Below are 124,655 nucleotides of genomic sequence, written 5' to 3' on the forward strand. Positions count from 1 at the left end.
CACACACACACACACACACGCACACACACGCGCGAAAGATTTGCCTCAGGAAAGTTCCAGGATCTGATTTGAATCACTGCCAGCCCTCCCCCACTGGACCCCCCCCCCCATTTCTGCTGAGGGGAATAGAAGGGTCCAGCCTGTTCCTATTAAAAGAAAAAGGGGGTGGGGGAGGTGCTGATTTTGAAAGTTTTCTTTTTTTTTTCTTTTTTTTTTTAAAGAAATTTCTCAAGGGATTTCCTTCCCTCCTCTTCTCTTCCTCTCTTCCTCCCATTCCTCTCCCTCCACAACCCTCCCTCCTTCTTTCCCCCTCCCGGTCCCTATGAGTCAAACTTCAGCAATGTGCCCAGTGTCCCCCAGTGCATTACAGCGGATCACAGAAATGTTCCAGTCTGTGAGTCGGAATGTAGCCGCCTCCAGCCCTCCCTCAGCTAATAAACTCAGCTCAGGGCAGGCTTTGCACAGGGCCCTCCCTGCCTATACCCCCCCTCCTACTCACAACCCCTCTTTAGGCTGGAGAGAAGGTCAGATTCAGGGGTCAGGGGCTGAGGACCTCCCCGTTGTGCTTCCTGGCCTACTATCAATGGTGTCAGCCTCCAGCAAAATGCTGGGTCAGAAAGCTCCTGGGAAGGCGAGAGGTCCCTGACCTGAAACACTGGACTCTCCTGTAGTGTGGGTGAGGTGCCATTGGAAAGCAGGGAGCAGTTTCCTTCTGACTGGAGCCTATCCCTCAATCCTAGGACCCCAAGAGTCTACAGAAACTGAGGCAGACACAGTGGTGGAACCATATTGGATTGTAAGGAAAAGTCTAGAGTGGCCTAGAAGCACTTGGCCATGCTGAAGATAAACTCCTGACCACAGACTTATTCCCTCAGTCACGTTCCAGCCTCACTACCTGTGATACTTAGCAGCTGACTTCCTCTTTCAGGCCCTTTGCTAGTCCCAGTGCTCACTCTCAAGTAGATGGAACCCCTTTGAACTTGTTAATTTATATTCACAAACTCCTTTCCTGATATCCAAGTCCTCCTGTAACATAGTACTATACTACACACCCCTGTCCCCGCCCAGTGCCTCCTGGTATTTAGTGATTAATGATGTTAGTTACTATTGGTACTATTACTATTATTATTATTATTATTATTATTTTTTTTTTTTTTTTTTTTTGCGGTCCTGGGGATGGAACTCAGGGCCTTGTGATTGCGAGGCAAGCACTCTACCAGCTGAGCTATCTCCCCAGCCCATGGTACTATTATTATTAGACTGAAATAATTGCCGACCATTCCCCTCCTGTCTTTATACTTTCCCACTCTCTTGCCTTGATTTATTGTTCTTCCTACAAAATAAGTGTCCTTACCAGTCTCCTCTATCAAAATCTTTCTACTTCTCAAAACCTATAGTCTTGCTGGGCACAGTGGCACATGCCTATAACCCAGTGGCTCTGGAGGCTGAGGCAGGAGGATTGAAAGTTCAAAGCCAGCCTCAGTAATTTAATGAGACCCTAAGCAACTCAGTAAGACCTGTCTCTAAATAAAATACAAATTAGGGCTGGGGATGTGCCTCAGTGGTTGAGTGTCCCTGGGTTTGCCTGGTACCAAAAAAAAACAAAACATAGTCCCACCCCTAGTACCATGTTGGTTTCTCTCTACACTGACCTTCACCCACCTAGTCAACTAGTCTCAACTCTCTTCCTTCTTCCCCAAGAGCATTCAAGAGTAGATGTCTACTGGGCACAATGATGCACACCTGCAATCCCAGTGGCTCAGGAGGCTGAGGCAGGAGGATCACAAGTTTAAAACCAGCCTCAGCAAAAACGAGGTGCTAAGCAACTCAGTGAGACCCTGTCTCTAAATAAAATATGAAAAATGGCTGAGGATGTGGCCCAGTGGTAAAGTGCCCCTGGGTTCAATCCCTGGTACCAAAAAAAAAAAAAAAAAAAAAAAAGAGTAGAATCCTGCCTTGAATGTTCCAGCTACTGCCCAGATACTAGCTGATTCATGACTGCATTTCTTTTTTTTTTTAATTAAAAATCGTTTTTTTTATTTTTACAGACTGCATTTTGATTCATTGTACACAAATGGGATACAACTTTTCATTTCTATGGTTGTACACAATGTAGATGCACACCATTCATGTAATCATACACATACATAGGGTAATACTGTCTGTTTCATTCTACTATCTTTCTGTCCCCCACCCCCTCCCACCCCTTTTTCCTCTATACCATCCAAAGTTCCTTCATTCTTCTCCCCCCCGCCCACATCTCCCCCATAATATATTGTCATGCACTTATCAGAAAAAACATTTGGCCTTTGGTTTTTTGGGATTGGCCTATTTCACTTAGCATGATATTTTCCAGCTTCATCCATTTACCAGCAAATGCCATAATTTTATTCTTTATGGCTGAGTAATATTCCATTGTGTATATATACCACAGTTTCTTTATCCAGCCGTCAACTGAAGGACATCTAGGTTGGTTCCACAATCTAGCTATTGTGAATTGAGCTGCTATGAACATGGATGTGACTGCATCACTGTAGTATGTTGATTTTAAGTCCTTTGGGTATAAACTGAGGAGTGGGATAACTGGGTCAAAGGGTGGGTCCATTCCAAGTTTTCTGAGGAATCTTCATACTGCTTTCCAGAGTGGTGCACCAATATGCAGCTCCAACAGCAATGTATGAGTGTGCCTTTTTCCCCACATCCATGTCAAGGCAGATTTCTTAATGGTGCTTTGAAAAGAATTCAAACTTCATATGGGTTATTTGTTGAACTGGGACAGATATTCATGGCCTTCAGGACCATTCTTTAGCTGGTCAACCCCAAATAACCCTTCTGTCCCAGAAGTACCCATGCTAGCTCTGCAAGACATCTGCTTTTCTACCTCAGGTATGTCATTCCCAACACTCGTTTCCAAACCAGATCACCTTCTCCAATCCCTCCTTGAGCCTCCAGCAAAATTCCTGCTCACTGCAGACCCCAGCCTCTCCCTTGTTGTCTCCCCGCTGTAGCCCCACAGTGCCCCACACACACCTCTAATTCTGCTATAGCTATTTCTGTGCTGAAGTCAGGTCCTTGTTTGCTCACTTTTACCAGGTGCATCATTCACATAATTGCCTATAAATCTGCTTTTTCTTTTTAACCTGATCACTGACTTCTGAGTGACTCACTGTTCTTATAGTGTTCAACATGTGGCTTTCGACATACACCAGGACTCACTGCTCCCCAACTACAGGTGGAGGGGAAGACAGTGTGTGTGATCTGCATCTGGGATGCTGGACTGAGTCTCTCCCTCCCCCGCCATATTTACTTACCAAGCTACCAGCCTCTGCCCACTGTGGCGCCCTAAGCCAGTTTCTCAGTCACATGTTCCCTTCTGGGATATGTTAGAGAGCCTCCACGAACCCGTGGAGACATGAGAAATAAAATACAGGCTACCTCTCTCTCCTCTACCCTGGTTACTATGGGGAGCTTTTATAAAGGCTCTTGAGTCCAGGTCTTTCACAGCCTGCTCAGCTAAACACTTAGCACAAGAGACTGGCCCCAGAGGACTCAAGTCTTCCCTGGGGTCTCTGGCCACGCATAGCCTGAAGGCACCCTTCTCTGCTTCCCTTTGGGGCTCAGGGCCTACTTGACCTTCTCTTTTTCCTCTTTTTCTTCCCTTAGTTGGCTACCTTGTACTGACTGTTTAACCTGTAGCAGCCCTACACTAGCCCTTAGACAAACATTAGATCATTTATTCTTAACAATAATCCTTGTTATGCTTATGAATAAAGTATGGCCCATAAAGATGAAGAAACCTGATCAAAGTTGCACAATGGATAAGTTACAGGGCCATTCATTCCTTTAATGAATATTATTGGGTGCCTACTTTGTGCCAGGATTCAAAGTTCCAGAATGTCATCAAGTCTAAACCTCAGGACTCTGAGACCACTCCTTTTCCAGCCTTCTAGATGTGGCGGCTATGGCCACAAGTCCTCCCACAACTGTGAAGTTATTCTCACACACTTCCCATGGAGACATGCTCATTCCCCAAGGTCTTGGTGGACAGCCATTGTATGGGATTGGGCCGGGCCTTGTGCTCCAGTTTCTGGGCCTGGGATCAAATGCCAATTCATAGAGTTTCAGACTTGTAGATTAATAGGGGTGGTTAGCTCCCCAACTCCAAGTAAAGGGGTTTCATGGGACAGAGAGAAGAAGTAGAGAAAGGAAGGAAGGGAGAGAGGCAGGGAGTAAAAAAATTGAGGATTTCTTGAGTGTCTTCTACGTATTATATGTTGTTCGAGGTCTTTTTGCTTGCATCTCATTATTATTCCCATTGTTTTAGTGCGCAAACTGCAGTTCAGAAAGACAAAATGATTCGCCCAAGGCCACAGAGACAGTAAATGACTTGATCCCAAGTGTATCTGATTCAGAGCCTGGGTTATTTCTCCTAGCAGGTCAGAACAATGGCCAAGCTTTATCAGGGCCTACTGTCTGGCTGGCCCCCGACATGCAGTCTCATCCTTGTTCCCTACCTTTCTCTGCTGCATTGCACAGGATCAAGGAGTTAAGTAAGCATTTTGGGTATGGCTTTGGGCTGCAGACAGGCAGACACTCATCTAAGATTTCAGGGTCTGAGAAGAAAGGTGCCACATGCTTCTGGGCCAGAACTGAATGAATAAATCAGGAAGAGGCCACAGCATGGCTGCCAGTCTAAATAACTCCGGTTAGGAGGGGAGATGACCGTGGGGACGGGGCTGCTGGAGACCTAAGTAAGTCCCTTCCCCCGTGCCCTCACCTCCCTTAGAGTCAACAAAGGTGGTGTGGTTTACCCTGTGGTCTGTTGCCCTAGACACCTGCAGTTCTGAGTAAGCGTGTATGTGTCTGTGTGCCAGCAATGTGGTGGGGGGACATGAGGAGAAAGCACCGGGACAGGATGGGGAGGGGCAGGAAGTCAAAGACAGGGTCTCCTCAACCCCAAGATGAAAAAGGTGCAGCCAGTGAAAAAGATGGCAGAGGCCACCTCCTTCATGACTATATCCAGGAACACAAGGAGAGAGCCAAGAGAGGCATTGTGGACATCAGGACCCTGGACTGGGAGTCAGGGAAGCTGAGTTCTACACTCAGTTCTACCGTGAACTTCCTGGGTGATATATTTTTATTTGTTTCTAGAGATTAAACCCAGGGGCACGCGAACACTGAGCTACATCCCCAGCCTTTTTAAATTTAAGACAGTCTTGCTAGGTTGCCCAGGCTGGCCTCAAACTTATGATCCTCCTGCTTCGGCCCCCCAGGCTGGAATTACAGGCATGAGCTACCATGCCTGGCTTGAGTGATACCTAAATCTAAGTTTCCTGCTCTGTATAATAGCAATATCTTGGCTATCTACCTCACAGAGCTGGTCTGAAATTATATAAATTTGTACCACTGTTTTTTGCTTTGTTTTTGATGTTCCTGTGTGGCTGAACAGTACCACTGTGAGTTTTAGAATTTTTGTCCTGATAGCATGTAAAATATAATTGCTTACTCTAGATCCTTGATACACCTCTCTTTCTCTCTCTCACATACACACACACACACACATACACACACATACACACATACCTCCCCAGAATTTGGAAATAAAGAACATTAAAGATGAAAACACAAACACAGGCCCTGACCTCATATTGATCACAATGTGTTGAGGAAACCAAGAAAACATAGAATATACTTGAAACCTTCCTACAAAGCCAACTATTCAAAAAATCTCGCAGTCTGGGTGATCTTAGCCAAGTCACAGCCTCTCTAGGCCTGAGTTTTCTCATCTACTACATGAAGGGGCTGATTTAGATCATCCCTACTTATTTTTTCTGAGTCTAAAGACATTTTCTGTTCTGTTACTCGAAGTGTAAATAAGCCTATGATGAAGAGGAGAAAGCTGAGCAGATCAAGGCAGAACAGCGTCTGGATGAAGTGGGCGAGTGTCGAGCTGGGTTTTGAAGGAACCCAGAAATGTGAATCAGTGCAGGGAGAGCAGGGGGGTGACATTCCAGGTAGGGAGAATGGCATGTGCAAGGGCGAGGCAAGGAAGCAGAGGGGTGGCAGACAGATTAGCAGGCTCAAGAATGAGTTTGGCAAGGACTGGAGGGAACCTAGGGAGGAAGTCAGGAAAGGAAGGGTAGAAGGGACAGTCCCCAGGGCTGAGTAGCTAGCTGGGAAAGTGGGGGAGGAATATGGGTGGGGAGAGACTCTCTCAGCACCAGAGTTTGGTGCCAAAGCCCATCTAGCCAAACTCCACCCAGGAGAGAGGGAAAGCAGAAGTCCCTTGCCAAGAGGCTCCACCCACCAAGGAAAGCCCTTCCCGCCCTTCCCTCCTCTCCCAAGCCCACTCCCAATCCTGAAGTAAGTCAAGACCCCCTTAGACCAGGGCCTTGTTCGTGGCAGAACCCACAGATGGGTCACCACCACATCCTTCTGTTACAATAGTATAGCAGCAAAGTAATGATAATAGTAATGATGATGATAATGACAAAAAAATTAACTATCCGGGCTGGGGATGTGGCTTAGTGGTTAAGCGCCCCTGGGTTCAATCCCTGGTACCAAAAATAAATAAATAATACATAAATAAATAAAATACACTACCTACCACCTGCCCGCTAATAAAACCCCACAGCAGCAGAACCTCGTGATGGGACCATTCTGCTTATTAGAATCTGCTTTCAAGAGTGATTTATAAGATCATCTAGTTTATAGGGTCCCCCAAATATCAAAACTATTTAAGGAAATCTGTGAAAAGCAGCTTTCTGGGGCCCCATCACAGACCCATTCTGACTCTGCAGCTCATTCTAAGGTATGGTCAGGTTTGGGGTTCCCTGATCTAATTCGGATCACTGCTCTTACGGATGAAGAAACTGAGGACACAGGAGGAAATAGCTTGCCAGGGATGACACAGTTAATCAGAGATAGGAGCCAGCAGAGAACTCAGGCCTCCCAGCTTCTAGGTCAATGCTCCTTCCGCAGCCTGGCGGCCCAGCCCGGAGATGCCTGTGCCAGCCGAGATTATGGTCAGGGAGGCAGCCAGTGGGCCATGTTCTAATCGTGAGTGAGAAGAAATTCGTCTGAGTTGCAAAATGCCTTTCTGTAGCCAGCTCACAATTACTCGCTCCAGTGGGCCCCTGCAGGGATGCAGTGGTCCACCACTGACCTTGCCATATCCCCTAGCATGACCCTCTGTCGCCCCAGTGGCTGTATTGGCTGGAGGGCAGGATTCTGCTCTGCTACAAATCTCAATGGTTCCTCTTTGAGGGGCCAAATATATGGCCCCTGGAATCTCCAGGAGAGACCATTGAGAAGGTCCTGTTCAAAGGGTATTGACCTTTTCCCCTCGGAATGTCTTTTAGGGTGGGTTTAGATCATGTCTCTGTGTGTCAGGGGAGAGGAGGCCTCAAAAAGAGCAAGGGGCTGAGGCAAGGGTGAAATGGGCTTGAGGGTGGCTAAGCTCAAGAGGGGGTGTCCTCGCTATGATGACAGGATGTAGCACACTCTTCTTCATCAGCTCCTGTTTACTGAGCCTCTACTGTGGACTAGACACTATTACCAGGCTCCTGAACACAAAGACAAAATAAGCCACAGTCTCTGCCATGCAAGAACTCATTGTCTCCCGGAGAGTGGGGTGCAGTCTAAGAAAAGAATCTGGAGTATAGACAACTGTCCAACCAGGGACTCCAACAGCACAGGCTGCAGAGGAGCTGGTGGCTTATTGTGTCACAGAAGTTCCCTATTAAGAGGAACCTGACAGGCTATTGTGGACTGAGGCAGAATTCTACTTTCACCTGCCCTCTGGGTGCTGGATATCTGAGGAAGCCAGGAACAGCAATTCTAGAGGTCTCTGCCCCATCAGATCCCTCACTCCAGCTGGGTGACCAAGGTGGGAGGGCAGAGGAGGCCAAGAGACAAGGTACAGACTGCACCTCTTCCTCTTGGGCAGCCCCTGAGGCTGGGCTCCAAGGCTCACTCTCTGAGTTTTGAGAGAGTCATTTAAAAACCTTTAGAGGAATGGACCAGGGAGGTGTTGTTGCATTGTAGCTAAGAGCAAGGGTTAGGAGTCTGCTTCTAGGGCTGGAGTTTGTCACTTCCCCACTGTGTAATCTTAGGCACATTATTTAACATGGGGGAGGCTTGATTTTCTCCTCTGCAGATGAGGGTACGAAAGGCCTGCCGTATTAGGGCTTCTGGGAGGGTTGCTGAGACCAGGACATGCAGTGCTTAGCACAGTGCCTGACGCAAGCTGGGCTGTGTTAGAGATAGAGCTCAGATGCCAGCGTTGGGAGTAGAAGACAGTGTCCTGTCTCTTCTATCTTTGTAAGCCTGTTTCTCTACAAATTAAGTTTCAAAGTGAGCACTGACCTAATTTATGCAAATGAATCCAATCAATCTGGTATAGTCCTAGCTGACTGGGTAGCTTGACCATGCAGTGGAAAAGGGAAAATAAGTTCAGACTTCTCTCACCTCCTGAGATACTCAGGTGTGGTCTCGAGTTGAGAAAAGCCTGGGCCAGGCTGCAGGGGATGCCATATGAACTTCAGAAAGGGCCTGGTGTCCTCTTCCAAATCTTGGCACTACACATCTGGAGTGATCTGCACATCTGGCTGCATCCCTGGGGCGATGGCCACAGCTGCTGACATATGAGGGAGGAGAGCGCCAGCTCCTCAGCAGGGCCTAGGGGGGCTATAAATAACTAACTAAGAGGACCAGGGGGATGAGGTTGACCTTTGGGGGGCGGGCGCTACAAGTGACTTCCCCCTCCCCCCTTGGGTCCAAAGCCAGAGTTTTAGCAAAACAGGAAGAGGCAGTGGCAGCTGCTGGGAAAGTAGGAGTGGTTCCCCCTCCCCCACTTGCCTGGGGCCTTCGGATCACAGCCAGGACCTGGGAGAGGTGGAGTCTGCTAGGCCTGGAGAGGGAGGGGCTGGCCCACACAGACTGGGCCCCAGCTCTGTGCCCTGCTATGGCTTAGCTGGGGCACAAGAAAGGGTGGATGAGACAAGCGAAGGGTAGCCTGATGGGGTGTGCCTAGTCAGCACCCCCACCTTGGCTGCCTCCTGTTCTCTTTCTGTTTCCTGGTCGGTGGAACAATAAGAAGGTTAAGGCTTTAGAAATGGAACAGAAAATATGCCTGAAACTCAGGCAGAGTGTCTGGAGGCCCAGGGCCTGGCCCAAGAAGAATGTGAACCTTCCAGTGAGCTATTGATGTGAGGAGATCCAAAACTCTAGGTGGTCAATGGTGACCGAAAGAACAGGGCATCTATAGGACAAGGTCAGGAGAGCTAAGGCCCAGCTTAGAGGATGAAGCCTTGAAGGAATTATCCAGTGAATGTTGCTCTGCTTGACCTCAGAGAGGCCACTCTGGTTGGCACTTTGGTTTGCCCACAACTCCAGTGGGGCTTATACCTGCATCTGGCCATTGCTTCCTCAGCTTGCAGCCCGAGGTTTCATCTCCTGGGATGGTCTAGACCAGCACTGTCCAATAGAAACAGAAAATGAGCCACAGGCAACTTTAAATTTTCTAATAGCCATACCAAAAAAAATAGATAAAATTAATTTTAATATTATGTTTACTTAACCTAATGTATCTAAAATATCATTTTATTATGTAATCAAAATACAAATTACTAATGGGATCTTAGTTTTTCATAGTTAAGTCTTATAAATCCAGCATGTCTTTCACACTTAAAATACTAGCCACATTTCAAGAATTCAATAGCTACACATGTCTGTAGGGACAGTGAGGGATTAGATGACTTCCAGTTTGAACTCTTCTTCACCCCTTCTTGGTAGATGGAAGAGGCTCCAGGGGTGGAGGAGGAAGCCAGTGAGGTCAATATCAAGGGTGGGTTTGCTCTAGGAGAGTAGCCACCCATTTGGTTTTCAAGCCTCTATTTTTTGATCTGGAATCTGTTCTAATATGCATAGGTAAGCAAGGAACCTAAGTCCACAGTGAAACTGATCTTGAAAATCAGTATTGGGTTCCGTCCCCCGACCCCTAACCATGTTGAAGAAACTCTGAGGCAAGAGCAAAAAGTTTTATTTAAAGTTTGGAACAGAGAGTCTCCTGGAGAGGAGGGGTCCAGCGCTGGTGCCAGAGGGAGTGGGGGGTCTTGCCCCTTTTACAGATCTTAAGTTTCCTTTCTTCTCCTGTCCCCTCCTCCTCTTGCTTCAGAGTGGAGCTGGCCAGGGAGTACCTCTCCATTTTCCATATCTGCCCAGAAAGGAAGGGAGCCACTCCGGGAAGTACACATTAATAACTACTTGTTGGGAGGAACAATTCCCTGGAGCCAGGTGACCTTGGCAACAAGTGGCTGAGGAGGGGAAGTGTCCAGGAGGTATTAGTGTTTTCTTTTCTTTTGAACCAGCCACCATCTTCCTGACCCAATCATTAATTATTATACTGACTGTCCTTTTGCCCAGGTCTCAACGGCATTTTTTTTTTTTTTTTGTATCAGGGATTGAACCCAGGGGTGTTTGACTACTGAGCCACATCCCCACCCCTTTTCAAAGGCCCTCGCTAAGTTGCAGTTTTGAACTTGCGATCCTCCTGCCTCAGCCTCCTCAGTCACTGGGATTACAGGCATGCGCCACCACGCCCCGCTCGTAGCAACATTCTGCATTAACTGTGAGCTAGCATTCTCCTCACCTTCCCAGGCCTCTTCCTCGGAGTTGAAGTTTAGTAGAATCCTGTTTCCTCTTCAGGGGCCTCTACCTCCTCTTTCCTCTTTCAAACAACCCAAAATCCAAATGCATAATATCTTTAGGGCATATAGGAGGAGAAAGCAAACTTAGAAGGAAACGCAGAACCAAGCTGCGTCAGGTAAAACTTGAAGTTCTAGTGGGGCATTTAGAAGATGTGAGCAGTTGCCCTCTGGAGTTCAGAAGAGGTGGAAAAGACAAATAAAGATCAAGAAATTGGCCCAGCATAGTGGTTCATATCTACAATCTCAGTGACTTAGGAAGCTGAGGTAGGAGGATTGCAACTTTCAGACCAGCCTGGGCAACTTAGCAAAACCCTGTTTCAAAATAAAATAAAAAGGACAGAGGGGGAGCTCAGTGGTAGAGTACCATGTACCATGGTTTGAGCCCCAGCACCACAGAATATTTTTATTTTATTTTATTTTTTAGTACTGGGGACTGAACTGGGTGCTTAACCACTGAGCCACATCCCCAGTCCTTTTTTCTTTTAATTTTTAAATTTTGGGACAGGATCTCACTAAAATGCTTAGGGCCTCTCTAATTAGCTGAGATTGGCTTTGAACTTGGGATCCTCTTGCCTCAGCCTCCTGAGTCACTGGGATTACAGGCGAGCACCACTGCCCTGGCTCCTCAAGAACCATTTAAAACCATTTATTTTTACCTTTAAAAGGTAAAAATAATGAAGGTGAATGTTGTTTTCAATCCTCAGTGAGAACGTAGTGAAGCATGCATACTGTCAGTGATGGCATGATCGCTTTTGAAGTCAACATACTAATATTTATATATCTATATATAGATGTAGACATATATCTATGTATCTCTATCTATCGTAAGAACTACAAAATGTTTTTATTCTTTGTCAGTACTCCATCCAGCATATCCTTAACTAGATTTCTATATTTGAAAGTTAGGGATAGGAGCAGAATATGTTTAAAATTACGTTTGCCATCACACTCTTTGTAATACGGAAAATCAGAAATAATTTTAACACCTACAGTTGGAAAATTGTGAAGTAAATTATGGTATTTCCACTTAACAGAAGATTACGAAGCTGTTAAAAAGATCTTTATGAATGTAACATAGCATCAAAGAGGATATAGATTTGTGCATGCCCTGTGATGGTAATTGTATTTAAAAACATGAACAGAAAGAAAAAAAATTAAGAGGAAATATGCACCATAGGTAAAGGATTATGTAGGAAGGTATGAGTATACATGTTTTTCTTATCATTTAATAATTGTCTACATTGTGAGGAGCAGAGACGAAGGCTCACCTAAAGCCTAGACTTGGCTATGAGGAGGTCCCTGACAACCTTTTGAGGTCATGAGTTCATTGATTTAGCAAGTCTGCTTCCTGAGCTCGTTCCACGTGCCATGTCGCTGTGGGTATCAGCTCAGCACTCTTCTGATGGAAGAAAGCCTGTGGTGAGGGGCGACGGATGGCCAGGTGCTCACCTCCTACCCATTCCCTGCCAAGCTCCTAGAGCTCGATTGTCTCCTCTGCCACTGCTGAGGACAAAGCCGTGGCCTGAGAGTGAAGGGACAGGGTCCAGGATGTGGAGAGCAGACCCAGGAAGAACAGCATGCTATGTGACTGTAGGAGTGGCTACAGCGAGGTTAGGGAGGGTTGGGGGGAATCACCAAGATGCTGAGAGGATGTGAGGTCTGTGTGCTCTAGGGGGAGGGCTGGTGGGCTGTGGTCGGCCACCTGCTGTTTCGCATCACCCTGAAGGTGACATGACATGTGAGTGGGCCATCACTTCCATCACTCCCCACAGGAACCCTACCTGAGCCCCCACCTACAGGCACCATCAGGCCTGGACAGCCTCTAGCTCCCCCAGCTCTTCTCTTCCTACAATGACACACAGAAGCCTTGAAATAACACAACTTTATTTACGACATCATTTCCACATCATTTGCCTATGATTCATTTGTTGTCAAGAGGCATTAAAACCTCCAACCCCAGCTCCCAAGCACCCACTAGTCTTTGTCCCCCTCCCTCTTCCTGGGACCCACAACTCCCCTTCCCACGGTGCCTTGCCCAGCTGTCAACATGCCCTGTCTCAACTCCTCCTCTGCAGCCACCATCACCCCTATGTGGCCTCCATTGGAGGCAGGGACTGGTCCAGATCACATCCACCCACCTCCCTAGCGCAGACCCTGGCCTGAGGAGGGCCCTACTGGAAAGGCCTCTAGTCCTCAGACTAGCTATGACTTCATACAAGTAGGAAGTCCTGGGAAAGGAAAGAAGCTTCTCTTTGTCTAGAAGCAGGAAACTGTAGAACCCCCAGCCCCAGAGGCTGTGCCTTTCTGAGACCCCCCACCTCCTCACTTTGTCAGACTGGATTTTCCTAGTACCTCAAGGCCTGGTCCTGGGTCCCTCCCCTATCACCGTTTCCGACTAGGCACAGGGGTATAGAGTTTCCATTGTGTGTGTGTGTGTGTGTGTGTGTGTGTGTGTGTGTGTGTGTTTGTGGCACACACATGCTGAGGATAGGAAGGGTTGTCTCTCACACCCTCATTCCCCAGAAGGGCTTTGGGTTCCCCCCTCCCCTGGCCCTGGTTCAGGGAGATAGAAGGTGGGGGAGGCAGGGGAGGAAGAGGATGGGGGCGAGGAGGGGCTGCTGGGAGCTGTGGTTGGGTTATCTGATGTGGGACCAGGTGTGCAGCTTCAGGGCTCTGGGGTGGGGAAAAGGCAGCTTGAGAGAGCAGGAGACACTGCAGAAGCAGCCCAGAGACCAGCAGAGAGGCAGAGATAGGAAGACCCAAGTTGGAGAGAGGATGACCCCGGATATTGCCATTTCCGGACAGATGCCTGGGTTCTCCTGGTTACACCTGCTTTGTCCTCAGTACCCCAGTCCCTGAAGTACCCCTGCTCCCAGAGAGGAAGGCAGACTCCCCTCAATGTGTGGCATGGGGAGGGGTAGACATGGGGTATGTGGGAGTGGGGCGGGGGTCCAGCCTTATCCCTGAATCAGAGCAGTTGGAGACAGTTGCGGGTCTGTAATCTCGGTTGGGGGCTGATGGGTGGAGAAGGCTTTGCAGGAGGAGATAATGGGACTAAGATGATGGTGCCCCAGGGTTAGACACCCTCAGCCCTTAGCACTCTCCACCACCAGGTCTCCTGTCTCCATAGAAGCTGCTCCTGCCTAGCCTTGGAACAGGGGAACTGAGCAGGGTTGGGCACCATGGACCAGCATGGAATGTACCCCACCTTCTGAACCTCACTGGGGTGCCAGCTTGGCCCTTTATAAGAGGGAGTCTACCTGTGAGTTCCAACTCCTATTTCCTCCAACCTGGCTTGGGTGTGTATGGGAGGCGGGGCTGTTTCTAAAGGCCAAATCTGGATAGAAGTGGGGACCCCCAGAAGATGATGAAAAGATAATAATAATAAAGGCTAATATTTATTCAGCACTTTGCAATGAGCCAGACACAGTTCTTAAAAACTATATATTAACAAATTTAGTCTTCCAACCTTTGAAGAAAGTACCACTATCATCTTCAATTCACAGAAGAGAGACAGAATACAGAGAGTACAGGTGAGAGCCAGGGTCCATATCCTGTTCCTCCTAGACGCAGTTTCTGCTGTTCTTTTTTTTTTTTTTTTTTTTTGGTACTGGGGATTAAACCCAGGGGTGCTTCATCATTGAGTCACATCCCTAGCCCTTTTTATGCTTAATTTGATATAAGGTCTCCCTAAGTTGCCCAGGCTGGCCTTGAACTTGTGATTCTCCTTCCAGAGCCTTCCCAGGAGCTGGGATTACAGGTGTGTGCAATGCGCCTGACATTTCTGTTATTCTTAACTGTTAACCTGGGCAAGACCCTGTCAGGATGCTTGCTACAAGCCTTCCTTGGTGTTATCTTCACAAAGACCCTATGTTGTCATTCATGGATGAGGAAACAGAGGCCCAGAGAGCTCAAACCATTTCCCCTGAAGTTACCTAGCCAGTAAGAGACACTATATGGATTTGGGATGACCTAGTCTTCTTCTTCTTTTTTCTTTTAATGGTATTGGGGATTGAACCCAGGAGTGTTTTACCACTGTTTTTTTATTTTGTGACAGGGTCTCACTAAGTTGCTTAGGGCCTCGTTAGATTGCTGAAGTTGTCCTTGAACTTGGTGTTCTCCTGCCTCAGCCTCCTGGGTCAATGGGATTACAGGCATGTGCTATGGCACCCAGCTGAGATGACCCATTCTTGAAGTCCATGCCTCTAAACTAGCTGATTTGCTCAAGGCTGGAGAGGTGGATGGACCAGGAAGTGGGACAGCTGCAGAGCTCGATCTGCCTTTTGGCCCTCATAGCCTAGCACTGCACTGGGCCAGTGGTAGGAGTTGTGGTTGGTATTTGTTGAGTGAATGAACAAACAACCAAATGAATAAACAATGAACAATCATCTTCCAGGGCAAGGACAACAGAAGCCACAGAGACCCTGCTTACTACCCTCCCCAACCCCCGCTCAACCTCCTCAGGCCCCTCCTGTAAACACAGCAGAAGGCAGGGAGCCCCTTGGGGTGGGGTCCCTATCAGAGAGGAAGTACAGCTAGCCTCTCCCCCATCCTCTTTATCACCCAGGGCTGCTTCATAATCCACCCTGTGACTCTTTTGCACTTCTGGGTCAAAAAGGGTTAGAAATCTAAATCAGTGGGACTGGGAGGCCAAGCCTTTTCTGATGGTCTCTGATCAAGATAGCTCCATGTGTCAGGCCATCCTGGTAGATGGTGGGAGAAATGTCACTAACCAGGTGCTACCCAAGTTGGGCACCTGCCCTGGCTTCAGCCCAGCTGACACAGATGTTCACAGATGTCTGTAGTAGTCTTAATTAGATGGGCTTGGGTCATGGTGGCACAGGCCTTTGCAGAAACCTAGTAGATTTCTGAGCAGAAGGGAGGCCCGTGAGGACAGCTAAGGGCTGTCAGGTTGCCTGTATAAGACTTCATTCCCCCATCAAGGTCTGGATGCCTAAGGAGTGTTCTGCTTACTGTACCCAAAGCTGACTGGAACTTCTCCCCGTCTTCCTTCCTCCTTTCAGCAACCAGGATCTAGGAGGTCATGCCTTCCTTCCCTGAGTCGAGCTCAGATGAAATTTGCAGAACAATCCATTTTAGAATTTGATACTTAATCCACCCCTTCCTGCATTCGCTAGATCAGATAACCCTGGACTCAGATCTGGTCTAATTCTGTAGGAATCTCTTCAGACTTGGGGTAGACTATTGGGTCCTGAGAAGCACTGACAGTTCCCTACATTCCTGTGGATGACCCAGTCTTTCCAACTACTCCCTTCACAGGAGATAACCTCTCACTATCCAACACTTTCCTTGCCTTACCAGTGGAGTCTTCAATACTGAATGAAAGTACGTCTGAGCCGGGCACAGTGGCACATGCCTGTAATCCCAGTGGCAGCTCAGAAGTCTAAGGCAGGAGGATCATAAATTTAAAGCCAGCTTCCACAATTTAGCAAGGCCATAAGCAACTTAGTGAGACTCCATCTCAAAATAAAAAATTAAAAGAAAAAAGGGCTGGTGGATGCGGCTCAGTGGTTAAGCACCCCTGGGTTCAATCCCTGGTACCAGAAACAAAAAAAGTTTCTGGGTAATGTGCTAAGGTCCACCTGCAGATGGGTTAGTCTTTGCCTCTGTCTCCATTAACTATGAACATGGGTTTATAGATCTAAGTTTTGGAATATACAAAGCCAGGAGGGATAGTGAGAATATTGAATGACAAAATGAGGATTCAAAAGATTTGAATAGGCTAATGGGGCATAAATCAAATCAGATAAATATGAATAGGGATAAGTGCTAAGTTCTGCCTTTTGGTCCAAAAAGCAAATTGGACCAAAGTACAGAATGAGAGAGATATGACAGATACTTTAGGGAGAGGGAGTTAGCATGTGAGTTCTGAAGCCGCATGAACTTATCAGTTTCCAAAGTTCAAGGGAAGGGTTTGCATTTGCCTAAGTCTGTTTGCATTCATTTTCTAGCGGGGACTGTAGCAGAACTACCTTTTTAAGTTTAACATTTATTGCAAAGACCAGATCTTTCATTTGCTAACAGAAGTGGGTAGTACATTGTGTCATACTCAATCATCCATCCACGTATTCAGCTACATCTATGGAATCCCTACTTTGTTCCAGTCTGGTAAACAGAATTTTAAAATATACAATGTACTTCATTCTAGACTAGAGTGAGAGCACAAGTCTACCCAAAAGGGCAAGCAGAGGGTAGAGGGCGGTGAAGGTCAGGGGAGAGTTCATGAGAGACATCAAGGCTGAGCTGGAAATTCAGTCCTGAGCAGTAGGAGTGAGTCTCATTGAGAAAACTGAAGGAACCATGCAAGGGCATTGCAGGCCAAGAAAACAACATGTAGAAAAGTATGAGGTATAGGTTTCAAAGTTTAGTCTGGGGACCCACATAGGTCCCTGAGGCCCTTCAGGGGGTCTGCAGGATCAAAACTATTTTCAAAATAATACTAAGATATTAGTTGCCTTTATCATTCTCGGTTTTTCATAAGTGTACAGTGGAATTTTCCAGAAGCTCTATGACGACCTCTGATATCCAACCAGCTTGAATGCAGCAGCTGATATGAGAATCTAGTTGCCTCCTACTAAGCCAGAGAGTAAAAAGATTTGCAAAGCAAAACCCTCTGTCATTAAACTCGTTCTTCTTTGGAGAATGGTTATTTTAATTAAAAAAATATTGTGTTGATGGTAACTTCTAATATAATCAATATTGTCGACTTTTTAAAAATTAATCAATACACCAGGTATAAAAATTTAATAGATACGTGCAGCAACTCAGAAGATGGCTGAGGCAGGAGGAACACAAATGCAATGCAAATCTGGGCAACTTAGTGAGACCCTGTCTCAGAATAAAAAATAAAAAGGGTTGGGAATGTAGCTCATTGGTGAAGGACCCCTGGGTTCAATCCCCAGTACTGAAAAAGAAAATTAATAGATACGTTTTAACAATTTTTCAGTTTCGATTTCTAACATGGCAAACATTGCTAGATATAACTTACATAAACAGAAGTGCTTATTTTTTAAGGGAGTAAAGGGTCCGAAGACCAAAACATCTGAGAGCTGCTGATCTAGAGGAAGGTCCTGAGATGCATGTTCAGAAAGCTGAGGGGAGATGGACACGGTGGGGGCTTCAGTTTCAACACCTAGAACAGTGACCCGGAACCCTGGAGAGATCATACTGGGATGCTACTAAATTCTGGAATCAATGAATGAGAAGCAGTGACACAACAGTTACAAAAATCCAACCTGATTCTCAAAATCTGTATTGATTCTCCTTTCTGTAAGCCCGAGCCCCTCTTTCTTCACCAGAGAAGGTTGACATTAACTAGGTCAGTAAATCCAGTGTAGTGCTCTGGTTGGTAGTTTTTTATTGGCGGGTGGGATGAAGTTGGCCAAGAAGGAAACCTGGGGCAGTAGTAACTGTGTGTTTCTGTGTGTTTCAGATTTACCTTCCTACCTTCCCATCTCTTTTTGAAACTTTTCTTCCCAGGCAGGGCTAATTCAGTTGGGGCCAATTTTAAGTGGGACACTTGCCCCCTGGTGACCAGATTGCCAATGATAGGTCCCCCAGTTCCCAAAGATATTCATGTAGCAAGAGTTCCTAGTAGCAGAGGCTGAGATCCGAAGGTGGGAGTATGAGGCAGAGGTCAGTCTGGGGACAGCCAGGATCAGTGGTCAGAGCTGGAGACAATGTCAACTCCTGGTGAAAACTTATTTGCAACCATGCCTCCACTCTGCAGCCCAACAGTGATGCTGGCTGGCTTTTATGATTGATGATCGTGTTTTGGATAGTGTAATTAGTGCTTTACATGGATCACAGCATAACAGCAAGCCTACGAGGTAGCTACTATTGTTGTTGCCATTTTATAGAGAAAGCAGCTGAGGCTCAAAAACATTAAGTAACTTGCACAAGGTCATACAAGAAGCAAAGGATCCAGCAATTTATGCTGTTAACTGTTAACATTTTGTGGTTTCTACTGTTACTGCCTTGTAATTGTCTGTGTGTGAGTCTGTCTTTTCCTATTGGACTGTGTCTTTCTTGGGGGCAGTCTCGCTCTGTCCCCAGCACTGAGCTTAGGGTGTGTCTGGGTGCTTTGAAAGCACTAATCTCTGGGTCTTAAAAGGAACCTGCAGCCCCTTTCACTCCCAGCATGAGTGAAGCTCAGCAGCCCCACGCATAAGATCTCTGACTTGGAAGGCCCCTGGCTGAGGTGTGTGTCCAATACTCCTATTGCTGGGACTCCAGAGGCCTGAGAAGTCCGAGAGCATGAGGAAAGATGAATACCACCAGGTGACCTTAACAGCAGGGATGCAGATCTTGTTGGATCTGCCAGCATCACAGAGATAGAGAACCCGTGGGAGGAGGAACATGAGGGAGGTGGGAGGCCAGTTAGCTCAAGTCCATCCCTGTAGGGAAGTAGCACCCCCTAGTGGGGAAGCTTAAGATGATTTTGGAAGAAAATAGTTCATCACTGGAGAGGCGGAGGACACCCTCTTCAGGAGATAACTCCAGAAACAGCTGTGGTTCCTCTCCCCAGAGCCACAAGGGAGAGTCTGGGATTCCTCTGGATCCTCCCAGGCCAGAGTGGTCCACTGCCAAAGGGCTTGCCCAGTTGTCCAAAACGTGAAGAAACATCCTGTTTGCCCTTTGCTGAAAAGAACATTTGTTAGACTGTTTTAGCCTAACTTCTCCCTCTAACTCCTACTTCCTTTCCTTTCACCACAGCTGATGGCCCCGAGACCTCTTTCCAATCAGCTCCCTGTACTTCAATCTGTATTTCAGTCTACTTCTCCAGAACCTGATTTGGACCACTCTTCAATATGTCATTTATGCCATATGTGAACACAGAGATTCAGAGCAGATCTCTGGAGCAGTGAGCCCCAGAATCCCCCTACCAGTCACAAGATCTGCACTCTGGTGTGCTTCCTGATCCTTAGAACGCAGAGTCTCCCACAGACTCCCTTCCCACAATGAGAACTAGTCACCATTAGGATATCAGCATCATTATCTTCTTGGTCATACTGGGAGTGCCAGATGACGATTACCCTTCTTGTCACCTGCAAGGACCAGGGGGAAGCACAGACCTCATGCTGCATAGGCAGCCTCCAGGGAGTTGCCATAGAAGCTGGAGAAATAGATCTGAGGTTTCTGGCCCCTCCAGGCAGGGCTTATTTGCTTGTCCTCAGAGCTGAAGCAGTCAATATTTCCCTACACACCAATGACCTACTTATGCCACATGATGCTCTGAGCCTGTGAACCTCATGGCCTGTGAGATATTTATCCTTTATGTTTCCTTTGAGGAGCATACCTGTTCCCAGTAGTCCAGGCGTAGTGTAGCTTGAGGAAGGGGAAGATGTTCCCTATACAGCTTCCATGTGATGTCAAACACAGTGTCTGTACTGCCCCAAGGTCAGCAGAAGCATGCTGGGCAGCCATCCACAGTGATACTGGACAAGAATGCATGGCGTAGACCAGTGCAATCCAGCAGAACTTTCTATGATGATGATGAAAATGTTCTGTATCTACACTGTCCCTCATGGTAGTCCTGAGATGATAGAGCACTAGAGCTATGGCTTGTATAGCCTAGGAGCTAATGTTTACTTTTATCTCATTTTTAGTTAAATTAGTTTATATATATATATATGTACATATATATGCATATATATATATAAACATCACATATATATGTTCACATACATATCTCTGTCTCTCTCTCACACACACATATATATACTTATATGTATTTTTTTTTGGGGGGGGGACTGGAGGATTGAACCCAGGGATGTGCTACCACTGAGCTATACCCCCAGTCCTTTCATTTTATTTCAAGATAGGGTCTTGCTAAGTTGCCCAGCTTGGCCTTGAACTTGTGATCCTCCTGCCTCAGCCTCCCGAGTAGCTGGGATTATAGGTACATCCCACTGTGGCCAGCTCATTTCAATTATTTCAAATTTAAATATTTAGATAAGGCTAGTGGCTACTTCATTGAACAGTACAGGTGTAGAACCAAAACTTGAAATGTAAAAACTCAAAATCACTTTGTCCTAATTATAAGATTTTCCCCTCAGTTCATCTGAAAAAGTCAATTATAACACAGTTTTGGAGATTTTTGTGTTTCCTTTGAGCAACCATAAAAATACTAAGTAAAGGGGCTGAGTCTGTAGCTTAGTGGCAGGGCGCTTGCCTAGTGCGTGTGAAGCACTGGGTTCAATCCCTAGTACCACATAAAAATAATAATTAAAAAAAAGGTATTGTGTTGAGAGAGAGAGAGAGAGAGAGAGAGAGAGAAAAGAAAAGAAAATTAAAAACAAAAAATACTAACTATGGCCCAGAGCAGTGGTGCACAACTGTAATCCCAGTGACTTGGGAGGCTGAGGCAGAAGTTCAAGGCCAGTCTCAGTAATTTAGCAAGATCCGGTGTCAAAACAAATTAAAAAATGACTGGAGATGTGCCTCAGTTGTAAAGTGCCCCTAAGTTCAGTCTCCAGTACAAAACAACAACTAAGTTTGAGTCTTCTAGTAGTTTCTCAGGTTCATGCATTTCCAGCCCGAGACATGCCCACTTATGTAGCTATTGATATCCTTTCTCTAAGTTTGTTTTTCATGGTAAAATAACTCCCACGCCCAATCCTCAATTCCTATCCTCCCATCTCATCCCCCTGTGACTCATTTTAGCCCATGGTTTGAAATCTTTGCAGATGTTTCTGAAAATTCAATCACATTTACAGGTTCCAAGGCCAACTTATCCTAAATAAATGCATCAGTTGGGCACGATTACTCCACTGACAGATCACAATGTTGTGTCCTCAGTGGGCAGTTCTCGTCTGTTGTGTTTAGCAATGCTAGCTAGCCTTCATCATGAGCCACACTTCCTTGCAGAGGGGGCTGCATGTGCTCTCACTCTTCAGGGCCCCTAGGCAGTCCTACTTGTGCATAGGAGTCATTTGTAATCCTCCAGGTCACCAGTGCAGCTGCAATCTCTAATGCAAGACGTTTTTGCCAATAGTTGTCTGGTTTCCATTCTTGAGGTTTTTAGGTAAGTGCCACACTTGATTGGAACCAACACATTTGACCAAACACTTCTAAGAGTAGAGCACTCTGGTCTAGCACCTCCAATTTCCCCATCTCAGAGCCCATTTTAGGAATGGGAACCTCCCTTGTATCCCCTTTAGGAGAGTGCTAGCAAGACTGCCATTTGTCAGACCCAGTAGGAAGCAATGTAATGTAGTCTTATTAATGACTTCTGGAGGGTCCAAATCTCATCTCTGTCATCACCAGTGTAGCTTTCAGCAAGTTATTCACTCTGTCAAGTGGGAGTAATAATAACCCATCTCCCATAGGGTCCTTATAAGGATAAAGCAAATTGGTTTTCATAAAGCATTTATTTACAGCAGTACTTTCCACAAAGTAAGTGCTATGTAAGTATGAGCCATTTTTATTACCATAAGCAGAGCTTTTTTCATTGGTTTATTTGATAACTTCTGGCAAACTTTTTTATTTTTTATTTTTTTTTCTGATTTGAGGGTCAGTTGGGAGGCACCCTTTAAAGCTTTCTTCTGCTGCTTGATTTTTGTACATTCCAACCTCCTCTGTTGGCCTCACTTGGATTCCCCTACTTGCTTCCTGTTAGCCAGCAGAAGGATCTCTGGTCTCTGGGAATCTTGTTTATTTCCCACTTTGGTGTATGCTTTCCTTCATTTCCAAGGATATACTTTAAACATTTTTGCTTCACAAATGTCCACCTTCTAACAGACTGGCTGATGATACAATTTTCTCCCAATTCAGACCCCGGAATCCTCACTTTTTCCTTTTCCTCCCAGTTCCTCGACTTCCCTCTGGGAGTCCTGGGTGGTTGTCTGCCCCTGGGCTGAGCAACTTGTTCCCAGGAGGTCCAGTTGAGTTCCCTGAAGAGGGCAGGGCCAGAGGGAGAGCTGGGAAGGTGCAGACATTACAAAGATCAATGTACTTTATTGATAAGGCAACAACAGCATTATACAGGGCTGAGGCAGAGACACCAATGGCCAGGGCCACCCTCGGGGAGAGGTTGATTCACATTGAGACAGAGACTGAATTGTCCTTCCTCCTCCTCCTTTTGATGGGTTGGTGGTGGGGCTGCAACCCAGGGAAAAATGGAAGGGATCCCAGATCTTGACATGCTTTGTCTAAATCCGGGTCAGCTGTCAGGGAAATGGAAAATAGGGTCTGAGCTTAAGTGTTGTATATTGAAAAGGGAAGTGGACTATAAATTCAAATTTTTGCCCAGCCCTGGAGTGACTTTTTTTTTGTACCAGGGATTGAACTCAGGGGTCCTTAACTACTGAGTCACAGTCTCATTCCTTTTTATTTTGAGATAGAATCTCACTAAGTTGCTTAGGGCCTTACTAAGTTGCTGAGGCTAGCTTTTAACTTTGAATCCTCCTGCCTCAGCCTCCCAACCTGCTAGGAGCCCAGCTCCTGAAGCAACTTGTAGTTATTTGAGCATGGGTAAGTCATACCCTCTTCTAAGTGTCAGTTTCCTTTAACAAATGGGTTGAACTAGTTTAACAATTCTCAAGCTTTCTTGCTCCACTGAATAGCCAGCTAGATCAATGCATTCTGCAGCTAAAATCAAAGGTCTTTCCCTATTGACCTTGTACAATAATAACAATATTCATTAATGTACAGTATTTTCACAAGATAAGTTTTGCCCCCATAAATCGCTCTGCCTGGTACCCTCAGTATTAGAACATAGTACAAATGGGAGCAACTCATATCTAACATATGGAAGATGAAGCCATATGTATGCTATTCTGCAATACGGAATGTGGTCTTTAGATGTGTTTTCACCTGAAGGATTCTGAGAAATGCAGGGCCAGGAGGACACTGACAGTTCTTGCCATGTTGAGTCTGATTCCTCCCAGTTTTCCGGGAATTGCAGATGTAGGTGGAGGGGTGCATGTTCTGGGGGTTTGGGTGGCCACATTCCCACTGACCTTACCTCCTGTTGATGACTCGGATACAGAAATGCTTCCCTAATCCAAACAGTCATCTCAAGGACCCTCCATGAGTCCCTCTGGAAGAGGCCCCAATGTGTGGCCCATTTACATGCCCACAATCCCCTCAGCAGGGAGCTCACCCAAGGGTTCCCACCTCCAGGGCGTGGCTGCTACAGGAGGAAATGGAGTTTGAAGTTATGTATTCCCCCATTGGCTGTGACTTAGAGGCTCCCTTAGAGTTCTGGGTAGTGGAGTGATAAGAAGGGAACCAGTCCCCCCCCCCCACGCCATCGCTGGATCCCCATGTGCTCTGACCAGCCCCTGGGTCTACCAGCTCTCTCCACTCAAGTCCCGAGGTGCAGGTACTGCTCCTTGTTCTACATCTGGGTAGCTCTCTTGGAAGTACACGTGGGCAGTCCTCCAAACCCCCTGCCAGGGGCAGAAGATGCAACCCCCACATACTTGTCAGAGGGAGGTCCTGCTGCTCCAGACGTGAGATTGGGACAACTTCCTTGCCACCCTTGGTGATCAGAGAGTGAGGCCCCAGTGGGGGCCAAAGTAGGAGGGTCTGCTCTCCTGGGTGGGAGGTAAGGCACTGGCAGGGTAAGGAGGAGGACAGTGGCAGGCATGGCTTCTTGCAATCCAGGAGCAATTCAGTTCTGCCATGTGGATGGTTGGAAGGAAAGCTTCCCCTCAATCAACATTTTATCCAGGCTAATGAGCCCTGGGCTTTGTGACAGGGAAAGCCTGAGACTGCCATCCATCGCTCTTTTGGGAGGCTGGCTTTGTCTGTTGTCCACTGCCTGGACCTGTGTTCTGCCCTCCTGGGGCCTCTCAGCAAGTGGGTTCTGAGCCAGCAGCTCCTGCCATGGGAAGGAAGCCCAGCATACCAGAGCTACCCCCCATGAGAGGATTACCATGGCAAAGGATGGAGGTGGGCACACCAGAGAAGAATGCCCTTCAGCCAGCAGGGTGTGTGAAGGGGGTATCATGATCTTAGTTCTCTTGGGTTTGCTCATCCTTGGCTGTCCCAAGCAGACCAGGAGAAGGAAGGCAGAGGGAGGAGGCCCTATTGTGGATGGGACAGAACCTCACAGACAGGTATCAGGATAAGTTGGAGTCGGGTAGGAATTGTGGGCCAGTTATGTATTCTGGATGGATGTGGGGAGGGGGCTCCCCACCAGGCTCTGGATGTATGGGCCTGGGGGAGGTAGACGTATCTCTGTCCCTGAGGAGTGGGTGCATTTGTCCTGCCTGCCTTCCCTTGCATTAGCAGCAGCCACTTAGGGAGTGGTGGGGACATCCCTTGGCAAGGTCCCTCCTTCAGCCTCTGCCCTCTGTCTCCATTTGATTTTCTTTGTCAAATAAACAGTAACTCATGACTGAGGTCTCTTGGGACAGTGGGTAACCTGTGGCCTTCAGGAAAGGGGGACCTGGTGTTAGACTGGGCAGGAGAGAGGATGGGCCAGACAGACAAGGGAGATGGCAGAGGTGGGGCTGAACTCCAGGAGGGCTGGGAAGGGCTGCTGGGCTGCAGCCAGCTTGGGGCCTGGGCACCTGACTCTGGAGGAGCAACCTGGCCTAGGCACCACGGCAGGCCGCCCTAGTCAGGAGATCTCATTGCCAAACACCTCAAGCACAAGGGGCGTGAGCTTCATGCTGCTGTCAGGCTGGAAGGAGAGCGAGCGATACTGCTTGGAGTGTTCCTCATTGAGGCTACGCAGGTCGGCCAGCTTCTGGATCATCTTGGCATACAGCAGGTGGCTGCCTGGGGGAGGGTGGCGGCAGCGGATGTAGGTCTGCAGCGTATTGGATAGGCGATCTTGGATGGCCTCAACCAGCTTGGTGTCCTGCAACCCAGGTCGGTCTGTGACACAGGGAATGGGAGAAGACACAGGGGCTCTAAGCTGACTCCCTCGCTGCTCAGTCTCACCCATATGGACGCCCATGTGAGGCACTGCGCAGGCCACCCCTGCTTACCTGAGACACCTGCCTAAAGCCCCTCAACAACTTTCCACTGCATTGAGGATGACGTCTTTTCATGAGCCCATCTGTCCTGTCCCCACCTTACCTCACTTCCTCTGTCTCTGTGGTCTGTGTTTGCATCAGTGTCCTGAGTGCCACACTCTGTTCTCTCTTGGAACTCAGCTCTTCTCTCTTTGCCTGACTGACTGATCTGTGAGTAACAACTTACAAGACCTTCCTCAAGAGGGCCATTCCTGACGGCCCTCCAGCTCCATATCCCAGAATTGACCAGGTGCCCTCCAGCTGTCATCCATTGTATAGGTCCACAGATTTGGGCTTCATCACTGACATAACATCCCCAAGACCACAACAACCTCCTCCTGAGCCTTTTCTCCTTCTTCCCACCCCAAACAAACAGAAGAGGTCAAGGGTCAAAACACACTGCCTCCAAAATCAGCCAGGTAAATGTAGAACCATTCAACATTCTCAGGATTTGTACTCTGCCTCTGAGGAACCTCAAGTGACAGAAAAGTTCATTCCAGTTCACACAAGAAGAGAGCCCAAGTATTGGGAACACCCAGGCCTGTCAGAACCCTGTTTATCTGGTTCCTCAGAATCCTCTGAATCACCTACAGTCTCTAAAAGGCAAAGCCAAGTGCAGTGAGGGATAAGGGACCCCTCAACCACCACACACCCGACAGGCCTTAGAAACCCAGCAAAGCACCATTTCCCTATTTGCCTCTCCTTTTGTTCGATTTTCCCTCCAGATTTCCCTGCCGTATCTCTGAAGCTCTTTGTCCTTCATACTCCTACTTCCTAGTGAGCTCCTCACTGCTGGGCTTCATACCTGGGGAGACGATGCAGATAGCCATGAGCAGAACATGTTCCTCCTCGTGCAAATTTAGCTTCTTTAGCCCTACTTGGAACTTGATAAGGGGCTCAATCAGCTCCAGGGTGTGCCCAGCTATGAGAGAGAATGGCCAGGTACTGTGGGTAGAACCCAGGAGCTACCCCACCCACCTCCAACCCCTCTGGGTCTGCCCTTGCCCTCCTCTCCCTATTGTTGCTAGTCGCTCCCCAGCACGGATCCCCCCGCCCCCATATGCTTGATGGGAACCCAAAACCTCAAGTGGGATGGAGCCAGAATCTGGGAGCTGGAAAAGGTGGAGGCAGAATTTAGACACACCTTTGGTCATGTCAGTAACATTATACTTATAGTTCTGGTTGCCACACTCCCAGGACATGTCATCCATGGTGAAAGACTGGTTGGAGCGCAGCATGATCACCTCGATGGCACACGACTTCAGCAGCACAATCTGGTCATCAGAGGTGAGATCACTGTGGGGGGGGGGGCGGAGAGGAGGAGATCAGGCCACCAGTCAAGACCTTCGAGTCACACCGACCAGTTTAGGGCTTTAACAGGTTACACCTGCCAAGTGACCAGCATGTGCCTCCATCCTCCACCGAAGAGTTTGCTGCCTAGTTGGAGAGAACAAGAATGTTCTTCGAGGGAGAACAACTCAACACTGACCATATGCCAAGGTGAAATGTGAAGTAGCTCAGTTACTAAGAGAAGGAAAACCCAGCAACTAAGCAGTCAGAGCTATTAGTGATGGGAAGAGAAAGCCAGAGGAAGATCCCCATGCTGTGCCATGGATAGGATGGTCTGCTAATGGCATGGTCCAAGTCATCTTTAACAAATTCCATGTTTTCATTTCCTCTTCCTCTCCTGTCCACCAGTCCTTCTCAGTAGCAAGCTCTGTCTCCAAGACCTCTCTCAAGCCCTTGACCTTATTCCTACTCTCATCAGGACTGCTCCATCAAGACCTCCAATATTTGGGGTCGGGTACTAGAGATTGAACTCAGGGCACTCAACCATTGATCCCTATGGGATGTTCTCCAGCCCTATTTTGTATTTTATTTAGAGACAGGGTCTCACTGAGTTGCTTAGCAGCTCTCTTTTGCTGAGGCGGGCTTTGAACTCGTGATCCTCCTGTCTCAGCCTCCTGAGCCACTGGAAAACAGGCATGCGCCACCGTGCCTGACTCCATCATCTTTTAAAATAGCCTCCTACTGGAGTCCTGGATTCGAGTCTCTCAGATCTCTCATTCATCTTTTCTCCTGCTGCTACAGATAAATATCACTTTTGTGCCCAGAAATCCTCACTGATTCTCGAGCATCCCAGGATCATTCCATACTCCATAACTTAGATCCAACCTTTCTTTCCAGCCCATCCCTCCCAACTCAAACACCACCAACCCTCCATTCTGACAACACTGGGCCACTCTGCATTCAGATACTGGGTGCTTTCAGACCACTATGCCTTTGAACATGCTCCAGCTCCAGCGAGGAACATGCTTCTTCTAATGTTCCATCTCACCTTCCTGATCCTGAATCCAATGTGACTCCCATGGACAACCTCTCCACTCCATTCTCTTTGGCAGAAGTAGCCATTTCTTGAGGACCCACTGCACATTGCTTGGCTCTTATTTTGTCCTTTCCCCTTCAGTTCTGTTCATGCTTGTCTTTGGCTCTTATTTGTAGGTTACTTGAGGGCCAGTACCATCTCTTATTTACCTTACTGTTGCCCATTCTCTGACCATCAAGCCCGGAGTACAAGAGGATCAATAAATATGTGTTTATGTGATAAGAGCCCAGTGACTAGTTCCACTATTCTGAGTCATGAGCTGGGCTTGTCTGAACAATGGTAGGGAAAAGGCAGAGACCATGGACCCACTTGCTCCTGGCTTTTCCCTCCTTTCTCTTCCTGACTTTCAGTTTCCTCCTGGAAATCATGTAGATGGGCTATCATCTTCTCTATGGCTGCTCTTTGGTATGTAAATACAGGAAGCATCTGATATTAACTGATGGGAGTTCTATATCAACAGATGATAGATGATTGGGACTGAAAGGGCTTGCATGGTGAGGATGGTCAGCAAAAGATGGGTATTGAACAAAACCCAAAGTGCAAGAGCTGGAAAACCCCTTTTAGAGACCAGGTGGGCCAATTGCTCCTCCTGTGTGCCTGACAGATAGCTCTTACATAGCCTCTGCAGGATGCTTCTGATGCAGGGAGCTCACAGCCCCTAGACCCAGCCATCGAGTTGCTAGACAACTCCTGCATTAATGGCCTCTTCTTCTGTTGAGCGTCAAGCCACACGTGGAGACATTCACCCATGACTTATAGTTTTGCACTCAGAAGAACCAACCTTGGGAATGCCCTTTAATCATGTTAGTGGAATTTTTTTCTTAAAGAAAAAAATTACCATGTCCTCCTTCTATCTTCTCCGGGAAAGACTGTCTAATAACTGTCTAAGTATCTAAATGCTTCCCTCTCCTTGTTACTCTTCTCTGGTTGCTCTGTCTACATTAACAAAATAAAAATTAACATCACCTCCATTTTGTTTTGGTTTAAACTCATCACACAAGTAAAATAGATTCATAATTAAATCTTTGGAAAACAAGTGTATAAAAGCAAATAAAATTACTTACAATCACATATACATACACACACACATATATTTTTTTTAAACATACTTGAGTTCATACTATCTGTATCCAACTTCTCATATCACTAAAAATTCTTTCATCCAGTTCTTAGTGGGCTGTGTAGTATTGTATCATATCAATATACTTTAAGTTATTTAAGCAGCCTCCCATTTACCTGTGTTAGGATGTTTTGGCCACTTTTAACTTTTGCTACTATAGGTAATTTTGTGAGGAACATCTTTGTTCAGTTCCCCACTCAGGATGGATGGCCATAAGTGAACACCCATACCCCGGGTGGTTGGCCAGGGGATTTCGGTGTGGCTGCTGATCGTCGTGACCCAGACATGCTACTGCTATGAAGCAAACCTCCAACAACCCCACATTACCACCCACAACCAGGAAAGACAGGGACTTTCTAAGTGTGGTTCACAGTCAGAACTGGGGTTGGTGGTGGGTGGGAGTAGAAGTGGAGTTTAAGGAAACCAGTAAGAGGGCTGCTCTGTGACGGCAGGCTCTGCGCCTCCTCCCTGACCTGTGTGATGTTTATGCCCTTGTTATCTTCACACCTATGGCCACTCTGGGTACCTGAGGCGTGCCTGGTATGGTGTTGCTGTCTAGTCTTTCCCACCCCCAAGGGCAGAGTCCAACCCCTCCTCGCCTGAATTCCCACGGTACCTCTAGCAGGTTTCCAGAGAGCTCTTATCTCTCTACACCAATTGCTCACATGCCTATCTCTTCCATCAGACACTGAGTACCTGGAGGCCAGGGACTGTGTCCTAGTCAACTTTTATCCCTCACAGTTTATATAAGAAAGTTGTTTGTTGGATGGATGGATAGATAAATGACTGTGGAGGAAAGGGCGAAGGACAAAGGAAGCACCATGACCCCCAGTCTTTGTCTCAAGAAGGAGTCCCTGGAAATGGAAATGGCAGTGAGGCTGAAGGATTTTAGCCCACACATCTGGGCTCTAGCAGGTGTGGCCTAGTCCCTTGTGCACCCACTTGGCGGTGGAATCTAAGGGTGCTTAGTTCTCACATCCAAGGTTGCTCCTATTCATGTTTGAAGCTGCTTCTGACAACACCTCTTCCATGCATTTCTTTTGCAGCACCAACAAAGATGGGAGGTTTGTGGGGTAAGTCTGAGAGGATGAAAGAGAGGGGGTGGGAAGAGGGAGTGGGGCCAAGGCCGTACTACAGTGCAGTTCACACCCAGAGCAGCCCATCCAGTCCCGCCTCATATTGGTCCCATGCCGGAGCTGGAGTCTCATCCAGTCCCCCCTCCTCTCCCCTACACAAAAGTTTCATCCTGCCTTCCCCACACCTGCCACCCCCGCCTAGAGGCAGCAAGATCAAAGCCACCAGGGACCACGGCCACCGTTCTTCTACTTCTTGAGAAAACAAAAACCCTTAGTGTGGAAACCAGAAGGACCAAGGAGCAGCTGGACTGACCCTGACTGCTGCTGGAACTGGGCTCAGCACCCCATCCATCTGGTCACAGAGTGTCCACATCAGTGTCCCCCATGCTCTTGCCAAGGTCTGCTCCATTTGTATTGAAAAACATTCTTCTCTGAAACTTCTCAAGTCACACCACAGACAGAGAAGTCAACCCAAGGGTATTCAGGATGAGTTGAAACACATTTTGTATCCATGGCTTGGCAGTGCCCATTACTTGCTCACGTGTGCCTCGCTTTAGCCTTGACTGCAGGACCAGACTAACCCTGGGAAAGATGAGGCTTGAAAAGAAGAGGACAGACGTCAGCTCAGGATCGGGAAGAGAAATTGAGGGGAAGGTAAGGAAAAGGCACCAAAGGACACCGGAGAACAATGGAGGCTGGGGACACAGGGAAGGGGCAGTGTTAAATGATACATTTTAATGAACTTCCTTGTCAGGATGGTTTTCCCATATACGCAATCCTATCCACCACTCAGAACAACAAGCCTTAGCCTCCCGAGACAGCCTCAGGGGCCATCTGTCCAATTCCCCACGAGAGCAGGGAAGAATGAATCCCGTGCAGATGAGGGTGGAAGCCAGGTGCTTCAGAGTAGACTTTGGCACCTTGAAGTGTTTTTGTCTCTGTTTACACAAAACAAGACTTTGGAAGAGATGGAGTTTGCAAACAGCAACATGAAGCACGGATGAGGCAGTTGAAACTTGTGTTCAACGGAATGTGTTCTTGGTTCCAAGGAAAGGCTCTGGAGGTTAAACCCAGGGACTCAGGGGAGACTCAGCCACGTGTCCTGTCTGACTGCCAGAGTGGCCCTGGCTCCTGCTGCTGCAACCCGAATGTGCAATGCAGTAAGAGTGTCTCAACACTGGTTGACATTCTCTTCTTCACAACTTTCACATTCATTTCAGGGCAAGAGCATTGGAGAGTTTCTGGTATTTGGGTTGGTGAGAGGCATTAAATAACACAGGTCTAGTTGTCTCAGGGCAGAAACAAACTGGAAAGTGCTGAAGCACCTGGCTTCCATCCTAATTCTGAAGAGTAATCCTTATCTATACTTTGTCATCAAGCAGGACAATGTGGTAATTTAGACAATGACTAATTGATGGCTTTCCTATGCAGCGGAGAGATCCACAAAACAAATAGTGGCAGTTTATGTTAGTTCCATCCAGAGCTGGCCAACAGTGAATTATTTTCCAGCTTTCAGAGTACTACTTTTCTCTTTTTGTGTGTGCCAGGGATTGAACCCAGAGGTGATTAACTACTGAGTCACATCCCCAGGCCTTTTTAATTTTCATTTTGAGACAAGGGTTCACTAAGTTGTTGAGACTGGCCTTGCACTTGCGATCCTCCTGCCTCAGCCTCCTGAGACACATGTGCCACCACACCTGGCAGGATCCTACAACTGAATCTGAGCATCATTAGCAAGGAAGCATTCTTCCCTTTCTGCTATAATGATAGCTATAAACTACTAATCATATTGTTTGATATTGATTTATTTCTATTTTTCAAATACATTGTATACATATTTTAGGGTGAGATACCCAATGAATTTTTGGAAAGAATGAGGATTTAATATACATAAATATGGATGTAACTATCTTCCAATATATCTATTTAAAGTGACAACATGGGGTGCTGGGGTTGTGGCTCAGTGGTAATGTGCCCACCTAGCATTTGTGAGGCACTGGGTTTGATCTCAGCACCACATAAAAATAAATAAATAAAATAAAGGCACTGTGTCCATCTACAACTTAACAATATTTTAAAAAAATAAATAAAATGGCAACATGGCATTGCTGGTTCATAGAATAATTCTGGATGGGCTACATTTCCTAAAATACAGATTCCTGAACCCCTCCCCCCACCCCCAGAGATTCTGATTCTGGAGGTCTGGGGTAGAGCTCAATCTCTGTTTTGGGGAAGCAGTGGGTTGGTGACCTCCAAAACTTCTAGCTCCATCTAGGATTCTGACAGATCCCCAGACATTGCAGAAGCTTCTTACCTGAATCCTGGGATCATCTTGGCAAAGTCGATCACCTTTTGGATGCTGTAACTGACTAGGTCGGCCAGGTGGGGCAGCATGGAAAGTTGGGACAGGTCCAGAGTCACAGAAGGGTCATCTGGGTCTTCTTCATTCAGATCCAGGTTGGAGAAGTTAGATGGCTCCATCATGTCTGGGGGGAAGGAGGAAAGAGTAGGAACTGTTTAAGAATATTCAGGCCAGTGCTGGGCATGGTGGTGCTCACCTGTAACCCCAGCAGCTCTAGAGGCTGAGGCAGGAGGATCGCAAGTTTAAAGCCAGCCTCAGCAACTTAGTGAGGCCCTAAGCAACTTAGTGAAAACCTGCTTCAAACTAAAAAATAAAAATGGCTGAGGATGTGGCTCAGTGGCTAAGCACCCCTGGGTTTAATCTCCAATACTGCCCCCGACCAAAAAAAAAGAATACTCAGGCCATGTTCCTCTGGTCTGCCCCAGAAGGACCTTGTGTGCCCTGGAAGTAAAGCCAATGAGGGATCCCATGGTGACAGTCTCCCTCCAAAGACTACAATGCAGCCCCAGGATTCCCAGGGTCTCTTCTGGTCTCTTCTTTTAGCAGTGTGAGGTTTGAGGCAGTAAAATCAAAGAGCTAGAGATACTCAGAGAAACAAGACTTCCCTGAGCCATGATTTTACAGACCATGTGTTATTTATAATTTCTTTTTGCGGTGCTGGGGATTGAACCCAGGGCCTTGTGCATGTGAGGCAAGCACTCTACCAACTGAGCTATATTCCCAGCCCTCACGTGTCACTTTTAATGATCTCAGTAAAAAATGAATTAGGGACCAATCAATCAGTGGGGAGAAAATGTTCAACCTCCCTAGACAAAGAACTACAAAGTAGAACATCTACACTTTTCACCTGTAAACTGCAAACAAATGTGTTTCAATATTGATCACTATTTATAAAGATATAGGGGATCAGGCACTTATCATGCAGAGCTGGGTACTATAGAAGGTGTACACCTGTACGGGTGATCTAAAAAGTTATTCGACAATAGGGATCAAAGTCTATAATTAAGTGTACTCTTTGACCAGTAACTCCACTTCCATTAATTCATCATGAGGAAAGAATTCAGAATAATTGTAAATACTTATCCATAAGTTAAATATTATCCTTCTGTTTATTTTTGTGGTGCTGGGGATTGAACTCAGGGCTTTGTGCACACAAGGCAAGTGCTCTACCAATTGAGCTATATCCCCATTTTAGTATTATCCTTCTGAAAAACTGAGAAATAATCTAGATATCCAGTGGTAGGGGATTTAGGTATTTTATATGTCTGAATATGATGCAGCCTTTAAATACTATATTACAGATGAATAGTGAAAGTCATGGAAATATGATACGATATACTATTTTTATTTTGAAGTCCTGGAGATTGAACCCATGGGTACTTTACCACTGAAGTCATCCACAGTTCTTTATATTTTGAGACAGGGTCTTGCCAAATTTTCCAGGCTAGCCTCAAACTTGCAATCCTCCTGTCTCAGCCTCCTGAGTCACCAGGATTATAGGCTTATGCCACTGTGCCTGACACAATTTAATATGAAGAGGAAAAAAAGCAAGTGATCTGACTTAGAACACAATTACACTTCTGAATACACATATGTGGTTTAAAAAATGATGAAGAGATACCTCACAATTTACTTAGTTCAGTAGGATTAAAGATTATATATCAAATAAAATTTATAGATAAGGCACTTTAATTTATATTTTCTAAATACCTAAAATGAATGTGTTTTACTTTTGAATAATATTTTTAAAATATAAACTTGTTCAAAATTAAAAAAAAAAATATATATATATATAAAACCAAACATACCACTGGTAGAGATGAGCATCTCAAATCAATTAACCATGAGGGCATATTAAAACTCCTAAAACTGAAGTAGATTATACAGATTGATACTCATTGGCACAAATGAACAGGACAGCAGGTGAAAGGTGCAGAATTAACACATGGGGGGTGGGGTATCCCTACAAGGTGAGGGTCTGGGAGGACCAGTCAATCCACTCAGTGGTTAATGCTTCTCTTTAGCCCCTGATCACCTTCTTCTTATAACTTCTGGGTAGGGAGAAACAATGTATGGCCCTGGGACCCCTTCCATCTATTTTCCATCTGTGCACAGATCCATCACTAAGCCTGGAAGTTCCTTTTCTGGGCGATGTAGTTGTCCAGAGGGGAGGGAGGGTTTCTATCCTTGCCCTCATGTGGGCTCTAAATGGAGGACATCAGATTTGGGTGAGGGGTAGAGGGAGAAAGGACAAGGGCAGGGAGAGGATGAGGCAGGATGATGAAGAAGGTATAGAAAGGCCATAAGAAGAAAAGAGTATGCCTCCCAGACTCTTGGGTGAGCTGTAGGTGGCCCATCCTCCAGGGCCATAGCACTCTCCCAGGGCTCAGGTAAATATGTCTCCTTTCCTCTCTGATTTCACCTCCCCAAAACAAACTAGAATCAAAACATCATTTAAAGGAATTAGGTTCCCCCCAGGGAGGGAGCCAGAACCTGACTTAGAGGAAAGAGCACGGGCTCGGATGGTCCATTCGGCACAGCCTGAATCCCAGCTTGGTCTCTCCCTCTGCATGTGCCCTGTGCAAGTCAGTGCCCTTTGGTGAAACAGTGGTTGTTTGAGGACATTGTGTGGTGCACAGATTGCAAATGCTGGTCACAGTAGGGAGCTTTCTGCCTCTTTGCATCCAGCAACCCAAGGACAGGTTGGGGGGGGCTCCCCTCCTCTGCTGGCCAGGTGGTGGTGGGAAGTCCTGCTTACCTAGAGAGGTGGTGAAGAGATCTGAGCCAGAGGAGGAGTTCCCGGAGAAGCTGGGAGTGTGTCCTGTAAGTTGACTCGCTCTTACTGGAGGCTGGAAGGGAAAATGGAGTCCCAGAAGTCCCTATTTTCAGGGACGCCTTTCTGTCTTGGCTCTGATCTCTGAGAGCAATGGTTTCAAGAAAGGTCTACAGGAATGGAAGCCCTCCCAATGCCAGAGGGGCAGAGCCGTTTCTTTTCCTTCACCAGTTCCATGCCAGCGGGCCCCTGGCCCTCCATTCCTGCTCCTACTAGCTCTTGCTCATCCTCCATGACTGCAGGCAGACTTACCCGGAACTGGTCAAAATCGGCATAGGTGGGGTCAAAGGTCTTGTGGTGGGCGTCCAGCAGGATAGCAATGATGTGCTGCTGTTCCTCAGACAGCTTGGGCCGAAGACTGTCCTTCAAGGCCTCTTCTTCCTTGCGCTTCAGGATCATCTCCCGCTTGCGCTGCACCTCCTCATCTGTCAGTATGACTATGGGGGCAGGAAGGGGAGTCAGGAGGGCTGGCCCACAGCTCCTCCAGGAAATGTTGGTCCAGTATTAGAGGACCAGCACGGGAGGAACTGACTGTCTCCTCACACTCGGGGTTTCCTGGGGCGTCTGCTGCCCCAGGGGCTTCAATGTCACAATATGGAAATAAATTAGGTTTGTGCTGATGAAAAGGCAAACACATGCAAAAAGAATAAAGAGGATTTAGAAGACAAGATGGGCTGGCATTAGAGAGTCTGGATTCTCAAGAACAAGTTGTGGGATCTTGAACAAACTGTTCAAACTCTAGGTTTTTACTGGGTACAGTGGTGCACACCTGTAATCCCAGCGGCTCAAGGAGGCTGAGGCAGGAGGATCGTGAGTTCAAAGCCAGCCTCAGCAAAAGCAAGGTGCTAAGCAACTCAGTGAGACCCTGTCTCTAAATAAAATACAAAATAGGGCTGGGGATGTGGCTCAGTGGCTAAGTGGCCCTGAGTTCAATCCCCAAACCCAAAACAAAATAAAACAACTCTAGGCTTTTGTTCTGTCGTTTATAGCATGAGAAGTTGGACCATATAATATTTTAAGGTCTGTTTCTTCTTCTTTCCTCCATAAAGAGTATGTGTATGTATGTGTGTGTGTAAGTGAGGGAGTTTTGAGAACTGGATGCGAGGCCGGCACTATGCAGGTGCTCATGAAGCATTAGTCTTCCTCCACCTCCTCACCCCATGGCCTATAATCCTGAAGGGGAGAGATACCAAGGTGAAGTCACAGTGAACAAACAACTATGTGGACACTCACAGCTGGAGGGATGGAAGATAGGAGATGCCAAGAAGATGCCTCTTCACAGTCATGCCCACACTCATTTCCCCCAACATGGAACTCGGGCATCTGGTCTACCCTGACCAACATAGAAAGACTTTTTGCTTCTTTGGTTAGCTGCAAGATTACCCCTCTTCCAGCCTGTCCAGTCTTGATATTTCTGCTCAAGGAAGTTTTTGAGCCCTCTCAGAGTTCCTGAAGGCTGATGCTTCACATCTCTAATCTGGGATGCTCTTTCCAAGTTGCTACTGGGTGACTGACCATGAGACCCTCTGTCATTTGCAGGTTTGGGCAGGGACTATCTGCCACACTGTGCTGGGATAGCTGCCCTGGAGGGTGGAGCTGGAGCAGGGATGCCTGGCACAGCAACTGGGCAAACAGATCTCCTGGCCAGGGCTTGCAGAGTGCTGACGGCAGGAGTGGGCAGTGGGGCATCCTGTAGCTACTTGCTCTGTACTGGAGCTGCCAGGGCATCTACCCACAGTACTGGGGAATTTCACAAGAGCAGGGGAAGGATCAATAACTCCAGAATGAGTGGGTTCCAGGCTTCCAGAAAGGTCAATTGACCCAGGTCCCTTAGGTAAGGGGAGGACCAGAGAAGTTGATGGGGTATGAAGAAGAACCTATGGCTGGTGGGAGTAGACAACCAGGGCCACAGGCATAGCAGGAAAAGTAAGCCTATGGCAGAAGATGGAGCCCTCCCTCCACGCTGAGGTAAGCCATACCAAGAGGAGGGTTGGGAGGAGGCCATGCCCAGGTGACTGACTCAACCGCCCGGAGCTGCCAACTTCCTCCCACAGAGGTGTCTGCTCAGACCCTGAGAGGTCAAGCAGGATGGGGAGAAAGGATCTGAGAATAATCCCAGGTAAAGGCAGGGTATAAGGCCCTGGCCTGGAGAATCTAAAGTAGGTGTCTGGTCTTTCTTGCTCATCTGAAGTGTAGATAAAGGAAGTGATGTGATCAGAAATGTGATCAGAACTAGGGAGGCCAGCCTCTGCCAGTTATACTGTTGATATCCACTGGCATGTTTCTCAGTCTTAATGGACTTTGCCATCACTCCTATGATTCTATGATATTATTCTCCTGCTTAGAAACTTTCCCTGGCTCCTTCCTGCTTACCAGGCTCAAACCAAAGTCAGGGATCTCCAAGATTCGGCTTCTTCCTAACTTTCCAGCCTCATTTCCCAGCACCTCTGGACACTGCTCCTGCTCTAGGCATGTTGGCATCACTGACCTGTGAACACGACCTGCTCACACCACCCACTGCCTTTCCACCTGTGCTGGATGCCTGTCCAGCTGGGCCTTCCCTCCCCAGTCGCTGTGCGAGGTAATCCCTTCCTCAATGCTCAGCTTACACCTTCTTTTGCTGAGAAGCCTTTCTTGATTGCCCTGATCTGCACTGTGCTCTCATTTCTTATGTCTTTCCCATGAATACTGACACCTAAATGTCTTCCATTCTTTAAGACTTATGGTTAGTACAGATTTTAATAAATGCCCACAGGGAGGATCTAAGAAGTTGAAGGTCTCCTTCACTAGAATGTGGTTTACTTAAGGTCAGAGGCCATGTCTTAGAATTCATGTGTTTCCCCACACACAACCAGGGGCTCAACCAGAGGGGCTTCCTGGCTGTGGTGCTTGCCAGAGAGTCTGACACCAAACATTGAGCACATCAACACAGATTGCACCAACTATGTGCAAGTCATTTCCTGGGCTTCAAGAAGGACAGTGATAAATGCACCAAGCCATCTATCCCGTGAAATGTTGGGAATGGCACACATGACATGCCAGGCCACTGGGTAACTGAGCAAAGTTAAACTCTTTAATTAAATAATTGTGATTGAAATATTTCTAAGACAGACTATCTTGTACCGGAAGATCTGTAAATCCTATAACCTTTTCTTGGTGATTCAGAGGCCTCATTCTGAATAATCATTGAACATTTGGGTCAAGGTCATGACCTCAGAGTTGTGTGCTTTGGAGTCTTATACTCCTTTTCAAGGCTCAATCTCTGCTTCTCTGCTAAACTATGCTTTGCCTCTTCTTATCAGTATCTGCCTCTAGAAGTGTGCTTTTCTCCCCTCCAGTGTTACTTCTGATCTGTTGCAAGCTAGAAATCTTGGTGATCAAGTTTGGCGTAATAAAAAGATAATATTAATAGAAATGGATAACATACATGGTTTCTTTTTGTATACCAGGCACTGTTCTAATCACTTTTTGTACATTGACTCATACATATTTGGTCCTCTCTTAAAAACCCTTCAAGGTGGGCACTATTATTATACCCATTTTGCAGAAGAGGGAACTGAGGTCCAGAAAGGAGACATATCTTGCTAAAGTCACACAGCTAAAAAATGGCAGAGCTGGTGTTTAGTCCTGGGCAGTCTGGTTCTGTGATCAGTGGCTGTAATCATAACCTCATACTGGCTCTGACCCTAGCCACCTCTGACTGTTCAGTAGGACTCTGGCTCTCAGTCATCGAGTCTGACACACAAGGTGTTCCAATTCATCTGAAGAGCATGAAGAATTGAATAAAGTAGTAAATCTTGTGAATGATTTACTTTAAAAGACAAAGAAGATTTGTGGTTTACTCTATAGCCCTGTTTTCCCCAACCATTGCCTCAGACAGTGGCCACCATCTTCTAGTGGATGACTAGACAAAGAAACCTAAGAAATTCTGTTTTACCCAGAGTGCCCAATCCAGGAGCCTTCCTTCCACAAGGCCATGTTGTTTAGGGACTGAATAAGCCATAAGCTTCTCACGTATGAAGATGCTATTATGATTTATGAAATAATTTTTAAAGGGGTTATTAATTTCATTGGTGGCTGAGGTTAGCCTTGAACCTGTGATCCTCCCGTGTCAACCTTCTGAGTCATTGGGATTACAGGCGAGTGCTTCCATACCTGGCAAGAGACGTGTTTTGAATAGAAAACCACTAAGCTAGGTCTGAAAGAGTTGCATTCGATGGGCTTTCCAATGAATAAAGTATGTGAGCTTTGGTACCCAACCATTGTGGAATGTTGTGAAACCTATACCGCTGCTCAGTAGCTTTCTCGACACCCGCCTGAGTTCCTTGCTGGGTGTGAAGTGGCCTTGTGCAAGTTATTTCCTTGTAAGACATGTTCTCTGTCTAACAAAGCCTAGACTCTAGTTGGGAAGTCAGATCTGCAAACATGAATGATTTAAAAACATTTGAAGATGCCTGTGGGCAACAAAGGAACAAAACAACATATTTTTTCCAAATGAACAACATAAACAATATCAGGTTTGGAATAATCTTTTTGGCTTCTATAGACCAGTGGAGATATAGAGACATAAGAAGCATAGTATGGTGCTGTGTGCTGCATGTGGGGACCTGGAAGGGTCTAGGAGGGGACATGGTTGGATGTATTCCAGCTTAGCCAACAAATTGTTCTCAACACAAATTTATTGAGCACCTACTATGTGCTAGGCACTGTGCTAACACTGGAGATAAAAGGCATACAATAGCAAAAAAATTGGATTTTACATAATAGGTGGTTCTGTGCAGGATGGGTGTAGAATAAGCAAGATGCAAGAGCTCAACTATGGAATGTCTTGGGTTCCAAGGGAATACAGCCAACAAAGAATGGAAGAGAAAGAAGAGGACTCTTGTGGGGACAAAGTTGTCTTTAGTTTGTCCCTAGGCAGTATCTGGAAACACACAATGGAGGGAACTTTGACCACTGGAAGCACCTGAGAGTCTGCTTTGGGGTGGAGCCCACAAGCCTGGCCTTTGGAAGCAGACAGACCTATGTTAGAATGAGTGTTGATACAATCATCTTATTAGCTCAGAGGCATATTTTAATTCCTTCGAGTTCTCTTAGCTTTTTTTTTTTTTTTTTTTTTTTTTTTTTTTGTACCAGGGATTGAACCCAGGAGCGCTTACCCACTGAGCCACATCTCCAGCCCTTTTATTTTGTATTTAGAGATAGGGTCTCACTAAGTTGCTTAGGGCCTTACTAAATTGCTGAGGCTGGCTTTGAACTTGTGATCCTCCTGCCTTAGCCTCCCCAGCCACTGGGATTACAGGTATACGCTACTATGACCAGCCTTCCTTAGCTATTAAAAAAATAGAAGTATTTACATATTTAGCGATTGTTGTAAGAGTTTAAGAAGAAAATGCTTGTGTATGACAAAGTATCTTGTGTCAATAAACACTGGTTTCTGCTAAAGGAGTCAAGAGGCTTCAAACACATTTCCAAGAGTGATCTCTGAGGAATCTCAGATGACCCTTAAGAGTAGATAAGAACAAGGTCGGTTTTGACCAACTTGGTCTTAAACACCTGGCAGGAGAGTATAGCCTAAACATAGTCCTATATGGACATTTAAAAGGAAAAATAGGGGCTGGGGATGTGGCTCAGTGGTAGAGCGCTTGCCTAGCATGTGTGAGGCACTGGATTCCCTTCCCACACCACATAAAAAAATAAATAAATAAACAAATAAAGTTAAAATTTTTTAAAAAAAATAAAAGGAAAAACAATTTTTTAAAAAAATGTAACTTAAGGTGTACACTTGTGTCAGCCCTACCAAAAATAAAGCTGGAGGTTATAAAGAAAGGGTTCTTGTATGGGAGTGCCCAATAATAATGATCACAAAGGACTCTAGAGTTGCAGGTTTGTCCTGAGTTGATTTGAGCCTGCGCTCATAGACCTACAAATCTTCCTAACCTCCTATGTTGATAAACTTGATCTGTTTTCCCCTGATATGATTATGAGTTTTCAGAGACTGGCTGAAATACTAAATGCTTTTGTGATAATTGTTTACAAAAAAGTAATGTTTTGCTGTCTAGTTTATTGTTGCCTTAACATGATCCCTGCCCTATGTATGCCTTGTCTAGTCACCTGCTATCAGCCACTGTGGACCTCTAAACTGCTCTGATGCTGAATACCCTTAACTACCCATGCCCCACATGATAGAACAAGGACTTTGGGTTACTTTCCCCCAGTTTTGCCCTCTTTCAGTAGGAAGCAGCTTGGAGATGTCCTTGCCCTTTTCCATAGAAATGGAATATAGCATTTGACAGTGGGGAAATGTAACAGTGGTCCACTTTATGCTTTGAATATTGCACTTGCTGTTCTGTCACTGCAACTGATTTTTTTTCTAAAATATATTTTAGTTGTCGATGGACCTTTATTTTATTTATTTATATGCAGTGCTGAGAATTGAACCCAGTGTCTCACACATGCTGGGTAAGCGCTCTACCACTGAGCTACAACCCAGCCCTGCAACTGATATTTTTAAACGGACATATTTCTTTCTCCTCCTCTCTCCTTGCTCCTCTCTAATCTCAGGGGAACCTGGAGTACTTTTCTTCCCCATTCTAGGCAGATATATTTGAACTTGAGCACACACCCACCACAGGAATAAAGTAATCCAGACTTTGGGAATGGTACCAGAAGATCTCAGAAATGAGTATATTCTAAATTAACAAGTGAATTACTACTCCCACAGAGAATGTAGCCTTTGAATCTCCTCTTTTTTAATTTTTATTTATTTATTTGATATTGGGGAGAGAACCCAGGGGCACTTCACCATTGAGCTACATTCCCACTCCTTTTTTTTTTTTTTAAATGAACCTTTATTTTATTTATTTATATGTGATGCTGAGGCTCGAACCCAGTGCCTCACACTTTCTAAGCAAATGCACTACCACTGAGCCACAACCCAGCCCCTAGGACTCTTTAAAAGCCCCCTATTCCTGCTGATGGGCAGAATTGCAGCCTCTGGGACAGGAGTCCCCTGTGTTTCTCCTTTGCTAGCAAAACAATAAACCTTCTTTTTCCTTTTTCTTAAAAACAAAAACAAAAACCTACTGGTTTCCATCTTTACCCCCCTTCCCTTTCTATGCCTCCTCTGTAGAAGGCCCACCTATCTTCCTGGCCAGAAGGAAGCCTGAATTTTTAGCTCCCTTCCTACGGTTTTACAAATTTCAAGTCCCTTGATTGTCTTTGGGAAGCTAGACTTTGGAACAACAGCCGGCTCTGGGAATCAGAGAACAACTCTGCCCGGGGTTCTGAGCCAGGGACTCTGGGCCCAGGCACTAAAAGCTGGGCTGAAGCTGGGCTGACTTGAGCAGGAACTACATTTCTGCAGGGACAATTTGCCCTTCAGAGCAATGAAAAAGATGGGCTTGTGCTGGCCAGTGTTTCAATTCTAACTACAGCCCATCCACCGCTCAGTGCAGCCGCCTGCCCTGGAGGCACAAAAGCCGGTGGACAGGACAGGGCACGGGGCTCCCTGGGGCAGATCTAGGCAGAAGCACAAAGCTGATTTGGGGGCAGGCATTCAATTTTGGATGGCTGAATCCACTGTGTGTTGTGTGGTGTGGTACTGGTGGGCAGGGACTCCTGATTCAGCCCCTGGGGCCTGGTGCTGCTCTTCGCTGTGGATTCTGTGCTCCTTGTGGGGACCTGGAGGAGTCTAGGAGAGGACATGGGTTAGATGCTGTTCTCCAACCCTAATCCTGATGTTTTTCCCTTTGTGGGTTTCAGATGATCTCTGTCTTCACCCTATTCTAGGCTAAAAGGACATCCCCTTTTCCTGAGGAACAGGCCAGAGGAGCCTTGAACCATCAGCAAGGTTGACCTCACTCCTGAACCCCAACAGTGGAGCCCCATGCATTCTTGGATGGCTGAAGCTCTCTGCTGCACCTCGTTCATGCCCACAGAGCAGACCTCACTAAGATTGGGTGCAAAGGCCTATAGGTGCCCAGACCTTGGGACTGCATGTTCTCACTCTCTCCGGCATAAACACATGAGCTGGGGTGGGGCAGGGACTGGGTAGAGTGATCAGCATGTCCAGGCCTGCACTGTCCTGTGTGGGTGAGGAACCGCAGCCTGGAAACTCCTCCCAGAGCTGCCAGTGTTGGCTAGGGAGCTGGGATCAAGAGTGAGGAGGCTCAGTCAGGCCTCAAGGAAGCCCAGGGTGAGGGCTCCAACTCTGCCTGTTTCTCAGCCTGTTTCTTATATTCCCATCAAGAAAGACATTTCCTATTCCCTAAGCCCTTTCCTGTGACCTTCTCATCTGTTACTGGCACATCTTCCTGGTGTCTGCCCTTTCCCTACCCACTCCCAAATGTTCCCACAGCCAGGAGGGCTTCTGGGATACTTTCACTTGAAACTCCACCTCCCACCCCAGACTCCCTAAGCCAAAACTTGGCAGGGTGTGGGTTCTATCCTAGGACCCAGGTGGGGGTCTAGCTGCAAACTACAGATAAGAGCGCTCAAGGGGAGTAGAACAAGAATGAAATGTGTACCAGGCAAAACTTGCATAATAGTGGTCAAAGCCTTCGTGGGACCCCAGACCAGCATCCGCCCTGCCCTGGGTGCCCTGGACACTCACATTCCTTCATCATGCCAATTTCCACACAGCGCTTGAGCCGGCAGGCCTGGCAGTGGCGTCGGTTGTCCTTGGTGATGCGACAGTCTCCATTGAAGGGACAGGTGAAGAGCGCCTTCCGTTTCATGCTCCGCCTGTAGAGAAAGCACATGCCCCACACTGATTCACTGACCTGGTTCCTTAGTCCTGGCTATGAACAGCCTGCCAGGTCCATTCCACCCCTATCCCCTGAGGATGCAGGGCCCATCCCAGTCCCTGGGCCACTGTCTGTGACCCCAGTGCCCTGTGCTCTGTGCCCAAGTTCTGTGCACCACCCAGTCCCTCCTCCTTCCTTTATTGCCTATTTGGCTCCCATTCATTGCTTTTACTTACTTTTACAGTCTTCGGTTCCCTCCCTCTTTAAAATGACACAGGAAATACACAAGTGAAATTTCCTAGTAAAATTTTCTAGATCATTGAAATCTGCAGAGTAGTCCTCATAAGTAGGTGTTTAATGAGAGGCAAAGATGCTAGTTTCAGCTCTCAGTCTTCTAGAGTCTAGAGGTCTGTGACTAGAACATCCTGAGATCCAGGAATGGATGTGTGCACTGGAACATGGAGAAGGGAGACAAGGCCCAACCCTAAACCATAGCTCTAGACACCTGCACAGCCTGCCCAGAAAGGTAGGAGCCGTGGCTTTCTGGAAGGCAGAGGAAGCAAGGGTTCTGTAAGAAGTGAAAACTACCAGAGAGTTTTGAGCTAGGGAGTTTCCCTCCCCCATGGGGTATACTATGGAATATTGTATGTGTGTGTAGTGTGCACACACGTGTTGCTTGTATGTGCACGCTTGAGGGCTCATTTTCCTAATTTGATGTTCTCTCCCATGCCAACCACACTGTGTAGACTTTGGAGGCTGCATAAAGAACACCTCCCTTGCTGGGTGAGGTGGTACATGCCTGTAATCCCACCGGCTCAGGAGGCTGAGGTGGGAGGATCATAAGTTCAAAGCCATCCTTAACAAAAGTGAGGTGCTAAGCAATTCAGTGAGACTCTGTGTCTAAAAAAAATACAAAATAGGGCTGGGGATGTGGCTCAGTGGTCGAGTGTCCCTGAGTTCAATCCCTGGTACCAAAAATAAAAATTAAAAAGAACACCTCCCTCACAGCCTCTTACCATCCCTGTCCCTAGAGGTTCCTGGTGCTCCTCTCAGCCCCAACAGGGTTAGGCCCCATTTTTTTCCCCCAGGGAAAGTGACAAAATTCAGCAAAAGAAAGATGGTGGCAGAATCCCTTTCTGTGTGAGTAGCAGCATCTTCCAGAGAACTATGGAATGTGGAGATACCAGAGCTCAGAAGCAAAAGTCCAGTCCCAGCCCTTTTCCTCCCAAAGATGAGAGGTAGCATCATTCTCTCCAGATAACAGATACTAACTATGATTCTTGGTTAAATAAATAAAAACAAAAATGACTCACTGATCATGTTCCCTGGAACACACATGGGGTTTAGGACAATTGCACTCATCATCAACAGAGGCAGTCTAACAAACGGATGGATGGAAACCAGACCAACCTGGCCATGGGATGTGGGAGAAGAGACCAGATTGAGGCTCTGCAGCAGGCGGTTAGTCACAGACCCTTAGATCCACAGGTGGCCAAGAGACCATTCGTATGACCCCTTCACTTAATAGATGGGACCACTGAGGTTAAGAAACGTATCAATAAGGCTATTTAGCAAAAAGTCAGGAATCCAAGACTCAGCTTCCAGCTTCTTGGATTGTTTTCAACTCCAGAAGCTCAACGTACTGGGTGAAACTGAGCTCACATGCAAACACTCCCGGGAAGCGGGCCCTTGAGTGCCTCTCAAGGCCAGGGGGGACCCAGTGGGGGTGGAAGTAGCTGCTGCTGGTTTTAGACATTGACTCTGGCACCCTTCTGATGACCCTCATCACCCAAGGGGACAGCAGCAGACCCGGATTATGAGAGGAGGTAGAGCAGCGCCAGTCTGTTAGGGGTGCTTTAGTTCCGTGCCCAGCCCAGCTATGGCCCAGGCCTGTCCTGCTTTGTAAAAATCATAAGTTTTTCAACTTTGTCTCAATATCCCTATTGCAGGGATAGTTCTCGCCTGAGCAACAGCAGAATATGGAAACTGTTAGGCCTATCCACAGATCAGACAGTCATCAGCACAGGCACCACTCTACCACAGGACGGGCGCCCCACCCCCGCTCCTTTCCCTCCTTCCCTCTGTGGTTTTCGAGGCTTCACCTGTTACCACAAATGCCCACAATTCTCTAAACCTACTCAAAGACCAAAAGTTTCTAATTCAGAGAAAACTCTCATTTCCTTTTTTTTTTTTTCTTCAAAACCAGGCATTTAGCCCAGGGGTCCAAGGGACTGCTCTGTCCTCCACCCACTGTTTTGTCTGGCTCTGACCTCTTCCTGTGAAGCCTCCAGGGCCAAGGCCACCAAGAAGAGCTCACTGGGCTGTTGGCCTCGCCAGACATCTGAGCCAAAGCCCCATCAGTCCTCGCCTGGGGCTGAGAGCTCGCTGAGACCCCAGGAGGGGGCGCCCAGAGCCCTTCAGAGGCCCGTCTGTCCTTCCTTGGACTTTAGGGGGCCTGCCTCTGAGCCTTACCACTGGGTAGCCTATTTTGCCTGAAAAGAGTTTTGGACACTTGGCTCTTTTTAAAAAAAATCGTTCTCATGAACTTTTAAACCTGAAGCCCAATTTCAGGCTTCCACACACAGGACAATTAAAGATAGCTGCTCAGCCAAATTTTGTCTGATAGCAGGAATGGACTCTAACGAGGCTGAGGGTAGGAATACAAAAATTATAGAGCTGGGTTAATAGAAATTACTGTATGAGATATTGTATGAAGCTTGAGAGTATTACAAAGGATAAAGAGAAGAAGGAAGAGGAGGAAAATGAGATGAAGAAAGAGGGAAAGGAGGAGGAGAATTATTAGCACTTTTGGAGGCCAGGCACACAACCTCACAGCAGGACTAGAGCTGGACAGAATACAGCCCATGCATTTGACCTTTCTTTAAACAATGCAAAAAGCAGCTTATATATTTATGGAAGGTTTTTTTTGTTTGTTTTTGTTTTGGGTGCTGGGGATTTACCCCAGGCCCTTGCATAAGTTAGGCAAGCACTGTATCATTGATCCACACCCCAGGTCTGGTGCTTTAAAAATTATTATTATCATTATTTAAAAATATATAGGGGCTGGGGAGATAGCTTAGTTGGCAGAGTGCTTGCCTTGTAGGCACAAGACCCTGGGTTCGATCCCCAGCACCCAAAAAAAAAAAAAAAAAAAAAAAAAAAAAAAATGGTTCTAAATGTAGAACCAGAGGAAGGCTGGGAAGATGGAGGCTTGGACACAGGCTCTGCATGTAGAGTCAGCGTTCAGGGTCTGGAAAGCCTACTTGCTGGTTCCAACAACCAGCTGTGGGTCCTTCATGAAATCCTGACCCAGATCCCAGGGTGACCTTTCAGCTGTGTCTGGTCCAATATGTATGTTTGTGGGACCACATTCCTCTTGGCTTAGAGGCCAACTTGTTCTCTGTCCTCCCACCCTCTTTTCCTTCTTTTCCTTTTTTTTTTTTTTTTTTTTTTTTGTGGTGCTGGGGATTGAACCAAAGGCCTTGCTCATGCTGGGCAAGCACCTTACCACTGAGCTACACCCTCAGTCCTACCCTCCCACTTGCACACATGTGGCTGTCATCTAATCTCTGCCCACAAGGAGTCAGGGCAGCCAGACAGCCCAGGCCTGGCTCTGTGCTATCTTACAGATCCACACCCTACTCCGCCTTCCTCCCAACACTAATTGCTGAGCTGATTTGGTTTTGAGAAACAAGAGCCTTGGGATTCCACGGGAGCCCGATGCCTCAGCTGCTCTCTGAGCTGAACCCTGTCATCCCCTGGATGGTTGGCAATTATACCCTAGCTCAGGAAGGGGGCAAGGGTGGTGCAACAAAGCTAAATATAGACACAGTTTCTAGAAAGCCAGGGGTGAGAGAGGACATTGACCGATTCTCATGCCAGAGACCAATTCATCAAAACATGAAGGAGACAGAAAGTTCAGGGAAGCGTCAAGTACAGGGGGCTGGCGCCTCAAGCCTGGGGCAGAAGGCCCTGCTTATGTAGGTGTCTGTGCCAGCAGTGTGGGGTTAAATGCCCCCTGTGAGCTCTGTCTGCAGCTGAGTGTCACAGAGATCCCACTGCTTGGACACAGGAACTAGATGGAGCTCCTGATGTGAAAGGCTCATGTGAGGTGATAGAAATGTCACCTAGCTTGACTGTGGTGGTCATTACACAATACGTATGAACAGCAAAACACTGAGTTGTATTCCTTAATACAGACCATTTCTATTTGTCAAGCATAGCCCAACAAAACTAGGGAAAAGAAAGACCAATGTCATCTGATAGGGGTCTATATGGCAGATTTATATGTGGTGGCATTAAGGGGTTCTGAGCAGGTGGACTTAAAAAAATTTTTTTAAAGGAAGGTTAACACTGTGAGAAAGAGCTCAAACCTCTTTTCTATTGGCAATTTGGCAACATGAACCAAACATGTTAAATGTGCAGACCTTTTACCACAGTAAATTTATTTCTAGGAGTCCATTTTGCAGATAGATCAGGCCCCAGGCCCAAGACACTTACTGCAGAAGTGTCTGGAGATACCAGACAGAACCTAAATGGTCATCACAGAGGACTCGATTATTATGCCACAGAATCTTGACATAATCTGGTGCGCATGACAAAGAGGAGAATGTTGAAATGGGAATGAACCTGAAGAAATGGTCTTCAGTAGATGAAAGCAAGATGCAGAACGTGACGACAGCATCACTCCCCTGCATATGCCACGTGTGCATACACACACACGTGCGCACATATACACACACACACACTGCATTTTCCTGCAAAGAATCCAGAAGCAAACATGAAGGCTTATAATAGCAATGGCTTCTGGGAGGAGGTAGGGAACTGAGGATTGGGTTGGGTAAGAAATCTAGGTTTCGCTTGTATATAGTTTTGAACTACTAGCTTTTTTTTTTTTAAAGAAAAAATATTTACGGACATTACTTTAAAAAAAACCCGCTACCCAAAACAACTATATAAAAACTAAAAATGAAAATCAGACTTTGATTCAATTGATCTATGTAGTTTAAACCTTAATGCATAAATTTGGGCAAGTCACTGAACCTGCCCATGCATTGGTTTCCACATCTGTAAAATGGAAACAGCCCCACAGATGGGGTTGTTGTCAAGATTAAATAAAGGAACAGAGAATCAGACCTGGACAAAGTCAACACCAAATAAAGAAAAGGGAAAAACTAGCGAGGAGAGGCAGTGGGAGGCAGTGCTGACAGGGGGTTAAAGAAAGTAGATTTTAACCTTCCCAGTGAGAATCAGAGACCCTGGAAGAAGGCATCATGTCCTACATCATCTTCTCTAGTGTCTAGAGCAGGACTCTGCAGGCACGGGAGGTTCAAACCATATTGATGCTTTATATTTTTTGTACCAGGAATTGAGCCCATGAGCACTTAACCACTGAGACACATCTCCAACCCTTTTTATATTTTATTTTGAAACAGGGTCTTGCTACATTGCTTAGGGCCTTGCTAAATTGCTGAGGCTGGCTTTGAACTTGTGATCCTCCTGCCTCAGCCTCCCTAGCTGCTGGGATTACAGGCATGCAGCACCACACCAGGCTCATATTGATGCTTATACATCATTACTCCTGATGTGTAGAACCCCAGGCCTTGTGCTTGTTACAGTGACTACGGTCTGATTCCACTGAGCACCAATCAGTTCCCAAGGAGCCTTTGACTGATAGGACAGTCTCCCAGAACTCACTGGGCCAGCTCTTCCTTTTTCATATCTGATAACTAATTCCTTCTGTGCAGGGACTTCTTTTCAGAGGCTTCTGCCAACATATCATCTTCACATCTGAGCTTCCACAGTAGAAAAAGGGAGGAACAGATTGTAGTCCTCAAAGACACTACCAAGGGAAACCAGCTATGACCACTGAGAGCCTTCTGCATCAGTACTCACATATTCACCCCAATACTCTCAACCGCCTTTGGGGAAGATATTATTCCTATTCTACAAGTGAAACAAAAAGCCATGGGAAAGTTCAATAACTTGGCTGATGTCCTACAGCTAAGAAGTATGAAAGGTGGGATTAGAATCCATTAGGTTTCAAAGCTTCTGGTCTTCCATTCTAAGGTTCTCATCATGAATCTACCATCTCTCAATCCAAGCTGGAGCAGCAGACAAAAGCATGATCTTCCCAAAGTCCAGAAGCAGGAAGCAGAGGCTGTTTGAAGGACTCCTTGAGAACAAAGAAGACACTGGAATTTAGGCAGTTCCTAGATGGATGGTTTGGAAGTGCTGGGTAACACCTAGCCACATGTTGCACTGGCCCTACATTGCCCAAGCAGAGAGGATTCCCCAGAGTATGCTGAGAGTGAATTAATAAAAATGAACTCAGATTAAAAGACTAAATTCCTAAAGAAATAAGACAATGACCAAAAGGAAATGTAAAATATTCTTCATATCTTTGCAACTCCAGTTGAGCTGGGCAAGTTTCTTTCCAGTAGCAATGACTTCCTGGTGAGTCATTTACTTGTGCCCATGGAATGCCTCTCCTTGAAATTTTTTTTTTTTTCCTATTTTCTCTACTACCTGCAAGCACTTCGAGTTTTAATTCCCTGGACATTTGTCCTATTTCTCTTGTTACCTTCATGTCAACATTCTTAAAGAGCTATACTGGGGCTGGGATTGTAGCTCAGTGGTAGGGCACTTGCCTAGCACGTGTGAAGCACTGGGTTCGATCCTCAACACCATATAAAAATTAAAAACAAAAAAGGTATTGTGCCCATTCACAACTAAAAAAAAAATACATATATATATAATATATATATAATATGTATGTATAATACGTATAAAAGAGCTATACCTATCAACTAGGTGATCTTCCTGAAAGCCAGAACCTTCCTCACATTTCCAAATCCTCACCAGTCTGCTTAATAGACCCTGCTCTCCACAGGACCAGTAATTAACAAGGTCCCTGAGGACTTTGAGTTTGCAATCAAGGACACATTTCTCCACCCTGTCTGTTATCTTGGAGCTTGCAGCACACAGCTTTGTAGTGTCTTAATTAAGGAGGTATCAATAGGGAGAAAGAAGACAAGAGACAAACAATGAATTGTTTCTCAGTGCACCTCCCAAGATCATCTCTTAGACTTCAACCATCTATAAGCTTACCTGGATAGACTTTTTATTCATGCAGGAAATATCATCTTTGTCTGACAAAGTCCATGTACTCCAGAAGAGTAGGAAGCAGATGCAACAGGAAATAACTTGTAGGAGCAATTGACCAGCAATGACCTCTAATTCCTGACCATAAATCAATAGTCCCATAGTCCAATCTTCCAGTCTTCATAATTGCCCTTTGGTTTGATTAGGATGAGACTTGAACTTAGCTTGGAATGAACATAAGTAGCTCTTAGAGCACTTTAGCTTGATTATCTTAGGAGCTGAACCAAACAACAAAATGATCAAAAAGGACCAGTCTCCAGGGCTTGGAAAAACAGCCAGTGACCAACATTAAAGCAATGCTTCCCAAGAGCTGCCATGGCAGGGTTGAGTCACCTTAAGCACAAGACTTGGTGGCACTCATCTCTGAGTTCCTGAGGAGATGGTGCCTGATGGAGAAGGTACCAGCCACTTCCTGGGACCCAAACTGCATAAACAGATAAAAGTAATGAATGGATTCGTAGGCAACTACCTGAACTGGACTACGGTGAAAAAATTCCAAATGAAGTTTGGACGAAACAAAGAAGGAGAAGCAGGCCTGGTTGGGGGTGGTGAAGCAGAAGGGACATGATGTAGACAAAATCAGTTCTTGTTATTCACAGTCATTATGACTATAAAGTCACTGTGAACACTGAGTTAGTAAATATTGGGGGAAATACAGGGTTAGGCTCCTGTGAGGTGCCCATCACATTTTCATCAACTAATGAAACTTGATTTATATGTGCTTTCTGTCTAAAGGTGGCTTATTTAATACACAGTTGATTTGTTAATAGAGTCAACGTTCAACAGCTTGTCTCTGATTGAAGCTTGACTAACACATGTAGTCTCTCCTTAGGACACTTCATGGCTTTCTCTCGCTTAAGAACACTCAGCAGCACTTCAGCACTATGCTTGGGAACAATTTTAAGTCGTGAAATCACCAAAAATAAACCACAACCAAAAAAAAAAAATTCAAAAGACATAGCACTAAGTGAATTGCTAAAAAAAATACACCTGTTTGTAATATGAGAACTGAAGTAGAAGGTGGAACTTTTGCACATGTGCATCAGGTGACTCAGTTCTGCACAGGTCCATAAGTGACCATAAAAATACTTCAAGTACTGATTTTGTTATCTCTTAGCAAGTAGGCAAATTTTCAAGCACAGACTCACAAATAAGGAAGATCAACTGTGTGTATATATGTGCATTTGTGTGTTTATTTACTTTTATTTATAGATCAAACAAAATTCAAGCCAACCTCAGAGATGTTGGCTGTTTACTTATTTATTTTTGTGTCACAGGGGATTGAACCCAGGTGTGCTCTACCACTGAGCTACATCCCCAGCCCCCTTGTTTGTATTTTTTGAGACAGGGTCTAAGTTACTGAGGCTGGGTTGAACTCGCTATCCTTCTGCCTCAGCCTCCCAAGTTGCTGGGATTACAGACATGAGTCACCATGTCCAGCAAGAGATGTGGGCTCTTTAAAAAGTGCAGCCTGGCTCAGTCACCAGACAGGGAGAGTAAGGCTAGAAAGTAGAAAAGTAATAAGACAAAAGCTACCTGCTGCCCACAATGGCAGGCCCTGCAGGCAGTGGTGGTAGCAATCAGCTAGCAGTAGACCCTAAGGGGTCCTATCTAGTAGGGCTGAGGAGGTTACGGTAGCATCATGAGTTCCAAAGCAACATAGCTGTACTGTTGGTCTGTGGTGACATGCATGTGCAAATGTACCACCCCGTCCATTCTGCCATCTCCCACACTTGGCCTTGGACATGACAGGACCTGTCCTCCCACCATCTAGGTGCCTCACACAGTCCTATCCTGAGGCTCTTGTACTGTGTTCTGTCTCATGGCAGCAACCAAAGGTGTATAGGAGTTAGAGCTACCCTAGTGAGGAATTAACCTCCAATATGTCATAATCCAACAGGTGGCTACCTATGGGCTCCATTTTGCAGAGCTGGATCCCAGGAAAGAGAGAGATGAAAGAGTCAGGTAATTTGGGGGTAGAAGCTCCATAAATTAATGAAACAGCCCAAAGAGCTGTTGGGGACATTTTATTTACAGATTGGTGACATGTGCTATTTGGTGAGAATCTCCATTTTGGCAGCTCCTACCCTTCAAATCTGTTGAAGAAGTGAGTGAAAGAAAACATAGGAAGGTGGCTGGCTGGCTGGCTGCAGAGACTTCTGTGCATTTTCATTAGGGCATGCTCCCACTAAGGGCATCAGCGTGGTCTCATCAGGCTCAAAAATAATAACCTTATATTGAACTTCATATTTTTCAAAGCACTTTTACATAGGTCATCTCATTAATCCCCAAATTAACTTTGTATCATCAAGAAGTCAGATGTTAATACACACATGTGATTAGTTAACTGAAACACAGGGAAGTCAAGTTATTTGAGCAAGGATATACAATGAATGGCACCAGCCAGCACTGTAGCCCACGCTTTTCTGACTAACCGCAAGCTTGGAAGCCAGCTCTGAAGTGTGGACCTAGACCCCTTGGTTATCTCTTCAAAGGCAGCTCCCCGATTCCCAGGTCCTGGCAGGAAAAGGTCCAGGTGGTACTCAGTACAAAGGGTCCATGTCTTGGAAGGCCCACCCTAGGGGAAGTGTGGGCTTCAGCCCTGAGGACTGACAGATGTGGCAACAGGACCCAGAGCCAGTGATGTTGCTGGTCTGGTTCCCCCAGTTGGGAAGCAGCCTGCCAGGAAGCCAAGCGGGCAACCTGTGCCAGGCCAAACAGGCAATTAGCACCCACAGAAACCCTGCTGCCCAGTGACTGCTTAGGGCCATGAAACCCTGGGCCTGCTGGTTCCTGGGCAGAGGGCAGGTGAGTGGGGAACTGGAGGAGAGTCCCACACAAGGGCCCTGCACTTGAATTCACTCTGCCCTCAAGGTCAGTTCAGGCAGGAGCCAGGTGAACTTCAGCATCCCGTCCTTTTTCCAGAATTGATTTGCTCTTGCCTCTCTTGGTGGTTGGAGCCGTGTTCTCTGCTTTACCCACTTCTAGTCAAGCTCTTTTCTGGCAGCTCTTTTTCTAATGCTTGCCAAATGCTAATTTTTTATGGTTCCCTCTCACACCAAACGATCCATCACTTTCCTATCTTCCCTCTGTGCCTTTGGATAGGAACATCTTTAGTCTTCCTAGTGCTCTCACCATACTGTGTGCACTTGTAGTACTGAGAAGAGCAGAGGCTGCTGGAAGAGACACCCGCCCGGTGGACCATGGGAATGCTGGTACATTCCTGGCACTGCCTGGATGTTCAGACGTGGGACAAGCCAGCTCTGGATGAGAAGCTGGGCGCAAATCAGGCACAGTAGCCCAGCTAGGGATGCAGTCTTCCTTGTTCCAAGGAAAAGTTTGGATTGGATAGGAAGGCAAGCTCTGAAGCCAAGCTCTGGGGCTTCCCCAAAGACATGCCTGACTCTTAGATTTGGAAGCTTCAATCATCAACCAGGGAGAAGGTTCACTCTGAAAGACAGGCCCACATTAGTCAGTGCAGGGGTCTATGGGTCAAGGGCTAGAGGAAAGAAACACAACCATCTTAGGAAAGCAACTTCTGAGGGGGTCGGAGAGTACAGCTAGAACTGAGAGGAGGTGGGAAGAAGAAACCTTTCACCAAAGCCCTGTTACTGCCAGTGACTGTGAGAGCCAGTGTGTTCCAACGTGGTAAGGAAGGAGACATGGAAAGCACAGGGGTCCTCTTGAAGGGAGAATCTTGTTCATCTCATAGGAGGCTGGGAGGAGACTCACCTAAAGAAACCTTTGCAGCCTTCACAGGTCATAGCATTGAAGTGGAAGCCTGTGGCTCGGTCTCCGCACACCCCACAGATCCGGGGCACGTTCCGGTCAAAGTCGCTAGGGTCAGGCAGGGAAGTGCTGGCTGCCATCGCCTCCATCCCTGCAAGAAGAGTAGTCAGGCGACAGTCAGGATCAGAGTCAGTGCCAGGGCCAGCTGGCATCCTTTGCATCAGCACCCTGCCAGAGAGCTTGGCAAAGCCTGGCAGCTCCTTGAGGCCCAAGACAGAGTTCTTCGGAGCCCTCACTGTGTGGCTCTCCCTCCCCAGCTAGCTCAGCAAGGCTGGAATCAGACTGCCTGGGCTCAAAACTGTATCAGCAGGGCTCCTTTGGGTGAGGTGCTCAACTTCTTTGTGGCCCTACTGTCCTCATCTGAAAGGCATTTTACTTCACAGGGTGTGTGGAAAGGTGACCCTAGTGAACGTATGCATGCTACTGGCACCAGTTCCACCTCAGGAGCAGATGCCCCCATCTTTTCCACTGTGCCCTTAAAGAGAAAAATGGGGAGCCCTCTGATGCCCAGCCCTGAGCCCTTGTCATTCCAGGTATTGTTCCTTGTAGCATGAGAATGAACTGGCCTTGTGTCCCTGGTGTCCTGGTATGGAGGTAAGAAAAATCTTTCCTCCGTTTTTGTTTTTGTTTTTTTTCCCAATAACATTTAACATTATTTTGAATGTCCTTCTGAGTAATATGAGTCATATACAATTAACTAATTTTGTTTTCAGAGATGGCCTTTATAAATAGGCATTATCATCTAGAGATGGATTTCACACTTGAGGAAAGGGGAGAGGGAACAAAATGTCACAACGCTGGGAAGCCTTCTCAGGAAGTGGCTGACCACTCTTCCATTAGGTAGATTGGGCCCTTGGCTTCGCCTGCTGCTTCCACGATCCAACCACTGTCAGGCTCAGAGCCAATTCTGGGACACTCAGGCCTCCCCCAAATGCTTTCAGACTCTGCTGCTTCCCAGCTCCCCCGTTTTATCTTTTTTTTTTTTTTTTTTTTCTTTTCCAGGGAGGTGGTTGGTACCAGGAATTGAACCCAAGGACACTTAACACTGAACCACATTCCCAGCTTTTTTTTTTTTTAATTTTGAGACTGGGTCTCACTAGGTTGTGTACAGCCTGGCTAAGTTGCTGAGACTGGTTTCAAACCTGCAATATTCCTGCCTCAGCTTCCCAAGCTGCTGGGATTATAGGCATGTGCCACCATACCCGGTTTCCCCAATTTTATCCGAATCCTTCCAAGAGTCATCACAGGTTTAAGAGGTTCCTCTGCTCCAACATAAGAGGGTCACTCAGATTAGAAGAAAAGTAAGAGAGAAAGTCAGAAAGAGGGGATGAGCACCTCCCTACTCCAACCCAGGGCACCATTATCTCCCACCTCCCAGGGTAAGAGATAGATTCTGGGGCCCTCGCGGTGGGGTGCTGAACTACTTTTTAATGACTAGGCTGACCCATGTCTCTGAGCCAGGGTTTGGAATAATAGGCTCATTAGAGTCCAATTTCACTGCATCCTCATCTTCCCCTCCCATGTAGGTGCTGTTGCCCCCACCCCTTTACAAGCGAGGCCCAGAGAAGCCCAGACCTTGGGGCATCTCCAGCAACTACTACTGCCAAATGCATAACACAAATACTTTCTCTCTCTCTTTTAATTTTCCAAAGAGCTTTGTGCTAAGGGAAGGAAATTGGGTGGATAAGCAAGGATACATCATTGTTAGTTCCAAAGGGACAGCGGGAATCCTGGTCAGACAGATGAGGATCCCTTAACCTTTTCTTAACCTTTTCTTTCAGCTTTTCTTTTTCTGGGAACTTTAGTGTAATAATGATGACACTATTATCCATCCCTTTTATAGTTAGATTTATACTTGCTAAACTTCTCTCTCTCTCTCTCTCTCTCTCTCTCTCTCTCTCTCTCTCTCGAGAGAGAGAGAGAGAGAGAGAGAGAGAAAGCATTAAAAATGAATGAGGAACAGAATCAGCAGGGATAAGATTGAGGAGAATTATGCAGAGGCATTATATGGTAGTGATGTTTTATTTCTTTGAGAAGTAAATATATGATATCTTATTCTTACTAAAACACAATGTCTATGTTTTATTTTATTTTTTGGTACTGGGATTGAACCCAGGGCACTTTACCACTAAGCTAAATATCCAGCCCTTTTTATTTTTGAGACAGGGTCTCACTAAGTTGCTTAGGACCTTGTTAAATTGCTGAGGCAAATTTCTGATCCTCCTGCCTCAGCCTCCTGAGTCACTGGAATTACAGGTGTGTGCCACTGTGCCTGGCGATATCTATGTCATATATGCCCATCTACACATATATGAAACATTTCTTAATTTTAAAACAATTGAAAATAAAAGAAAAAAGTGCCTCAGGGTCTGTCAACAACATCCCCATAGACTATTCCAAGTCCAGGCTGACTCCTGTAAGTTTCTAGGACATAGCAGGCATCCAAGATGTGGGCAAGGATCCCAGAGCCCAACACCATTGTGGGGTAATAGGAGAAACTGTCTAGGATGCTTGTGGTTTAACCCTGGCCAACTGACATGAAGCAGCTCAGAATCATCATGATGTTGATACAGAGTCTGGGTCATCCAAACTGCCCAACATTCGGTGGATTTGGTGCAAAAAGATAAATAGGAGGTGAACATCAGCCAAATCAGTTCAACAAGGGTTTACAGCATATGGCCTCACTGGAGACGTTGTGACACAAGCGAGTTGGCAAGCTGCAGTCCTGCAGGGGCTGAGGTACTGTCTTAGAGTCAGGAGCTCTCCTGGTCTGGGGCAAGGGTCCAGGCACTGGGCTAGGCTGCACAGAAAGGCTGGATCAGCTGCCTGAGGCCCACAGTGATTAGGACAATAGCTATGGAGCTGAGGGAAGACCTAGCCCTGCTTGGGGTTACTCGCTGCCACAGAAAGCCAGTGCCCAAGGCCTGAGTCCAGGTGCAAAGAGGCCCAGAGTTCTGTGGCTTGAGAGCTTAAAGTACAGAAGCGATAGGCAGAGAGCACAGGGGGCAGGAGAAAGAGCAAATGGGAGTTGGTCAGGAAACGTCAAGCACACAGGTGCACCCCTCCTTACCAAGGCCCTCTCTGAGCTGCCGCCACACCCCAAGTGCTGTGGGTCTCAGCTGCATGTTCTGTTGACCCCCATTTGTAAAGGTCCAGTCAGTACCCCTTCCTTCCCCTGCCCACCCCCTTCCTATAACCCACCCCTGCCCTCGAACACAGAAAGCAGGCCAGGGAGGCTGCAGCTAACGAGGCCGTACCTACCTGAAAGAGCAGGAGGCAGGTTCATGGAGCCCACGGAGCGCCACTGTGAGGTTTCACAGGTGTGTCCAACCAAGGACCCTGAAATGAAGAAAGGAGACATTTTATCTAGTCTTGTGCTGATCTCCCAGGCAGTCCTCTAAGGAGCACAAGGTACAAGATTCTTTCCAGGGACTGAAAACTTGAGTGACATGGGGGCAGACATGCCACGTTGTCTTTGGTAGGGGTGATTGTGGGGGAGATTGGTAGAACCAGAGGCAGGGAGCAGCATGAAGGAGTGGAAAGTGTTGAGAATGGCAACCAGAACTGGGCAGATGTGGCCTGGGGATGTAGCTTAGTGGTCGAGGGTTTAACCCTGAGCTCCGCAATAAATAAATAAATAAATAACTGGGCAAATGCGAACAGCCCCCCGCTTAGGCCCTCCTCCTCAACGCAGAGCTGAGGGAGGAGGGATCTCTTTCTAAAGGAGATCGCTCCCTTCCACTGCTCCCAGCCCCAGATTTTGGCGATGCCCTGAGAAGCAGAGTCATAGGGTGGCCTGGCAAGCTGCTGAGAGCGGGAAGGAGATCGCAGCCCCAGGCAGGATGGCAGAGGAGGCTCCAGGAGCTGGGAACCACGAGGGCTGGGATGGCTGCCCAGGGCCCTGGCCTCTGGGGACATCTTCAAGGGCAGGTGTCTGGGATCTCCTGTCTGTGGAGCCTGGGTGTAGGTGGAGCAGGTGCTGCAGGGGTTAAAAACAGCAACTCATTGCTTTCAAACAGGATGTTTCCTGCCACTTTTAGCTCTTTCCCAGACATGCTTACCACCCCCAGCCTTAGTGAAGGCTGAGGGAAGGCCGATTCTGGTGCCCAGACTCTGGGTCTTAGTGGCATGACAGGTCACCAAGGTGGAGCTGGCAGAATTTCACCCTCCCCACTTCTCTACCTATGAGACAGAGAGACAGACAGACAGACACACACACACACACATGTCCTCCCTTTCTTGATGCAAATAGATGGTGACTGGGGAAATACATAGCTATGTAGTTACCTGACCCTGAACCCTGGCCAAGGCCTTTAAGCCAAACCCCAGGTGGGGAGGGTCTCGTCACCCAGGTTTTATTTCTCTTCGCCTCTCTCTCCTAGTGGCCTGACTAGGCAGGGAAGGGAAAAACTCCAAGGGGTTTCCAAGACCTGGGGACTGTCCTAGAACTGCTAGCCACTGAGCCCATTTGCCATCTGTCAGCTACCGCCAGGCCCCTGGGAATATCCAAGGAAAATGCCAGTGGATAACAAGCTGAGGGGCAGGGTTGCTACTTCCCAGGGCCATGGTAGTGGGAGGTGTGCCTGCTGGGGACACGTTTCCCTTTGCTCCCTCTGCTCACATGACCCATGTCCCCTGGCTGACCATGCTCTTCTGGGTTCTACTCAATGGCCTTATGGATTTATTGGGCTTTCTGCCTGGACTTCAGGAAGATGGAAGCAAGAACAAAGTGCATATAGAAAGGACCACTGCTTTCATGTTTTCAGACCCTATGGTTTTCAGAGGTCAGAGGTGCATGACTACTCTTGAACTTTAAAAAAAAAAAAGGTTACCAACTATCTACAGTGCCCTGGACCTGCTCAGTGCTGTACCCTTTATTACAATTAACCCTCACAACAGTTCTGGGACTTGCAGAATAGTCCCATTTCAAAGGAGGCAAAATAAAAGTTTGGGGCACTTTGACTTTCCCAAGGTCCCACGGCCAGGAAAATGGTGGTACCCGGCAAGGACAAATTGAGGGCAGGCTGATGGTAACACCCAAGTGCTTCCGTGGCCTCCCATTTCCATTGATAATCATCAAAGCAGACACCTATTGCTCTGTACTGGGCCCTGCTCCAAGTTCTTCATGCATACTTACTCATTTAACCCTCACCACAACCTCGTCAGGAAGGTACTGTTATTATCTCTAATGTAGGGACGGGAAAACGGAGGCATGGGAAAGTGGATCGTCTTTGGAGCCAGAATTTGAAACAAGGCAGCTTAGCTGAGTCTCTACTCAGAGCTACATTTCCTAAGAGAAATATTTCAATCATTTTCTCAGTCCCAACCCCTGGACCCCCTTCACCTCCACTAAGTCGGGGAACAATGCAGAGAACAATCCCCAGCTCATAAGGGAAGAATGTTGTGGCCCTTTTCCTTCCAAGGACCCCCAGGCCAGGAGATGGCAGGCATCAGTCAGGATCTGCTTTCCACCAATCAGCCCCTCATCTGGGGTAACTCTGTCTAACAAATGGCCCCTTCCTTCTCACTCAACTTTTCAGTACTAGATGACCCTTTTAGGAGAGTTTACCCTAAATTGAGCCTCTGGATCTAAGTGCAAGTTGATACAAAATAAAAATTAAAAAGTGGGGTAAAGACACAGAATGAAAAAGAGGACAGGTCATAAAAACCACTTCATGTTCTCCTTACCACGTCATGCGCTCTCCCACACCCACCAGCAATCATGTTCTGAGTACAGAAAACATCCCACTGCTTTTGCAACCTCTTCCTGACCCTGCTTTAGAAATACTGAAACCCCCAGCACTGAACCTTGGAGAAGCAGGAGGAAGGAGTCCAACTCTGCTGAAAGTCCCTTGCTTCTATTCCTTCAGGGCCTGCGTCTCATGTCCAAACCTCTGTGTGACCCTGACCTTGACCCCAGTTCCAGCAAAAAATGAGGAGATCATGTAATTTCTTCCAGTCACAGAAACCACAACTGCCTCACCTACAAGTCTGCTTGCCAGCTCACATGGCAGACACCCCATCTTCCAGCAGCTTCTGTTTAATGGTCATCCTTGGGAAGAGCCTTGCCCAGGATATATTTTTTTCACTAGTGACTTTCAGGGGTTCTGGGCAGAACCCTGGGTAGACAAGGATCAAAGTCCTCATCTCCCTTCCCCTGGGCTCATTTCAGCTCTACCACATTGACTGGACTCGCTTCTGAGACCTGAGGGTGGTAGATCCGTGACTCTGAGGAGGACCCAGGGGTGGACAAGAGGCTTACCACTAATGTCTTTTCCAACTCTGAAAGTGTGCAACTCCGAGACCAGAATTCCCATTATGATGAAGTTTTCAGTGAAATGCATTCACCGAGTTTTCTCCCTGACCCCTCAGATGAGCCCCAACATACCTGCCTGAGCAACTGAGACCTATTCATCCTCAGATACTAAGGAGGAGGAAAAGCATGAAAGATGTGGCCCCAATGTACCCCAGTGGATAACAAGTGCCCAGGAGAGGGGTCCTCAACCAGGTTGGGAATGGAGTAATCAAAACTGGACTTCCTAATTGTTGACATTGGCTCAAAGCTCCCATTCCTTCTAGAAAGAAATGGAAAGCTAAGCGATTTCCCTACAGAGAAAGAGATTCTTTTCTTCTTCTTAGACTTGGCACAGAGTGAACCACACGTGGGGCTCTCTCTGGAGCAGACAGGTCTGTGTGTCCACCAGCCATAACAGTACATGTACTAGTGTGCACACACCCTTTTCTTGCTGATTTTCATTTCATCATCCTTTCAACTCAGTCTGTGGCATGGTGAGTACTGTATGACCTACCTAGATCTTCATCTTTCATTTCTTTATTCTTGCATGTAATTTAGGCATAGTGTTATCATGGCTAGCTTCTTCCTTCTCCACCCCCTAACATATACCCTCTTTCTTTGTCCAGAACAATCTCAGCATTATTTCCCCCCAAAAAACTGGGTAGGGGGTAGTTGTAGGCAGAGAAAAAATTAGGGAAGGAGGGGAGAGGGTATACTGTATAAATAGTATCCAAGCTGCTTCTTTGTCCCATGGTGTCCCTAGTTCCTCTGTACATAGATATTTTAAACAGGGTGAGAATAGTTGAAAACTATTTTCTGCAGGCTACAAAGTCCAGAGTAAAACCAATAGATATTAGTTGTCTCAGAAAATAGCAAGATTAGAAGATAGCTTAGCATCACCTTTTCCAACCACCTTAAATTCCTTCTAGAATATTCTAAATGAAGGGTTTTCTAGGCTGTGATTGAATATTTTTCCTAATGGAGAACTATCTTCCATAGCAATTCACCCTCTCTGGATGGCTGTATGCTTATAAAATGCATCACTGTGCACAGCTGAAATATTCCCTATAGTTTTCAGTTGCTGGTCCTAAACCAGCTCTTCAAGCCATAGAAGATGAACCTACTAGGCCATTCACACAGGCCTCTAGAGGAGGATTTGGAGGGGCTGCCAAATGGTATCACTGTGAAAATTAGAAAAAGAAGCCCAGTCCTCCATACACTTCTCTCCCATCAGTCAGAAAGTTGTCATTAAAAAGTACAAAAATCTACAAAGCCTGTGTTTTTAGTGGGGGAGAAGGAGAGGAAGGAAGGCAGCCTGGGCTACAGTTAATTTTGATTGAGACTCCATAAACTTGTCAGGTATGATCAGGATTCCTACAAGGGCAGGAAGTAAGGCAGTTCAGTACAGACCTTATCTGCCACAGTGGCCTTCACCTGGGAAGAACAGCTCCCAGCACAGGGAAAGGGCCCATGGAAGCATGTGCATAGCTGCCTGTGCTCCTGCCAATGCTGCCTGTCTCCTCTGTCTGCAGCTCTGTGATTTCCAGGGACGCTGGCCCCCAGCACCACAGCCCGAAGCCCATTTGTAAGGCCTACCAAACATACTCAACCACCAGCTGAACAACGGGAAATTAAGTAGCAGATGGCCCAGTAGTGACAGGAAGGAGCTTACCCATGAAGGCCGTTCTTAACCAACCCTTTTGGGAATATGCATCACCTCTGATGACCTGTTAAAGTCAGAGATTGACACCATACAGTGTCAGGGGCTAGAAGGGTCACTCCATTAGAAACCAGCTACAGACTCATTCATTCTTGAACCAAGATTCATTCTTGGTTGACTGACCTATCACTCTTGGGTATAGAAGCAGCATCTTGGAACTGAGCAGAACTCTGAGGCGGGAGCCCCAGGCAGTGGGGCAGTAGACACATGGCTTCCTTAAGTAGTTTCCACTTCTTATCAGCAACAATTATTCCTGCAAGCTGCTTTTTTCCAGTGGAAACTCTGCCCTCAGCTTTGTCAACAAGATTTCTGGGCTGATTACTGCTCTCCAGGTAACAGGCAGTCTATGCCATGTCACTGCTGGAAAGTGTAGGCAGCCACAGTGGCCAGCGAAGCGTAGGGAACTGACCCCATCATAAGCTATAAAACCAATCTCTCCGGGTTTATAGCTGAGAAAACCAAAACCATCAGAGGAAAAGTGACTTGTTCAAGGCCATGTACCAAGGGAATGTGCTTTCCCACCTTAAACCCTGGTCAAGTTTGGAGAACTCTACTTGCCAGCCTGAGCTGCTTCTTCAAGAGTGTGGCATGGGGGAGAAATGGACTATGGGGTCAGCATGCATTTCATTCTTCAGTAGAGAAGAGTTGTGGAAAGGCCCAATAAGAGGCACTGATACAGACTGCATGGGGACTACCCAACACTGACTCCATCCTTACAACCAACACAGAGAATAAGAAAGGGCGAGGATCACTCACTTGCTCCTACCTGACCAAGTCCAGCTGCTGGCTCCAGTCTTCATGACCAGAGACATGGACAAGAACTCAAGACAGCCATGAAATATTTTAGAGAGAAGTGGGATATGCCTGGTCTGGTCTTTCCCTACTCTGGGTGGGTTTTCCTGAGATACTAGGATGGAGGTGTATCCCAAGGATATGTGCTACAGCAAAAGTTAGTGTGACTAGGGAGATTATTTGTCCAGTAACTTGGAGACCAAGAAATAGAGACTGGGCAGCCTCACAGGGAAAGCACCAAAAATACAGGGAAAGAAGGTCTAGCCTCCTCTGAGAATTCAAAAACTGCTTTTGCTGGTACAGCTAATGAATAAATGATATTTTCATTGAAAAAAAAATTTTAAAGCCTTCAAGACAACAGCAAAGAGCTGTTGCTTTCTTCCAGGACATTCCCAAGCCCCACCTTTGGCATCCCTTTGGCTTTGACATTAAGCATCTGTCTTAATGCTGGGATCCTTAGCTCAAATCCTCTAAGACCTGAGTCTCCTCTTTCTCAGACAGATTACTCCAAGGCCTTCCCCTACCTACCCAATCCACACTGGCCACCCATTTTCCTTGTAGGACCCATGCAATTTTGGAATAACTCATTCTTCCTGCATTGTGTGATAGGTCAATATCCCAACCTCAAGTCTTGCCAACTCCAAGGACTGGCAATCCTTGGCCTTATATCCCTTACTTACATCCAGTCACCTTGGCTAGCTGGGTGCCCTTGGCTACCCACCACTGTCCAGCATCCCCCAGAATTCTTTCCTATTTCCATGTCTATAGAGGAACATGAAAGTACCTGATTCTCAAGGGCTGCTGTAGGCCGGCCTCTGAGGAGCACTCAAACAGGGGCCTGGTACCTGCAAGCTAATAAAAGTTAGCTACCATTGCTAGAATTATGTTATAAGTGTATCACTGGAGAACCCAGGACAATGAGGAGAAAAGCTTCAAGGCCCAGAGAGGCTCTGCAGAGGACTGGAAATCTGCTCTTGGTCCTAAAAGGTCCACCCCAAATAAACATTTCCCAGAAAACCACATTTTTGCTGATCTGAGAAAAAACTGACCACCTCATACAGTGCAGCTCCCAAAATTTTGGCTGCTTCGAGTGGATGGAAATGGGTCATTTTAATCTCTTGCCCAAAAAACAGAGAAGATGAGCTGCAAATCTGGACTTCCCTTCCACAACAAAGACAAGGCCCGTGGTCCTCAAGGTGTTGCTGATTACTAACACTTTGTGTCAATCATTCTTCCTCTCCCTTTCTCATCCGGTGTCACCTCCCCCTAGGTCCCCCATCATCTTGTGCTTGTCCCCTGTCATGCATCTGTCCTCACTCTAACAGCACCTGAAACATGACAACCTCTCGGATGCCCCTGTATGTTATCAGGGCGGCAGCAGCCCTCACCCCGCTCCTGCCTGCCACCACATGAGCAGAAGGCTGAGGCAGGTGCCAAAGGACTGAAGCTGGCAGGTGGCAGGCAGTGAGGGCTGCAGCACCTGGAAGCAGCTTGATTCTACTATGGCCCCTCACCTAGACACTGGGCTGGTTCTGGCTCAGGGGGTCTGGACTCCTGGGTGCTCCAGCTCTCAGAGGCCTGAGAAGGCCATTTGCTTATTCTGTGGTAGATTCTGAGGCCTATGTCAGAATCAGTGAAGGGTCCCTGGGGTCCTCAGATGGGCAGGTCTGGGAACTCCGGTCCCACATGGGGCTGATATACCCACAGGCATCGTCTCCTTCTTCTGGATTATTAATGAGGGTGTAGACACTTCCCATATTCCTGAAGTTTCTCAGGGCCTGGGTCAAGTGGGAGGTTCCCTTTTACTTTAGAGGGCAGCAGCAGTTACCCCAAGTCAACTCTGGCTGCTACCTACTTTCTGATTAAAGAGATTTTTCAGATCTTCTGTTTCATTTGGTTTCTGGTTATCCTATGATCGATTTCCTCTTGGGGACCTCCTTGGAGGGCCAGAGAGGCTGCTGCATTTCTTCTTGACCTCACACTATAATGGGCATTAGTTCTGGCCTTGTTGTCTGATTTTTTTTTTTTTTTTTTTTTTCTTTTTTTGGTATTGGGGGATTGAACCCAGGGGCAAGTAACCACTGAGCCATATCCCTAGCCCTTTTTATTTTTTATTTTGAGACAGGGTCTTACTATGTTGCTTAGGGCCTTGCTATATTGCTGAGGCTAGCCTTGAACTTGCAATCCTCCTGCCTCAGTCTCCTGAGCCATTGATTACAGGCGTGAACCACCAGCCTGGCTGCTGTCTGATCTTTAATGGTGATCTCTACCCAGTTTTAAGTACCAACCGGCGAGGTATGTACTAAAGCAGGAGACACAACAGCATGCAGGACACAGACCCTGGTCTCTTGAAATTTACAGCCTATGGGGAGACAAGAAAGACCCTCCAATTCAATGTGACACACTGTGTGACATTCTAATCTATGGTGCAGGCAAGTGCAAGAGAGAATCGGAGCTTATAGGAGAGCCCCTGGCCTTGCCCTGGTAAGAAGACATAAGAGCAGGCTTTTTGGAGGAGGTCTATTCCCAACCTGTCAGCAGGGACAGAACAGAGCAGGAGAGTTTAATGTGGTAGTGGTAAGAGACTAACAAGGTTCTGATGTGGGGGATACTACATGTGCAAAGGCTGAGAGGCAAAAGGGAGAGGGCACCTTTGAGGTCAGAGACTACTGCAATATGGTTGGAGCAAGTGGGAAGTCACTGGGAAGAGATGAATCAACCAATCACACCCATTTTAAAAACCTGTAGGAAGAATGTTCCATTCTATTTTTTTTTTTTTACTGGGAACTTCTAGTAACACACTCAGTCTTAAATATCAGGAATTTAAAATTATTGTAATGCTATTTTGGAACTAAAGACTTCTAGAGCCCATTCAGATTCCAGTCTCGTGCCGTGAAGAAAATAAAAAGGAGCTTCTCTATCATTGGTTCATTGAAAAATGACCTCAGAGGTCAGTAGAGCAGCTGGTCTCTTCTCTAGCACAGCTGAGAGTCCTATGGGTGTACACCCAGAGTCCCTGGGGAACTGTTAACCCGGAACTAAAACCATAAGTAATTGAACTGGAAGGAAGAGGTAGAGAAAAGAGTTCTTGAAATTTCAATCCAGCTCAACAAGAAAAAAAAAATGTTTCATGAGAGAAAATCGAAAAAACAAACAGTTCAATAAGGGCAAATGGAAGCTGGAAAACTTGTCAACCACTATATCCTGTCAATCCTTCCCTCATTCATCAATCTGTTTAGGGAGCCCAGATATGGTTGCTGGGCACATGCATTGCTGATACCACACAGCCTCCAAGTCCCCAAACCTGCCTCCACCAGACCACTCAGCCCACTCTGGTCTCCTGGTCAACAAGGTCACTTCCTTGTTGCCAGGACTTGCTCTGAGGAAGGGCACCCGGCATGAATACATGATGCTCATAAACAACCTGCACCATGGACACAGGTGGAAAATCCCATATAGATGTAGGTAAATCTGAAGCACACCTTGAGACCAGAAGTCCAAATTCATTGTTGGCTAACATTACACAAGCCTCACCTTACCCTCAAAGCTATACTTAAAGGTAATCCTCTTATTTAAACATATGAAGCCAGGTATCATAATCTGTCTGGAGGATTCTTCCACAGGGCCACAAAGTGATAGAAGAGCTGCCTCTGTCCTGACCCATGAATCCTCCCCAAACTATAATCTACCTTCCTTGGCACTATCCATTCACCATCTTCCTCTTGCTTCTCCTCCTTATTTTTCTTTGGTACTCAGAGGTCAAGAGACAGCAGATTTAATTCACAGAGTAGTTTCCAATGAATGCTGCCCTAAGGACCCTGTCCCTCCTGGGAGTTAGCTGCCTGGAGTTCCAAAGCTGCCCTGAGCTAGGCTTGCTGTCCAACTGGCCTCTGTCCCAGGTAACAGAACTTCCACTCTCAGCTCTCAAACTCTTCCCTAAAGAAGGAATTTGATGGAGTAGCTCAGAGCATAGCTCAGGTAAAGGACTTGGGTAAAAGCCAGCTCCAGCCACTGGGCTGGGCCACCATTGTCAGTCAGAGCTTCTGCCAGTTGGTAGCCAATGGGAAACAACCTATGGGAGGAAGCCAGAGGCTGTGGCATTTTCCCTACCCCTGGGGGAGAGGCAGCAGCCCCTCCACCCACTGCTTCCCCTTCTTTTCCCAGAACTCTCCCTGACCTGAAAAACAACTCTGCAGCTGGGTTCTTCAGGAGCCCCAGATTGAAGTTTAACAGACAAAAATAATTCCCTTGAGTGAGCTATTTTCTGCCCAGCTCTTGGAATAATAGCTCAGGGTGACAGGCACTGGGGGTAGGCTTGAGAGGAGCTGGCCACAGGCCACCATCTGCTTAGGGCCCTTCCCATGTTCACTCCCTACTCCCCCTGGAGCCAGGATTTTCAGGGAGGTGGGGACCTTAATCCAGGGCTCAAACACTAACTGTATGCCCTGCCTGCTACCACCTGTGGACTCCAAGTGGGGACTGAAGGTGGCAGGATAAGGAAAGCCTGAGGGGGCCAGGAGTGTTAAGTCTCCATGGCTCCTGTTCTCTTACAGAATGGAAAGAAGAGGAAGAAATCACTGCTACTTTATTGCCTCAAACGAAGGATACTATACCATTTGCCTATCTCACAAGATTATTGTATCAACTGAGACAAAATATTTAAAAAGTGTTACAAAAGATGTTACACTCTATAAAAATGTTAGCTGTTATGTTACTGTTATTCCCCCAGGTATTTAAGAGCAATAGGATAGTATCACATATAAAGTGGAAGCTGTGAAAAGACATCTTGAAGAAGTCCACGAATCAAGATCATTTCTGCCAGCCTGAGGCCCTCATAACCTGGGCAAACAAGCGCAGCACAGGGGGCTGGGGTGCAGTGTGGTGGTGGAGAGCTTGCCCAGCACTCCTGAGGCCCCACACGGCCGGAGGTGGGCAGCGGCAGGGAGGACTTCCCTAGAGCGCAAGCTGTGAACCCAGCACATTCCAAAACCTTCCATTGGCTGTTTGTCTTTGGGGTTTTTGTTTGTTTTTGCTTTTGCTTTGTTATGCCTGGAGACCCTTTCCTTGACAGTTTCCTTTTGATTTCTCTCACATGACTTCCCTTCTAGTATCTCTGGGGAAATCCCTGAGTGGAAAGACCGAGTATGAAAGGAAGAAAGGAGGAGGAAAGGGAAGGGAAGGAGAAGGGGGTGAGAGGCACGGGGGTGCGGGGGGAGAACTCATTCAGGGATAGCATTCTGAAAAGTTTCTTGATAATTCACCAGAGAGAAACATTCTGCATTATAATGCATGGTGATCATTTATCCCCCTAGTGAGGAATTCTTACTAAAGGGGTTCCCCCGATGAAGTAAGCTTGAATCCCAATCCTCTTTCATCCCGCGCAGAACTCCTCTGCGGCGCCCTGGGCATGGCTTGTATTTGCTGTAAACAGTCCCCTTAATGGGTTTTCACTTTTCGCTACAGGGTCGAGCTGTGCAGTTTTAGCGGGTACAAGATATACCCCGGACACGGGAGGCACTACGCCAGGACCGACGGAAAGGTTTTCCAATTTCTTAATGCAAAATGCGAGTCAGCATTCCTATCCAAGAGGAATCCTCGGCAGATAAACTGGACTGTACTCTACAGAAGAAAGCACAAGAAGGGCCAGTCGGAAGAAATTCAGAAGAAGAGAACCCGACATGCAGTCAAATTTCAGAGGGCCATCACTGGTGCATCTCTTGCAGATATCATGGCCAAGAGGAATCAGAAACCAGAAGTTAGAAAGGCTCAACGAGAGCAAGCTATCAGGGCTGCCAAGGAAGCAAAAAAGGCTAAGCAGGCATCTAAAAAGACAGCAATGGCTGCTGCTAAGGCTCCCACAAAGGCAGCACCTAAGCAAAAGATTGTGAAGCCTGTGAAGGTTTCTGCTCCCCGAGTTGGTGGAAAACGCTAAATTTGCAGATCAGATTTTAAAATAAAGTTGTATCTGTAACTTAAAAAAAAAAAAAAGGGGTTCCCCCTGTCTTACTTTATGTAGCAGTCACCTGTGTGAACAACAACAACAAAACTGTCAGAGGACCCTGTAGAAGCTTACAGGCTAAACCTGGCTGAGATATATTCTGCTTACCCCCATTACCAACAGAGATTACAAATAGAGATTTCACTTTTGAAAAAAAATCCTACAGAAAAACTGGATTTTGCAGCCTCAACGGACTGCAGTCCCAGTGGCAAGCCCTCTGGCCTGAGGTGGGCCACCGCTCCAGACCAGGCTCGTGCCCCCCCAATCTATCTCATCAGGGTTTGCACCCCTCCATCCTCACTCCCTATTCCTGGCCCTAGTCCACAGTGGCAGCAGAGGTCTGTGTTCGGAGACATGCACTTAAAAGAACAGGCTCTGGAGGCAGCCTGCCTGGCTGGCTCCAATCCCTCATTTCTCCCTGACATTAGCTGTGGAACCAGAACCAATTACCTGCACTGTCTAAGCTTCTGTTTCCTCAAATGTTAAATAAGAAAAACAATAGCACCTACCTCCTTAGTCTGTGAGGATTCAACAAGATAATGCATATCAAGTGCTCAGCACGCACCTGGCACATAGTACCTGCTCAGTAAATGTTAGTAGTTGTTATTGTGCACAATTGGTACGAACACCAGGGAGAATCCATCTGAGCTCAGCCAAGCTTTGCAAGATGATTACCTATACAGAACAACTGCCCTTCAATTCTCCTTTCTAGCTCAGGGGACCCAGACTACATACAATCACATTTTCATCCAATAAACACCTTTTGAGCAAACTTGTTAGGCATTGTGCAGTGATACTTCAGTGATGGGATTCAGATCTGCTCTCAGGGGCTCACAGTAGAGTGGGAACAGTGGACAGTTGAATACATAATCATAGACTGTCAAGTGGAGCAAAGTATCACCCTCCCTGCACCAGCCCTGCCCACCCCTACGCTTGGCATTCAAGGAGGACCCGGGGTGAGTCTGACTTCTCTTTCTAGCCTCCAAACTTTTGGGGGCATCACTAAGGAGACACTCAATGATGAGTTAGCTCTGCTTCACCTCATTTCACAGGCTGTACACTGGATTTCAACAAAGTCAGATCGCAAATGGAGTTCATGACAATGGAATTTTACCTGAGGCAGCCCATCCTCCACTTCTTTACATCATGGCACCCAAGATGTGGGTGTGCTTGCCAAATAGGCTGGGCAGAGGTAACTTCCCACCCCTGGCAGAAGTCCGGAAATTTAGAGCCATTTGGAACAAAGAACTCTGCCCTAAAGGTGTTTTCCAGCATCTCCCGGCCAGCTTGGAACTGCCCTGTTCACCCGCCGCCACCACCTGCTGCCTCCTTTTCAGCCTTCCTCAGATGAGAAGGGAAGGGGAAAGGCTGAACTGAAGACACTTCAGGCAAAGGCAGGGGCCAAGCTGGACTTAGAAAGACCTGAATTGAAGTTCTGGTTCTGATTTAGTACCTCAATGACTTTGGGTGAGAAATTTTAGCCTCTTGATCTCTTTGAACTTCAGTTTCCTCATCCTAAAAGTAGGATAATATTACTTACTTCCTAGGATTAATGAAAGGCTTAAATAAAAAGAAATGTATGGAAAACATTAAACACAGTTCCTGGAACATAGTAAGTTATAAATAATGATTGGTAATACAATTTTCAGCTATTACATAATATGGTAACCTTATAAGGGTCAAAGGTTGGTGTAGATAGAGAAAGATGCTGGGTGGAGCTAGGGGTGGAGGTGGGGGCAAAAGAATAGGCAGGCCCTGCCTCTGAGCCTGGCATGGGCCTGATAGCCAAGGTGAGGCCCAGGGCAGAGGCACTTGCCTGCCCCTGGAGCTGACAGGCACAGACTGGCTGGATAATTACAGAGTTGAGAGCCGGGGTGGCCCATGCAACTGCCCAGCCAGCCACATTCTTTTGTTGCGTGGGTGGCTGGATGGGTGGGCAGTTAGCTGTTTATGTGACTATCAGGATGCTGGGTATATTTAACACCTCCTTTCTCCAGAACCTCCAGGCAGTGTGTTCAGCTCTGGGAGGGGGTTCTCTGGAAGGATTCTGCTCTTCTCCATGTCACCTCCCTTGTCCCCTCATCTCAACCCTCCAGCTACTCCCAGCTTCTCAGCTGGTACAAGACAGATGGCCAAAGAACAAGGCCAGACTCTGAATAGTTGGCTAGTGGAAACTATTAAACTTCAGCCTACCTTACCTTTAGTCTAGCCCTTAAATGATCAAAAAGTCATGGATGGGCTAGTTATGGTGGTACACACCTATCATGCCTAAAACTTGTGAGGCTGAAGCAAAAAGATAACAAATTAAAGACCAACCTCAAAAACTTAGGCAGTCCCTGTTCAAATTTAAAAAATAAAGACTTGGGATGCATCTCAGTGCTAAAGTGCTCTGGGTTCAGTCCCCTGTACCACGTGGACACATACAAAGGCCCTGGACAGAGGGGAATCCCATCACAGATCCAGCCCCATGGACTTTGATTTAGCTAGCACACCCATGGTTCTGATACTTCATATCTTTTTCTCAAAACTGATGCCCAAGGAAAATATATCTTCCTTCTAATTCACTTGACAAAATGCAACTCATTAGGTATTAATTGAGCACCTAGTATGAGCTCAGCACTGACACCAGGCTCTTGGCCCAACTAAAGAAACCACCAAATGTCATGGGATTCCTCACTCACTGCTTGTGAAAGCCCAGAGAGGAAGGGCTTCAGCTGCACCTGAAGGCAAGCATGGGACTCTTAGAGTCATGCTGAGGCAAGGATGGGGTCACCTTTGCATACACATCAGTCAGAAACCAAGTGCTTGATTCACAGACAATTCCATTATAGAAACTCATCTAATACAACGTTTTCATTTTAGAAATGTAGTCTATAGCAAGTGTTAAAAAAGATGATGGAAAAAATGTGACCTTTCATCCACTGCTCAAAGAAGTGCTTTTTGGTATAACTACTGTGGAGAACAGTTTGGCATTGTTTAGTAATGCCAAACACAAAATTCCATGTAAGCCAGCAATTCCATTCCTAGGTATGTGCCTTAGAGAGATTCTTACATGAGCATCAGGAGACAAGCCTAATATGTTCCTTGCAGTATTGTCCATAATAGCCCTGAACTGAAAATGACCCAAACGTCCATCAAAAAGAGGGAACACATAGAAGTTGTGGTATTTATATGATAGAATACTACACAGCAGGGCAAACTAATGCACGGTGGCAATATGCATCATATGAATATGATACCTCAGAAATATGATACCGAGGCTGGGCACAGGGGCTCTTGTCTGTAATCCCAGCAACTCCGGAGGCTGAGGCAGGAGGATTACAAGTTCAAAGCCAGCCTCGGCAACTTAGTGAGGCCCTAAACAACTTAGTGAGACCCTGTTTGAAAATAAAAAATAAAAAGAGCTGGGGTGTGGTTCAGTGGTAAAGTGCCCCTGGATTCAATCCCCAGTTTTGGAATGGAAATACAATACTCAATGAAAGAAGGGCATCACAAAGAGCACATGTATGTAAACTTCAAAGCTATGTAAAACAAAGGCATATCTGTTTTGTAAAACATACAGAGATGATACAAAGAAAAGCCAGGAAATAATTAACCAAAATTCACCTTGGAGTGGGGAACCAGGAAGGGGGATGCAAATGGGGAGAGGCAAAGCAGCTTTTAAGATACTGTAAATGTTCTATTCCTAACTTAGGTGTGAGTGAAGAGCTATATAATATTATTCTGTGATATACATATAAACACATTGTATTCTCTTGTGTGTCAGATGTATTTATTTCACAGTTAAAAAAAAATAAACAGAGAATTGAAGAACTGAGTCCCAGAGAAGATGAGTAACCTTTCCAACCTCATCATCTAATGAAAGGCAGAAAGAGAAATCAACGTACTGAATCTGAGTTTAGCCAGGTGCTAAGACAGCCATTCCTGAATTCTTGTGGGGTTTCTCACAATGACAGGTTTTGGGGCTAGTCAATTTAAAGACATTTGCAAGAACCCCTTGCCCCCTACCATTAAATTCCCAGTCTCTTGAATAGTGCCTGATTCATAGTAGGACTTTGGCCCATATATGCTGAATGACTGCACGTGCCTTTCAAGGGCCCAGTTTGTGCCAAGAACCTGACTTATTTGATCTAATCCTCACACAGTCTGACAAGGGAGTTATTATTATCCCCAATTTGCAGATAAGGAAACTAAGATTTTGGAGATATTAAGAAACTGGCCCAAGTTTACCAGCTAGAAAGCCAAGATTTGAACCCAAGAGTTGAACTTAGACTCTTTGTGTCTCCTGTTCTGCCAGGCTGCTGGCACAGCTTCTAACAGTGCTACCTAAAATCTCCACAAACTACACACTAAAGAGAATTATAGAAGAAAGGCAGAGGCAAAGAGTGAGAGAGAGAGAGAGAGAGAGAGAGAGAGAGAGAGAATTATAATACCTAGCCCAAAGTAAAGCTGTATAGATTAAATGAGAGTAGAAATCAACAGGGCCTGGCAGGAGGCTATCAGAAGAAGTTAAGAGTTCATTTCTCCTTCCAGAAGAACTAGGTTTGGGAGCTCTTTAGGGATAGCCAGAAGGGGAGAAAAGGTAGGCAAGGTGAATAGTTCCCTGTTGATCAATGGGATGAAGGTCTTTTTTACCTGTTGCACTTAGCACATAGGAGACTATCAATAAAGTGACTTGTTTGAAATGGAAAGAGTTTCACATTTGCCTTTCCGGTCATTCAACCTTATTTGATTCCTCAACATTAACTTCTCTGCACAACGTTACATCTCCCAGGTTCTTTTTCTTGCTGAGGAATATGCCTAAGACTGCCAGAGAGGTACTGAGGTCTAGAGGTGCTGGCAGAGGGAGCCTTCTGAGATGCCACCATTCCCAGAGTAACCTTTGGGCAAACTGAGCTTGCTCTCAGGTCAACTTGTTCAAACTAGTTAGTAAATCTAAGTCTGCTGCTCACAAACATTTATTGCAGGCCTGTAATGTGCATGACACAGCACTGAGTGCCCTGTGGCTGTCCTGTGAAGGCAGAGGTGGTAGAGTTCTGTGGAGGCTCTGGCAGCCTGCAGCCCTGCATGTGAGACCTGACTCTCTCCCTTACGAGTTATGTCACCTTGGCAGTTGCTTAACATCTCCAAGCCTCAATTTCCTCATTTGCAAGGTAAACACAGCAGTGATTCCTGACTCCCTGAAACCAGGAATGATGAGTCTGGGAGGCTGTGCTTGTGCTGTTCATAGCATTGCAACTGCCACCAAGTGAATGCCCAGTGAGCCGCTGTTCCTAGAACTACAACTCTGGCGCCAGCAGGTGGCACACACTGGATATGCCACTAGTAAAGCCATGAGCTTCCTTGGTGCTCCATAGTGTCTGGAATGTCACACCTTGCATAACACCTTAAAGCTTGTCATCAAAAGGCCAGTAAGAGGCAGCAGCTTCCTAGGAACAGGCCATTGGGTCCTGTCCCAACTCCACTTTCCCGCTGGTGCAGCTGTCCACACCCTGTGCAGGACCAGGACTCTCCCCTGTGCAGAATGAGGACTTTGTGTGGCATTTGGTTCTGGGAACACTGCTTAGTCTATTCCTTGGCATGGGACCTGCAGGGCAGGTTTGCAGAGACATGACACACACTCGAACTCACAGAGCGCCTACTGCTTCTGCCTCTCATTCCTGCCATGTACTCACCAGTCACGCCAGCCCTCCCTCACCAGTCCAGGGTCCTGTCACCTTCCCCTCCCCGCAAGTTGCTTCCCAGGTGGGATTTCCCAAGAGGCCTTCCCCTGCCCTTTTGTATCACAATGAGAACGACTTCCTTCCTGCCAGAGCAGAGGAGTCACTACAGTCATGGAGGAGATTCCACTCCCGCCATGCCCTACTCCCTAATTACTCAGATGTGAGACCTCTGGAGACTCTCCAAGGAGCCTTCCCTGAGCATCTGGACCACAAAGCCCAAGGACTCAGAAGAAGGGGGGCCAGTTTTTCTTCCACATGTCACCACCACAGGATGCTGTCGCTGCCACCAACGCCTAAAGCTTGGGTTGAGCAAGAACTGTCTGTCCCCACCCTGGACCATTTCCCCAACAGTCAGGACTCTCAACAGTCCTGACTGGGGAGTTAAATTCAGGGGGACTGACCCCATCTCCTGCTACACAGCTTGTCTCTGGCATTAGTCTCTACCTTGGTTGTCATTTCCCGGGATCTCAATTACAAGTGACCCATGTCCTTTATCTATTGACTACTCTTTCCTTCCTGGTTGTTTACCCACTGAAAGCTGGACTTTCCTGTTGGGTGGTATGATCCTCAGAGGTCTGGGAAGCTAGAAGGATAAAATGAAGAGGCGGAAGAAGGGGGAAAGAGGGAAGAGGAAGCATGAAGCCAAGTGAGTCTTAGCCCTACTATAAATCCCAGTTCCCCCAGGGAAGCGGAAGAGGAGTTGGCAGGTCTTCCTGTCCCTGTCTGAGGTGGGGTGAGGGAGGAAAACCAAAGGTGAGGCCAATCACAAGTCAAGGGTGAAGGGAAATCACATGGGTGGTGGACTGGGTCCTGGGAGAGGATGACTGGGAGCAGTGCTACCTTTGGGGAAAAGATTGGAATTGGCCGATAATCCCAGGGAGCAGGCTGGGGTGTTGGGGTGGTTCTTAAAATAAACTACCTCATCTTCCCCTCAACATTAAGCCTCCATCATCTCCTTATCACTGTGTGTGACCTCTGCTGGGTTTGGCGTGGTATTTACTAGGATGATTAAAATTTCTAGTTTGCCCTGGACAGTCTTGGTTGATGTGCATTACCCTGTCACAATCACGCAGAATATCCTGTCACTCCCCAGAGTACCTCAGTTTGAATGACAAATTATACAATCACTCTAGCATCTTCAGTGGGACACTGACACTGGGGAAAGTTAAGGTGAAATCAGAAATGAAGAATAGAAATAATTAGATAATGAAGCCCTCATGGTTTAGAGCAACAGCCAGAATGGCTTCAGTCCAGCTGGATCCTTCCAGAACTGGAAAGTGGTGAAGGGAAAGCCCGAGAGTGCTGCTCCTCCTGATTCTCTTCTGATTGTCTTGGGGGCAGAGACCTGGTCTGCTGGGATCTGTTTCCTGTCATTCCTTAGATGGCTTGGCACCATGCTGGGCATACAGAGGCTCTTAATCAATTTGGTCATTTCCTCACTTTCTTCTACTGCCTCCCAAATGGACCTGCAGCAAAAACTAATGGAAGTTGGAGCCCCAAAATTCCCTAACCAGTCATAAATCTGAACGTTATTCAAGCACTTCCTGGCCCTGACTCTGTAACCAGGAGAATCCCACTGCTGCACAGGCAACAGCAGGTTTCTAGCAGAATTTCCAGAGGCTGTTGTCAATCAGAATGGTTTCCATAGGATGTAGGGTAAAGAGGTGAAAAAACAGAACTTCTTCTCATGTCTTGGATACCATTTGGTATAGCCCATCAGGCCCCAGGCCTTCTTTATCCAAGGCATGGGCTTTGGACATTGCTATCTGTGCTAGGGGTAGAGGGTAGAGGTCCAGGGGGTCTTCTGGAGCTTCTTCTATAATTCAGTCCCCAAAGGAATCAGTTCTGAGACCAAATAGAGGAAGAAGACTGGAAAACCATAAACCCAAATAACCAACACACCCCAAACAGCACCTGAACCTACCACAATACACAAACAAAATCTGATGGCCTTGACTGAAGTGGAGTGAGGGGTCAGAAAAACTTCCTCTCTGTCTTTATTTCCCTTCTTTCTTACTCTATTTTTCAGTCCCTCTTTTATCTTGGTAAAGGACCAAGTCATAGCTAATCAGGACCAGCCAAAGCCAAAGACATGGGACCCAGCCAGAGCACAGACTGTGAATTCCCCAGCTTTTTGCAGTTTGAGTCAGACCAGCAGCCTTGTTGGCCTCCCTGAATTCCTCTCAAACAGGTCTAGAGAAGCTACTGAGTGGGGAGTCATGGGCTCTGGGGTGCCTTTTTCTGCTCAAGGACCTCTAGCATCCAAAGCAAAAGCCAGAGAGAATTTTTCACTTTTACTACCTCCTGGTCTGGCTACATGCCAGTCCTGAAACTACTTCAGAGGGACCCACAATTCCCTCCAGCACTCCAATGGTGAAAGGATGGGGAAAGGTCCCCCAACACACAACACTCTTGGTTCACAGCATTGAGGCTCCTGTGTCCAGACAACACGTCCCCACCTCAGCAAACTACCCCCAACTCTCTAGACTGGGTTAAAGAATTATTTGCATTTTGTGGTTCCACAATCCTTTCAATTTCTTCTTCATGCCTACCTCACTAGCAGAGGTGGGCAGCTAATAAGATCACTGAGCACAAATGGGATGAAAAGCTGGAAAATTCTGCAGTGCTGGGATGTACCTCTCAGTTCTAGAGAAGGATAAGAGATGTGGATTTACCACAAAGCCACAGTCCCTTCACAGTCAACTCTTTCTGGAATCATCCCATAGCCATCAAATAACCATTGCTGTGTTGGGTGTCTGAACCCCTGCCCGCCACCCAATGGCCATGGGAAGACCGCCTTCCAGCAGGGAGCCACAGCAGAGCTGAACTCTGCCCGGGAGAACTTCTGCAATGCTCAGAAAATGCCTGCCCAACTGCTTGCCTGGGCTCTGGCCCCTCTGGCTGCAACTGAGCCCAGACAGGAGGCTGACTCACTCACCACACAGAGGAGGAGGAGGAGAAAGAGGAGGAGGAGGAAGAGGAGGAGGAGGGAGAAGGGCCTAGGTTCAGAGATTCAAGATCCCCATAGCCCAAGCAGACTGTCTTAGCCTCTGGTTCATGGGAGGGTGCACAGCTGTCCACAAGCCCTGGACATGGCACACAATTCCCTCTTAGATATTTCCATTTAATTCTCTCCCCCCACCAACAAACTAGGGGCCCCTCACTCTCCAAGCAGAAACTACTCCTCAGGACTCCTCCCGGTTTACATGCTTGCCCTTGAGTTCCTCTGGACATCTATGGACAGGTTCTCCTGAAAAGTTAATCCAGTGCACCAATTACGTCTCAAATCATTGGTTGTTAAATTCAAGAAAAGAAAAATACTTTACGTAAAAGACACAACTCCACTATCACAGGTGGCCATACGCGGGTCCTGCAGGATAATAAATAAAGCCACACACACTCCACCCCCAGAAGTCCTTAGCACCATCGACAGCCAATCGCACCCGTCCTTATTCTTCCCCTCCATGCCAAGACGCCCGATGGAGGAAGGAAACAAATGGGTCTAGTTGCCCAAGTGCTAAGTACTGTCCTAGCTGAGCACTTCTATGTTGAGTTCCCTGAGCATCGAGGAGACGCTTACTCCTCGCCAGCTTGGCAAGAACTTCAACTTTTTCAGACCTCCGTGCCCCCTCAGTGTCCCAACCTCATGGCACCACAGCCCGGATCTCAGTCGCTAAGTTTTGCTCCTGAGACTTACACTCAAGTGCTTGAACACGGGCACTCTGATCTCCGGATCTCCGAAGCCCCGACCCGGGATCCAATCCCTGTCCTAGGACCCGCTTCCCCGCAGCTCCCAGGTCCGCACCTGGTCCGGCGGGTGGACACGAAGGTTGGCGCTCCCGGCGCCTCGGATTCGGCGGCTGCCTTTTGACAAGCACAGACTGCCCAGCACCTGGCCCCGCCCCTCGAAGGGACCTGCCCCCGACCCCGCCCCGTTTACTGGTCCCGCCCACAGGCTCTGTCCTCTCTTGCCAAGCTCTTCCTCTGCGTTGCAACCATCTTGACTTGGAATCATCCACTGCACTGCCGCCTTGGAGTCCTTACCTGATGAAACCTCCCTCGACTGCCTCCATAGGGCCAAGCATACTTCTGCCCCCTGTGGGACGGATTTTTCGATGATTTCGTACGTGCAGATCCACGTTTCTGCCTGCGATAATCGATGATGCCTCCCCGCCACCCCTGCTGCCGTGGTTCTACCCAGCCTGCAGCAGACGCCTCGGCCAGGTGCGTCACCCCCACCTGGGCTGACCCGGCCCAGGCCTTGTCTCGGCAGGGCACTGGGGGGCGCCTGCCGAACCAGAGCTCTTCTCTCTGCGTTCGTGGGAAATCCCGGGCGCCGCTGGCAGCCGTGTTACTTCTGCAGAACGCCAGGGAGCTCAATCCAATTCCAAGAATTAGGATGAAACAGCACACCCGGTCGAAGTGGAGCCTGGAGTTGCATCACCTCTACCACCGACGTCCCCTTGGCAGCGACAGCCCCAAGCACGTTCCTGGTCCATCGCTAATCTCATTCTGGCGCACTTAGTCTTAGCTTCCCCGATCCCTGGTCTCCCCCTTCCCTACCGTGACGTTGCTGTAAAAAGTACATCCTGAGTCCAGGATTAGTGAATGACTGTAGAAAATTCGCCACAGAAATTTTTGGCTCAAACTGAACATCACTTTGCTTCCCAATATACGCACTCAATGCTAGAAGAGAGGTGAAAAAGACAGCTTCTTAGAGCTCACTGTCCAGTTGAAGAATGTTTAAATAAATAGTAATGACAACATATATGAAACAGCATGTTCCAGAATAGAGATGCCCACAAAGTCATCCAGCAGATGGTGACCTCTTTTAGGTAGGGAAGATATTACTGTTTGCCTCTTGCAGAGGAGAATGCCCAGGTTGAGGGAACAAGTCCAACAGGCAGGAAATCGAGGCATAGAAAGGGTAAGTGATTTGCCTACAATGACCCAGCTATTCAATGAAGGACTAGTACCAGAGCCCAGCAAGCTTGCTGGTGTGATGAACCAACTTAGAGACAGTTATTCCAGACTGATAGCCAGCCTTTCCCAGCTCTCAATAATTGGATCCCAAGAAATGGACTGAGGCTAAATACAAGGTAGAAATTTCAAATGGTGAAGTTCTGCAGTGAAGCAGGAAGCAGTTCATTAAGGCACTGTCTATGGCAAGGCTTAAAAAAGAAAAAGAAGAAGAAGAATAAAGAAGGAGGAGGAGAAAGGAGGAGGAGGAGAAGGAGGAGGAGGAAGAGATAGAGGAGGAGGAGGAGAAAGAAGGAGAAGAACCTATTGTTAACTTGGGAATAGATCATCAATTCCAAGAAAGAGATGAATGGAAGTATCCCTTTGAAGGCTCTACCTGTCTGATGAATGGATTCTTCATTTTAAGGAAAGTAAAAGAAATACTCCCCTTGCTTAAAGCATCCTGAGAAAGTTAGCAGTGATACTCATGGGAAGAAAAGTGTAAGAGACATCTCTAACAGCCAACTACCTGGGGAAGTCCCATGAGCCTCTGGCAGAGGTTGATCACTCAGAAATCACTTTTTATGGTGTTTAAAGGGCATGGCATCTTGCAAATAAACCTTACCAAAAGATAATGGAAAATGAGTAATAAGTATTCCATAGTTGTTGACTGTGACTCTTTTCACAGTTTTTGGTTGAAGCAGTGAAACTAGTAGTTAACATGTATAAAATGTTTTAGAGTATAAAAAGGATTCTTTGGAATATCTTTTTGTTGTTGTTGTTTTTGGTACTGGGGTTTGAACCCAGGGTTGCTTTACCACTCAGCTACATCCCCAATCCTTTTTCTTGCTAAGTTACTGAGGGTCTTGCTAAGATGCTGAGGCTGCCCTCAAACTTGCAATCATCCTGTTCCCAGGTCCCTGGGATTAAAAGGCATCTGCCACCACACTCAGTCAAAATATTTTATTCAATCTTTATTATAACCTTTTGGGACAGGCAGAGTAGAAAATACTCCCCTATTGTACAACAGAGTGCAGAACCATCAACATTTTTACAGCTGGGAAATGATAGAGCCACTTGAACCCGGTCTTCTTTCGGAATATCCTTACTGTTCCATGCTGCCTCTCAAAAAATAAAAAAAATTCCCATGTGCTTTTCACCAGTTGTCTAGCTAAACCAGGTTTGGAGAACTCAGAGGTTTTGGGTTTGGTAAATTTATAAGATTATAGATATTGTCACTGTGTTCAACACATCCTATCATAGCCATATCACTATGTCCCTAACCATGTTCTTATCTCCCCCCCACCACACCTGAACTGCTGTCACTCATCTGTCTCTCCAGACCTGTCTTTCAAATCCTGCCTGTCCTATCAAACCTTTTGCAACATTTCTAGGCCAAGATGACCCATCATCTGTCTAGTCTTTCTATTATATATTGCTGTGTTGCATAGTTTGTCACCTGATAGCAAGCCTCTTGCATCTATATTGAAAAAGGATGGATTTTTTCACATCATCTTTATTCTTATGAGGAAGTTTTTTTTTATTGCAAAAAAAGCAAATATTTTATTTGCCAAAAAAGCAAGATTACATGAGATCCACTTTTTCCCTTATTGTTTTAATTGCTAATTGTCTTCCGATCCTGCTTCTCTCTAGCCAAGTGCCAGAAAGTGGGTTACTTCTCCCTACTGTTCTCTCAAAACCTGATGACAGGTGGTATTTCTGCACTACAGATTTGGGTGGGGGCTGTCAGTGTTAGAATACTTGTCTAGTGTTCATGAAGCCCCAGGTTCAATCCCCAAACAAAAAGCCTGCACTGCAAATTTAGTAGCTTAGAATTCCTTTAGTTAGACTGCTGTGTAGATCATTCACCAGATCCTCCACAGAAAACATGAATTTTCTCTTTCTTTTCTCTAAAGTTAACACTTCTTCTATTTTCACTTGTCCCTGGGAGTGGTAGTGGTGTTCACTTGGGGATGTTCACATTGGTTTTGGTCAGTATCTATCTCTAATCAATTGTACCAGGGGATATTTCCTAAGTGCCTGCTGTGTTTAAGATGCCACACTCCAGTGCTCTAGACTCAATGGTGTGTGGCAAAACAAAAGGACCCTGCCAGATGCATGCCACCTGGGAGGAAAGATTCCAGACTGAGGCCACCTTTGTGTGCTTTCTTCCACAGAGTCCAGGGGAAGGCAGAACCTGGCCTCTTGGCCTCTCTGACAGGCTCTGGGGGCATGCAGGTGGCCCAGGCAGGTAGGACTGCAGTCAGGGCACAGGGCTGCAGCCTATACTCAGCTGATGGGCAACCTGGATGCTGCCCTCAAGGCTGACCAACACTCTCTGAACCTCTTGCCATAATGCCAGAGTTTGAATGGATCACCTTGCCCCTTTGAGGTTCACAGAGACCTTTTCCTCGAGGACAGAGGGTTTAAGCTGTCCAGAAGCTGCCCTCCTGGTAAAAGTATGCCCTTCGAGTTCTCTGTAGAACACTCCCATCTGACTGTTTTCTCCTTAAATATTTTATGGTTACGGGCATGGGAGGACTGAAGAGAAGGCTGTTTCTCAGTAAACTCAAAGAACACTGGGAGAGACAGACACAGTTATGGAGTCATAAAGGCAGAAGGAACAAGACCATTCTCTCGCTTAGTTCTCTTGTTTTTTTATTTTTAAAAAATTAAGTACAGAATGTTTTTTATTTTTAAAAAATTAAGGTTAACTAATTTATCTTTTAGGACAAAAAGGATTTTGGACTGTTCTGTTTATGTTACAGATGGTGAAAATGAAATGAATAAATAGAAGAAGCTGCAAGCAATGAAAGCAAACCAAACAAAAAGATCTTTCCAGGACAGTATTTTTCAAAATTTTAACTGCAACCCATAGTAAAAACTGAGTTTTTATCATAACTTAGTATACTTATATATATAGATGAGGTTCAAGATACAAGAGTTTCCCTGCAACATTTTCTATTATTTTCTTTTCCCTTCCTCCCTCCCCCTCTCCTTTCCCTCTTCTTCCTTCCTTTTTTCCTTCCTCCCATCCTTTCAGTCTGGGGTCCAGGAAACTGATTTCACAAATCATTAACAGGTTGTGAGAAAGAGTTTTAAAAATACTGCCCTAGGTCATGGGCTATGCTGAATTGATTGAGTAACCAATGGTTAGAAGGGTCTATACAGGCATTTGATTGAATCTTGCCTTTCTGAATGACCTGAACAAGTCCATGTTACCATAAGAGCCTCTTATTTAGAACCTGAAACAAGATTCACAGAAAGGCATTTGAGAGATCAGCATGGCTTCTAATAGTGGTTCCATGGTGGCTTCAGGCCTTTCAAGGATCTTCCCTCCGAAGTCACACAATCAGGGCAAAGTCACTGAGGAAGTAATTTAGTGTCACTGTGTCCACTCAATGTTCACTTTTGTGGCCTCCACTTGATTATAATCTTATCAGCCTCTTGCATTTTCCAGTTTGGGGAGGCTCTTTCAGCCTTTGGAAGCTTTATGGCATCTCAGAAATCCTGGCTTCTCTAGAACTAGAACTTTTCTAGTTCTGGGGAGTCTTGTGCCGTGCCATGAGACATAAGAGCCTGCAGACTCAGCCTGCCCTAGAAAGAGTCGGACACTGCCAGATATTCACTCCAAGTTTATCTGGCTCCAGGGCTTCATTCCCAGTAGCCCAGCTCATGTCTCCATCCTTGGGGCTTTTGGCACTTGTCTTTCCCACCTGCTTCCACATCCTAGAGCCCCAGGTTGCCAGACTGCTGGCCCACACACAGTGTGTGCTGGCATGGTAAGGCAGAGCCTAGGGGCTGGACTAAGGTACAGACTCCCACTTGCACCTCCAAGCATTGGCAGCTCAGAGCTTCCTCAGGCTCCCAGGTATTTGCTGGGCTCCTGTCCAAACACCAGCAGACAGTGATGACTCTTCTTTAAGCCCCAGCCCCAACCATTGAGACCAATGGAATAAACTAGAGGCCTGGGGTCCTTTTCCATAGTGGCTGTCTAAGACTAAGGGTTTTGCAATGACCATGATCACTATTGCAGGAGGCAAGAGAATAACATCCCATTACCTTTGGGAGATTCTTGTTTTGCTCCTCTAGGGAAGAGTGTCTTGTGAAAGAGCCTAGTGATGAAGATAAGTGGAGAAGCTCTGTGGCAGGAGAGTAAGCATCTCAAGAACAGGTGAGAGTGGAATTAGAGTCACATTGTTACTCAAGAGGTCAGTAGGGAAAAGCTACTGACAAAAGAAGCCCCGCTTCCACAGAGGAAAGTCTCCAGGGAGCATGACGGAGCAATGAGCTCCTTTTCTTCATACCAATGAGCAAAAGCCCTACAAGCCTCATCCTGGGCACGCCTGCTTGTTTCTCCAGAACAGGAAGGACATTCCGTAAGCAGCCCAGGAATGTGTTAAGCATCTCTCCCCTGAGGCCCCAACTCCAGAAAGATGTGGCTGTTGACAGCTCATCTCCTTAGTCTTTGGCCTCTGGCCTGGGACAAACACCACCAAGCATGGCTTCCCCATTTTGTTGCATTTGCCTCATTGTTCTGTGCCATTAAAAATGTTGCCATTGTTAATACTGTTGTTTCTGGCTTCCATCTCCTCTTGCATTGGGAGTCACCCTGGAGTGAATGACAGTGGTGTGGTATTGCTTTGTATCATCCACATGTCCTACAGCCGAGAAGTGGTCTTAAAATATATGTGATGTAAAACCCTATTTTCAAAAAAGAAAAATGCTATCTCCACATGTGAATATCATTTTTAAAGTACCATCATTAGCTAATATCTCAAGTCACATTTCACTTCCCAGGTGAGATTCATCATCAACAGGAATAACCATAAATTCTAATTTAAAATGACATCCTTGATACTTTTTGGAACATTTTACTGACTTCTCTGACATTCCTTCTTTGCATTCAGATACTTCACCCAACATGCCTGACACATGGCCATCTGCTGATGGTGCCAGTGTCCCTCTGTATAGTTAGTATAAATAGAGCTCAATTTTTCAAAGATGAAAAACAAGTCAAAAAGGAAGTAATAATATTGGCTTCTGGTGCTCAAGGGATTGTGTAACATATCACCTCTCTGAGGCCACTGCTCTAGAAAACAGAGTTTAGACCCAGAAGGTTCAGCAAGTTTAGGCGACCCCATTCAAGTTTATAGCCAGTGAGCCACCAAGCAGGAGCTTAGAGGCTGAGTCTCCTGCCTTGAAACAGAGGCCTTGCTCTTTCCATTACCCCGCCCCTCCCCTTCCCTCTGTCTTCTGAAGAAATGGTGGCACTCATCTTAGGGAAGGTAGCTAGACAGACTGCCTGAGAGCTGCCACATTCCATACTCTTCCTATTAGGAAGTTCTTCCCTGGGAGCTGTAGCTTCTGTATTTAGAATAGTCTGGGGAGGGGCCTTGCCTTTAGTTTGGATCTCTATACCCAAAATAGACCTACTTAGAAATATAAAAGAATTTGGATTAGTGATCTCCATGTGCCTAGTGAGGTCCCTGACATATTTCTGCAAGGTTCCAGGGACTGATACTGTAGGGAATGGGGAGGCTAAGCATTTGGGCTCGCACTGTTTCTTATTATCTAAGTGACGTAGGGAAAAATACTTAATCTTTCTGAACCATCTTCCTGATGGTTTTGCCATCAGTAGAATGGGGGTAAGTAATACTCACAGGGTTGTTAACTTCATAGGGTTGTAAATTATGTGCCTGGCACATAATAAACATTAGATGAATATTAACTTAATAGCTGGTATCCGTTCTTTGTAATTATTTAGCAAATTTCCTTAAAATTGTCATGGCTTCTGGCGTCTCAACAGGGTATTTCCTTTTTTCTTGCTTTTCAATTCTTATCTCACTGATTAGGAAGAAAAGGAGGATGGAAGGCAGGGAGGAAAGAAAGGAAGTATGAAAGAGAAAAAGAAGTACTTCACCTTACTGTGATTTAAAAAAAAATCTGTAGGTCTATCAACAATATTGTCATCTGTTCTTAAAATGGTGGCACATAACACCATTTAAGAGTATATTATACCCCAGGTTCACATAACTAATTTTTTTTTTTTTTTTTTTTTTTGCCTTTTGCCTAATATATTTTATACTTGAACTAATTTCTTGGCAATTTAAATTGGAAATGAGAAAATTTGATCAACTGAGAGAAGAGGAGACTCCAGACCGTGAGGTTTTGTGGGGTATTGAGAATATGAAGCCTTTCTTGGATGCCTAAAAGAGGCGACTTCCTCTTTGAGAGATGATGGGAAAGGGAACTAAATCTACCTCACAAGACCAAGAAGAGAATCAACTAAAAAGAATTGCCTAGATTGTAGTTAATGTGCATCTCAGGTTTTTTGGAAGCCTGGCCTCTAAGGTCTGGGCTACCATTGCTTTTTGAGGCACAAAACTCAAACCCAGCAATGGGAGCTGTTTGTGCCAGGACTTTCCAGTCAGGAGCTGAAAAGGAGCTGAAAAGGAACATTTGGGATTTTTAGAGTAAAACAATTAAGATGATAATGGTTTTATGCTAGTTGTACTCCTTGTCTAGGAAAGACACAACCTTTTGGGGGAACAAATCTCCTGGTTTCAAGAAGTGAATCACATTTATAGTCTCCTTTTTGCAGGTGAAGATGAAAATTAACTGAAGACCTCAGGGTATGTGAAACGTGAATTGTAATGCAGAAAAATGGTATTTCTTCCAACTCAGTAAAGAGTGAGTTCAGATTGCATTTCTTTCTTTTTTTTTTTTTTTTTTTTTTTTTTGGTACTGGAGATTGAACCCAGGAGTGCTTTACTACTGAGTTACATTCCCAACCCTTTTTATTTTGTATTTTGAGACAGGGCTTCATTAAGTTGTTTAGTGCCTTGCTGATGCTGGCCTTGAACTTGAGATCTTCCTGCCTCAGGGTCCTGAGTCATTGAGATTATAGTTATGTGACCATCATGCCTGGCTCTCAGATTACTTTTTGAAAACAGTTTGCAAGTATCTGTTTGGACACATGCTAGGGCTGTGGTTCTGAGCAGTTAGTATCCAAAGCTAGCATCTTGTCACGATGATCCCTCTCAGGCAAAAGGAGTCCTTCTCTTTGGAACCAGAGTCAGTTTCTGTGTCCTGAACCTGTCATAGTGAAGACCCTTATGCTTCTGTTACCTAGTCCTACAAATGTGTACACTGAATCTTTAAGCAGCTCTAGGCTGCGAGCTAAGGGACCCACATGAGGAGCCCCTGTGATGTGCTGGTGTGGTGAATAGATTCAGGTGGCATTCAGGGATTCTAATGGGAGCAGGATGCTGCTGTCCATGACACCATAGACCCAGACGGTCTCACCCTCTGGTGACCTTCTGGCTCTTGGGGGAAATGCTTGAAATATACCCCCAGAAAGGAGATCTCACAAAATTAGAATTGGTGTCTTTTGATTCTGCTGTATGTGGCACATACCAACTCAAGTTATCCTTCAGGTTTGGTTTAAAATCTACTCTGCAAATCTCTAGGGTTAGAAGTCAGAAGAGGGATACCTTTGGGAAGGAGGCTGGAGATGATGGCATGACTAAGAGAGGGCACATGGGGGCTTCCATGGTGCTGTCATATTATTTGTTGACCTGGGTAGGTAGTGGCTACCTGCAGGCATTCACTTTATGACAGTTCATCACATTCCTCACTCGGGATTTGCGCACTTGTCTGTGTGTGTGTGTGTGTATGTGTGTGTGTGTGTGATATGTGAATAAAAATTCACTTAAAATCTAGTCTATGTAGCATTAAGAGACTCACTCCACCATATTCCTTAGTAATCTTATTTTACAGATAAGGAAACTGACATTCAGAGTGACACTCACCTGGGGAGGCCGCAGTGAGCTGGCTGCCTTCTGTAAAGATGCTTACTGGGTAATGGATGGCATATTGACAACTGGATCAGAAGCTCCTTTAGGGCAAACACCACATCTTTGTATGTTTCAGTGCCTAAGGCAGTTAGCAAGTGTATATATAGCAAGGTCTCCATCAATGACTTAAAGGTCAAGACAGATTATTTTTAAGACAACCCCTTGAAAGGAAGAGTATCCAGCTTGGCTGACCTCTGAGTGGCAGCTATGAGTCCAAAAAGAATGTGATGAAGAGGCCCAAACCATGAGGGGTTTCTAACCCTTTTTCCAGGACCTCACTCCATTCAAACTTTTTCCCAGGAAGTGCTCCTTCCCCCATGCTTCTGCTCTATAGAGACAAGCCCGGTTCTCCTTAGAGCTTCCCCTTCTCCCTCTCTGCTTCCAGTTCACCTCATGTACCTCTGTTCTTCTTTATCACCAGGCTCTCATCTGTCCAGTGGTGGGCAGCTTAAGGGCCATCCAGAGCAGGTGGTCAGTAAGTCTATGACTTGGACTAGCACAGGTAGGAGAATAATGTCCATTGTCAACATTGTCTACCACACTCTCCTTCCTTTCCCTACAGTGAAACCTAAAGCATGGGTAAAGAGGGGTGGCCAAGAACATTTAAGGAAACAGTTCAGGTTCTCAGACATGAAAACACAGGGTATCAGTGCCTCACAGGGCTGGGATGGAGGTTCTGAGAAGGATGCTGGACCAAGGACAACTCCAAAAATGAATCTTTTTTCTATATCTTTGGTATAGAAGTCTTGGTATTTTGTCTTTCTTCTTTCTTTTCTTTCTCTCTCTCCTTCCTTTCTTTCTTTCTTTTTTTTTAAATTGCTTTATTGTTGTCCTGTTTTGTTCTTTTGTTTGTGGTGCTGGGGATTGAACCCAGGGCCTTGTGCATGCAAGGCAAACACTACCAACTAAGCTATATCCCCAGCCCTCTTTCTTCTTTCTGTCTCTTCCCAGAAACCTTCCACTTGCTCTGGATAGGAATTAGAAGTGAATATCAGAGGTAAATATCAAAATCTCCACTTTTGCTTCCTGTGGATAACTAGTGTGTTTGCCATTTCCACCATGTTGGGAGCTCAGACTTTACAGAATCAAGTGTCTCCACATTCTTAACCTCTCCTCACCTTCTCCCTGATTCCCAGAGTCTTAAACTTTGAACTCATACAATGAACCCTGTAGGCTTAACCAGTACACTCCAGTCCAATAGAAAGGCTCCCCGTGGTGCCTACTGCCAATTTATTTTCTTATCAAAGCTCTGAATGTGAGGAGACACAAAACCTGCTTTGTGGTTAATAGTCTCCCTTTTAATCACTTGTTATTTTACGGCATTAGATGATCAATTAACATTTGATCCTCAGTAATTAAGGATTTATTGCCATGTTTCTTTCTCCCGAGTCGCACACACCCTGTAAGTAGAGGGCATCTGGGGGCAGGTGGTGTTAGAACAGAACAATTGACAAAGAATAATGTGTGTCAACATTGTATTGCCTTCATCTTAATCTTGGTTTTGAAAACAAAAATGTTTCCTTTCCAACGGTACAATGGATTAGATACCACAAATGATCTTCCCACTTAAAACAATAATTTTCTAAAATCTTAAATCTATCATCAAACTGGCAGTAAGGAAAGAAATCTGCAGAACTCACAGTGCAAATAAGAACACTGATTTGTAAGTCAGGACCGATGCTCACCTTCACCCTGAGAGTTTCTGTAGAACTCTGGGAACCTCGAGCTTTCACTGTGATGGCTTCACGGGGTGTAGGGACAGGAGGTAAAGCCAAGGAATCACCTTGCATAAAGCTGGACCCTCAAAAGGTATCTGCCAGGACTCTGTGAGGAGAATGAGAGATAAACCTTCATGTAAAATATAATATCAGGGAAACTGGCTTGAGTCATTTTAGATGGTAGGAAAAATAATAAATATCCTCTTAGAATTTATAACCACAAGTCAGTGCATCTCTGAGTTTTGCAGTCCAAACCCATATACTATGTTAAAAATAAAAAAACAAAAAAAACCTCAAGCATAAATTTAAAATGATTCCAGTTCGGTACTACTCAGGTAACTGACCAAAATCAAACATAACTCCTCTCCACAGGAACTCCCAAATCTCATCTTAGTATCCAAAGATGTGCTATAGATGAAATATCAAGGAGAATTACAGCTCACATAGTCACAAAACACACACGGAAATAAAACACATTGAGTGAGAATTAACAGAAAGATTCCCAAAGGCTTCAGATGTTAAAATTCTGAGACATAAAATAGCTAATTTTATTAGGCTTAAAAAAATAAAAAAGAAGTTAAAAAATAAACAGATAACAAGTGATTGTAATAATTAAGAAGACTTGGAAAAGAATTTTTAAAATTCTAGTCTTAAAAATGATTGAGTCTTAAAACTCAGTGGACAGATTAAGTAGCAGATTGGACATAGCTGAGGAAGGAATTCATAAACTGGAAGTTAGAACTGAAAAAATTATGTAGAGTGCAGACCAGAAAGACAAAGACATAAAAATATGAAAGCTTAGGGGACATAAAAAAGAGAGTAAAACCAGTGTAGTGGTGCACACCTAGAATCCCAGCCACCTGGGGGCTGAGGTAGGAGGATCATGAGTTCAAAGCCAGCCTCAGAAACTTAGTGAGACCCTGTCTCAAAATAAAAAATAAAAAGGGCTGGGGATGTGGCTCAGTGGTAAAGTGTCACTGGGTTCAACGCCCAGTACCACCACCAAAAAAAAAAAAAAAAAAATTAGAGAGAGAGAGAGAAAGAGAGAGAGAAAACTGAACTGTGTTTAATTAGGGCTCTAGAAGGAAATAGAAGAATAAAAAAGAGGAATTATTCAAAGAGACAATGACTGAGATGTTTCCAGAACTGTAGAAAACAAGAATCTTTAACTAGTGAATGTCAAAAAGACAATGTTTCTAAAAATCGCATCTAGGAATATCATGAGAAACTTGCCATCAAAGGAAAAAGAGAAGACTATGCCAAGTTGCCAAGGAGAAAGTTCCCCTACCATGGAATCATGGTTAGACTACTGCTGGCTTCTCAACAGCAATAAGAAACAGATACAAAATCAGGATGAAGTGCTGGTGGTAACAGTAAATCCAAATATGCAAATAACCACAATAAGTTGTAATTAAATATGTTCTAGTAAGTAACAAAAACAGATTGGATTTTTAAAATTCCAGATATAAGCTGAGAGTCTATAAGGCAGCTGAAATAATTCTAAACTTATATGCATCCAATAACACAGCCTCAAAAAATGGAGTAAAATGGTAGGACGATAAGATGAGAAAATTCACTATCACAGTGAGAAATTTTAACACAACTCTAGGGAAGTGACAGATTAAGTGAATAAAAAACAAGTGATAAAGAAGACATGAATTTGATTTAATATTCATGTATAGAACATTCCACTTATTGGAGAATAAAATTTTTTTAAATTTGTTCTTTTTGGATACATGTGACAGTAAGGTATATTTTGACATATTACACATACATGGAGTATAACTTATTCTTATTAGGATCCCATTCTTGTGGTTGTACATGATGTGGAGTTTCACTGGTGGTGTAGTCATGTATGAAATAGAAAAGTTCTGTTCAATCCATTCCACTGTCTTTCCTATTCCCTTTCCCCTCCCTTCCCTTCATTCCCCTTTGTCTAATTCACTGAACTTCAGAATAAGTACTTTTTGAGCACTACATGAAATGTTTATAAAAATTGGCTACATGTTAGCCCTTAAAGTTAAACTTAACAGATTTAAAGGACTCCCCCCGCCCAATTTTGGTGGTAGTGGGGATTGAACCAGGGCCTTAGGCATGCAAGGCAAACACTACCAACTGAGCTATATCCCTACTCCCAAAAGAGATTCCTTTTATACCAATAGAATTATTGACCGCAATTCAACTAAAAAAAAAAAAAGTAATATCAAACAGGATAGGTTAAGTTATGCTGTGGTAACAGCATCAAAACTATGCTTGGCACAGTGAAATAAGCCTGTAATTCCAGTGACTCAGGAGATTGAGGCAGGAGGATTGCAAATTGGAGGCCAACCTGGGTAACTTAAGAAGATGCTGTCTCAAAATAAAAGATAAAAAGGACTGGGATGTGATTCAGTAGTAGAGCACCCTGGTTCAATCCCCAGTATCACAAACAAGCAAACAATAACAATAAAAGCCTTGAGTAATCTGATAGGACGAAAGTTGTTTTTTGTTTTGTTTTGTTTTTTGCTCAAGGTGTATACATCCTTCCAGGGCAGCTGCTCTCTGTGTGGATCTGTGTTCTACACTACTCTGATCCAGTGCACCTCCAACCATGTTTTCCCAGTTCCTGTGGAAAGAAAAAGAGTGTGAAGAATGCGTGCTGCTTTCTTAAATACCTTCACTGGCCAGAGCAAGTCACATGACCATGACTTCAGGAGTCAGTGAGGGACAACCCTCCCCCAGGTCCAGGAAAGGAGGATAACTGGAAATATTGATGAACGCCACAGTGTCAATAACAAAGAATCCAGGAAAAGCCCTTTACAATGGGGAATTTTAAAACATGCTTCTGGAAATAAACTATTATGTAAACAAGAAAATACCTAGAACTGACTAACAATACTGTATACTGAAATTTATGGATGCAGCTAAAATAGAACTTACACAGAAAAGTATAATACTAATACTTACCTGGAATGTACCATGTGGCAGGTGATGTTTTATGTACTCTACTTATCCTACTCATTTAATTGTCATAACAACTTTAAGACAGATATAAATGATCAAGCTGAAGCTCAGAGGCTAATGAGATGGCACAACTGATGATAGCAGAGGCCCAGGCATCTGTGCTGCAGCTGCAATGGTTGCATTTTTTTTTCCTAATTTTCAGTACTGGAGATTGAACCCCAGGGTGCTCTACTACTGAGCTACAACCCCAGCCATTTTCATTTTTAAAAATTTTAAGACACAGTCTCACAAAGTTGCCCAGAAAGGCCTTAAATTTGTGATCCTCCTGCTTCAGCCTCCTGAGTAGCTGGGAATACAGGTGTGTTTCACCACACCTGGTGCACTAAAATGCTTCTAAAGTTCAAAATTAATGTGCTTAGTATCCAATTTAAGAAGTTAGGAAAAAAGCATGATGAGTTCAAAAAAGTATAGGAAAAAGAAAAAGAAAGAGAATGGAAATTAAATTCCTGGAAATAAAGTATATCAGAAGATGTTCAGGTTCTTCATGGAGAAAATTACACGACTCTATAGGAACCTATTAGAGAAGATCAAATAAATGGAGAGATACACTGTGTTCTTGGCTAAGGAGAACACATGAAAGGATTCATGTAACAAAAGTGTCACTTATTTACAAAATTGAATTATGCGCCAGGCTCATATCCATAGATGCATACCTGTAATCTCTGAGACTCAGGAGCCTGAGGCAGGAGGGTCACAAATTCAAGGCCAGCCTTGAAAAACCAAGGGTCAAATATAGACAAAATACTCCTGATTTGAAAAGAGAAATGCTGGGTGCAGTGGCGCATGCCTGTAATCCCAGCAGCTCTGGAGGCTGAGGCAGGAGGATGGAGAGTTCAAAGTCAGCCTCAGCAAAAGCAAGGCGCTAAGCAACTCAGTGAGACCCTGTCTCTAAATAAAATACAAAAAAGGGCTGGGGATGTGGCTCAATGGTCGAGTGTCCCTGAGTTTAATCCCTGGAGTCCCTAAAAAAAAAAAAAAAAAAAAAAAAAAGAGATGAAGTACAAGATGGGTTATTTCTCTGCCCAATATCAAGTCATAGTATAAAATTATAATAACTTATGAGATACCAAAACACAGAAAGGCAATAGACCAATAAGTCAGAATTGAGACACAGACCCACATGCACACGGATACAAATGGGTATCACATATTAGTGGGGGAAGAGAGACAGTCAAATACTTAAGGCTGAAACAGGTAGTTATCTATATGGAAGAAGATGAAATTGGATCTTATTTCAAACAGTACACACAAACCACTTATAGTTTGACAAGAGACTTAAAGGGGGAAATGCAAAACTAAGAAAAACTCTTAGAAGATAGTGTAGGAGAACTTTAACATTAAAAAGGAATTTCTTTTATATTTAGGTTATAATCCAATACTCCATCATTTATTTGGGGGCTCAAATTATTCCAACTTTGGTCATAAGGAGCTCTTTTAGTTGGCTCCTGTATTCCTTTGATGCCACCCCCCGATTATTGTGTGTGTGTGTGTGTGTGTGTGTGTGTGTCCCTGAGTATGTTTCCAAGTAACTTACTTGCTGACATCAAAAGATGCTCCCTGTCTCTAGAATTAGACATTTCGCTAAGGAGCTCTGGTTCCTTTCATTGAAGAAAGGAATTAGGAATCAAGATCTTGGTAACAGGCATGCCTGTTGCTATTGGGGTATTCTTGTTTCTGGACCCTCCCAGGAAACAAAGTTAGGAAATACGTGTGTATGTGTACTATATATATGTGTGTGTGTGTGTATACATACCTATAATTATTTCTGTATCTATTCATCAGGATCTTCATTAAGCTAAACACATATGAATTTATATTGAAGTCTCCAAATCTCTTTCAAAGCCACAATGTTCATTCCAGCTTTCTTCCCTTGCTTATCTGCAACCTATCTCTCTAATAGAGATAAAATTGACTTATACACTCTGTTATGGTTTGGATATGGAATGTAGCCCCAAAGGCTCATGTACTGATAGTATGGTCCTCAATGCAGCAAGACTCACAGGTGGGATTTTTAGGCAGTGATTGGATCATGAGAGCTCTGACCTTATCGGTGGATTAATCCATTGCTAGCTGAATGTACTAATGGAAGACAAGACCTAGTTGGAAGAAGTAGGTCATTGGAGGCATGCCTGGGTTGGGTTTATCTCCCCCTATTCTTCTCTGCTTCTTGGCCACTAGGAGCTGGGCATCTTTACTCTACCACATCCTTCCACCATGATGTTTCTGCCTTGGGGTCAACCAATCATGGACTGATCCTCTGAAACCATGAGCCAAAATAAATCTTTCCTCCTCTGAGTTATTCTTTTTAGATGTTTTGGTCATAGCAACAAAAAGCTAATAATACAACTTCCACATATTACAAAAGAAATCCATGATAAACAAATTAACACTATTGACAGTATAAGTAAATAAGCAGAGAACAGACAAATTTGCTATAAGAAGAATTCCAAATAATTTACACAGATACCACCCACTCAAGGAGATGATGCTTAACTCCCTACTCATCAATGCAGCATGTGCATTGAAATTTCCTTCTAAAATGCATAGTACAGAAATGTAACTCCACAGAGGAGAAATCTGACAGCCTTACCTCAGCCAGGCGAGCAAACTTAATGCTCTCAGTGATAAATAATTATTAATAGTATGACATGATATGATGGGATGAAAATGGGATTTACCTCTGTAGTGTTCTTCCCTAAAACCCATAATTTCTGAAAAGAAGAAGAGACAAACCCAAATTAAAGGACACTGCGATGGAACACACCTGTAATCCCAGAAGCTCAGGAGGCTGAGGCAGGAGGATCGCAAGTTCAGTGCCAGCCTCAGCAATTTAGTGAGGCCCTAAGCAACTTAGTGAGATCCTATCTCAAAATAAAATATAAAAAGGGCTGGGGATGTGGCTCAGTGGTACTGAGTTCAATCCCAATACCAAAAACAAAACAAAATAAAACAAAAAAATTGAAGGACGTACTACAAAATATCTGAGCAGTTGTCCTCAAAACTGTAAGAGCACCAAAAATAAGGAAGTTTGGGACTCTGTCATAGTTCAGAGGAGCCTAAGGAGACATGAGGACTAAAAACAATGTGATATTCTAAGTGGAATCCAGGAGCAGACAAACTAAAAAAACTGAACGATTTTCATATCTTATATTTAGATAATAATAATATAACAACATTTTTATTCATTAGTGTGGTAAGTGTACCATCGTAATGTAAACTGTTAATAGTAGGGAAACTGGGTGTGGGATAAGAGCTCTGTGATACTTTCACAACTTTTCTATAAACCTAAAACTATTCTAAAATAAAAATAAAATAGAAGGTTTATTGGATGTTCAAAAAAGGAAGATTTCCTTAAGAAAGGTAAGGAGTGGGGCTGGGGTTGTGGCTCAGTAGTAGAATGCTTGCCTAGCATGTGTGAGGCACTGGGTTTGATCCTCAGCACTGCATAAAAATAAAATAAATAAAATGAAGATATTAAAAAAAAGAAAGGTAAGTAAGGAGGTAAATTCAAAGGAAAAGATGAACAAATTTTACTGTAGTGCAATGAAGAATTTCTGTTATATAAAGACCACAACCCAATAATGGAACAACTAGCCCAAGAGAGGAGCAAGATGTTTGCTACATAGGTAACCAACCAGAGACTATCATCAGAGGTCAAGAGTAGCTCTGAGTCAATGAGAGAAATAGAAACTATCACATAAAAGATGAGCAGAAGACCTGAACAGGCATTTCACAGTAGAGGATACAGAAATGGTTCATAAACATCTGAGGGAAAAAGTCCAACCTGATTTGTAGTCAGACAAATGCAAATTAAAACCACCATTTCACACCTCCCAGATTAAAAAGTCACTGCAAGTTTGAGCAAAGATGTGGGGCATTTGGAAGTATTGCCCACATTGCTGAAGGTAGGGCAGATTGGAACCATCATAAAGAATGGCTTATCACTTCCCAGTGAAGTTTAACATGCTCCGACCTTATCACCCAGCAATTCCCCTCCTAGATACGCACTCCAGAGAAACTTGTTCGTGGGCACTAAGAGAGGAGCACCAAACATTCTCTTAAAATTATTTAAAATAACAAAAAAGACCCTCTGGAAAAAAATGAATATCCTTCAATGGAATCATGACTAGGTAAACTGTGGCATGTTCCAAAAATGGGATGCTGGGTGGCAGTGAAAAATGAAGGAATTACAACAACATTCATCCACGTGGTGAATTTCAAAAACAGGAAGTTAAGGTAAAGAGACTAGCAACAGAATTATACAGGATAGTTTCACTTATTTAATGCTCAAAACCTGTAAAATTAGATAGTCTATTTGGACATAAACAGACAGATGAAAGTATAAAGGGAATGATTTAACACGAAGTATAGGAGAATGGTGATCTGGAAGGGGATGATATTCCCTTTCTTAATCTAGGTTACTGGGTATTTGCTGCAATATTAATATTTATGTGTGTGTAACCACAGTAAACCCTTTGCATATCATATGTGTGCCTCAATAATCAATAAATCCAACATGGTAAATAAAGGATGTATTGATGGATGAGTTACATATAGATAGATAGCTGATGGTAGATGTGAGCTGGGAATTCAGTAGATAGAGCTCTTCTCAGTTCTCACTAAGGTGGACTCCAGTGTCCAGTCCACCCAATTTCTCATTTTTTGGGGGGCTAGGGCAGGTACCAGGGATTGAACCTGAGCCACATCCCCAAACCTTTTTTTTTTTTTTTTTAAGTGTTTTATTCAGAGACAGGCTCTCACTAAGTTGCTTAGGGCCTCACTAAATTGCTGAGACTGGCTTAGAACTTGTGATCCTCCTGCCTCAGCCTCCTGAGCTGCTGAATTACAGGCGTGAGCCACTGCACCATACCTAATTTCTCACTTTCAATTTGTGTCTGAAGATCCTTTCATTTTTCATCTAGCCATTTCAGGTAGTTGTCAGTGTGGGCCTCTTCATCTGTCATCCTCTGGCCATCCCTGCCATGCACATGCTTTCTCCAGAGCCCAGGTGATCAGATTTGCTCTTCTCTATTTCTATAGGGAGTAGATTTGTCAATACCTGGACGTTTCTCCAAGTTCCCAGGCCTCAGGCTCTGCTTTACAAATCCGTCCTGTTACTGGAGACTGAAGAGCTCTGTGAAATCTTGCCTACTCACAGGCCCCAATCTTCTTCTCATTCTGCTACTTCTGTTCTTTTTTTTTTTTTTTTTTTGTACCAGGGATTGACCCCAGGGATGCTTACCCACTGAGCCACATCCCCAGTCCCTTTAGAGACAGGGTCTCTCACTGAGTTGCTTAGGGCCTCGCTAAGTTTCTAAGGCTGGCTTTGAACTCTAGATCCTCCTGCCCCAGCCTCCTAATCTGCTGTTCTTTTTATCTTAAAAAAAAAAAAAAAAAAAAAATCTGGTTCACAACTTTGTAACCAGACCTAGGATAAAAAGAGTTCTTTCCCCCACAATACCTTCAAATTCAACAAATTAGTGATCAATGTGTTGCCTCCACATTTTGGCAGTATAGAGTAGTGATTAAGTGCTATGCCTCTGGATTCAGACTGACCTAAGTTTGAATCTCAGGCCTGTCACTTAATAACTGCACGACTTTGAGTTAGTTGTTTAATCACTCAAGTCCCCAGTTTCTTCATCTACATAACAGAGATCATTTGTTTTCTGCCTCATAGAGGTGTGAAGATTAAAGTAAATAATGCACAGAAAGCACTTAGTAGGTCATCTGAAATGTAGGAAGTATTCAAAAAATGTCAGTTTTTATTCCTTTTTTAAAAATATTAGCTATTATTAATTTGTTTGGAAGCTGACTTCACATGACAAAACTATTTCTTGTTAACTTTGCTAGACTCTGACTAATTTCTTAACCCTCCTGCTTTCACTTCCACTGCCTTGAATCAAAATGAGATTCCAGGAAGTTAACCTAAAATCTCTCCAGGCAGATTAGTTTGTCCATGTTCTAAAAGGTTCCTGAACATTTTATACCACTTCTCAGTAATTCCTTGCAGTCTTACATTCTTCTGCTCATCTTGAGGTTCTTCCTGATTTCAATTCCTTTTACCAGGCTCATGCCCATTTGCTTACACTCTCCCATGAGGATAAGAAATAACTAAGTGGCCTGTATCTTTATTTTATTTATTTTTGGGGCCTGTATCTTTAACTCCATAATAGTGACCAAAAGACACTCAGACCCCTTGCTCTTCTCTTCTCTCCACAGAAGTATCTTAACTTGTGTGCCTTCTTTCTGTCATTCAATCCTGCTGATTTCGAAACGTTTTTAGGATGTAATAAAAAAACCTACAGTTGAGAAGCAGATCAGCAATAAAATATTTAAAACTTACAAAAACAGTAATCTACACGAATAAACTTTATAAGTTTTAAAAATAACTTATGACCACTAGGGCATGTTTTATGATTCAAAATAAAAATCAAAAGAGGAAAGGAAGGATGATACCCTCCCATCTGCTAGCTGAAGCATATAATTCTACAATGGAGTCCTATGCTGTTTAACCCCTGTCAGAAGGCAAAGTCCTCCAAGAGGATGTCAGTATTTTGAGAGGGGTAACACTTCAGATCTGAGTGTTGCAACTCTGTTCCACAGCATACTAATTCTATGGAACGTTAACAGACACTTTTATGCTGGAAAAAAAGTTGTATGTCCAACTAAGTTTGGCAAATGCTTCATAAAATAAATACCTTGCTCTAACCAACAAGGTCCTGGATGATATGGCCCCTTCCTTCATTTCAGGTCTCACCAAACACACAAAGGTTCACTCCGCCTCAGCACCTCAGCATCTGCTAGTCCCTTTGCCTGAAGCACCCTTCCCCAGACTTTCACATAGCTGATTTCTTTGTGTTATTTAAGTCTCAGATCAAATGTCTTGTCCTAGGGAGGGTCTTCCCTATCTACCTCATCTAAAATAGATACCCCCACCACATCTCTCTCTATAACCATCTTTAATACTTCCTAAAATTTTAAGTTTTAATTGTGTATTATCTGCTTTTCAGATTAAAATTAAAAGCCACATTTATCCTGTTTATTGTCAAAGCTCCAATACTTAGAATAACATGTGTCACATGGTAGGAACTCAAATATTTGAATGAATGAAAGAATCAACACTAAATAGATTTCTTCAATACAGGACATCTCAAGGCCTTTAATGTGTGAATCTGTATTGGAATTCTTTAAGCAAAAGAATATTATGCAGGGTTTTTTCAAATACATTGAAGGCATTCCCTCAACCATACAATAGAAGTTTCTTACATTGTTCATACTTTTGGAGACACTGCTTTAGGTTTTATAAATGACTTCACACTTAATTGAGTTTTAGATTGTTTGGGAGGATATTCCGGGCTCTAAGTAGAAGGTGTATAAATAATGGAAGTGGGGATGGAAATGATCCTAGAAGGAAGTGGTAGTAAGAAGATGGAGTGAAAGTTGTCCCAAAATCGAGGTGATGGATCTCTGAGGATTTGTTCCTTTGCTTGTTTTGGGGGTATCAGGGATTGAATTTAGGGGCACTTGACCACTGAGTCACATCTTCAGTCCTATTTTTTGTATTTTACTTAGAGACAGGTCTCATTGAGTTGCTTAGCACCTCACTTTTTGCTGAGGCTGGCTTTGAACTCAAGATTCTCCTACCTCAGCCTCCCGAGTCATGGGGATTACAGGTGAGCACCACCATGCTGGGCTCTAAGGATGTTTTTGAATTAAGGTCTTAGTACAGTTGTTCCTAGCATTGGATTCAACTGGTTTTCATTATAAACAAATTAGCACCTTCAATATAAACACACACACACACATGCACAAACACAACATATATAACTTCAATAAATATTCCAAATTATATCCTAACAGGTAAGTTAGAATGTAACTAAAAAGGATGTTACTTTGTAGCTAGCAGGGATTCCTGTGCCTGGGACCTTCTTGCTGTTCCCTATTCGAGGGTCTCAGTCATTGCCTTTGTGCTGCGTCCATGAAGGGCTGAAGCCAGGGTAGGCTGGCAGAGCAGAAAGAAAGTGGTTTTGTCCACTAGCTTACTTCCTGGAGGAAATATTGCTAGGTCTTTGCAAATGTCTTTCTGAGCCTCTTGACTACTTTCATCTGGGCAGGAGAAGATGATGTGGGAAATTGGTTAGGGAATGGCAGGCGGGGAGAAGAAGAGGCGGCTGTTATCTGAGAGAATTAAAATAATATCTCATCTTCGTCTTGGATGAACTGCAAACAAGTTCAATACTTTAATTTGCTTGGCAAATAGTTTTGCTAAATGCTTCTAAATTGGCTTAATAGTTCAGAAGAAAGAAAAAATACCTTTTAGAAATAAGGCCCCACTTAAACTGTGTACTAGCTGCAGAAGTATGATTAAGCTTAAAATGCAGGCATCAGAAAACTTTTTCTAAAAGAAGAGGTAAGAAAGTGTCAAGAGTTAGTCTTTGGAGAGGAGCTTGGGTTGGGTGAGGATGTGTGGAGGGAGAGTTTTCACTTTTCTTCTTTCTGTTTTGCTCAGGTTTTACCATACACATGTTTACTTTAAAAAAATGTTGATACACCCCAAATCTGCATTTCCTTCCTTGAGTCACTAGTCTCCCTTTTGTACCTGGCTCTAAGGTAGGAAGAGAAGAAATGCAAAACATGGGAGATGATGTAGAGGAGCCAACTCAGAACTCCTACAAGAGAGCATATGGATGGGGTCTTGGGGAGCCACTGGGCTTGGAGTCACTTGCCTTACCTGAGGTGTGTGGCTAACCATGTCTTATTCTTAAAGAAAGAGAAGGACTAATCATGGGATTATTGTCCCTACTCCTCAGTTGCTTTAAACATTTAAAGCAAGAAGTCTGATAACTTATTGAAGTGTATGATTTACCAATAGAAGAGAATTGAACTTTTCTTATCTCCTTCAAAACCTTGGTGCTGAACCCAGAGACCTTGCCTGGTTCATATTTGTCTAAGACTAGAAACAGTCCTGTACCTTCCAGAATTTGTCTTTTCTGGTCCGTTCTTTTGACACCTGCCCTGTGAGAGAGGGAATGGCCTCCTGGCTTACACTATTAATGGTAGAGGCCTGTCTTTTTTTTTTTTTTTTTTTTTTTTTTTTTTTTTGATGAATAGACCACGTGCTTTGCTAGGAAACAAAGGTATAAAATGTTAGCTTTTGCCTCTGGGGCAGTAAGCAAGTGCTGGATCTGTGATTTTTTTCCAAATATAATTTGAAGAAGAAATAGAGTAGGACAGAAGGAAGAGAAGGAAGAAGAGGATAAAGAAACTAAAAAATTTAGTGATCCTGTACCCTCAATTTTTTATGGAAACATGATCCCTCAAACCAGATGACTTCAGGTGTTTGTCCTTAAGTCTTTGTAGCCTCTCTCCTCCACCCCGGCTTCCTTACTTCTTTCTTTCCTCTCTTCCTTCCTGTCTTTTGACAAATGTTTATTGAGCACTTACTAAGTGAAAGACATGGTATAATAGAAGACACAAAGATGACTTTTTGTTCTCAAAGAGCTCTTTAATGCAGCATAAGGAGGTCAGAGAAGAGCTGTTAACTCTGAGTGATGAGACTGAGAAGGTTTTACAGTGGTAGTAACAGTTGTCCTGGAGAAGGTATGGTGAGTAACATGTTAACATGTCCCCATAACCTTCACCCGCTGGTGTTAGCCCCACTATTATATGGCAAAGGAGATTATCCAGGTGGGTCTGATCTAACTACATGGGCCCTTTTCCCTGGCTGGCAACAGAAGAATAAGAGAGAAATGAAGAATGACAAGGACTTAATATGCCATTTCTGACTTGCAGATGGAGGGGGCCATATGATGAGGAACAGATTATCCTGAGGACCTGTGACAGACCCAGCTGACAGCCAGCAAGAAACATAGGGACTTCAGTCCCTGAATTCTGACAACTACCTAAGTGAGTCCAGAAGCAGATTCCGCCCCCAAGACTTCAGATAATAACCCACGTGACCAACACATTGACTTTGGCCTTGTGAGATGCTAAACAGAGAATCTAGTGGAACTGCCTGGACTTCTGACCTACAGAGCAGTGAGATAGCACATGGGTGCTGTTTTAATCCACTCCACGTGTGGTACTTATTATACAGCACTGTTTTCCAGAAGGGTTTTTTTTTTTTTTTTCATTATTTAGAGAATATTATTTTCTGTAATCAAACTCACATAGATAAGACCTTACATATTTAAAGCAGTGCATTACCCCTGTACAAATGGGAAAAAATTAAGTTTAACGTTTCTAGACCAATATGGCTGTTAATTTCTGTACAATGACAACTTAACACAGTAAACTGGAATACTTTTTCCAAGGTTGACAGCACAGCTAATTTCCAAAAATTCAAATTATACATGTATGTATGTATATATATATTTACATATATATTTATATTTATATAAAAGGACTAACAATAGCAGTATGTTATGCATCAATAGCAGCAACAGCTTTTCCAGGTTCTGCAGTCATCTGAACAAAATTATTTTTAGAGGGGAGCATGAGCATGATGACAGAGGCCTTGGGGGAGAGCAAACAGCTCAGTAAATTGGAGGGCATGAGCAAAGGGGTGGCACAGGAAGTCTGTAGAGTTTGAGCTAAATTGGGAAAATCATTGATCTTCATGCATATCAAGAAATTTGGCCTTTATCCTTGAGTACCATGCTCTACATCCTTTCCCCCACTAGCTGCTACGACATCTTCTGGCCAGCATAGGAATATTTCTCTTATTTGATTAATATCTGGGAGAAGTTTTTAATGTACCTGCCTTTCTTTTCTCTTCTCTTCTTGATGCTTAATATGAGTCCGGCTCTTCTCTCTTAGAATTGTCCCCCTTAAGGTAGGAGGATGCCTGGGAGTCCTGAATGTAGCAGAATGTAGTTGTGGTGGAGACATAGCTGTGTGACCATGGCCTTGATAATGTCCTCCCACTCAAGTCTACCAATACCCACCATCACATCCTTAAGAAGGGACTGACCAAGGGTGACAGAGAATGGAATCAGCTTTTCTAAGTGAGAGAAAAGAGTGGGCCAGAATCACAGCATCTCATTTAGGCAGTAATGATAATGAAGCTTTGAGCACCTGCCCAAGGATCCTCTTGGTCATAGAGGGTTACCTGGGAAATGAAGGAGGTGATATGTATTATTCAGGGCCCTAGAAGAAAATATAATTCATCTCAGAGGATTCAAATGAGGAGATTTTGAAGAAAGATTGGTTGACAAAAGTGTAGGCAAGGACAAGGGAGTGAAAAGGGAGTGTGGGAATGATAGAGAATCCCTACCATCTTGACCTGGATGGCTTGAGGGATAACGGAAGAAGTAGTAACCAAGCCCAATGAGAGCTGGGACCATGGAGACAGGGCACCTACAAGGAACTGTAGTCACAGCAGCAAAGAAGGGCCCTGAGGCAAGGAGAAGACAGAAGGAACACTTGATCTCTCCCTCTCTTGGCCCTCAGATCCCGTGAATGTGCCTCCTCTGCTGGACCCAATAAATCCAGTCATCCAGGGAGCACAGGAAGATGGATCCAGAAGCAGGAACCTCCTGTGCCATGGAACAGGGCACAGAAAGATAGAGAGTAGGTCTGGAGTTGTGAAGGTAGGAGTGAGGTTCAGAGAATAACCGGTTTATAAGGAAACCAAGAGACTTATTCACCTTGCCATGAGGTTAACCTTCCAATGACCTGGGTCACATATGGACTCAACCTGGACCATGTTTAACCCTGGGACCTTTGCTGACTATTCCCCTGCTGGTAGAGAACATAGAGGGGACAATTCAAAGTGGGAAATCTTTTCATGAAAGCAAAACTCACATCCTGGCTCCCCATTTCAGGGACCCTCTATGAATACAGTCGCCTCCCATGACTGCAGAGGGTTTGGAGGAATAAAACTTAGGCATATCATATATCTTTGTGGGAGAATCTAGCCCAGGGACATTAGGGACTTCCCAGAGGTTGGAGCCTGAACTACTTAGGGTCTATATATCAGAGTGGTGGGAAACCATGCCTGGAATTGTGGGCTGACTAACCACTTCTGCCAGGGCTGTGAGGCTGGGGCTGGAGGGAGAGAAGCAGCAAAGAGATCACACACAGGGGAAGGATGTGGTTGAGCCCTTATTTAAGAGCATAACTTGTTATCTTTTGGGTCAAGAAAATTATAGGGGATTGATAAATTTACTAGAACAGCAAGAATCACACTGGTTTTTTCAGCTTTAAATAAGGACATTCTTTTCCCAAAATATCCTCTTTAGTCTTAGAAGGATCCTAGGAAAGCTTTAGAACAACCAAACACTTAGAAGTTAGTTCTGGAGAAGAGCTAGAGTTAGTGCTATTAGGTTTGATGGAGTCCCAGAGTGACCCAAATCCCACCACATGCTTCATGAAGCTTCCTTGTCCAGTTTGGACAGCCCTCCACTTCCTATCAACCTTTTGGCTAAGCATTTTTTCTCACCTCCAGTCCAACCCCACAGCTGACCCAATCCTGGGCTCACTGGAGTGAAGCTTCTCCAGTTTTATGGAACTTTAAGGACCAGGTCACCAATTATTAGCAAAGATAAGGTCTGAAGATAAGGTCTGAAGCCCCAGACAAAGTGTCAGGGGACCCATCCTTTTTCTAAACTGTCTTCTTCTTCTAGATGATTCTGTGTGGCTTGGCCCTGGACACTGGGGCCTCTCCTTTAACCTCAAGCAGCTGGTCTGGGCAGTTCTTCCCAGAGACTCAGTTTGTTTAGCCCATGGCCCAAACTCCCTCTCAAGACCAGAGCAAGCCCCCACAAAAGAGGCCTGGCCCAAAATTGCACAATCAGGTCCTCTGCCCTGATTGTTTGGTCCCCAGACTAAAGAGACCAGGCCAAGATGGGGTGGGATGCCCAGGTCAACATGACCACTGTTGACCTGGGGGAAGCTGAACCCAAAGTCCAGGCTGCCCTGCAGCCTTCCTGAGCCCACAGGCAAGACACAAACAGGTGTCACAGCCCAGGCTATGAGGTCCTCCATGGCTCTCCAGAGGCTTCAGGAGCCCATAAGCCTGGCCTGAAACCCTCGCAAACCTTTGTACTGACTCATGTAGACAGGAGAGATACTTGGGGCAGGGGCTCAAATGGGGCTCTGTTGCCATCATCAGGTCTTTCCTGATTTAAGGTCCAAAGACAAACTCAGGATCTGACTTGGAGAATATTACTGTCACTCTCAGCAAGAAAAATCCACTGTAAGCAAGTGACCCAAAGATGGGGATATCTGTCCAATGTCAGTACTCCATCCTTGCTTTAATGCCCAGCCACAGGCCCCAAGTTGCCCCCTGGAGTAGATTCTTCCTCCCAGAGGCGCCAGGTGCAGGAAAACTTCCTGTCAACAAGCCAGCTTTCAATTCCATGAACTTGCCTTGTTAGGTCTCCCTCTCGTTCTCCCCGCAGGTGCAATTACACAGCTTACCTGCCATGGTGGTAATCAGCAATTGGGACAATTACTCTAACTGCCGGGTGCTGGGGAGGAAGGGACCCACCCACACAGTGCTACTGGGAGACTTTATCCAGAGCTGTTTGCCTATCCTGAGTGGCACTGCTACCAGGGTACCCTCAGGGACCTCAGTGCACCCGCCACTCTGACAACTCCCCACCTGAAGAGCCAGAGCCTGAGGCAAGTCAAAGGGGGCAGAAAGCACCTCCACATCTCCTGGTGCTACAGATGAGCCTCAGGTCTGTTCTCAGACACCCGATGTATGGCCTGGGTGATAGTGCAGAGTTTGTTAAAAGAGTTGCTTTCTGTCCTAAGCTGCCTGAAGAAAACCTGAATCCGGGAAGGCGGGTGTCAAGGGATCCTGAAATTCAGGCACATGCCATCATATGCTACGGACTGCCACCCCCAACTTGGTGTTCCCACTGCCCTGCTCTCAAGGCTGAGTGCTGTTCACACCCAGCTCTGTCCATCCAGGCCAGACTTGACCTGCTAATGCTCCCTGGGTTGGTTATATCTGGAGACATGCTTGGGGATGAACCAAAGTAAAGGAGAAAGTTTCCAAGAGAGAAGATTGCCCAGCTGCTGTTTCAGATGCACGGGCAAAAAGCCCACACTGCAGATATCAGCTCCTGTGGATCTCTTAGCTTTGACCTCTTAGCTTAAGCAGTAGAAAGTGTTGCATAGATATGTCCACCTCCTTAGCTACTACTGCCTTGCATCCTAACCTTTTATATTGAAAGCCAAAATGATTGGCCACAGGATACTGTAGAAATTGTTTCAATGCATCATTTTTGGTCAGTGATTTGCCTGGACATATATTTTTAATGGGGTTGTTCAAGCATAACTTAGAGTTTCTGAGAATCCTCTTGTTACCAAGAAAATCTGGTTCCTTCTATCATTTCCCACCAACAGGAAGGCTTAGAAGAAATGAGGCCACCACTGCCCTTGAGGAGGGTCTCTGATGAGCTGGCCGTCAGACACTGTCATTCAGTGAAGACTGGAATGGTAGAGATCAACCTAACTATACACACAATGTCCCTTTCATCACACTTCTCAAATCACTCCCACCTCCGGTTCTGTCACCCATGTCTCCCTGGGTCCCTGCACTTTACCTGGCATCTGATCAGGTCCTAAGAGAGCTTCCTCTTCTAGGCCAGAAGGTAGAGTGGCATAGGGAACAGTCTGTGTGTCCTTTTGCTCATGACCTCCCTTGATGTACTCATGCTGCATTTCACAGAATCCTGAGGTGCACAGGCACATCAAGACCCTTGCCTTCTACCTTTCAGGGTATTATCCCTCAGTTACCAGAGCACGTCCTTCAGTTTCTAACCCCCAAACAACTAGGCAAGAAATTTCAGAAAGGATACAGCTTGCTCCATTCAAACCCAGTTTATCCTTGTGAAGTCTAACCTCAGGCTGGATGGGGAGAGAGAATGGAGACTTCAGGGTCAACCCTGTCATGGGCAGGAAATGAGACTCACAACCTAGTGACTATGAATGTTTCTTAAATCTTCTTCAGTAACACCATTTGATCACCTGATGGATATAACTACCTACCCTTCCCTTTTCTCTGCTCCTAGCCCAAAACAAAAACATCTACTTTGCTGACTTCAAAGAAAAGCAGAGACATCCCTGCCAATGTAACTCTTCAAGAGCAAATTCCTAACCCATTTATCCTGGATCCAGCATAGGTGTCTGTGTGCGCGTGCACCCCAGGGCACATGTGAGGGATAGTGGGTGTCTGCTTTTGAGTACAAAAAAGGTGGGTGGTAGACAGAACCATGAGACAGGAGAGACCACAGCAACACAGGGAGAAGAGGAAGGAGGAAGATGCCGGTGGGCAAAACCTGAGAGCAAAGGGTTTGGCTCAGACTCATGGATGCCAATGGGGCTCATGTGTGGCTGAACTTGCAAATCCCTCCTCCCTGCTGAAGGAAATGGATGCCAAGTTAAATACCCTCCTGTGGAATGTGCAATGGGGATCAGAGGTACATAGGACCCATCCAGGGTGCACATGCAGGTGGATGATCACACGGTGAATGTAGGATAAGGCAAGTTCTGGACCAGGATTTAGGAGAATTGTGGGAGAATAATTCAAGTTCATTCTCCTGGGAATGACAAGGGTGCCCTCAGTCTCTCTAGATCCCTCCTGCTCCAAGCCCAAGGATACTAAAAAAGTAAACGTGTACAATGTTAATGGATATAGTGTATCTACTGAAGGGCTGAGATTCTCAGATTGGATATTTTTTAAATCCATCTATATTTTGTTCATAATTTATAATAACTCCAAAATGCTGAAAGTGAAACAATATTTTAAAAGTTAGGATAGCAATATTCATATCAGATGAAATAGAGTTTAAAGTGAAAACAAAAAACAAATTGACAAAAATCCCAAGAACATTATAAAAAGGATCATTAAAGATATAGTAACACTATAGCTGAATGAATTTAGCAATATAGTTTTGACATATAGAAAGAAAAATTAACAGAATTACAAAAAGAAATTAATGAACATACAATTATAATGGAAGATTTCCATTCATCTTTTTTAGAAACACAAAATTTAAGAAGTAAAAATTGAATAAAAATTAAGTTTTAATCTGATGTACACATGAAATTTTGCACCCCAAACTGTAGAAGATGTATACTTTTTAAGAACATATGACAAAATGTTCATAAAAGTAACCATAAAGTAGGTCGCAAAATGATTTAAAAACTTATATGTTCTGTGACCACGATGAATTAGAATAAAGATACAATTTCAAGAAGATAAGTGAAATATTTAATGAGGAAACTTTAAGTGCTCTTCTAAATTATTTACAGGTCAAAGCAAAATCATTGTGCTTAAGAAACAGTTACAACCAAATAATGAAAATGATGTACATCAAAAATTGTGAATGCAGTTTTTGGTGGAAAATGTGTAACTTAAAATATATTCATTAGAAAAGATAAGTGAACATTAAAAAATAACAAGAGAATATTCAAAAAAGTAGAAACAAAAAATGAAAGCAATAATCAATCAAAAAGCAAATAATAATCAACAAACACAAAACCAGTTTTTGAGAAGATTAATAAACCTGATGAGGTTTAAAAAGAAATAACAAGATTCATCTAGGAAGAAAAAAGAAATAAAGAGGAGGCAGAAAGAATCTCAAAGGTGTTGATATGATAAAAGTCTGAGAGAATATCCTGCTCTGGGGAGACCAGTCTCACCCCCTTTCCTGCAGGAGACGCAGGCCCTTATCTTATTTATCTTTGTATCTTCCAAAGCTGGCAGCCTGGTACATAATAGATATTCAGTGGTTTGCTGTATAAAACCAAATCCTCTTGTTGAGCATGCATTCTATGGCTCCAGGACTGGAGCAAACAGCATATGGACAGAAATCTTCAAATAAGCATTATGTTGCTATTTGTTACTGATTCTAAATAAAGAACCAAAGTTTGGAAACCTTAAAATTAATAAAATCAAGTAAATTAACGTCATTCTTATAATAATATTCTTTTCATTTACTTGAGTGAGATTTACCTGAATAAGAGAGAAAATGAGAATTATAGCTGAGGGGGTGTTCATTGCCCAGGGCACACCAAGGACACCATGTCCTGCACATGAGTTACACTTGCCATGGTCACTGCAGGCAGGAAGCAGGCTGAGATCCTTTGGACAATAATGATGGTTCTGCCCAAGCTTCTGTGTGGCCAATAGGCCAGACTTGCCTAATTTTCCATAGACTACAAAATCACAGGAGTTAGTCTCAGGTTTCACGAACACATTCAAGTGGGTCAGGAGCAAGATCAGGAACATGGCAAGGTGTGAAGGTTGCCTACTGAGAATGGAAAATGAGAAGGCATACAGAGCAGGACGCTGAAGTCTAGGATTTCCCCCAAAATGCTGCCCTTCCAAGGCTCCAGGGCTTGAAACTTCCCTTGTTGTTCTGACTCTCATCTTGACTGCATTCCCTAAGGATATCACTTCTAAGTCTCATGAGTTATGGCTAACTTAGTCTAAATGTGTCTATCAGATGCATTTAAAGGGGAGGGTTGAGTGGGCTGAGGGCATGGGGTTGAGGGGTGGTGAGCATGAGGGCATGAAGACACTGGCTGCTTGAGGGGAAAAATGGAGAGGGAAAAACTGCCCAGTACAAAGTTGGGCCCAGGGCCAGCCCAGAGTGTGTAGTTAGCTAACGGGAGAGCCCACAAGCAAAGAGAGCCACATGAGCAAAGAATGCATCCTGGATGCCCCAGCACAGCTGGGAGCCATGTGGCCTCTCTGGGTCAGGGTCAGGAGCACATGCAGACTAGCAATCAGAGGGTGGAAGGAGACATATAGAGCATCTGACTGTGCAAATAACAGCTTCCAGGGAAACTGTTTCACGTGAACATTCTATCAAAGGCAAGCTGCTATCATCCTATCAGCCCTACCTGCCAGGTCAGCAGTGCCTACCCCAGAGTCTTTGCCAAAACAATCTTAACAAACATGAGTAAGGCACTTCACAGTATAAAGAGGGTTTTCAGATATGTTATCTCCTAAGAGCCTCACAATACCCTCTAAGATGTCTATATTCAAGATTGTTTTTCTTTTGCAAAAGGAGAAACTGAGGGTCAGCAAAGATTAAAAAAAAAAAAAAAAAAAAGTTATGAACTGTGAACTGACCTTGGACTTCTAACTCCAGGTCTAGTATGTATCATACTTTTGCTTCTCAAAATGTGGTCCCTGGACCAGCAAGATCAGTATACCCTGGGAGCTTGTTAGAAATACAGAATTTCAAACATAGACCTAGTGAGGCATTGGGTGCATTTTCCCAAGATTTCTGGCAATTCACATTTTACATGCACATTAAAGTTTAAAAGGCACTATTTCTACCATATTGGACCACCACTCACCAGCACCTAAAGATCTACTTGAGTAATGTACCCTTGGAGGGTCTCAGTATTACAGAGCTGGAAGGGACCTCTTGAGAGTACCTAGGCCACAGGATGAGGTATTGCATGCCTGTAATCCCAGTGACTCTGGAGGCTGAGGCAGGAGGAGTGCAAGTTCGAGGCCAGACTCAGCAACTTAGTGAGGCCCTAAGCAACTTAGCAAGACACTGTCTCAAAATAAAAATTAAAAAGGGCTGGGGATGTAGCTCAATGGTTAAGCACCCCTGAGTTAAATCCCCAGTACCAAACAAACAAAAAGAGTACCCAGGCCTACCTCATCACAGCACAAATGGGAGCACGGACAAAAGTTGAAAGTACACTCCAGTGGAACTGAGGCAAAAAAAAAAAAAAAAAAAAAAAAAAAAAAAAAATATATATATATATATATATATATTTCTTTTGACTCAAAAGGCTTCCTTACACCTGCCCTCTTGCTCTTTATTTTTATATTCATATTTGATGCTTTCTACTTGGGTTGCTGTTGAAAAGCAGACTTTCTTTGCCAATTATGTGCAATTTGAACTAATAGTAAATATCACTGCATCTTCTGAACACATATTAATAGAGAATAGAAACAAGAACAGATGCAATAATGGCTTTCTAGCTTGCTTCCTTCCTGTCTTTTATACCTATGGTTCAGTCACATGATAGGTAGCTACAGAAAACCAGCCTGGTATGAAAGATTAATCTAGATAATCTGGGACAATTATTGAGTTGGTTATAAATATGTATTAGATGTAATAATATATGTAGAGATATATTTAATAATAAGGTGTAGAGCAATATCTATGTATCTGCAAGGATGTAGGCCACCAGAAATGTGTGCCTATCCAGCACAAGTGCAGGGCTTTGGCAATTTTCTGGTTAATTTGCTAGGTATAGATGGCCAAACCAGACAATTCCAGCCAGTGGGAGATTTTTGTATCTCAATATTCTGGCTTGGTTGTCTTCATTTTTGAAGTTAACCTGATAATTGCCCAGTGAATGCTTCATTCATATGCTATGAAGGGGAAAAATGTAAATGAATACATGTATTTTAATTTGTGCATATATATGTAACTCAGATTTGTTGAGATAATATAGATTTACACATTCATTCCACGAGTGATTCCTCTAAATGTCTCTAAGAATATGTGGGGTGAGAATGGCATTGTGCTTTCTTCAAGTCACTTCTGGCTGTTAAGTTCCTGCTTTTGTGAACAGCACATCTTTGTGCTGGCACGTGTGTGTGAAAGTACATGCTATCATGGGTGATGTCTGGGAGACCTCCAGTAGAAGGTCCAGTGGGAACCTTTTTTGGAGCTAGAGCCCATTGAGGAGAGATGGGCTGCAGTCAGGAACATGGGGCTTCCAGTTTATGGATAGTGTCTAGAGCCAGGGAAACCCAGGACCAAGTCCAAGAAGCGCTGGTGTTAGAGGCACTCTGAGGAGGAACCTGCCAAGAAGTCTGAGAAGGACCTGCTAGTAAGGCAGGAAGAAGCCAGTGAGGAGAACATCATGGGGCACCCAGGGAAGAGAGGGCCTCAGACGGAAGGCGGCCAAGCTGGGCTGCTGAGAGGGGCAGACACAGCAAAGAAGCGTTCCTGAGATTTGACGAATTTAATAGGAATAGTTGCAGTACAGGGTTGGTATAGGTGGTGGGGGCAGAAACCAGTCTGGGGGGTATAGGAGAAAATGGCTGGCAGGAGAATGGGGGGAAGCAGAAGCAGCTAGTGTCCCCTCTCTCGTGAGGAGGGTGGTTGTGAAAGGATCAGAGCAACGAGGCTGGCTGGCAGAGGGCATGGCTCTTGGAGAGGCGCACTTTTAAAGGTGAGAGGTAGAGCCTGCTCACCTGCATCTGTAATGGCCTAGGAGGTTGCTGGGAAGTGCAGATGCAAAGGTGAGTAGGGTTAACCCTCTCCTCAGATGCCCCTGTCTTCCCCACCTTGAACCTGGCCCTGGGCCCTGGCCCCTCCCTAGGCTGGATGGAGGGGAAGTGCCAGGCCCTCAGGTGGAGGAAGCCCTGAAGGGAGGACCCGCCTTTGCTCTGGAAATAGAAAACGAATGCTGGTAACTGAGTAACTCCTGCAGAGCGGGGCAAAGGCACTGGCAGGGTCTGAAGAAAAAAAAATAATCTGTCCCGCTTGGGCAGTGAGGTGAATCGGATGTGGGGCGTGCAGAGGCCTGACCAGCAGGGCCCAGCGTGGCTCTTCCCAGTCTTACCCTTCCACTGACTGGGAGCAATGGTGTCTGATAGAGCATCACCAAGAAGTCTAGGCTCAGTGCTCAGGCTGGTAAGGCCCCTTCCTCTAGCACACAGTGGCTGAGCCTGTCTCTCAGACAGAGGGACAGAGCAGGGTCCCTCTGAGCCCCGGCCACACAGAGGAGGCCTATCCGTGGGAGTTCCCAGGCAGCTGTTCCTCAACCCTACTTTCCTCTCCCTCTCTGACGACTCCCGCAGGTCAGCCTCAGCTTTCCTCCCATCCCCAGGAAGTAGGCCTTGGACACAACCAGCCTCTCAGGTCTAGCTCTCCTGAGGTCTGAACACGTGAACCCATATCTGCACCCCATACACACACCTCCACACACCAGATTACAAGTTTCTCACAGGGGATGCTGGTTTTCTTTTCTTTTCTTTCTTTCTTTTTTCTTTTTTTTCTTTTTTTAACCAGGTATTGAATCCAGGGACAATTTACCACTGAGCCACATCCTCAGTCCTTTTTTATTTTTATTTTTTATTTTGAGACATGATCTCGCTAAGTTGCTTAGGGTCTAATTCAGTTGCTGAGACTGGCTTTCAAATCTCAATCCTCCTACCTCAGTGTCCCACGTTGCTGGGATTACAGGTGTGCGCCACCATACCCAGTGATGCTGGTTTTTTAACAGCATCTTTGCATTGATTGAGTAAGTGGTTGGCTTTTGGGTGTAAAAGCTGGTGAGTAAGGACTGGGGCCTTCTGGCTTTTGGTTTCAGCACCACCAACTTCCCTTACCTGGGACTGGAGCTCCTTGCTCCCTTTCTGCCTCCTCTTCTGCTCTCAGGTTCACCTGTAAAGTCACAGGTTACAGAAGAAGGCCTCCTTCTCCAGCAGGTGATGACAGAAGGCAGTGAGCCCTGCTTTGGGTTCATCCCCAGGCGGGCCCTCCTCCCCGACAATGAGGACAACAGGGCTGTGAGGGAAAGAAGGTGCCAGGCCAGGGGATGGGGGTTGGGTCCTGCTCTCCTGAGCAGGAAAGGAAGGATAGTCACTGACCCAAGAAGTTTCCATGAACTCTGGCCATGAGGGAGAAAGGAGGGGAGGGGTCACTAGGAGGCTGGGCCCGTGCGGGAGGAGGGAGAAACCTCACAAAGTGGTTTCCTTACCATAAACTTCTAATTGGATCCCACAGTAAACAGACACACTAGACCTGCCCTGAGGAAGAAGGGCTGGGAACCAGGTGCCACCTGGCATAAGAGAAATTGGAGTTGTTTGGAGCAAGGGGGAATCACAGTTCCAGACAACTGGGGGTAACCTAGGTGAGAGGAGATAGCATACTCAGGAAGGACAGCCAGGGCTGTGCTCATCCCTGCCCTCATGGCCTCCCAGTCAGAAGCTCAGGCTGCTGATGGGTAAACTGTGAGTGGAGAGAGAGAAGGGGTCACAGCTGGCAGAAGTTCCAATTGCTGCTGACTCAGCCACCTCCCCTCTCCCCACCCTCAACACCTCCCTCTCAAGTGGATGGGAACAAAGACACCGAAAGTTTCCAGTTATAAAGATCCAGGAGGAACAATCAAGAACAAAGATCAAGGTTTCAGATTTTCCATGACATTGGTACGGGGCGGGGGCATCATGCCTATTTGGCACAGTCCCCATCCCAGTGCCCTCTGGGAAGCAGGAAATTGCCATCTGGGCATGGGCAGTGCCAGCCTTGCCATTAGCGTGGCACCTCCCCTGGGTCAGCTTGGGCAGGAGGTGTACTCACTGCCAGGCCAGAGCCTCCTAAACTCAGGGTCCCTGAAGTCCCAATTTCTCCCAACTCTGACATCAGAAGCCTCAGAGGCCAGGCGCTGGGAGGCAGTGAGCTCGCCCAGCAGACTCCAAGCCTGCAGCACTGTCTAGAAGTCAAGGGTGAGGAGGGAGAAGGGCAGGAGGATTGGAGACATAGGACAGGTAAAGGAGATGTGGACTTTGGGTGGGTGGAGTTGTAGGGATGTTAAGAGGGGCAGAGACCTGAAATCTCTGTGTAGGAGGTCAAAAGGTAGCTGGGACTGGGCTCGTTCAAGGGTGGGGCTGACAGTCTGAAACCAGTCTTCTGGTCCTCTCCCATTCCCTTGCCCCCCCTGCTCTCAGCTTCTGGAAGACTAGGGGGGCTCTGACACAGGGAGGTGAACCCACCCAGTTAAGCACATGATGATTCACTCATGGAGTGGCAGGCTCTTGAGCTGTTAAAAGTAAAAGAAGCCCACTCATACTAACGGTGAAGAAGACCAAAGTATATTAAAAGGGGGAAAAAGGTGCTATTATTCTGTTAAAAATAAATAGACCCAATGCTACTACATTTAGATATGTGTGTCTAAATAATGGAACTATATATCTGAATGTGCTTAGAAAGAATAGAAGGTAAGTGCTAAATTAGAAAAAGAAATTATAGCTGAGATATGGGTTCAAATTAGAGGGAGGACTTTGATGTTTGAACTTTTTATAATAAGCCTATATAGTTTTATAATTAAAAAGAAAAAGAGGTGAAGGTGGGTGAGATGGTTCAAAACAATGCGAGTCTGTAGACTGAGCCAGGCATCTGCACACACACACCAAGCACACCTGCCCGCCAAGGAGAGCACACCTGGTAAGTCTGGCAAAACTTGAGAAGCACCTGGCTCAGGCAATACCCGTAGTCCTGGGCTCCCTGGGCTTTGCCAGCCCAGACCCAAGGTTCTTTCTAGGCATGGATCCTGTCCCAGATCAGCCCCAGCCCCTTTGCTTCCCAATCCCCTACTTATCTCCCTGGGCCTCCTTGGTTTTCTAAGGTGGTCACAAAGCAGGACCCTGGGGAGTCAAGAAAATCAACAATGCTGATGGGAGGCACTAGCCTGGCCATGAAGATGGTCTCCCCCTTTCTAGGGCACTGGGGTCCCTGTCTCCACAGCCGGGGATGTCCCAGGGTTTTCTGTGGATTCCTGTGTGAGCAATGAACCACCCTAGGACATCAGCCGATCCAACCTACAATTCTGCTTCTGCCATTTGCCTGTAGGCTGGCCTTGAACTAGTTACTTTAACTTTTCCAAGCCTCAGTTCCCTCATCTGTAAGAGGGGAATAATAAGGCTATTATAAAACTTAAAGATGATAATATCTGAGGAACTCTAAAGTCTTCAGAGATAAACAAGGAAATGAAGATTATGGGAGACAGGATACCAGTTCTTTCTGGAGTAAGGGAAGGGACTGGGACCAGAGGTGACACTGGGACTTCTGAGGTGCTAGAAATGCTCTACCTTGACCTTGAAGTGGAAAATAGGTCTTTGATTTGTACTTGTTTAGTCAATCGCACATATGTACTTAGGGCACTGGGGTGACCTATTTCACAATAAGAGGAGAAAAGGTACATGCTTTGGAAATTTTCATGCTCAGTAAAATGGTGCCAGGAAGTGCAGAATCCCATTTCTGTGCCCTCTGAGGCTCTCAAGGGTGCCTGGTTTTCCAGGGAAATGGAAGAGGGTAGAGAGCAGCAGGCAGGACTGTGGTGTGAATTAGCAAGGCAGCACGGATCAGCAAAGTACGGATTTCAGTTAAAAAATCCAGACCAATGTTGTTTTCCTTGCTGGGAGACGGCTGGCAGGGCAGAGGTGCCTAGGGGGTGCGGATTACTAGGTGATTTTTTTGGGGGAGCGGGGAACTCAGGATGAAAGTGCTCCACCACAGAGCTGTATCCCCAGGTCCACTCAGGGAAGTGCTTGAAGAAGGCTGTCAATCCACTCGGAACAGCTCTGCCTTCCCCAGGTCCCCCATCCCCACCCCATCCACAGACCGCTGAGGGCAGCAGGCCCATCTTCCCACCTGACTTCCTGACTGGTGTCATCCTCAGCCCTGCCAAGCCGCCCGGACCCCGGAAGGCCTCCTTGCCAGCCCTGCGCATCGCTCTGTCTGCTCCATCATGTGGCCCTTCCCGGTCCTCAGTCGAGCGCTGTTCTGCTCCACTGACCTCCCTCCTTGCTCTCACTCCAGTCTCCCCACAGCAGTGGAGTGAACCCCAGGAGAAGCCAGGACATGGAGTTCAGGCCCTCCCTGCCTCCCAGGCCCAAGACCCCTGCTGGGCCCCCCCAACGCTGGCACCAGGGAGCCCTCAGGGCTGAGCCCACCCTGCCATCAGAAGCCACAGGAATGTCCATGCGGGCCTGGCCAGGGCACTGCTGGTGACCGTCTGCTCCCTCCCTACAAGTCTGACTTTCTCCCTGTCTCTCTCTGACTTGGCTTTTGTTCGACTCTGTGATTTACTTTCTCTCCTGTCCTGAATTTTCTGTGAGTCTCTGTCTCTACAGTCTGTCCCAGCCAGCACAGGACAGCATGAATCTTCCTTCTGCGTGTGGGGTGTCTGGGGGGCCTCTGGTCCTGGCTGTTGCCTGCACTGCTGCCAACTCTGGAGGTCTCTGCCCAGGCTGATGGGAAGATCCCTCAGAAAGCTCCAAAGCCTGAAAGCCACAATGGTAAAGCAGGGCAGAGAAGGAAGAAAAGGAAGATGAAACCCAGGGTGCAGGAAGATGGTAGAATGGAAGAGGCTACCAGGAAATGAGATGTTAAGGGAGTGAAGAGCCACTGAGGCCTGACATGATGAGAGAGGAGAAGGAAGTTGAGTTCTAGAGAAAGACAGGGTCTCAGGTGAAATAAAGGTGGATTGCAGGGATGGATTCTGACATCAGGAAGTTCTTTCCAGCGTCTAACCTCAATCTCACTTGCTGCAAACTCAGTTCTATCCCATGTGTTTATTTCTATCAGCCTCAGCATTCAAGAAGGGCACAATGTGAAAGAAAGCACAAGGGGTATTTGTGAAGGGCACAGTCTTTCTCCTTAAACTGTGAAGCCGCTGCAGTGTGGCTTCCCAACCCCAACCACCTGATAGCCCTGTCATGGCCCAGAGACCAAGCTCCAGGCCATGTAGACAATCTTCCTTTCACAAGCTTATTTATTATTCTTTTCCCACCTCTCCACCCCTTCCTCACCAGCTGCTTAAAATATTTTCAAACAGAAAAATCCAACCACAGCTGGAAACCAACCCTAAAGTTAGTCTGGAACGTGGGAGCTGCCAGGGAAAATTGCTGGGGCGCAGGCGGGGCTGTGGGAGGAAGAGCCTCAGCCACGAGACAGGCTGCTCGGCAGGACCCTGCAGGCAGCACAAAGACCAGGGAAGAGGACATAGAATCCCATCCTTATTCTATCAACGGTCAGTAGGGCCCCTGCGCTGGGACCATGGGGGACACAAAAGGCCCTGGGGTGCGACACAGGCCCACACTCTGCCATGACCCTAACAGCACGCAATACGGAATGTTTCAATGCTGGCACTTCCCATTCAATGACCCGTTTTAAACCCCTGCAAGAAAGATACGACTCCTAGCATCCCCATCTTATAGAGGAAGAAACCGAGGCACATGGAAGGTAAGGAACACCACACAACGAGGAAGCAGTGGAGTTGGGGGCTGGGTCCAAGGAGTCAGGGCACAATCCACCTTGGTCGCTGTGCTCGCCTGCCTCTGAGCACACAGGCAAGGTGAGACGCAAGCCCCAGGACAGAAGTGCAGCCAGCTCTGGCCCTCCGTATCCAAAGGGGATTGATTTCAGGACTCTCCACTGCAAACCCAAGGACGCTCAAGTCCCTTATGTATAAAATGGCCCAGTATTTACATCTATAACCGGCACACATCTTCCTGGATACTTCAGATCTTCTCTAGATGACTTCCACCTAATAGGAGGTAAATGCTGTGTAGAGCTGTCATACCGTATTGTTTAAGGAATAGTGACAAGGAAAAAAGTCTGCACACATTCAGCACAGATGAAATTTAAAAAAAAATATATTTTTGGTCTGCAGTTGGTTGAATCCTCAGATGCAGAACCTATGAATACTGACAGCCAACTGTATATGGAGAAAAAAATTGTGTCTGTACTTAATGTATGCAGATTTTTTTCTTGTCATCAATCCCTAAACAATACAGTGTAGCAATTATTTGCATAGCACTTACATCGCATTAGGTAGTATAAGTAACCTAAAGATGGCTTAAAGTATACATAAGGATGTCTGTAGGTTACATGCAGTTACTATGCCATTTAATATAAGAGATTCGGGCATTCTCAAGTCTTATATCTATCTGCAGGAGTCCTGGAACCAATCCCTAGTGAACACTGAAAACCAAATGTGTAAACAACAGGAGAATTAGGAGAGAGAGACTATCCCTGGTAGAGAGTCAGTTCCTCCAGCATTGACATGGAGGAGTAACAGAGCTCATCTGGAGGGACCGCAAGGCTTGTGAGCCTCTACTCAGGCAGGGACAAAAACTATATAGCAGAAAAGATGAAGCAGAATTGAGACAGGACCCAAGAGGCCAGCTCCCGATGTGTGGTGCTCACCCTTCCTAACAAGGTTGTCCTAACAGAATCTCAGTACCCACAGGAGACAGGAGCCAGCCATGGTGGCACATGACTTATATTCATGTTTCCTCTCTCCAGTGCCCTGGCCTGCTTCTCATCTCTGTGGCACTTTCCTACCTGCTCAGTTCTCTCACTTGTGTTTTTATCCAGGTCCCCTGGCAACACTGTTCACAGGAGGGAAGACAAAAGCCACAATGCTCCAAAATTATAAAAATGTTTGTTGATATCGAATTAGACAAAAATCTCCAAACTATCGAGGTTGGAATGGTGGGATCCAGCTGGGTGGCCTCACAGCCCTGAGCCCCAGGGCCCCAGGAGACAAGGTGGTAGGTCGGGGGACTGAACTCTTCCACTCCCTGACTACATCTACTTTCCTCTGTGACCTTTCCTGCTCATTTGTCACCCATGGGCCTGTTCTCCCTGGTTGGTTTTCTTCGCTCCCTTTCAGCCCTAAAAGCTCAGGGCACTCAATACTCTTCTGTGTACCTGAGGATTGCCACAAATGACCTACTAGATGGATGCCCAAGACTAACCAAAAAATGGTATCAGGAGTGCCAGGACACTCGTCTGCTGGTCTCACACGTGCCCTCTGATGCAAGACCCACTGCTGAAGTGAATCAGCATCGTGGTCACAGCTGACATGTTCTGAATGTCCACTTCTTGACTGGCACTACTCTAAAACTCAGCTAACAGGCTCTCATAGATTAATTTATTTATGGGTTTAACAACCCCACCTATGAGGAAACTGAGGCAGGGAAAGGGTTAAGGACTATGCCCAGGTCACATGGATAGGGAGTGGCTGAGCCAGGACTCACACCCAGGCCTCCAGGCTCCAGAGCCTGCTCTCTTAACCACTGGCAGGGTTCTGGCTGTTTCCATCAGAGGGAAGTGCCTGGAGGGCAGGACCATGTCCTGTTCATCACTGTGTCATGAAGCCCAACATCAGGCCTGGCACAGGTGGTACCTGGAACCAGGGCCAAGGCTCTCTTGGCAAATTGGGTTGACCTCAAAGGGTACTGAGGTGGAAGGGGGACAGGATGTGAATTCTAAAGAGTTGCCAATGTCCAGGAATTTGTGCAAACAACCTCCCTTGGCGCTTGTGAGGTAATGGCTGAAGAAATTTAAGCCCTTTCCTGGCTCTGAATCAACTCAGCTCCAACCATAGCCTCCAGCTGAAAGCATCTACCTGTTTCAAGGTGAACCTTACCTGGGGGCATTGAGATCCCTTCTTGTCCCAGCAGGCAAGATCAGGCCAGGTAAGCCAGGGCCTGCTACTGCCAGTGAACCAGCTTTGGGTGGGCTTCTTCTCTGATCTCATTTGGGTCCTGAACCCTTCTGCTGAAGGGAACAAACCCAAACCTGTGGGTTTCAAGAGAAGAGAGAGCTGGAGAGTCCGGAGGCTGGCTGTTGGTCTCCTGCGCCCCCTGGTGGAAGGAAGAGAACCACATCTTCCCTGCACAGAAGTCTCAGGCCCATCCTCCCGTGCTCCCCTGACTGCCCTGGCTCCCCTCAGTCCTCTCTCTTCCTCTCACCTTTATTCATTCACCCATGACTGAATTTTTGCCCTCTGGGTGACAGGCACATGCCAAACGATAGGGACAGGGAAGAATGATGCTATCCCTTCTCTAAGACACTTCCCAATCATTCACTCATCTCCTTCATTCAACAAATATTTAAGGAGCTCCTACTCTGCCAGGCTCTTCTCAAAGCTCAGAGTTCACAAACTAACAGGACATACAGCTTGGTTGACAAACAGTTACTATATAATGGGGGAGACTTAGGTGCTAGAGGGACCCAACCAGATACAACAGTGGCCTTGAATGGAACAGTGGCAGTGGAAGGGCAGGGAGAGTGTGTGTGTGTTGGGGGGGGGGACTGTCTGTTCATGTGTGTGTCTGTGTATGTGCCTTATTGTGTGCATCTGTGTGTGTGTGTGTGTGTGTGTGTGCACGTGCACATGCATGCGGGCTGGGGCAGAATATGGGTTTGCAAAAAAATGTTGAAGCAACATCTGGGCTGGGCTTGGATAGCTGTGTAGGGTCTGTCCAAGTGTAGGAAATGGGGTGTGGAGTGGGGTGGGGCAGAGAGAAAAGAACATCCTACCCAGAGAAGCTGGAACGAACAAGCACATGCAGTATGGGCATGTTAGGAAGCTACAAATAGTCTTCTGTGGCCGAAGTGTGTGGTTAGCAGGAAGAAGGCAGCAGGAGACAGGAAAAAATCCTGGCAAGCTGGGGTGGGAAGTGGGGTTGGGTCTTACCCTGGAGCTGAAAGGAGTCATGGAAGGCTTTAAGAAACAGAATGAGCTACCCACATTGGCATTTTAGAAAAGGACCATTAGACTAGGCCACTGGACCCCTGGATGGAGGAAAGACTGGGAGGGCAAGTGGCCAGAGCTGCTGTGTGCTTGTATCCCAGTTGTGTGATGTTGGGCAAGCCACATCACTTCTGTGAGTCTCAGATGCCTCATCTGTCAAATGGGGATGATGGTAGCATCAGATTGTAGCATTAGAAAGATTAAATGGAATAATGTGCAGAAAATGTCTCCTGCCCTGCCTGACACATATCAGAAAATAATAATATTTAATTAAATCAGAAAGTCGACCAGGAAAGCAATTGCGATTGTCCAGGTAAAGCGGGGGAAGGGCCTGAATACAACCATCGACTATGGAGGGAGGGGAAGGGGACATGGAGTCATTTCACACACCTGACTTTGGGGATGGGGTTGTGCCTTTCTAAAAACTTCTCGAAGTGCAGTCTTGCTTCTTGTCCTCCAGGGCGTTACCCTGACTCTCTCAGATCTCATCCCCTCCCGGGTTTCTCAATGCCTTCACTTTACAGGATGTACACTAGCTTGGAATTCATCCATCTCAGACAGAGGCTGCTTGGGTGTCAGGCAAAGGCTGAGCCTCTAGGTATGACACCAACGCAGCAGACAACACAGAAAGGTGTTTAATGGAGGTATTAGACGACAATCAGATATGGTTCTGTTCAGTCACCAGGTTTATCCCTGAACCTGGTGAAGGTAGAGAAGGACGTGCTGGTGAAGTTGACCGTGAAGATTGCCTGGATTTTGGCTGCTAAAAACATCGATGTGGCTGTGTCAGTGCAGTATGCTGACTTTAAGTCCTTTGGGTATAAACCAAGGAGTGGGATAACCTGGTCAAATGGTAGTTCCATTTTGAGTTTTCTGGGGAATCTCTATACTGCTTTCCATAATGGTTGCACCAATTTGTAGTCCCACCAGCAATGTATGAGTGTACCTTTTCCTCCACATCCTCACCAACATTTATCATTGCTTGGATTTTATGATAATTGCCATTCTGACTGGAGTGAGATAAAATCTTAGAGTAGTTTTGATTTGCATTTCTCTACTTGATAGAAATGTTGAAAACGTTTTCATATATTTTTGACTTCATATTTCTTCTGTGAAGTGTCTATTCAGTTCCTTAGCCCATTTATTGATTGGATTATTATTATTTTTGTGTGTGAAACCAACCTAGGTGCCCTTCATCAGATAAATGGATAAAGAAAACGTGGCATATATACACACTGGAATATTGCTTGGTCATAAAGAAGAATGAAATTATGGCATTTGCCAGTAAATGGATGGAGCTGGAGAATATCATGCTAAGTAAAATAAGCAAATCCCAAAAAACAGAGGTCAAATGTTTTCTCTGATATGCAGATGCTAATTCACAATATGGGGGTGCTAGGGAAGAATAGAGGTACTTTGGACAGAGGGGAGTGGAAGGGGGCATGGGGAAGGAAGGATAGTAGAATGAATCTGACATTATTACCCTATGTGCAATATGACTACACACTGGTGTGATTCTACATCATGCACAACCAGAAGAATGAGAAGTTATACTCCATTTATGTATGATGTGTCAAAATGCATTCTACTGTCATGTATACCTAATTAGAATAAAAAAAGGAATGGTATACAAAGGGAATTGTACAGTAAAACAAAACAAAACAAAACAAACCTGTAAGTCTTCCATTGTATTATCAAATAAACAGCAATTACAATCACAAATAAAAACTGCCTAGATTTCATCACTCACTCAGCGGGTAGTTCAAATCCAGCAAACCCACCCTCAGACATAGGTCCCCAATTTCCCCAGCCCTGGCAGCCTTCCTCCCACACCTGCCCCTGGGGTGTTCGCTTTTAGCACAGTGCCCATCGCATCTGTAGAAGAGGGATGGCGGCAGCTTACAGCGCACCTGTAGCTCACTCACTGCTACTCCCTGGAGCACCTGTTTCTCAGGTTGCCAGCAGTAAACGGACTTAGGTAATTGTTGAGGACTAAGTCCTCAAAGTCACTGCATGGTGTTGATGCTTTCTCGATGCCTTACTCACCCTGGGGACAGTTAATAGTGTTCAAGGGTCAGCTATTAGCCTGCTTGGTCCGTAGTTTCCTTACAAGAAAATCTGGTTCAGATGTTAGT

The 124,655-nt window shown here is 45.6% G+C and overlaps 2 protein-coding genes across 3 annotated transcripts; one reads left to right on the forward strand and one right to left on the reverse strand.

Annotated features, from left to right (window-relative positions):
• Positions 1–22,083: 22,083 nt before the first annotated feature.
• On the reverse strand, positions 22,084–79,583 carry VDR (vitamin D receptor). 2 transcript variants are annotated; one of them, XM_079139628.1, is made up of 10 exons: positions 79,405–79,583; positions 58,441–58,518; positions 55,123–55,270; positions 44,094–44,224; positions 35,717–35,916; positions 35,405–35,495; positions 32,599–32,770; positions 26,847–26,998; positions 26,508–26,624; positions 22,084–25,562 (listed from the first exon to the last, which is right to left on the reverse strand). In XM_079139628.1, exons 2-10 carry the CDS (start codon positions 58,463–58,465, stop codon positions 25,303–25,305), a joined length of 1,296 nt encoding a protein of 431 aa, XP_078995754.1. In that variant the 5' UTR covers positions 58,466–58,518; positions 79,405–79,583; the 3' UTR covers positions 22,084–25,302. The 2 variants fall into 2 exon arrangements, with proteins under 2 accessions (XP_078995754.1, XP_078995755.1); XM_079139629.1 differs by having other exon boundaries at positions 25,390–25,545.
• Positions 69,439–69,974, forward strand: LOC306661076 (large ribosomal subunit protein eL24-like; the record flags this gene model as incomplete). The annotated part of the gene is made up of 1 exon (XM_079139890.1): positions 69,439–69,974. A coding segment is annotated over one exon (480 nt), but the record flags the coding sequence as incomplete, so codon positions are not given.
• Positions 79,584–124,655: the final 45,072 nt, after the last annotated feature.

This window comes from Sciurus vulgaris (genome assembly GCF_902686455.1).
Source record: "Sciurus vulgaris genome assembly, chromosome: 5".
Lineage (NCBI taxonomy): Eukaryota > Metazoa > Chordata > Mammalia > Rodentia > Sciuridae > Sciurus > Sciurus vulgaris.

Coding starts and splice junctions, on each gene's coding strand:
- VDR (XM_079139628.1), bottom strand. CDS start 58,465: ATGAACCTGCCTCCTGCTCTTTCAG. Junction 32,771..35,404: donor TCTCTTCACCACCTCTCTAG/GTAAGCAGGACT, acceptor CCTTCCCCCCAG/ACATGATGGAGCCATCTAAC. Junction 25,563..26,507: donor TATCTGCATCGTCTCCCCAG/GTATGAAGCCCA, acceptor CCTGTGTCACAG/ACCGACCTGGGTTGCAGGAC.